At 40.0% G+C, this 144,179-nt stretch overlaps 1 long non-coding RNA gene across 2 annotated transcripts; it reads left to right on the top strand.

Annotated features, from left to right (window-relative positions):
* The first annotated feature begins 44,722 nt into the window (after nt 1–44,722).
* On the top strand, nt 44,723–120,906 carry LOC123480162 (uncharacterized). 2 transcript variants are annotated; one of them, XR_006656060.2, is made up of 4 exons: nt 44,723–44,831; nt 113,509–113,960; nt 116,284–116,387; nt 120,748–120,906. It is a non-coding gene; the product is annotated as an uncharacterized lncRNA (long non-coding RNA). The 2 variants fall into 2 exon arrangements; XR_006656061.2 differs by lacking the exon at nt 44,723–44,831 and adding an exon at nt 77,905–78,119.
* Nucleotides 120,907–144,179: the final 23,273 nt, after the last annotated feature.

Raw genomic sequence — 144,179 nt, 5'->3', positions numbered from 1 at the left:
ACTGAAGAGAATTTCATGGTGGAAGATGTCTAAGTTACTTCTACTGAATGAGAGTAACCAGGAGTGTATGAGGAAGTGGTGCAAATAATTCCATATTTTTGACTCTTCGGCATTTGCTGCTCTAAGAATTCCTTCCCTTAAGGTTTTAATTTCTCATCAACCTTTTCTTCTCTAAATCTGCTTCTCTCTTCAGTTACCTTATGTTTTAAACATCTCTTTTCCTGTTTTTGCCTTCTGCTAGGTTTCCTAAAGGAAGTGTTTTAATTTGAAAGAATTCTAAAATTAAGGCATTTTAGGAACCTAAGTGTATTTTTCTCCTCAACTTTTTCCTTCCCCACATGTCCAATGCAATTGTTTCTCTCATTCTATTATTTTGTTTCAAGTAACCTATATTCATGATGCTATGGATTTAGGATGCCACAAATAATTAGTAAGTTAGTATGATGAAATAATGACTTTTACTCTCAGTCAGTTATGCTCCTATTTCTTATTTATTCTCTGTGCTTTGGCTTTTTCTTTCAATGTGTTTTTTGATCATTGTCTTATTCTGTCAGCATGTAAATTGTTTTGTTTGCACATTTATCACTTTGAGAGGTAGTGAGGTGCAGTGGAGAATTTGCATTATGTGCTGTGTGGTTTTTCATTTCGTCTTCACAGTAAGTGTATGAGGTAGCTATTCCTGTTCCCATTTCACAGGCGAAGAAACTGCTCAGGAAGGGTTAGAAACTTTCTCAATCTCACACAGTTGATAAGGGATGGAACCTGGACACAAAAGTCAAAGCCTGTGATTAAATCATTTTGCTCTGTTACCTCCCCATGTAATTACTATTTATGGGGTCCTTATTATGTTCCAGAAATTTTAGATACATTGTTTTGTAAATCTAACAACTCTATAAGGATTTAAATAGCTACTTAATTTATTAGATGTGTGACTGCTAGTTAATACACGTGAGCCATACTTAACCTCAACTATGACATAACAATAATACTTGTCCTCTGTCCCATCGTTACTGTGACTTTATGAGAGAATGAATATGAAAATAATTTTCAAGCCAGGAAGCATGATGTAATTGTATACTTACATTATGCATGCGGAAACTTTATTTACTCCATTAATTAGACAATTTTCTACATAAGAAACCATAGAAACAGAGAGGCAGATGTAAATTTAGCTAGTGTTCCTTGTGTGTCAGACACTGTCCTCAGCACCCGGTAGAGTGATCTGCTCAAGGCTTCTGCATTCACAGAAGACAGGTCTGGAGTTAGAGTTGGGTGTGTTGCCTCAGATGAACATGAGTGCTTTTTGAATATTCCCAGTGCCAGAGATGAGGACTAAGACTGGTTATAGTCAGAGTTGCAGCTGAATTCAAGAATGGAATTTATTTAATGAACTGACAAAATAGATACAGACGCATAGACACAGAGAACGGACTGATGGTTGCTGTAGGGGAGGGGGGTTGGGGGCTGGGTGAAAAAAGTGAAGAGATTAAGAAGTACAAATTAGGTAGTTTCCTATAGTCATGAGGATGTAAAGTACAGCATAGGAAATATAGTCAATAATATTGTAATACCTATGTATGGTGTCAGGTGGGTAATTGAAATATTGGGGGGATCACTTTGTAAAGTATTATCTAACCACTATACTGTACACCTGGAACTAATAGAAAATAATGCTGAACGTAAACGGTAATTGAAAAATAAATTTGATAATGGAGTTTAATTCATGCTGACTTTCTCTCCTGGAGTTTTGTGCTGGCCTGGTTGCCTTTGGCTGGGCATTGCCTTAGTCCCGCATTCTATGCTTTCCAGTAAAATAGATGATGCCCAGATTTCTGTATTAGAAATTTCCTGCTGTAGAGTAATGGACCTGGAGCTTTTTGTTATTCATTCAGTGATTTATTTATAGCAAATGGAAATGGGAGCAGGATATTTGGTTTTGAAAGCATTCATGGTTTGACCATGCTGGTTCTTCAGGTGCCCAGGGGCCACATACGTTTTCCTGGGGACACGGCCTCCCTGAAAGCACAGCTGAGGCCACCAGTGAAGTGTTTTATCTGCTGGTGTGCACGCTACAGGAAGGCAGCAGTCTCCTGCCCTCTCTCCCAGATAATGAGACAGGATGTCCAGGGCACTGGTCGGGGACAATGGGTCGCTGGATTATCTTCCCTCTCTTGCTGCTGGCTCTCACTGGGCCCTCAGATGGGGAAGATCATTATACTGCACCAGACTGGGTGATGTTTGAAAGAATGTGGCAGCCAGTTTCCAAGTAAAGATGTATTTGAGATAATGAGGAACAGATTTGTACCAGGGAAATAAAGTGTTTCATAGCAGGCCTCTGGGGCTCCTGCCAAACAAACTCAGGGCTGAGCTACTCCATCCAGTTTTTAAAAGGATTCAGGTAACAATTGGAAAGACTAGAAAAATCATTTTAGCATAGAAAAAACCCCCCAAAACCTCAATGTATAGAAAAAGATGAATGATTTCATGGGTTAATGCAAAGCTATTAACCAATAACATGAATGCAAATTCCTATTAAAGAGTTCTATTGCCAAGTTTTAGAAAATTCATGGTTTTCTTAGAGGGAAAATTAGCATTCATTTTATTTATATTAAAAGATAATCATACTTAAGATTCCTTGGGAAGTCATATGTGTGTGTTTGTGTATGTGCAATGTAGTTTAATTTATTCATTTATCTCAATTTATAGAGAAATCTACAGCTAAGGTGGAATATGGTTTCAATCAGTCCTGATCTGTTTTTCAGATGTCTTATTCTTTTGAATGGATAAGGAAAGAGGTGGCAATAAAGGTAATATTTACAGTGATGGTAATAATAATAATATTTTTATAGAGTTTGCAAAGTTCACTTACAAAATTTATCTCTTTTAACCCTCAAAACTCTCAAGATAGGGTTTTTGATCTGTAAGTCAGGTAGGCCTGGTGTTATTATTGTTCTTTTTTTGTAAAAAATGAGCTGTATATCATTGTAAAATATTTAATGGAAATTAAGTAATTTTCTTGTCATAATCACATTTTAAAAACCTAAAGTCAGATATTTATAAATTAACATACTGAGTAGGATTTTATTTCCAGAACATGGCAGGTTTCTGGAAAACCACTGCCCTAGCTGGCAACACGTGTTGTGTGACAAAGGTTTGTGACACGAACAGCGATGGGTGGAAAAGCCTAGCACGCACCTGTTGCTCAGAACAGCTCCATCCTCTTCCTTACCTGGGCACAGCTGTGTCCTTAGTGCCCAGCACTGTGCTAGGTCATCCTGAGGATACAAGTGTGTTCAGAACATGCACTGCAGCCTATATGATCTAACTGGAAAGAGAGAGCTTGGCCGTCTCTGAACCAATCACCACGGCCAGGAATACCTGGATCATGTACCTACCCTGGAGCGGTGGGGGTGATAAGCCCACCTGCACCACATACACTGAGATGGGGAGGGCTAGTCCTGTAAAGTAAAATCACACTCTCCAGATAACAACTGAATGGGTTATGAGCGACAGATGTCCATCTTAAGTGCTTCTTCTGAAGCCCCGGTGTCCTTGCTATCCAGCTCTCCCTGCTACTCTCCCTTCCCCTCTCTCCCAGGGCAACCTGTCATCTCTGGTTGCAAAATGGAATGCATTTCTCCCATATAAACAAGGTTCTAAATGTTGGTTAAGCATAGTTAATGTATCATTTGTAATATATATTTCAAATACATTAACTTTAAAGAGCCATTTGTGGGCAGTTTTGAGGATTTAACTATAATTTTTAATACAGTGTCTATGGGAAAATGTGTGCTGAGAAACCGAACACTCAAACCAACAGACAAACTCTTGGACTGTAAACCTGGGCTGTAGCATGACTGAGTGCTAAATTGTACAGTGGAAGTTGGAAGGGCTGAGACGTTTCACAGAAAGGACATTTCCATAGGAGCTCTCTGGGTCTCGGGAAGAAGTAGGTAGCATGGTGCTACCAATCCATCAGTCTCTTGAAGGCACCAAATCTGACTTGTGTTCTCCATCTATTATCCCACAGATAGAAGGGAGACCTGGGTCTCCTGTCTCAGGGCAGCTGATCTGGCACTGACTGTCCAGTGCTCTTTCTCTCCCTCATTACCCTACTCACGTCCCTCTTGAAAGTACATCCTTGCTTGCAGACAAGAGGAGGGATATATTTTGATCAAGAGTACCTTTCCTATTTCTTTAAAACATTTTAAACCCAAAAACCCCCCTGAAAATATGAGACATGTTTTTCATGGAATATAGAACTGAAAGCTGTCTCCCCTCACCCCCATCCCTTTCCCCTCAGTAGAGTTATTCATTACTTGATATATTCAAGGACTCCTTTTATAAAGTGCATGTCTAAATATGAAACTAAATTATATCTCCCTGTGAGAATTAGGTGTTGTTGGTGGGGAAAGTGTAGTGGTCAAGCTCGTTTCTGTTCCACCCCAGTGGGTTATTATGGTTTGAATGGGGGTAGATGTGGATGTTGCCAGGAGGGAGGTGGAATTTCTAGATGAGCAGGGTAAGCAGAGCTTGAAAAGTTCTGCCTATTCTCTGATACATGTACCTCCTCCTGGTTTGAAAATCATTGCTTCCTATTTCAGAGCATGTAACAGTTAACCACTGCATGGCTTATGACATTCATCTTTGACTTGTGACCTATTTTTAAATAATATCACATAATTTTATGTTAGAACTTCATGATAGTACACTTCCGTTTTCTAAGTGTTTTGCTATTTCGTACATTTTTTTCTACATATGTTACAAAACCCACAACATGTTTTTTACTTTAGTCATTTATCTTTTTAATGAAACTACAGAAATTAAGAAATATTTTATATTTACCATTTCCAGAAGAGTTTACTTTTCTTTTCGTGGATCTAAGCTTCCATTTCAAATTGAGGGAGGTGCCTGAATGTAGCCTCGGTGAGTCTCGTACATAGCGGGATGTTGATAGGGAAGCAACCACAGGTTTGGATGCCCAGGTAGGAGCTGGCACAGAAACACTGAGAGAAGTGGTGGACCCACCAGGCCTGGAGTCTCGACTGGAAAGCCATGGAATAGAGGGACATTAAGACGGGACGTTATGGCAGTCACCTGAGTACTGGCTGCCTTTCTGTTGTGTGATAGAGAATTTACCTGGGTTTTGTCCCTGGTTTCTGGGCTAGAACCTCTAAAGTCTTAGAATTTCTAAAATGATAGTTCTTTATTATTCATGGAAGCTTCTCATTGTTTATGTGAGGTGACTCATGGGTGGGTCCCCCGATAGCTCACACTGCTGAGATGACTCAGGACGGGGGCAGGCCGTACCAGAAAGACCAACTGCACGATTAGAGGATTGGGGCTTGGAGCCACATGATATCAGCCTAACCTTCCAACCTCTGGGGGGAAAAGTGGGGGTTGGTATTGAGTTCAGTGCTGTGGCCAATGATTCAATCAATGATGCACACATAATAAAATTCCAATAAAAACTCTGGACATGGAGGATGACACAGCCTGATTCTATGTGGAAAAGACACAGAAGCTCTGCTTTCGGGCCCCTCTCAGATCTTACTGCATATGTCACTTCATGTGGCTGGTCCCGATTTGTATCCTTTATACGGAAACTTTGATTGTAAGTATAACACTTCCTGAGTCTGCAAGTCATTATAGCAAATTATCAAACTGGATGGAGGTCATTGGAGCCCCTAGATTGCAGCCAATTGGTCAGATGCAGTGGCCTGGGGAATACCTGAACTTGCAATTGGCCTCTGAAGAGAGGGTTGCCTTCTTTTTTCTTTTTCCTTCTTCTTCTTCTCTTTTTTTAATCCCTGAAGTTTTTATTGGCCTCCTGCCCCCCAAGGGGTACTTAACCTTTGCTGCCTAAATGCCTCAGAAGTTCTGTGTCACTGACCACAGACATCACTTTTCCATCCATAGTCCTGTGGGTGGTGGTCTTTTGGATGGATTGTATGGAGTGGCTGTTGTCCAGGGCATCTCCAAGATTGAAGTTCTCCCCTTCTTCCAGCAGGCGGTGGTAGGTGGTGATCTCAGCCTCCAGCTTGACCTTGATGTTCAGCAGGGCGTGTACTTCTGGGCCTGGCACTGCCCTGTCGCCCTGTGCTTCCCTGTCGCCCGGCCCTGGGCCAGCTCTGACTCCTGGTGCAGCAGGATTCCGTTGAGCTGTTCCATCTGCCTGCCATAGCACATCTCTACTTCCCTCAGGCTGTCCTCCAAGCTGACCTTCAGGTTCTCATCGAGTCCAGGTTGGTCTCTAAGGACTGGACTGGACGTCTCGGCTCCGTGAGTGTCATCTCAATAGCTCCTGTCTCAGCAGTCTGTGAGGTGACCCCTGTGGTGCTCTCCTCAGTCTGCTGGAACCAGTACTTTCTAGCTTCTCTTGGTTCTTGAGAGACAGCTTGTCATACTGGGCCCATCCGTGTCTACCATGAATCTGGGATTTTCTGCGATTTGGGGGCATTCAATTCCATGGTCAACCCAGAGTTGGCAGTCTGGTTTTGTAGACCATTTACTTCCTCCTCATGGTTTTTCTTCATGAAGAGTAGCTCCTCCTTGAGAACCTCAATCTCTGTCTCCAGCTGCAGTTGAGTGATATTGGTGTCATCAATGAATGGCCTTTTGGAACCCATTGATGTCATGCTCCACAGACTGGCACATGGCCATCTCCATCCTATACTTGACTCTGAAGTCACCAGCAGCAAGACAGGCATTGCCAATGGGCAGAAAGATGCAGACATTGTCCATAGAACTTGCAAAGATCTGAGCCCTCAGGTCCTCAATGGTCTCTGGCCTGGGGTCTTTTCTTCTCTAGGTGTTCCTGGATTTTGCTCCCAGTCTCTGTCAGTCTCTAGAGTCCTTACCATCTCAGGTAGGATGCCGGGTGGTCATCTAAGGGTTGCATAGTTTCCTTCTTGCTCCAGATGGCCCCTATGCCTGCCAGACCTCCAGCCATCCTTGTGACCAGGTCTCTAGATCCCCAGTCACCCCTCATACTGGTGGAGTGGGGTACAGACATTCAGGAGCACAAGCCCCCAGTACCTAAATAGATGCTGGCTGCACTGCTGGCTGGTTGGGCTTGGTGGCTGGACGACTGCACAGAGCCCAGGGTCTGGTAGTTGGTGGGGAAGCTGGAGCAGGTGCTGAAGCTCATGTTGTTCATGCAGGAAGGTGAGAGGCCAAGACTCAGGTTCAAGCTGCCTGAAGTGAGGGCAGTCTTGTTGGGGATTGTGTCCTGAAATCTGTGGAATCTGACACTAACTCTGGAGGTCAGCATCAGAATTGAACTGCGGTACAGAAACATCCTACAGCTAAAAGCACTTGTAAGATTAGCCACAATGTAGGATGCAATGCAATGCACAGCAGCCAGATCAGACCTATAACTTTGTATGAAATTGTCAGTAGCACTCCCAGGTGATTCAGTGGGAAGCCCTGGGACCAGAAAGCCCCTTACTGCCATCATGTCCAGATGCAATATCGAGAAGAAGAAAGCAGGGGGGTGAGGTGGAGGGGGGAGACTGGTGAGAAGGGAGAAACAGATCCAAGAGGGTGTTCAAACTGTGAATGGATTGCAGATGTATTTGCTTCAGATTAGAAGAGACTGAAGTCTTAAAAAAATACTTACCATAAATAATTTTATTAACAAAGTTGTTCTGTCGAATCAGGAAGACTAGAGGCTTGAGAGCAATAAGAGATGACTATAGAAATTTTAAAAAGCTATCTTTTCTCCATTTGCTCCAACTTCCTTCTGCCTCAAGTATTTGTATTGTAGTGAGTAAAATTTGACTTTAATATATATAGCTTATTTTGATCTCCCCTTAACCTCACCCTGAAGTTTCCTTTTTTGGTTCAGAAGTATCTTGCCGTATCGACAGAGCCACATTTTTCTTTCCAGCTGTCAAATTACATATTAGGTAGGCTGGGGCAGAATCAGCTAGTTTCCACAAAGCAGTTGGGTTATGTTTCAGTGATTCATCAGTTTCCATGGGTGTTGGTCCGGGGTGTGTTTTGGGCCTCTGGTCCAGTGTGTGGTTACTGTGGGATTATCTGTGGCTTATAAGATTCGTTTAATCACTTACTGGTTATATTAAGTGCTGGAAATGAATAAGACCCTGGTTGAGGTTTGTTTTTGTAATGTTTTATTTTTCCTGGTTGACTTTTGAATCTAGTAGGAAAACAGGTAAATAAATAACTTGGACAGAATTTTTAAATTGCTATAAAATAAGGTAGTGCTAGTAAGAAAGTGGTTTACAGATTCAATCATCTCATATTCTTAGACCCCCTTCTGTCTCTGGCCTGTGTCTTAAAAATGCAGGTGCTGGTGACAAGTGTAGAAGAGGAGGTCACGGACTACACTGTGGACAGAGACAGGTAACAAAGACAAACGAAGTGGGCTGGTGTCAATGGGGCAAACTGGGCAAATGATCCCAGTGTTGCCAGATCTCCTTATTTTTCAGAATAAGCTAGAAATGTGTTATTTAAAAAATGTTAATGGTGCCAATACTTAACTGTTGATAAAAATATAAACATACAAACACAAAGTTACTATGCAGGATAAATAATACCTACTGGCCAGACATATTTGGCCAGGTGGCCCTGTGCAGCTGCTGATATGCATGGAATGGTTCAGTGCAAACCTGCACATATGAACGATGAGAAAACCTGACTCTTACATTTGAAGTCTATCTCTAAGGCTTACTGAGCAAGACTTTTCTCCTTTTTATTTTATTTTATGGCCTGAGACATTGTCACTTGGTAATAATTATTGATTAATATTCTCTCAACAAGAATCTTACTTTCACCGGGGTCACTTCAGTGGTTCCAACGGGTCTCCCTGTTTCCACACTTGCTCCATACAACCTTAAGTCAGGTTATGTCACTCCTCTGTTCAGAACCCCCAGTGGCTTCCATCTCACTGATGTTGACCTATAAGACCACCCATGATCTGGCACCTTATTGCCTCTCAGATCTCTTCTATTATTCTTCTCATTCTCACTTTGCTCAAGTCCCACTGGTACTCTTGCTGCTCCTTGGAGAAGCCAGGCTTACTCTGACCTCAAGTCCTCTCCTCTTGCTGATGTCTTTGCTGAGATCAGATGTTCATGGGATTCTTTGCTACACCTTCCCCAGGTCTCAGTGCAGTCTTCTCTGACAACCCTCTTTCGTTCTTGCAATACCACATAGTATTCTCTGTCTTTCCTGCTATAGTATATAATTGTCTTATTTATGTTATTTATGTCTGTCTCCCCCAACTAGAACATAAATTCATCAGGGCAAGGATTTTGTCTGTTTGTTCACATAGAACAATGCTAGGCACACAGCAGGCATTCAATAAATGTTTTACTATTATTGTTGCCTCCTCTATGCTGGCTGTTGAGCTAGCCACAGAGAGCTGAGAATGACAGGATAAGGATGAGAAGAAGGTCGTATGAGTAGATGTGAGTTGTTTTACAGAGATGCTGACAACTGAGTCATGCAGGAGTTTGTTAGAAGGAAAGACAATGCCCTCCTGCCAGAGGAAGCCATGTCTCTATGGGCATAAAAATATGAAAACAATTCCAATGTAAAACGCACCATTCATTCATTTATTCATTGCACCTACTATATTTCTTTCCTTATTCTGGGCGTTGTGGAAAAGAGCTGAAGAAGAACAACAAAGTCCCTGTCCTCAAGAGAGATTCAAGCAGTTAAACAAGTAAGCAAATAAATAATACCATTTTATGATAAGTTCTGTGGAAGAAATAAGCAACACGACATTAATGTCCACAAGGAGTTGAGGTGTGAGAGCTACTTTAAATAGGGTGGTCAGAGAAAGTGTCTATGTGTCTGCAATGTCTTAACCAAGACTCGAAGGAGAAGGAGCCGGCCACACAAAGATCCAGGGAAAGTGAGGTCTGGGCAGGAAGACAGCAAGTACAAAGTCCCAGAAGCCAGTGTGACTGGAGGGCAGCAGGTGGTGAATGGATATGATTAAGTTACAGAGGTAGGCAGGGCCAGGTCCTGGAGGGCCTTATTGCCTATGTGTAGTAGACTGTGCTGTGCCATCCAGATCCAACTCCCAGCCCACCCCTTCTGGGGCTGGAGCACTCACTCCCCAGCTGCTGAGAGTGTGGGCAATGCCATTTCAAAACTGAACTTTTTCTAGGGATTGCCCTTGGCTGGAGAGAATCTGGTTGTCCAACGTCACACTGTCTGCCTGAGCACAGTCCACATGGAAGGACTGAGATGCAAAGACTCAGCCCTCTTTGCTTCAGTGAGGGATGACTCTGCACAGTCATCCTGGCTTTGGGGTCAACTGAGGCTTCTGTTGTGTCTCTATTGCTGCCCAGTTTCTCTCCATCCCGTCCTCCCTCCTTTATTTCTTCCACAGGAGATGATCCTGATAGCACCACCCAGTAAACTTCTGTATACTAACTTCCAACTCAGGAATTGCTTCCTGGGAAAATTGACCTGCCACACCATGGTTTGTGTTTTAACTACAAATCAAATCCACAGAAAGCTTTTATGCAGCAAGGTGATGAGACCTGATTTGTGGTTTAGGAGAAACACTCTGGATCCTGATTGGAGAATGAATTGTTAGTGGGCAAGAGTGATAGCTCTCCTATAACTTAAAAACTAGTGGTGTCTTTGTGCAGAGAAGTATCTATTTGTGTTTGAGCCATTTTGCAGGACATTGGGGGCTAAAATGGACATGCTGGCTGGAAGGACATGCAGAAACAGCCCTCAGTCTGGGGGAAACCCTGCTCAGAGGGGAGGACCTACAGCTTTCACTGGTCATTTGGGACAGGACTGTTGATGTCAGACAAGTAGATGCTGGGAAATGTACGAATGTTGAATCACTGTGTTGTATGTTATTGCCCTGGCTTGGACCATAAAAGTGGTTAAAAAGAGAAGATATTTGCACTACTAATCATACACGAAAGCAGGCCATTCCTGGGAAAGGAAATTGCAGGCCTTGGACAGAACAAGAGAGACTTCCTTTGCCTGGGTTTCAAGACAGGTAGCAACGGGATGGGTCACAGCCAGCCTGAGGCCAGCCACTTTCTTCCACCATCCTCTGGTCTCCTACTAGGGCTTCTCATTAGTCAAACCCAACTGGCAGCAGAGAGTAGTGAAGCCTTGTTGGTGAGGTCCATAGAGGTCAGCATCTGCAGAGATTAGGGTGGAGAAGGGCAGAGAGTGGATCTGGAGAAGCAAATGGTAGATACCTGGCATGTAGACTGAGAGTTCCTCTGTGATGAAATTCATGCTTCTTGAACTTTGATATGCATATGGCTTGCCTGACCATCCAGTTAAAATGCAGATTATGTTTTAAGAGGATTGAGGTGGGACCTGAAATTCTGAGTCGCTATCAGACTCCTAGGTGATGTTGTGGCAGTGCCAGAGGCAGGCCTGACGTTCTACCAGAGTAAAGGGCAACCCTCAGCTGGCCTAAGTGGCCTGAGGACAGAGAGAAGATTAGTGGCCTGGGCCCCTGGAGACACAGTACCTCTGACTCAGCAAAGCACATAAAATACCAGCACCTTTGAGAATTCCATGAAAGGGATTCTTGAAGTCATAAATAATAGAAGGACGAGCTTATTTATGTTTACAGGCTAGGGAAATCTGGAATTACAAGGAATGAATAAAGTTTGATAGTTCAGGTTCCAGAACGCCCTTGTGCCTTGCTTTGTATTTGCTCCGTTGTTAATAGCTACCTTTCATAGTTGCTTGTAGTTAGTCCCTGATTACTGAGAAGAGAAAAATCTAAATGGGATAGGGTGGTTCTGGTGGATCCCTAAGGTCCTATGCAGTGACAAAGCACAAAAACATACTGCTAACTGCACGCAGGCTGCCCCAGCCTTTTGCTACAGGGCATTCCTGGAAATGCCATTGAAGGGAGGGAAATGGCAAGGAATGAATTGTGTTTTCTTCTCCTACTACAGTGTAGTCAGCACTTACCTTTTTTTTCCACCCAGTGTTTCTGAATTAGTAAGGCAAAATGTTGACAAGTTAGCTTTAAGACAGATGAGTCAGCCGGACAAGTGGTGAATGAGTGAATCAATGAGGTGGAAAGAGAAATGAGTGTTTTCGTCAGGTCCATCAGGTCAGCAGATGGATGAAATGTAAGAGGGGACATTTTTCTTTTTCTTTGGGTTAGTAGCTGAAAGTAGTTGAGTCTTAAATTTATTTTCCAAAAGTTTCACAAAGCGGAGAATCCTTTTTAACTTTCTCAACTGTGGAAATAGTGATTTTAATCAAAGCCTTCTGAATAAATTTCTGTAGGCCATCAGCCCCTGGATGATGATGAAGGCAAGGGTATGAGAGAAGGGGAAAGTTGACTGGTTTACGGATGCAAACATACTGTAAACACAGATCACAAATGCTTACGCAGCACTTGCTAGGCACTGTTCTAAGGGCTTTACATGAGGAAGGCTGGGACCTAAGTCACAGAGACCCATTGTCATGGACTAAATGTTTATGTCCTTCCAAAATACATGTGCTGAAATCCTAATGCCCAATATGATGGTGTTAAAAGGTGGTGCCTTTGGGAGGGAAATAGGTCACAAGGATGGAGCCCTCATGAATGCAATTAGTGCCCTTGTAAGAGGAGACATGAGAAAGCTTGCTTCTTTCTGCTGTCTGCAAGAGGACCGCCACCTGCAAAGTAGAAGGCGAGTCCTTACAAGAACCCAACCCTGCTGTCACCATGATCTGGGACTTGCCAACCCCTAGGCCTTTGTGAAGTAAATGTTTATTGTCTAAGGCATCCGGTCTATGGTATTTTTGTTATAGGAGTCCAAAATGACTAAGACTCCTCCTGTCACAGGAGCTTTGAAGTCCTAATAATTTACTAGCTTTTTTCCCCACCCTTCTCTCAGCATGAAGAGACTGGATTTATTTTTATTTACTTTCCTTCTTCTTCTAGCAAATCACAACTTTACCAAGTATAGATTAAAAAAATAATTTTAGGAAGCCCGCACTCAGTAAATGTAGGTGAAAAAGGGATGAAGTGGGTTTTATCTCTTTCATGAAGTTTGTTGACAAATTCTTTTGACCCTTATACTGAGCTCCCTGAAACCATCTGATATGAATCCTCTCTTCTACAATTGCCTCTATTCCTTTCTACCTGTCCCCCTACTAGTTTTTCAAGCACAGCTAAAATATGGGGATGAAAATATTGATAAACCTAATCCTAGGGCCTTCATAGAAGTATTTACTAAGAAAGACTTTTCTCATTGCCTACTACTCAATAAACCAGTCTCATCAGATGACGTATACTGGCACCAGATAACTTCTAAAGACACTTGTAGATCTATTTCAGAATGTATGACCAATCCTTTCCTTCCCCCCATAGGTGGACTGACCCACCCACGCCCTCCTTTGTTAACCTTGCTCTTAGCCTACCACAGGATTTGTAGCTTTATTCTCGATCCTGAGGAACCTCAGTTATGTCTGTCACAGGTGTAATGGTGGAGATGGGTGGAAGAGGGCGCTAATGAGAGGATAGGACTGGGATAATGAATCTACCTAACTATCTAGCATAAATTTTGATCAAGCCTCTCTGTGTATGCTTGGTCCCTTTGCATGGGGGAGACATGGAAAGGTAAATACTGGGTTTCCACTTGACTTGTTTTAGAAAACATTGAGCAATACAGCAAGCCTATCTTGTCAGCCTTTGGGAGATCTTTCCACCTGGAGGGACAGGGGGGAAGCAGTGTTTGAAGACCTGGGAAGTCTGCCTCCTTCTGACCTACATAGTAACATCTCTGAGTCACAGCGTTAGGAAAGTTTTCATGTACTTCAGTTTTATCTGCATTTGGCTGGGTTTGTGGGTTGCCATGAAGAAGTAAACAAACAAATGCAGTTGTCCCTCTTCTCCACGCCCACATGCTGCTCCATGCAGAAGTGCCGTAGGCAGATGACAGAGCCCCTTCCCCAGACTCACATCATCCTTCCCTGCAGCTCTTTCTGCACGGCAGCTCAGGTGCTGAGCAGAGGCCCCAGGGCTGTGGCTCTGTGCAGAGGAAGGCAAGGATCATAGTGTGAGCCCTGGCTGTCTTGTTCTCAGATCCCTGCTTCCTTATGCTGGACACCTGCCTGCAGCTGCAATCCTACACTCCTGACTCTGGGACAGACCTGTCCCTCATCAGGAAATTAAGGAGTCCAGCATCACACAGGTCACACACTGATGAATTCCCCTGCTCTGACCTTATGCTCCAATTCTGGTAATTAGGCTTCTGCTTTGACCTGTCACCCAAATGGCCACCCTGGACTCGTGTCCCTGCCCTGAGTTTCAGTTTGTTTAAGCCTGAGGTTATTCCTCTGAACTTTGTTTTCTTGGCTAAATAAAGCTCTATTTGTAACTGTCAGACTTACCCTATTTTGACCATTAGACTACCTGCTTATCAGTTTGTGTTTTGCCTTCTCCTGGGTGCTTGCTTGTCTGCTTGTCCATCGTGTTTTTTCCCCTCCTCTACACCCTCTTCCCTGCCCCTGTCCCAAGGCTAACTCTCCCCAGACTCTGACCTGTGGGTTATACCCTGATCTTGGTAAATGGACTCCGGTTTCATTCAGGCGATTCTCCAGGGTTATCACCATATGATGAAGCTACAGATGGGGAGAGTCATCACGCTTACTAGGTCTAACTCTTATACTCCATTTGCCTTGACCTTGGGGATAGCTCACGGAGAAAGACTGCTATCACCACGTATTAAGATTGTTTTGGTTAATAGGAAAGAAACAGGCTTTGTCTAGTTTAAGTAAAAAGAAAAGTTTATGGGGAAGATCTGAGTATAAAAATGAAGTGCTAGGAGGTGAGAAGTAGGGAAGCTTCAAGAAGCTCAGCTGCAGGAGGAGTTCTTGGGCCCCCAGTTTAGGACACCCTGTGGCTCAGCTCCATGACCCTCAGGGGCTGTTTCTCTTCATACAAATCTCCATATTCCTAGGAGAGACTATCTGATTGGCCTAGCTTCAATTAGGCATTCATCTCTGAATAAATCAGCTCTAGTTCTTGTCACCAAGTTATAGACAAAGCTGCTGGGGCTCATTTCTAAGAACCAGGGCCCGTCTCCAGGAAAGGGTCAGGGATGTAAGCTGGGAATTCACCCGGGTTTCGTACCAGACATGATCCTGCTGGTCTCATGTGACACTCTTGCCTCTCTCACCCCATGGGCCCAGCATGCGTCCCAGCTCCTTCCAGCTGTCACTGGAGGCTAGATTTTGAACCGAAACATCAAGCAAAAGAGGAACATGCTACCAAAAACCACTTTGTGAAATAAGACTTGCTCATCACGAGCTGTGATACTTTGCAGGAATGCCTTCTTGCCTTCCTCAGGACTGATCCATGTGTTGGAGGTTTAGCCTTACACAAGGAATGCCCCTGAGACAACTGAGCCAACTCAGATTCAGAGGGAGATCCAAAGAATGCATAGGAATTCTCTTTCCTATTTGGCCAAAGAATGCCTTCAGAATGCCTTTCCCATTTTACTCTTCCCAGATGAGTGGTGCTGAGACTTGCCTCTCTTTTCAGGATTGACCCCCTTTCTTTTCTATAGGAGTGTGGCCTGGCCTGATGGACTCGTAAGATAGCCTATTACAGCATTACGGAGTAAGCCCGCTGTGTATCCACAGGCTGGGCATATCTAGTAGCTGGAAGTCATTCTGTTACACAAATGCTGTGTCGGTGATTTTGGTCCTGGCCTGTCCCCGTGTGGCTTGCTGCCATGACTGCTGTAACAATTTGATTTAGAGTCACACGCACTGCTCACACATGGGTGGTCTGTCAGGCTCCATGGGTAGGCATTTGTATTTGCCTTTCATAGTTTGTTACTTAACACAAATGCCATGAGATTCTTTTGGGAAAAAAAGTGCTGTGGTTAACACTGCTTAATGTGTCTTTCTTTTGCATACCCAGAATGCTTTGTTCCTCATTATAGATTCTAGAAGTGCTTAAAAGATACTTGTTTTACTGCATGTAACCCAGTGTTTCCCAAATTGACAAGTAGTAGGACCCCTTTTCTCTCTGTTCACATCTTACAGAACTAGCTTACAGTGGAACACCCTTAAGGAAATGTGATTTAGTTGAATGCTCCCAGTGTCCCTGTGAAGAAGGTAGTGTTATTCTCACTCGACAGATGAGAAGACAGAGGCCTATCTCAGAGAGCTGGTGAAACACGACCTGAGTTTACCCAGGTAGCAAGCGGCTCTGCAGACCTTTGAACCCAGCTTCTCTCAGTCCAAGTCCAGGCTTCCTTCTCTCATTCCTGGGTCACCAACTCTGAGACTTATCCAATACTCTTAGGGAACTGTGTTAACCAGTTCTGTCTATTAGCCAGCTCCAAATAGGATGCCAGAGACTCAGGACAGTTGATGGTGTAGTCCCTGTTTGCAGGCTGCAGGCTCGGGCATGACCTGGAAAGAGCCAATTTCAGTTCAAGTCCAAACACAGGAAAAAACCAATGTGCTAGTTTGCAGACTGTCTCTTATTTGGAGGAGATTAGGGTTTTTGTTCTATTCAGGCCTTAAACTGATTGGATGAGGCCCACCCACATTAGGAGGGTAATCTGCTTTACTCAGTCTACAAATCTAAATGTTAATTTCATCCAAAAACACCATTACAGACACACCACAATAGTTTGGCCAATACCTAGGCAGCCCTTGCCCAGGTAAGTTGAATGTAAAATTAACCATCACACGTTATAAAAACCTGTGACTTCTGTCTTGTTCACGTTCTCCCTCCCTCTCTTTGGATCTGCTTGCTCGCTTGCTCTGATAAGGCCAGGTCTATGTTGTGAGCTGCCCTGTCTGAGAGGCTTCCAAGGCAGGGAACTGGTGGGAGGATGCCTTCAGCCAACTACCAGCAAGGAACTGAGGCCATCAGCCCAACAACCTGCAAGGAATTTCATCCTGAAAGTAACCACATGAGTGAGTTTGAAGGCGGATCCTGCTTGAAATGACTGTAGCCCTGGCCGACACCTTGGCTGGAGGCTAGGAGACATCCTGAAGGAGAGAACCCACCTAAGCCATGCCTGGATTCCCCATCTACAAAAACCATGAGACAATAAGTGTTATTTTAAGGCTTTTCATTTTTAAGTCATTTTTTTTTCTCAGCTGCAGATAAATAACAGATCTCATCCGTTTTCTGTTCTCCCACAAATGGAGCTTGAGGATACCTGACTTTTCTGGGCCTTCCAGCCACTGTCTCTCTGTAAGATAGGACCCAGGAGGGCTTTTAAAATGCCTATATCCAACCTTTAACTAGAAATGATGACCATATAACTAAATAAATTCTGCCCCTGGCATTTAGGCAGGTAGTTTAGGGAAGGATCCTTGTAAGAAGGATGAGGCAAGTTCAAAAGGAACAGAAACATTTCTTTTCTGAACATTCTGTGTTAGCACATCTTGCAATGTTCCTTTTTTTTTTTTTTAATCATTGTTCCCACCAACCAACTCCTCAGGACCTCCATAATGTGTGCCCTATCCCGCTCTGTCCCACACAGCATAAATCAGTCAATACCAATCCAACCGATCTCGAGACCCACTCTGTCAGTCTTTAGTGAGCGTGAGGTGGCATTTGATCTGTTTCTGTCCTTGTGATCTGTCCTGGGTAAAAAAGAGATGTAGCCTGTGACCCCCCAGGAATCTTGACCATAAAATTATGAGGATACTTTTCTGTGGCCACTAAAGTAGAAGAACATGAACTTGGAGTCAGAGACACCAGGTTTGAATTTTGGGTTTCTTAATCAGTAGGCATGCAAGTATCTTAAAGTGCCACTGCCTCAGTTTCTTCAGCTATAAATTGGGGTGACAATTACGTAGAGTTGAAGTGATTATGAGAATATATTAAGACGACTAAGTGAAATAACATGTGAGCAAATATATAGCAAAGTGCCTGGTACATAGTAGTAGTTTAAAAAAATGTTCTTTCATCTTCCAGGTGTAGAGTTGTCCTTTGTAGCATTATTGCTGATGGTGAATTCACTTGAATCTTTAGGTAATCATTAAAAGTAAAAATCTTCTAGTTTCAAAATTTCCTTACAAAAGGCTGTTTGGTGGCCAAAATCAATGCAGACTTTGGTAGAATGTTAATTGTTGGAAACAAGAAGATAAGAAAGAGGTATTTCTGTTATCTTAATAGCAGAAACTGGGATCCTTTTCTAAGGTAGTACCCTAGAATTTGCAAGATCTCAGTCTCAAGGGAGAGTGATGGTTCTGTGTTGGTCCAGAAGATGCTGGCAGGTGAGGGGTGAAGAGCATGTCTGATATGCTGGGGGCACCACGGCCTGACCAACAGGAAAGAGCAACTCTCACCAGTAGCCTTGTGAATGAATGAGCATCAGGAATGACAGTGGCTACGTGTCTGGGACAGGGAAGAAAAGGAGCCCTTTCACAATTTCCTTGGACTACATATCCTTGAGGCCTGACATACAGGTATAGTCGAGGGAGTGTGGGTAGAAAGAAGCAGGAAAGGGTCACAGGGAAAAACAACTAAAGACAGATTCCGTACCAACCCTGGCAGATGTGGTGAGCCATTTGCAAATTGACATAGAAAATGAAGAAATGGGATATTTTTTGCACTTTAAGTCAAGGAGAAGACTCTTCTGAGGCTCCTCACTGTGAATCCTCCAGACATATTTGGGTTGAACTGAGGGGTTCGTGGACAGGTGTGCCTATACTGGAGCTCCCAAGGAACTGAATTTTCATTCTTTAGGCCATCATCCACCTCCTATCAGCTCATCTCCGATGCGAGCTGGCATCGAGTCCCCAGGCACACTCTTACCCTTAGGGAGAAAAGGGCAACCCACTTTATATAGAACATGGAACACCCACTGGCACTAGTTCTAAGGCACCAGTTCTCAGGTGTGGTGGCACATAAGAATCATATGGGAAGATTTGGAAAAAAATGATGGTGCTGGGGCCCAACCTCTACCCAACGAATCAGAGTTGCTAGGGGTAGAGACCAACCATGGAATTTTTCAAAAAGTTCTCCACATAATTTTAATACATAGCCAGCGAGAGCCCCTGGTCTGGGACCCAAGATCAACTATAGTTTAATGTAATTCAGAACTGGAGACTGCTAAAATACTTCAAGGGTCACTAAATTGAAAAACAGACTCTTTAAAAAGTCATGAAGTTAACATTGTAAGAACAAGGGGGTAAATGGACACAAGCACTTGACCCTTCAGAAGGAAGGCCGGCCACTAAGTGAGGGCTGTGAAGGTACCTTTGTTTGACCAGGAGGAAATGCTGGAAGCTTGCAGGCTTATGGAATATGCTTGCTGTTTGAGATAATGTCTGAAGGTTGAGACTGATATGAATTATTTAGACCTTTGGGGAGACTCTGCAATAAAATCAATTTTCCTTACTCTTTCTCTGCATAGTCAGAGTGAAATGGTCAAACCTCTGGAGTAAAACTAACTTTACAAACAGCAGCAATGAGAAAGTTCTGGTGTTTGCTACTGTGTTGCTGATAAAACTAAAATTGATTGAGATGCCTCCTGGGAGGGCTCCAGAAAACCTAAGTCTTGTTGCTCTGAAGCATTGTAATAATTCACTTTGTATGTCATATTCATGAGCTGTGTGATATGCATTTAATAAGAGCTCAGATAAGGAGTGGTAAGAGCCTGGGGTTTCCGAGTGCTGCGGAACAAAGATTCAGAGACTATTGCAAGCTCACATTTTCTTTGTTCCCTTTTTTCTCCCATCGGACGGTCAGATGGGAGATTCTGACCATCTGTGGTAGCAGCGGCAACAACAACGACAGAGCATCAGGTCAAGAGACTTTTTGGGTTTTGGTGTGGTTGGAGTGACCATATGTCCTGGTTTGCCCGAAAGAGTTCCAGTTTACACCTGTTGTCTTAGACGTATTATCAACAGCCCACCTTTCCACTTTTGAAAGTGCCCTGGGTCAGGCAATGAGTCGCAGGGCCACCCTCGTCATGGTGCAGTGAGCCTCTGCTGGAAGAGGAGGCCTGTGTTCTAGGCCTGTGGTTTCCAGTGACTGCCCGTGTGCTCACAGCAAGTTATGTTTTTCTCTTAGGGACTCAGTTCCTTCTCAGTCAAGTAAGGGAATCCAAACAAAGGACGGAAGGATGGGCCTGTGGCCGGTACACAATGTTACACGCAAATTCTTGTATGACTTCTGTTTCATGTCTGCGTGTATATCTTTGTATGTATGTTTTCCTGGGGAGAGTTTCAATAGCAGTCACCATAATTTCAAAGGGGGTTTCTTGATCCCCAAATGGCAAAAAACTACATTGGCTGAACTCTGCAGTCCTATCAATCTCCAGGATTCTGTACTTCTGTGGTTATAATGCTTTTCAAATAGGTCTTGGGAGTCAGTTAAAATATTGTCTGAGAGTATTTCCACAGTGAGAACTGTGTCATCATTGATTTTTTCTTTGTACCAAACAAATAAATGGAATTTTATTTTTAGAGACAGGCGGCCCACACATTGCAATGATAAAAGGACTCTCCACCAGGACTGGCGGGACCCCTGCCGTTGAGAATACAGGACCTTCTCCTGTGGGAAGAGCACAGGAAGGGAAAGAGAACGGCCCCATAGGAGGGCAGGGCTCCTTGTGAAGTAAGGGTGATTCACATGACAACAAGAGAAGGTTCAGACCTTCTTGTCTAAGACTGATAAAAAACAGGATGGGAGATAAGGGACTAGGGAAGTAATTACATTATTGACTGAAAGAAGGGCGAGTCTGCAGTCTGTTTTAAGCTTTGTCACTTAACTGCTACGTGACCTTGGACAGACAGGTTTCTGCAGCTGGAAACCTAGAACAGAACTGCATGATCTTGAACTGCCACGAGTTTCTTCCCTGTACTTGCTCACGCCAGCGCCTTGCCTTTCTTTCAGTGACCCTGAGGAAATCTGTTCTGTGTCTGTTTCCTAAGAATCAATGCACTTGCCAAAGGCTTCTTCTGCTGTACTTTTTTTCTTAAATTATGCCTCATTGGGAACATTTACTATTTCACACCTACTTAAGGTAGAGAGGAAATTTGCTTTAAAATTATGGCCAGAGCTTTCTTTAGAAGAACATCTCACTTGTGTAAGACAGCCTAGAAACTGCCTCTCAGAGTGGCCACTGAACCAATTATGGAATTGGCTACAAACAGATCCAAAAGTGACTTGGGCACTTCTTGTGTTTGGAGGATCAGACCGGAGTCTGGGAAGCCCCAGAGGCCTTGCCCTGCTGGTAGTGGGAAACATTTGTACTAATCTATCTCCTTAGACTCTTTCATGGAGCAACTCATGGTGATGGTGAAGAATTAGCTATTTACCGTGAACGTATTGCAGTGCAAATCTCAATAAGGATTTCAGATATGATATTTATATTCAGGGACAGCTCGAATCACAAAGTAAGAGTAAGTTTTGTCAGATGGCAAGCATTACACAGTAGACTCGATCAGTGGACTTCAGAGGGAAGTGTGAGCATCTCAGTGAGATCTAATATGATCTATTGGGTCATGGGAAAAATCTTAAACTTCTACTTAAGCTTCTATTAGGTGTGCTATCAAAAATATTTAGGGGACCCGCCTGGGCTACACCATTGCCCAGTTTATGCCAAACATTTGTCTTGTGTGATACATACATATAATGTGCTGCACTATAATGAGAGATAAGATTTCAACTCCAAAAGAACCTTGGGCTCTGGACAATATGCCGTAGACCATTTTTAACGTGACAAAGAATGACATGGTTTTGTCTGATATCATGCAGTAACAAACTGACCGTATCAAGAGGTTAACAAAACGGAAGACTGACAGACAATGGACTTGATACATGGTATTTTAACAGCCACCTTTGGGGTGAGAGTCACATAATCCAGACATCCAGAGATTCTGGCAGGTTCACCATAATCAGAAACCCTCCCCATTAAGAACTTGCGGTCTTCTGTTATTTCTTTTATTGAGTGGCAGGCAAAACTAAATTGCAAATTCATTATGTCTCACTGATACATAGTATCACTTATGTCAGTGTCCTTCAAAAGAATGTGGAAGGGAAATGGACAACCCCCTATGCAGAAAACAACTGAATTCAATGAAAGGATTACATACAATTGTATATAACAGCATTATAATTATTTACATATAAGTTTTAAAATTGGGGTTAACTTCTAGTTCTTGGTCTAGGCCATTGGCTTGCTGTCTTTACTCTTCATTAGAACCATGTGGAAGTTTTTAAAAATACTAATGCGTGGGACCTATCCCCAGAGATTCTGTTTTCATTGTCCGGGGTAAAGCCTGGCAGCATTTTTGGGAGTTGCTTTGATGGTTCTGATATGCATGTGGGGTTGAGGACCACTGGGCTCTGCCTTTGTAAATGCAACCTCCCATTTCCTGCTGGTCTGAAGATCAGCAAAGAATGCCCTGTGGTCTGGCAATTTCTGTGGGAAACATGCAACATTAAATATTCCAGCTCTCTTTCTCTCTCTTAGGCGAAACCATGTTTTCCTAACCAGTTGAATATTCCATGCTCTCGGGAAGTGACAAAAAGTAGGAGCCAACACTTAGGTAATGTAAAAGCTACATTTGCGAATGCAAGGGACTTGGCATTTGAAGAAGGAATATTGGTCATCCTATCAGAAAGTATTTTTTCTCATCCTGACCTCCTGGAGAGAGCCTTTCTGATTTAAAATCCTTCCTCTCTCTCTTTCTTACTTGAGTGTGACCATTAACTTCTTCCTGAGAGGGTGTGCTATCAAAAACGTAGTTGGCTCAGATGGTGCGACTCAGTGAAGGAAAATCCTGATGAGCCCTGTAATGTTGGGGGAACTCTAGGAAGGAAAAAAAATGGTTACCTCGATTCATCAGTCATTTTTCAAAGCAAATGCATGTCTGGGTTTTCCTTTTAAATTATTAGTTGCTTTGGAGACGATGGGGGATGAGATATCTGGGGTAGCTCAGCCATTCTCCTCAAATCGGTGTCTGCAGACAGAACTCATCCATCATTTGGTGCTTTCCCTTTGCGGAATAGACATATTCTTGTTGATCCCCTCTGATGATTAATGGAGCCACAGGAAATTTGGAGGAAAAAAATAATTTCTACATAAAACAGTAGCATAAACTTTGGGAGGGGATTTCTCTTTTTGGTTTATTTATAGGCACTTTGAAGTATAAAAAAAGAAGGAAGTTTAAAGTACAATAATTGGTATAAAAAAACAAGTGGAAAAGATTACAATGCTGATTACTCTGCAGCTCTCTCCACCCCTCCCTATGACCTATGTATCCATAGGTGACAGCCAGGAAAACAGAGCTTGTGCCAGTAGTTTAATAAAGGGAATTTAGTATGGAGAACTAGTTTTTAAAAATGGGGTTGAAAGAAATAAAAAGCCAAACAGGATGGGAAGGTGACCCAGGAGTTAAGTAGCAGCAGGAAGCCACTACCAAGAAGGATCTGGAATGAGAAATGGTTGTGCTTCTGAAACTCCCTCCGATGATTCTGATATGCGTGTCGGTTTGAGGACCACTGGTCTAGACCTTTGAAAACTCAACCTCCCATAGGCTGCTGGTCCGAAGGTTGGCAAAGGGTCCCCTGTGGTCTGGCAATTGCTGGGGGAAACATTAAATATTTTCACTGTCTTCCTCTCTAAGAGGAAGGGGAAGTAGTATTAGCAGAGGCAAAAAACCAGGGCTGCTTGGTGTAGACAGTAAGTAGCATGGTAGAAGCTACCAGGAGAAGCTGGAACCTTGGAGGGAAGAGCTTTTTTACTAGGCTAGAATCGGGAAAGAGAAGGAACAAAGAGCCTGACTGCCTCTCGCCTACCGGTATGCTTCTAATAGCCTTTACTGGTTGGACCTAACAGGAAGCCAGTTGTTACTAACAGCAATGGAATGTTAGCACAACAATGCAAATTGTCACATTAAATTAATCTTATTAATTTGAACTGTAGCAGTTTGGTAGTTTTATTTCTAATTTGTGAATTTGATTGGGCGTTATGATTGTTTAGCATAATGAGTTTACATCGAGTTTTACGTTTTTATGTATATTTTAATAACATTCTGATGAAAGTCCTTTGTCAGCACTAGAGGCTTGTGAGAATATTAAAAGAGGGCATACATTATTCAAGTTTGACTGTAATGGTATAAAACTCTGATAGCAGGGATCACCCAGAATTTAACTGGGGGAGCTGGGGAAGAGGGTCTGAGAGTTACCTAAGGTTTGAATCATAGGGCGTAGGGCGTTTTTAATTTTGCTTAGGACAACTCTTTTAAATACACAGTTTTAAATGGGAAGGGTGTTTACCAAAATGCCAACTCATGGGCAGAGTTTGTTTTTATATCAGAAGTATTTAATAAAATATTTTTAAGAGGGGTCAGTATAAATGTGGTCGACCACAGAGTCTGTCCTGAGGGTTGACTTTGAATGTGGGTGATTTTTGCAATATGTTCTCTTTTCAAATGATGGGCTTTGCAGGCTTTTTTGCTCAACAGCAGGAATTATTTTTGACAGACCTGAAGGTGACCTCAGAGTCCAGCCTGGGAGCAGCTGGCCTTGGGCTCCTAGTGACCATGAGCCATGGAGATCAGGGACGATGAGGTGTCCCAGAGTGGGGATGCCTTGTGTTCACAGATGGAAACATTTTGTCTGGGCTCTGATTACCCCACACAGAAAACAAAACCCCACAATTCCCTACCAGTTCCTCTATTGATTAGAGTATAAATAACATTTGTGTGAAATGGCATAAGTAGCTTTGTTTTAAAATTTAAAAGAAGTATGAAGTATTTCAAGTATACAGAAGATAATGTAACAGGAATTCACGCATCTGAACACATTAAAGCTGGATCTAGCATCCAATTTTAAGCACAGCCAATGTTTTGTTCTGTTTATTTCAGATATCTCCCTCTTTCTTAAAAAACATTACAGATACAACAAATTCACTAACAATTTTTTTTACAATTTTTCATTAGAGTTCTTCTTTGACCCATGAATTATTATGGAAACTTCAAATTTTCCAAATGCCTGGGATTTGGGAGGCTGTCTTTTTGTTGCAGTGTTGCCAGAGGATGTAGTCCATGTGAGATTGATTTTTGATATTTCTTCAGATTGCTTCTATTGCCTAGTAGATGTATGTTATATTTGTTCTTAAAAATAATACTGATAATCTAATTGTTGGAGTAGGGAATTGTATGTTTTCACTAGCTTGACCATACCCATTGTATTGTTCAAATCATCTATATCGCAGGTGGCAAACACAAGGCCCACGGGCTGAGTCCGGCCCTCCACCTTGTTTCTACCCGGCAGCAACACGGAGCTGTCGCTTAACCATTAAGGAGTAGTTGCACTTACACAGTCCTAAAATTACATTCAGCCCTTTGAAGGCAACTGCGAGGCTGATGTGGCTCCCGGTGAAAATGAGTTTGACACCCCTGATCCATATACTCATTAATTTTAGTTCTTTGATCTATCCATTTCTGAGAAAGGCATTAACATATTCTAGGATGGTCGTGTACTCAAACAATTTTTTCTTTGTATTTTAATTTTTGTTTTATATGTTTGGAGCTAAAATGTTGGGCAAAACATACACAGGATAATGAATATTTTTTCTAGAGAATTATTCTTTGTATTATTAGGGAATGACCTTTTTTTTGTTTCCTCAAATACCTAAAGCCTGTTTTGTCTGCTATGTGTATCAACACACTAGCTTTTTCTTGTTTAGAATTTGGCCGGTGTATATTATTCCAAACCTTTTACTTTCTGACTTTTCTGTCACTGTGTTCCAACATGTCTCCTGGAAGAAGCATTCACCTGGATTATTATTTTGTGTGTTTATTTTTAATCCAATCATAGAAGCTCAAAAAAGTCCCACAGAAAAGCATTTGGGACATATTGTACATTTGATTTTAAAATGGATTTCATGGTTTTATTTCCTTTCCATTACTTCCTTTGACTAAGTAGATCAACTTTTCTTTTTTCCTCCTTTTCTCTTGTACTGATTTAGAAATTTTACATTGTTTTGCATTTTATTTCTATTCTTTTTTCCTGTTTTATTCGTTACCATTATATTTTTGATATACATACTTGAGTTACACTATCTAAAGTTAATTCTCCTGACCAGTAAAAAGATCTTAGTACCTGTTGACTCTAAATAATTATATTTTTATATCTGCTATTTAGCTCTACTGTATTTTTAAACTCTCCAAATAATCTTGTCATTTTTTATATTGTTTCTTTATGTTTACATACAAAGCAACTGTGTTTGTTTAATAGTCCATGTTTCTATTTTCTCTGTGATTTAATTTCCTTTTTTCCTGGGAGGGCCTCTGGCTGGCATTTCTCATTCTTTGGTGGTACAAATGTTATTTATTTTTATTTTACCTTCATTCTTTTTAATTTATTAAAATTTTTTTTATTATTGATTTTAGAGAGAGAGGGGAGAGAGAGAGTAAGAGAGAGAGAGAGAGAAACATCGATTTGTTGTTCCACTTATTTATTCATTCATTGGTTGGTTCCTGTGTGTGCCGTGACCAAGGATGGAACCCATACCCTCGGCACATTAGGACGACACTCTAACCAGCTGAGTCCGTGGCCAGGGCCCATTTACTTTCGTTCTTGAGTGATGATTTAACTTGGTAAGATTCTAGGTTGAAAATATTTTCCCTCATCACTTTTGAAGCTATTTCATTTTCCTTGGTCCCTGTTGTTGCTGTAATTCCCATTGTTGTTTCTTTTTAGTAAATATGTCTTATTTTTCCATTGATTTTAAGACTGTCTCCTTGTGTTCTACAGTTTTGCTCCAGTGCATCTATCTAAGTGTAGATTTATTTCTACTTTTCTGTTTCTGGCTTCTTTGTACAACTTCTTCAATGTATAAGGCCTGCCCAGAAAGTATCCAGCCATGTACTATGAAAAATAGAGATATTTATTGAAGAAGATACAAGATACAAGAAACACTGTACATAGGACAGTGATGCTTCAGTCCCCTGGCACCTTGGGACCTCACACAGTTCTCCCAATCACAATCAGCTGCCCTGTCATATTTTCTGAATCTCATCAGTGGTCTGAAATATCTTCCCTTTCAAAGTGATTTGAGTTTTGGGTAAAGCTAGAAGTCACAGGGCACCCAATCTGGGCTGTAGGGGGTGCTAAGTCACCTGGGTGATTTGATGTTTCACTAAAATACTCTGCATGAGATGTGATGCATGAGTGGGTGCATTGTCCTTATGAAGCCGCCAGTCACCAGTTGCCCATAGCTGTGGCCTTCTGAATCATCAGAATAATTTCCATGAAGGAATGGCCAAGCTTAACACAAAATTTGATGCAGATTCGTTGCTCGACTTGCTCAGTCATTTTGAATGAGACGGCCACACAGTACACGTGCTCACTCAATGACGTCTACTGCCCCCACTGACTAGAACAGTGAAGTTGTCATTGTTCACACATGCACATTCCAGTCCACTCTCCTTGGCTGCGAGGTTACATCGATGTCTCACAAACCATTCTCGTTATATTAACAACGGCTGAACTTTTTCCAGACAGACCTTGTATTTATATCATTTTTCAATTCTAGACATTACCTCTTTGGATCTTCCTCATATTTTCTAGGAACCTTTCTAAAATATCCTACTAAATGGATGCTTTTTGGACCTTTCAGTCTACCTTCCATCTCTTTTATTTTCCATCTTTTACATATTTTTACTTGAAAAAGTTCTTTCCGTGCTACATTCATAGTAATACATCCTCAGATTTTTTCTTGCAGTTATCAAATTTTCTCTTCATCAAGGCCCAATCTGTTATTTAACAAATCCACTGAATTTTTAGATTTTATCTTTTATTTCCAGATTTTTATTTGATTCTGTTTAAAATTGTGCATGGTCTTTTGTCAGTGTCTTATTCTTTCATTGTGGATTTTATTCCTTTATCTCCTTAGCTATTTAAACTGCTTATATTGTACCATCTTTCAGATAGTATACAAAATTATTTGGAAGGGATATTTCTTTTCTGTGGGATATTTTTGAGGGAACTTTGGACCTTCATATGTTATATAACTTTTTAAACTGTAGTTTTATCTTTAGCAGATTTATTTTTTCCTCTCTGGGCATCCCTTGCAGTAGTTTCAGTGGAGTTTTCTTTTAGAGAAGTTTGTTTCTTCAAGGGGCCCTGCACAACCTGGCCAGGAACGATGCCTGTGTCAGCCTCCGACCGGGGAGTCCCACATCCCAAGGAAAGTGGAAAGTTTCCGAGCCTAGATGTGGCACGGGCTCATGTTCTTAGGGGAAAATGTCCTTTCCCCACCCCGGAGATGAGCCTCACTGCTGCTTCCCTGGGCTCAGAGGTGGACTTTGTCCAGTTCCTTTACATGGAGGTTCTAGCCCTTTCAGGGTCCAGCTTCCTGCAAAAGTCAGCTGCGACTGCCTCCTTGCGCACCCAATGCCCCATAGCCTGTCCTTGTGTAGTTATATCAGGGCTGACTTCACAGTGTGAGGGAGGCCCCTCTACACCTCCCACTGAAGCTTCGGCTGTACACTCTCAGCCTTGCTGGCCCCTTTTTATTTCTGCCCTTGGATTTCCTCTTTATTTCTTATGAGCTCAACTGGCCACTTAAAAAAGAATTATCGTTTTTAAAATTCTTCTTTTAAAAATTCAGCATGTCTAGATATTTGTACTTGAAATCATTCTACTTTTCCTCCATTCCCCATATAGACAAAAGTAATTTATATTCTGTATCTTGTATATTTTCTATATATTTTATGTACTATAGGCTCCTAATGAAGATCTGACATAAATTCATATAGAGCATTGAGTTATATTTGCATGGTGCTTGAAACTACCAGTAAGTTATATGAAAAATATCTGCTTGATGGAATGTTTGGCACCAAAGACAGAAAATTTTTTAAATTAATTCTTTCCTTTTTAAGATTTTAAAAACTTATTTTAAAAATGTTCTGCATTCTATGGACATATTTAAATTATCTGACTAGTATAATGTGACTTAATTAAGAGAACATATCAATTGAAATAAATTTGTTTTATTCGTGTTTTGTGGTGAGACGCTATTTATATTGTGTAGAGAAGTAAACTGCTTGGTGCGTAAAGCGTATCACACAGAAACCTCAACTAACCAACACGTGCACATCTAGGAGGTTCCTCAGCAAAGCAGATTCTAGATTTTCTACTAACCTCTTCAGAACACATTGGGTCAGGGAAGGGTGAAGAGGGGCAAAGACAAATGTCTCAGCTCAATGGAAGCTCTGTATTAATTTGGTATAGTGGGTCAGGACTAAACACGGTATCCTTAGGAGTTGGAGTGAGTATCCTATGTCTTCTGGCTAGCAGCATCCTTTCTACCCTCTTTGATAACAGCGCCGGTGCCCTTGAGGGAAGCACTCTGCATGACTCTGTGTAGCCTCCACGAGACTGTAGATGAAGGTGTCTGGCTTTCTCTGGGCAACTGTCCCAAATTGATCCAATCAGACTTTCCTAGGATTGTGAAGCTCGAACTGAGTGAGAAAGTGGTATTTTCTATCAATTCCTACTATCTGGATTCCAGGAACTGCTCCTTTTTTTTTGAGGGGAGCACTTTTTTGGGTTCTGTTCGCAGCTTTCTTCTTTATTTGGCGACTTGAACAATATACTTACAAGAATTTTCTTTTCAGCTTAAGCTAGCCAGAATCACTCTCTGTTACTGGCCACCAAACAGCCCCTGGGGTGCTTTGCTGTATACACAAAATATATTCCAGTATGAAAATAGCTTTTGGTAAATTAAACTCTATTTTAAAACTCACAATTTAAGTGAAACCAATGATGAAATAAATATAGAACAATTGCCTCCTAATATATTAATTTTGGAAATCAGTTATTTTTACATTTTGAGTTTTCTTCAAGTGAGACTCACCTGAATTGTGCTTTCAACAAATGTAGTTGATTGTACTTTGGCAGGTATAAGGTGGCATGGGTGTATCTTCAGTCCATAAAATAAGCCTCAGTCCATAAACTAATCCATAAAGTATGGTACACATGTGAGGCTCCATTGTATGTATCAAGCAGAGGTGTTCTTATTATCGTGCCTGTTCAAATCCGACTGGATGGGTGCTGTGTGCAGGGTGGTCAGAACCGCTTGTGGTCACGTATTTGCTGAGTAGAGCTTTAAGCACACCCCCCCTTTTGAATTTCTATAATTAAGAAAGGATTCTCAGTGGTTTATCATTTTGAAATTGCTCTGTGTAATAGGAACTAATGAATCACTTTGTCATTATGAAAACCAAAGTAAAATTAGAAAGTTGATTTCCAATGTGCGAAAAGCCCATGAGCAATCGTTCTGCTCCGAGTTGTGTAAGTCGCTCTATGTGTGGCTGCTCCATGAGTCTTTAAATACGTGTGCACGCTGGGGGCCGCTCTGTCTTGGACCAGGATGTTCTTCCTGTCTGGAGTGCCCACTCGATGTTTCTTCACCTGTTCAGGTCCTACTCATCTCCCAAGGCCAACCCAAACATTACCTTCCCCTGGAAGTTCCTCAGTTCCTCCCAGCAGAATCATCACTCTGTGTTTTAGGCCCTCTGTCTTTTCTTCACCCCACTGGAGAGTCTATCTCCTCATCTAACAGACTGTGAGCAACATGGGACTTGGGGAGGCATTGGCTAAAAGCTCTCTGCAGAGTAACTGCTCAATATCTATAATCAAATTAGTTTATCTCTTTAGGGACTGAATCCTCTGCTTCTCCTTTTATACACAAAATACCTTTAATACATTTCTTAGAACATCTAATATATGCACTATTGTCAAGGGGCCATAATTATCTGCAGAAGGATTTTAATAATGTACATTGTGGAAACCAGCATATCCCTTTCACCTTATTCATTATTTGTTTCAGTTTGTTACCCAGTGCTTCATACTTTGCACACTCTAATTTTGTAGAGATCCAACAGTCCTTTTCGGGGATGAGGAAACAATTTCAATTTACCAGTCATGTTGGGGGCTTGGGGAGCAATGTGTTTCTGTTAATTTTTTTTTTCTCTTCTAACTGAATAACAAATTTATCCTTGTTTGGAATTTATCCCCTTTGGTGAGTAGAAGTTTGAATAGGAGCCTTTGTCGGTCTCTGTGGCTCACACGGTGAAGCCCAGGGACCCCACATGGCCTAAATATTTTTCAGCACCCCCTTGGCCCCTCTTTGGATTTCAGGTTTCATGCACACACTGCCTTCCCCTGACTGCAGTGCCTTTTCTATTCCTGCTTCCTGTGCTCAGAATATCCTCTACCCCTAGTTCTTTGCCTGGTCAAATCCTACTCATCCTTCAAGACTCTACTATTGATTTTCAAAAAATATTTTCTGAAATATTATATGCCAGAAATACAAGACAGATAAAAATATAAAATTCTAGTAAGGGACATGCATAAACAAGTGAAAGTAAGTAAGACAACCATCAAATATGATAACTGCTCAGGAAGAATAGTGTACATAGAGGGTGTCTGGGGGCAGGGCTTTCTTAGGTAGGTTGTATATAAAGGCCTTTCAGAGGAGGTGACATTTGAACTTGGCCCCAAAAGGGAAGCCTTCAGTGACCTCTCCTAACTAGGTTCAACTCTCCTTCTAAGTGTTTTCATGACATCTTACGCTTATCTTTAACACTTAGCACATCACTAGCCTTGTCTATGGCATACAGCGGTGCACTTGTAAATGCTCCCTGAAATACCCAGCGTTGTAGTGTTTGCCAGTTTCCATAGCATAAATGCTCTCACCATGGCCGATTTGGAGCTACTAACTCAAGTGCGATTGGGAAGTGATGCAGAGAATCGGCTGTCGGGAGCCAAGGAAGGGAAATTGGAGCTGGCCCCAGCACACCACTGTGTTTGTTTCTGCCACCAGGTGGTTTACCACTTGAGGAAGGTAATAAATATTTATTGAATCAATGAATTCACCCAGATACATGTACCTGCATATTGAAATTCATTGTTTTTGGTGTTGTTATTATCAACTATATTATTATCATCAACTAAAGCAGAGATTTTCAATTGGTGTGCTGCAAGAATTTTTAACACATGCAGTTACTGACTATTTAGTCAGGGGCACTGACCTCTTTTCCCTTAGATTGTCAAATAAAAAAATGACCACAGCCAACATAACCATCCAGTGCGAATGCCCTGTCTTGACCCATAAATACATAAGTCATATAATAGAATTTCATCTTACTGGTCATGTCACATAATAAGGTTGTGTCTCTGGTTAATTCTTGGTACCAGAAATCCTTATATACAAGTATAGCCACCCAATTTTTTAAAAAGTCATTTTGGAGCAAAAAGGATGGGTAATTACTATTACTATTATTTTTTTTGTAAGTCAAAATTATATCTATTTCTTGTCATATTGGCAAAAAATTTATTTTTTGGTGTGCCACAGAATTTTAGTAATTAAAATTACATAAACTGTGTGCCATGAGATAAAAAAAGGTTGAAAATTGCTGAACTAAATGTAATGTAAATGGGGAAAAAATGATGTATTGACTGTTGTATATACTTAAAATTTAGTGATGAAAATATTTATAAAGATACCAGCATTCCACACAATATTGATTCTTATCACATATCAGAAGGTTTGCATGCATTAGGAAATAAAGAAGGTATATATTCAAATTTACAAACATAGCACATGTATCAGTATTAAGGCCAATATTATGATGGAAAAGAAAAATAAATCTAGACAGGCTATGTATTCTAATAAGACAAAGAAGAAATAGAAGGCTGTATTTCAGACATGGCGGTAAGCCAAAAATAAAAAGGCTTTAACCTAGTCATCATTGTCTCCCAATAAAAGGTGGAGGACATGATTTTATTGTCTGGGCATGTCTTAAATAAATCTGTCCTATGGACAGAGCTTTATAAATGAAACATGTGAAAACATGAACTAGTGAGTTTTGATGATTCTTCATCTTGATGGTTATTTCCATAGACTTTGACACTAAAGAATGGCAGAAGAAAAACTAAAAAGAAACATATCTAAGAAAACTTTATAATTCTTAAAATCAGAGGGATTTAAAAGTCATTTCCCAGGCTAATCTAAACCCATCAGGATGTTCTCTGGTTATTTGACAGGTGCTAGAACTACACACTCCCCACATCTCCGGTTTAGATGGCTTTTATCACGTACTGGCTGTTAGCTGAAATTTTATGCCTAGAGAGCCTAGATGATTAACGATGCCTTTAATCTCATTGCTATGCCTCCTGTTGAAAAGTGGGTTGTAATTCCTCCCCACTTGAATTTGGGCCAGCCTTAGAGACTTGCTTGACCAATAGAATGAAGTAAATGTACTATGCCGGGACTTCCGAGGGCTAGGTCAGAAGATGCGAGCCACCGTATAAGAAGCCTGACTACCCTGAGCCTACCATGCTGGAGCGGTCATATCTGAGCACTTTGATTGACAGTCCCTGTGGAGCCCAGCCTTCCTATGATCCAAAAAAGCAATCACGTGAGTGAGCCCGTTTGTATCTTCCAGACCATCTTATCTGCCTGCTGAATATTGTTACTGAGTGACCTCTGTCAATACCACCTGAAACAGAAGAATCATCGTGATGGGTGCTCCTCAGTTTCCAGACCCGCAAAATTACGATGCATGAAAAAAATGTTTTATTATACATAAATAGAAACTGGAATGGAAATTTCCTTCCTTCCTTCTTCCCTGTCTCCCTCCCTCCCTCCCTCCCCCCTTTCCCCCTCCCTCCCTTCCTTCTCATGGTAGGATGAATAAATGGCTCCAAAAACGTTCAATCCTAACACCTGGAACTATGTGTATGGTATTGAATATGATAAAAAAAGATTTTGTAGGTGTGATTAAATGAAACATTTTGAGATGAAGAAATTATCCTGGATTATCAGGTGGGCCTAATATAACGACAGGATTCTTATGAAAGGCAGACAAGAGGGTCAGAAGATAGAGACAGAGAGAAAATATAAGGATAGAGGTGGAGATCAGAGAGGAGAAAAGATGCTACTCTGTTGGCTTTGAAGATGGAGGAAGGGGCCATGAGCCAGGGGAATATGGGCAGCTTCTAGAAGCTAGAAAAGGCAAGGGAGTGGATTCTCCTTAGAGCCTTCTAAAGGAATGCAGCCCTGCAGACCCAGTGTAGAGTTGTGACCTCCAGGTCTATACGATGATACATTTGTGGTGTACGCCACTAGGTTTGTGGTAATTTGCTACAGCAGCAAGAGGAAGTTAATACACGTTCTTGCTAGCTTATTTTTAAATTTATTTTTTTCAAAAGGTATTATATATACCCTAGTGACTAAGATCATAATAAACTCTGGAGCCAAAATATCTGAGTTCAGATCCTGCTGTCTTATCTTGGGCTGACTACTCACCTTCTCTCTGCTTCTGTTAAGTCAGATGTAAATGAGAATCGTAGTGGTGTTCATCTTAAAGGTTGTAATTAATACATGCCAAGTGCTTAAAACAATGCCCGCACTACACACGCATGAGCTATTATTATTTTGTACCTTCAGGAATGCCAACTTTGTTAATTAAAAATAATTTCTAATTAGAGATGAACACTTTCCACTTTATTAATTAGTGGCATTGTAATGGAGATTGGCATATGGCCCACAGTTAATTTTCTTTTGATATTATTTAGTTAATTTTTTTCTGTTCATTAAAATAACATGTGCTAATTTAGAAAAGCTTTTCAAAGTGTAAAAATAAATGGGAAGGTGTTAATAATTCTACTCTTCTAGAATCTACTACTGGTAATATTTTAATATATTTCTTTCTAGATTCTTCTATATTTGAAGAAATGGCTGAGGTAATATTCAGCCATTTTAAACTCTCATTATCATTAATAATAGTGAAATAGAAATAAATAATTTTGTGCATACATCTTTTTCCTGTGGTAACGTACACATAATACAAATTTACACTGTAACCACTTTCAAGGGTGAGATTTAGTGGCGTTGCGTATATTCACTGTTGTACAGCCGTCGCCCAGTATCTAGTTCCAGAACTGCACATCAGTCTTTGCCTGCATCTCAGAGTGTCTCTCATAACAGGTTCCTGGAGGGTGGAGTATCGCATTAAAGGAAAAAAATATTTTAGAATACTCCTACATCCAGAAAGGCTATGCTCATTAGCTTTCCTGTGTACAAGAATGTTGGTCTTACAGTATCCTCATTTGCACTGTGTATTGTTCAAAATATCCTTGCAATTTGACAAGTAAAAAAATAACGTCTTATTTGCATTTGTTTGGTTATTATGAGTCTGGGCATTTTCTAATATGTTAATTAAGTCTTTCATCTTGTGAAATGTATGTTTTTCATTCTTTTAGCTCTTGGGTATTTGTATCCTTATTTTGTAATGCAATGAGTCAGATGCAATTCGATTCAATACATTTGTCTTTGGCTTTTATACTTCTTCGCCAGGTAACATGGAGGGTAGACAAGATACCTAAACACAAGCTACAAGCAATTCGTGGTTGTCGGGGGTGGAGGGAGTAGAGGTTGGAGAAGGAGGAGATGAAGGGAAAAATAGAGAAGACAGGTTTTCACACCTTGTTCTGCAGAACAGGGAGCTCCATGGAGAAGCCCCAGGGGCTGCCCTGGGTCAGGAGGAAATGAGGCTGCAATGGTCTCTCTGCCCCGCTCTTCAGCTTGTCGAAGAGGGCCCCATTCTTATCTCCTCTGTCTCTCAGCTTCCATGCAGGATTGCACCAGAAGAAAGGATCCCTTGGCCAACGAATATTTGAAAATAACAAATCTGGACTGATGGTTTTCAAGTATTTATGTATAGAAGTTTTGAGAAACTTTTTAAAAATGCAGATTACTCAGACCTATCTCAGAAGACTCAGTGGGTAGAGCAGGTGTTTTGCATTCGAATCTGTTGCTAGATTATCTCCTAGATATAAACTTTGGGAAATACTGCTATCTCCTGCCCCAAAGATAATCTTGCATGAGATTAAATGAAATAGATATGGCATTACTAATATGGAATCACACAAAATGAGCAATTTTCCTTGGGCATTCTTTTCCGTTCTTCTGAATGTATTAATGGGATGTCTCAGCTTGGTGCTAATGTGTCTCTAACACCTTTCTAACACATATTAACCTCCCTTTTAAAAAAGACAGAGTAGGCCTCAGGCTCAGAGCTTTTAGTAGGTAATAATCTCTAGTTAAATTTTAAGGAAATTATTTTGATTTTATTCTGTTTTGTATGGTCACCTGCTAATTATGAAAAAATATGTTGGAATTTTAATTATAGTGTGATAGTCAGGTATTGGAAATGATAGTAAAATTGTAATGGGCAAAAATAGTAAAGGTTGAAGTCAAATGAATCAAATCTGTGAATCACTGTTTTGGAACATGAGCTCTGTCCAGAAAAAGCAGATATAAATCCAGGGCTGGGGAGGGTGATTGTTGAGAACTGGAAGGGCGGTGGCTAAGGAGCTTTGGACCAGGTGCTCTGGATAAAGGGGGAACTTCTACACAATTTATTCACACTGCCAGCCACCTTAACGAGGTTTATAAACTTCTGCTGTTTATTCCTGTGGATGATTCTGGTTAAAACAGAACAACTTGTGTCTAACTTCAGTGACACATCTATGATTCTTTGAGGGACTGAAGGATACTAGGACTTGCCAGCTGGCAACCTGGCATTTGGCAGAAGGTTAAAGATGCTGCTGTGAGCAGTTACAGACAATTTCCCTCAGCTTCCTCTCTAATACTTTGGAATTCAAAAACATTGCTGACTCACCATGCCATGTAAGGCATAAGGAGGATCCTAAGAAGGGTTTGTAATGGGTTGCCTTTTAAAGCATGATTGAGACTGGGTTATTGCTGACCAAAACTCATTCACAATTACAGGTTTGCAAAAGCTGATTGTAAAACAGCCACAGTGTTTTCTTATTGAGTGTTTAAAGTCCCTACAGGAGGTGTCATTTACAACACCAGCAGTTCCCTCAAACAACAATCATTTATCTTACCAGCTTTACTCTCCCCTATTATCTGAGTTACTGAACAGATCTGGGCTTTTGAAATGTTAAATCATTTTCTTTGGTGAAAACATTGTAAATGGAGGATATCTGCCACTGCATCTTAATAATGGAATTATTCTTCTATTCTAATTTTTATGCGTGTATAGGTAAGAATTATAAGGGAAAAATAAAATAACCATTACTGTTCTGTAATAATTTCATCCCTTATATCTAGAATTGAAAATAAAGCCACAGAATTCCACTTGATTTTGTAGATCATTCTCTTGGAAGTTGGGCACCTCTGGGAGCCCCATAGTTCGCTCTGGAACTTTGGGGATATTGAAGACCTTGGGTTAAACATTGTTTCCAAAGACCTTTATTCACTATATGAGTTTTCTTAAGCAACTTTCTTTCAGTCCTTGAGAATGATGTGTCCTGAACAGAAGAGGGTAGTTTTCTCTCCCCTCCCGAACCTTCCTCTCCAACGTGGGCTGGGTGCCGTGCCAGCTGATAGGTCAGCAGTGGTAACTCTCCATTCTGCTTTGTTGGAACTGAAAGGCGCATAAGGGTACAGCCCCAATCTCCAGAGGTCTCACCTTCAGGATTTAGGGTGACGGAAGAAGAGAGAGAAGACATTTTACCTACTCTATGTTACCACCAAAAGCAATTATCACGTGTCTTTGTGAGTCTGGTATTGTGCCGGGACATGCATCGTCAGTAAATAATGGTCTTTCTAGCGGGCGCGTGTTGACACCATGTTAGCACTGGTGTACATGTGGCCGAAAACTCATATTCACGCTGTGGCAGAAATGTAGACATTTCTCCTTTCACCAAATCTGTGGGTGGAATGAAAAGTAGCCCTAAGCTCTACTGGCTTCTTTGTTCTTCCATCAAGTGGGCTCGATAGCTTTCAGAAATAGGGACCCTGTGATATTTGATGATGGTAAATGGAAGCAAGAGAGTAGATGTGGTAGCCTCTCTGGGTGTGGTGCCAGAATTGTTGCAAAATCCTTCCAGCTGTTGTTTCAGAGGAATTACCCCTGAGTCTCCTCCCCACGTGGTTCTCCTATTTCACTCTCTTTCCTAACAATGACTCTGGGTAGACAAACTGGAGCTGATAGATTAGTCAGTAATTTTTTACTGAACTCCTCCGCTGTGATTTCTCTTTTCCGAACGTGTGTGGGCACGGCTTTGGTTCCTCTTTCTGCACTTACTCCTCTGCTGCCCTGCTCCCTCCCATTAGGACAGAGGAGATTATTCAGCAGGTGAAGTCATTGCACACCGTTTGATTTTGAATAGGAGAAAGCCTCCTGTCAGAGATAAATCCTGCTTCAAGGGTAGGTGGTTGTAAGTCTGAAGTGAAATGTCAGGATGGCATTTCAGCACTTTCAGTAGGAGCTCCCAAGGGCCAGATAAATCATACAGTGAGGCTATAAGACACTGCCTTTGGCTTGAAATATAATTCAAGCAGATGATTCTATTTTACCACACCAGAGGCCAAGTTCATTCCGAGGCAGCCATAGTCAAGATGAGGGTAGGTTTCTGGAGAGGTAAGGTTTGAAAGGACTTCACTGAAAATCATTATGAGAAAGAGCCTGTGCTCTAGTCAGGCCCTGCCTGGGAGCAAGGGCTCCATGGTTTGTGTGAGATACAGCTAAGCATGAATTCCCTCAATATCCTAGACAAACCCAAAACAAACAGGTCTATGAGGAAACCACGTTATGCAAAATGTGGTCATGTGCCAATGTGGCGTACACCAGAATATGTGATATTTCCACAGTCCAAGAATCCCTTCTGTCTACGTGACTGTGATGTGCACAAGTTATTTCCAATCTTCCTTAGGTAATGTGAGAGAGTGTATAATGCTCATGGTCCCTAAAGAATATGGCACATCATGTAGAGGGACAATCTGCTTAGATTGCTACTTAAAAGAAGAGATATTGGTGCAAAAGAAGTTAAGAACAACTGACTGTGATCAATTGATTGGGCTTGCACTCATACCCTAGAACTTGGGCGCCTAATTACCCTTGCACTTGCCCTCCAGCTTTGATCAGGTTTGCTTGTGATTGTGCAGGTGGGGAAAAAACAGTTCTCATGGTTTACCTCTGTAACGTTGGCATTTGGGAAACAGCTGCCCTTTAGAACTTGACTCTGTTCTTCCCTTTGGTATTTGCCTGATATTTAGTCTTAGGAACTCTCCACTTCGTTCTTCTGAGCTCCCAATGTCTCAGCTTCTCCCTGGAGTCAGGAACACGATCAACCCTCCAAACCCACTTCTTATACTCTAACAACAGATAATATGTTAAGTTCAGAGGAAAATCTTAGGCCACCCTTTAGGGTCCTTGGATGAAACTACATTTTGATCAGTATACCAAATGTAATTTTTAAAAGCCATAAAAATTCCACCAGCTTAAAAGCCAATGGGGTTAAAATGTTTTGTATCATATTTCTAGGGCTTCTTAGAAATTTCATATAAAAGCACTTTTTACTTGCTGGCCAGTCAAGAACTCCAACTGATTTCAGCTGCTGTTTTTAGGTGTGTGCAAAATAAATTCTTTTTCTGAAGAATTTTGTTATCAGTAATGTTATACAACCTCACGTAACATACTTGATAATCAAGAGTTGGTGTCATGTACAGCAGGGGTCCCCCACCCCCGGGCCATGGGCCTGTCAGGAATCGGGCTGCACAGCAGGAGGTGAACTTGAATGTACTGTGCTTGAGTCATCCAGAAACCATCCGCTGTCACCCTGGTCTGTGGAAAAATTGTCTTCTACAAAACTAGTCCCTGGTGCCAAAAAAGTTGGGGACCACTGGTGTAAAGGTAATGGAGCAGAATGCAGTTCTGTTTCACGATTTAGCCAGTAAAAAATTACATGGAGTGACTCAAGGCAACCTGACTTCATCAGACCCCTGGTCCTTATACGCACTTCAGTTTCGCCCCAGTAAAGAGATTAGAAAAGAAAGGGTGCCAGGGCTTTCAGAAAGGAGACCCTCTCCTTTTCAATGACGCCTGATTTATGAACTGCTCGAACTGTTTCCCCAAGTCTGCGTTCCCAGCCTCTAGCCTGTCTGATAACCGCGGCACAAAAATTCTGCTGGTTTGCAAAATCCGACTCTTTCGTGCCTGAAGTCGTCTTTTGGACCCTGAGAGGAAGAAACATCGAAGTCTCCAAAGAGCTGCTGGTGACAGATGTCTACTGCATTTCCTGATGGCAGGGAACAAAAGCGAGACTTGAAAGAGAAAACACATGCTGTGGAATCCTCCTCCTTCAGCTCCTTTGGAGCCAAATGCTGACCTATCAGATTTTTATGCCCCGACCCCCTCAGCCCTTCTCCCTCTCACATTGTGGTCTGTTCTCCAGAGATATATCCTTTCTGGTTTCAGACCGAATGGAATTGTAGAAAACAAACTGTGTAAATTCCCAGGCCCACATTTTCTCACAGCCAGAAAGGGAGTGGACGAGAGGATCCAGGTCACCCTTCACAACCCCCCAACCCCCCAACCCCCATGATCTTGTTTTCAAAAGCAGAGTCTTTAAAAACTATATAGAAAGCATAACTCAGCAGTCACCTGGCAACGGGTGAACATGATTATCTTTCAAAACAATAATGACGCCAAACGTTGTAGAAAGAGGAAACCACTCTCTTTGTTCTAAAGACCTTATGATGTAGATAAATATCTCTCAAGGCATAAATACAAAGAGTTTTTAGAACTGGTCCATCTGCTTGTCTAGACTTATAGGAAGGCATCATAAAACTGTTATTTTCAATGGGCCACGTTCCCTTCCAAAGCAACCCTATCTGCCCCAGAACTGAAATGAGTCCCAGTTTTTGAGTGGACTTGGCAACCCTAGGCTGGTTCTTTTTCCCATTCATTTGATATACATGTGATTAACATCATATTACCAAGGGATTTAAAGGTTTCTTGCTTGTGTTTTTCACAAGGGAAGGGTCTTCCACTTGAGTCAGCCAAGGAGACATTTTCTCAGGCTCTGCTGAGACAGGAGTTGGGTGTGAGATGGTTTGTCTGTTTGGAAGGGCATGTTGGTTCCCCTCAGACCGAGCATTTTGGTCTTAGGGGGCATTCTGTAAGGGCCCCTTGGCCCCTGAGCAAGGCACCAGTCAGTATCCTTTGCAGTTTTAGGGTGTTGGCTCCAAAGAGACATAGTTCTTATTATTCCACAGAGAGTATGAGAGCATCTGGGAATTATGAGGGTGTTGATGAGTAACATGCCTGGTAGACACATGAGATCAGCCTTCTTCCCGGTCCTCACCACCACTGAGGAGCTGGGGGTGGATGGACAGAGGTGAGGTGGTGTGGTATGGCAGCTGGAACACAAAGTGGGAATAGTCAGCTTGGCCATATTTAAACCCTATTTGCCATCTATGAGTGAGTGAGATTATTCCAGTGTTTGGTATCCAAGGGGACTTAGCCCAGGCCAGACTCGCCTTCCTGTTTATATGAGGAAAATGCTTCAGAAACTTAAGGCTCAAAAGTTTCCTGGGGTGTCAAGTCATTGTTAGATAAACAACATAGTGATAAGCTTTTAAAATAAATAGAACAGAACTATGGAATTAATTTTTCTAGAATAATCCATGAACTTTAAATATCAAGGACATCTTGGCATTTGCTTTACTACAATATCTTCCAGTTCAGAAGAAGACAGATTTTTATATGTTTCCTTGGATTAGCAATGAGAATGTCTAACTTCAATATTGTCTAAGAAAATGAGACGATGAATGACTTCTTTTGACTGTGCAGGGTGGTGCATCTCATGTGAGGAAAAGCGAGCCCCATGTAAGAGCCTTACCCTTGGCTATGGCCATTGGCAGTGACTTAGATTGGAGATGTTGAACTCCCCGACTATCTGGGCTCTTTCTTTCTGTAAGGAGGCACCAGGGGGGATTGACATTTACTGCCCTCGCTGAGGTTTTATCAAAGTGATGATATGGTGGGCATGGGGTGGGCTTTAACAAGAGTGCTATGATTTTTCCCCTTTCTGAACATCATGTGCAAAGTGTGAGCAGAAGGAGGGGTGGTGGGGTGTGTGTGCTTGCATGTAAGCACCTGTAGAAGCTAAAGGTGGTCAGAGACAAGAGAACGGTTGCAAGTTTTATTTCTTTCTCTTCAGTAGAAACCTTCTGTTGCTAAATCTGGGAGGAAGATAACCCAACAACCTTTAATTAAACACAGCAAGCTGTTTTTTTTTCAGCTACCATGGTAGGTTTTTCAACCAGCAAAGGCATGTGATCACTGTCCTGTGGTGACATGTGTCCATTAGGAGTGGAGAAGTGGTACTGATGCTGAAATGACCTGGTGAAGGAGTGGCTGGAAATAGGGATGACAAAGCACATTAACAGCCTAACATAACTGCTGGGCACTTACTGAGCAGGATTCTGTAGTTAATACAGAGTAGCTCCACAGAGACGTGTCATAGCCAACTTTTAATGCCTGTCACAGGGGTGGGAGGGCAAGTGGTGGCCTGTCCATGCTGTTGTCATTGCCACAGTGGCGCTTAACAGGGATAACATGATCAGATGGATTTGGCTTTAAATCAGATTCACTTTGGGGAAGTTATGTAACTCTGAGCTTGCATCATTCACTTTTCTTCAATGTCAGGAGACTTTATTAGGAGACCCTGGCCATGGAGAGATGCAATTCAGACTCAGTATAGAAGGTGAAGATGATCATTCCCCCCCAACAAGGCTAAAGTCATGTTAATAGGAGGAATGGGGATTTCTCAGAGGGCATTAATGGTGTAGTCTTCAGCGGGAAGCGACTCATCATGGGGATGAACTGTGGACGATTTTAGGTGCAGAAGGAGGAATCCAACCCCATCCCAGGGTGTTGCCCATTATCAATTTTCCCGTTCCCAGAACCAGAGCTCGCTTTTCTTTGGGGCTTGGATCCCATTCCTCTATATGATGGAGCAGACACGAAAGCTGCTGCCTTTCAGCCTGAGTCTACAGATTTTGCAATACGTATGAAAAGAACCAGCCTCTGGACACCTAGAAGTAGGGGAGAGAATCAGGAATACTAAATAAGGCAGGGCTCTGAAGGCGAAGAAGAATGTGTGGAGAGAGAAAGGGGAGAGTTAGGATCCTGCAGGAGGCCATGTTGTCACTCTCAGAGGGCTTCCTTTTTGTGGCATGGAGTGCCCAAGGGATATCTCTATATCCCTTGAAGGCTCTGGGACAATTTCCTGAATATTGAAAACTTCACTAGAGTATAATGCATCGTCTGCTCAGAGAAGGTGGGGAGATGCTGGTCAAAATGGTGGTGGAGAAATCTGCTTCCCGGCCATCCAGTGGATGTTGGGAAACACCCTCATTGCATTAGGCAGCATGGAGCCCCAGTTCGTGTTCATCTACCCAGCTAGGGAAACAATACAAGAGTATGGCTGATCCCCTATGAAGTCAGGTAGAACAGAACACGTGTGATAGAAAGAACTTGTTTAGGCTGTCATATCATCATCATCATCAAGTGCAGCATAAGATGACCTTTCCAATGCCTAAAGTGACACAGTGAGTTGGGGATCATCACCTGGAGTTCCTTTGGTGTGTAAATTATGCTTATTAGTCTTGGGGACATTTGAATTTCCCATTATCCTTTCTATTATTACTCCCAGACTCAAACTTTCCTTTAGGTACTGAGTGGGGGCAAGTGCTCTGGTTTTTCTGCAGAGGAGGGAGACTTTTATCATAATCTATAATAAAGAAGTTTTCTACATACTTGGGACAATTGACTATGTGACTTCAAAATTTATGTCAACTACATAACTTCCCATGCTTGTTATTCCCAGCCTGTTTCTCTGTAGTCGTTTGTAAAATCCTAAAAAGGGGAAAAGTTTGAGGGTGAATAAGAGATATGGAAGGAACAGAAGGAAGGGAAATATCTGGAAGCCTGGTCCATGTCAAGGCTTCCAGGACAATGGAGAAATCATGAAGCAAAGCAGAAGAGTGGTGAGGTCCGTGGGTCCTGGGGAAATAGAGTAAGGGGTGCCACCCTGGGGCAGAGGGGCTGGTGGGGGCTTCCTAGAGAGGGGCCCACAGGAATTTGAGTTCGCTTTCCCACAACTGCACGGGACACCCTTTACCAAAAGTGCTGAGCCCAGTTTCACTCCAGCAGCCGTCACAAGGATTAGCCAACCCTCTAGGTTTCCACTTTCTGTTCCTGTCCTATCGGACCTGTCTCTCTCATTGCCGCTTTTTGAACCGACTTTGGGTGAGTTGCACACTGCCACGGTTGGAACATGCACAGTGAAAATCTTTGGAATGTTTTACTTTCAAATGTTTGTGGTTGACAAGTGTCATTTCAACATGTTCCCACTTAAAATGTAGTAAACTAATTGTTTAACATAAATGAAATACGAAGGGGCTTTTCGTTCTCCTGGTCTTCCCTTGCTTCTTACTTGCCTTCTCCTTTGCTCTGTGAGATGGCTGATTTGATTTTAATGGCAGTGGGGCCTTTTTTTTTCTCTTTTCAAATGCATGTTGAACAAATCCTGTGATAGCAATTGAGAGATCACATTTAGAAAAGCTCCTTAAAATCTTAAACCCTCCAGTTAATAAATCTCACAAGCCCTGTAATTTACAGATAGGATTAGAACATTCCAACCTCTATTTGGGCTCTGCTTTCCCAATTCTCAGGGGTAATGAGATGATGAATGAGTTAATATTTGTTCAAGGATTTGAAGAAAAGCAATGTCTTAAATGTTGATGTGTTTTGACCTCAAATTTTACTTCTGCAGAATTCTCTGTGAGAAAACTGAAGGAGACAGTGGCAAAAATGCTATAAAGCAGTTCTTTCCACTTTTCCCCCAAACTCCAGGTCTTCATGGAGGAGGACAAAGTGCCTGCAGATGACAATGCATTTCAAGAGCGGTACTTGCTGGACCCATGTGAAGGATGCAGTCTACAGATCTCTCCTCAGTGGCCACTAGACCTTTCTGGGTGAGTCTACTCTGTCCCGACACTCAGAGCCTTGCTAATGTCTGGTGCCGTGGTTTCTCACTGGTGCTTTTCCCTCTCAAGTTTACAACACAGTGTCAAAAATTCTCTGTCTCTATCCCTCATAGCCCAAATGTATGACTAAGCAGCTATTCTGCTATAGTAATTTGATCCAGGTGGTTAATCACTGCTAATATCTCAGGGAAGCTTTTTCAACAGTCATTGTGGTAAGAAGACGAAATGCAAAAACCAGAGCAGTAAGAACAGTAATAATAGTGTTATTCATCAAGTCCTGACCATGGGTGAAGGCCTGGGCAAAGTGCAGATGGTATTTAATTAATCCTTGTAGTGGTCCTGTGAGTGGGGGATTATTATTATTATTCTCATGGTACATTGGGGGAGACAGACTCAGAGAGGTTCAGTAACTTGACTGAAGTCCCACAGCTAGTAAGCAGCTGAGCTGGGATACACACCATCGTATCTCAAGTTTTTTAGATTCCTAAGTGGTGTTGTCATTCTCCAAACCGTGTATGTGCCTTGCAAATATAAGGGGACAAATAAATGTTTATTAACTGAAATCGAGTGAAATTATTTGTTAATGTGGTTTAGGGAAGTCTCAATTTTCCAGGGCAAACATTTTGCAGTAAACAAAAGAGAAAGGAGTAAATGTGTATTTGTTTTTTAAGTCCCATGGCTGGAATCAAGGGGAAGGTAATTTGGAGCTGAGGAGTTTTGCACTCATTCAACTGAGAATTAGTGATTGATGTGTTCCTTCCCCCTCCTGTGGCCTTTGAAGTCATTATCACACACACAAGTACCTGACTACATTGACAAATAACTTAGAAAATCTTAGCAGCACCAACCAAATGGTCAAGCATTTATTCGGTACACAGACTTAGTGGGCTTTGGCAGGGACATGAGTCCTGTCTTCAAGGAATGCAAAATCTGATGGAAAAAAGAGGGACCTTGGTGAACTTCCTGTGCTGGTTTCATTTTCAAGCAGCACACCCTTGGCCACGACGTGGGGTCCCCTGGAAATGGGTTCTAAGGGGATGTAGTACCTCTTTCACAACGGCTTCAGGAGATGTGAGTTTCTACTTTGCTTGGTGAGGTTCCCATTTTCCCCTATGTCAAAAAAGTGAGATAGTTCCACAGGAATGCACACTAATTCACCCCACCAGAAGCCCACCCAGACCTTTTCTCTTTCTCCTGGAGTGAGAAGAAGAAATGGAAACCCAAAGTGGCCACGATAGGGGGCCTGAGCTGTGCTTTAACCAGCAGAGGCTGATTCATGAGGTCGACATGATGTGGTCTCCTGGTACATGGATGCTTCCTGAGGGTCTGTGCAACAGAAACACCCACATTGCCAACCCCTCCTCAACACTACTCTTCAGCTTGTGGGCCGCCTCAACATTGGCACAACTCAAAGAGCATTCATTGTGGAAGACCCTGAGACCCATGGTCTGCACAGGTGTGGGGGATGTGAAGATTAAAAGGATAAGATTTGTCAGCTGCAGTTGTCCTTTCCTCCCAGCTCTTTCCAGGGAAGCTCCCCAGAGGATGAAGCCCAGAAGGCCTGTTGGTTCATGGTTCTTTCTGTGTGGCATGTGGATCCACTTAGAGATTTGCAACAGGGTGGGCAGTGGGTGCTGCCTCAGCCCAAACTTGCAGGAATTCTGTAGGTTGGTCAGGGGCTGGATACTGTCCAATTCTTATGTCCCTCCTCAGAATAGACAGAGAGTGTTTCCTGATTCGGACAGTTGTCTTACTGAAAGGTTGAGTAGATTCCACAAAGCAATGGAGACAAGAGCTACAGATTGTGATTTCATCTGATCAACCCTTCCCTTTGTTGTGAGTGTATGTCCGCCATAGAGTCTTTCCTGTTAGTCAGCCTTCGGACCCACTCAGATCATGGGATCCAGGCCTTAAGGACCAAAAGCGCTGAGCTGCCCATATGCCCATCATTCCTACAGGTGACACTGGCACTGAGAAATAACAGGGAGCCAACACAGGCGACTATGCTATTTAGTCGGATTTTATTAATGCAGGTTCACTCAGCTTTTATTAATGTAGATTTAATCCAAATCTGTACTAACCTCATAACAATACTAATCACTCAGAAACAATCAGTAATAACATCACTTGAGAGAATTGGGGGATAATAGACCTGAGTCCCAGAGTCTCAGCCTGGGTCCAGGAGACAGCACAGTGAGCAAGGGAGCCATCAGCATCTTGCAAGGCAGGATCTCCAGAGCCAGGTGGGCAACAGGGTGGATGAAGTCCTCAGTCCAGCAGGGCAGGGCCTCTGCTGGCCAACACCAAGGGAGGTCAGTATGGTGTGGAGCAGCATCTTGGTATGTGGAGCTCAGCTGTCTCAGCAGTGGCCTGCCTCACTTAGACCTTGAAAGTGGTGTATTCTGTCCTTCTAGGTCTCTTGATAAGTGTCTTGGCACCACCCCTGGTGGTGAGCGGGGAATTTCCCCAGGAGCCTATCTATGAGTGGTCCCGCTCTGCAGACAGGGCTCTTCTCACTTATGCAGATATGTTAGGTGTGGCTCCTTGCCAAATGTGTCTCGTGTCACTTAGGTAGTTTCTCTCTTGAACCAAAGTGTCATGGCTGACTGGCAGCCATCTTGGTTGACACAAGTGACTCCATTTTGTTTTATATACTTTTTTATATACCTTATCCTATCTTGCCCAGACCAATGCCATTTTTATTAGTCCTGGTCCCTACACCCTTGCACACATTCCAGGAGCCTCAAAGAGGTTAGAGCTTTTCCTGATCTGACTCTTCCCTCTTTTCAGCCTTCCTCTTGTGTTTTGTTTTCCCTTCCCTTTATACCCCAGCAAAGAAGAAATTCTGTTGTTTTTATAAAACTCTGGACCTCATGGTTGAGTCAAAAGCTACTTGGCTCTACCTCAATTTTGCTGACTCTAAAGAGTCGGTGGATGAGCTAAGATCTCTTGGACAGTGAGAGGGGGAGCCAGTTCAATTATTTCATCCAAATGAAAAATCAGAATTCATCTAATTTCCTAATGAATTACATAAGAAAAAGTACACCTCACCACAATGAGTATTTGTTTTCTTCTGAGGATAGTAGAAGTTTGTTGAAAGTAAGAAAAGCCTTTTCTTCCTCTTAAGATGACTTCAACTTTATTCCTTATGAAATAATATTTTCATTATTGTTTTCCTAATTCTCATCTCACTCCTTCCTGCTCATGTTACAAGAATGAGAGAGTATTTGAGAAGGGTCCCCATGGCTATTCAAACCAGGGGCATCAGCTTCATACAGACACTTCATGATCTTGCCCCACGTTCATGTGTGTGGAGAGGTCTCTGTGCATCATGCTACAGTTCAGTAGAATATTCTCAGTGTTACATGTGCTGTGGAGAGCTATGCATACGTGGGAGGAAGAGAGATTCTGATTAGGCCTTTAGGAAATGTTCCTTAGCCTTTGAGAGCAACATTGGAGTCAGGCTTTATTGAAAAAACTGAATTTTATCAGAAAGAGATGAGATGGCAAATTGTTGGCAGGAATGCAAATGCCTAGGAAACCAAGAAAGCACGCACCTAGAATCATTAATAATAATAACAATAACAACCGCTTATACTTTTTAAGAGTTTATTATGTACTAGGGGCTGTTGCAAACAATTTATATGTTTAAAGTTATTTAACTTTATGACAATATCAATGCCCTAAGTGCAATTAGGGAAGATACTAGTTAGACTGGATGGATATAGCAGGAGAAGCAGAGGGAGGAATTAAGAAGTAAGGCTAAAAAGATGGGCTGGAGCCTTATCCCAGAAAACCTTGTCCTTAAGTAATCTTGTACTTTGTGTTTCCTGTAAGAGCCCACACACTTTCTGGGTTTTGGCTTTTATTTTCTCACAAGGTAGTGACATAATTGCTATTGTACTTGAGGACAATAGTTCTAGTTGTCCCATGAAAGGATGGGTTGGAGGGGAGAGAAACTAGCACAAAGACCAAATGGGAGGGTCAGAATAGAGTGAGCCTAGGGAAAAGGAAAGGAAGAGAAGGGTATGAGAACCGTAACCCATTCTTTCAATCATATTTATTCAACAGGCACTTATTAACAAACTGCTCTCTGCTAGGTGTTGAGGTACTGTGCAGAGTATCTGAAACCAGGTTATGAGGACCTGGTTGGGGAGTGGAAATGATTTATTTTGGGGTCCCAAGGTATCACGGGAGGCGACACCATTATCTAAGAGTGGAAACTTAAGAAAAAGAAACATGAGAAATATGACTTATGTACCTTCATTCCACTATAGTTTCTCTGTACACACCTAAAATGCTATTTTCATCATGTTCCTCCCCAACCTGGAAAAAAAAAGATGGCTTCCCTATTGTTTGCTTTCATGTTGCCCTTCAGGTCTCCATGCTCTGGTGACAACTGACTTTTCCTATCCTACCTATTTCTCACTACAGCACAAAAAGCAACCTTCGTTCCAGCCAGGCCAGTTTATACTATTCCTGACACAAACTTTAGGCATTTGTGTATAGTGACTTTTCCCTCCAACTAAAAAGTATGTATTCTGAAATCCCAGATTAGAGTCCCAGTTCATCCTTCAATATCTTGGGACCCAAAACCCAAAGCCTCTTCTGATCATTTCAGCCCCCCAGGGGTGTCTCTCTTCTTACAGGTACCTTATCTCCTCCAATGGCTCTGTGATATGTCTTATGTGAATGTCTTATGGAGATATGATGCCTGCCTGATACATCTTTGGTTCTAAGGATCCCCAGCATATTACCTGCAAGTTTCACACTTCCTTAAGTGTGCAATGGCCTACTAACTGGGGTGAGTTTGTAAGATTCCTGAAACCCACCACCATGCTGCAGAAGAGACAGCCAAGGTGAAGTTCCCCTTTCCTTTGGGCTTGTTTCCTGCGATTCCTTTGGATGCAATGATTCTTTATGGATGCATGTAGCTGACTTTGAAAATCATCTTCAGAAACAACATTGTGTTTTAGATAAGGACATTGCTTAGTTCCTGCTTTAGTGTTTAAAGATATATTTCACTGGTTGCTGGTATCATCTTTTGAAAGAGAATTAAGTATTCTTCCCCAAACACACTGGACAATCTTGAAAATAAATAAATTTTGTTTTTCCCATCCTTTAGCCAAATATTCTAAATAAGATATCTGCTAATAAAAGCATTCATACAGAAAAATAATGTCTTTGATGACTTCAAACATTGGATAATGCTGCTTAACCATTGATATCCAAGAGATTTGAGAAAAACATGTTCTTGTAAACATGAATTTTAGAATTAATTGCAACTGAGCAGGAAACCCAAAGCAATTTGAACTTTTAATATTCAGTGCTGTAATTGGGTACCTAGTGCCAAAAAGAAAATTGGTTTAGTGGCTTTCAGGGAAATCATAGGGTATATTACATATTTAAGTTTTTTTAAGCCCCAAGAAGACTGTTTTTATGCACGTATTGATTTATCACTTACATGTATTTGTTGAAATGATATAGAGTTGGACAAACCTGAAATCACTGGGGAACAGATATTTAAGATATATATGTGCATTATATTTATAAGTAAACTGTGTTTTCTGGATAAGTTTTTCATGTATATGTGTGTGTTTATTGAGTATCTGATTTGCACCTATTGTTTACTAGTCTGCTGGGCACTGGGGATGCCCAAAAGAATTGTATATTATAACCTACATGTCAGAATTGCCTTTCTCCTTTAGATGTAGACAAGACTGAGCCGAACCCATTTTGCTCTCTGCCTTTGAGGATGATAAACACCACACTGAAGGCGGAGGTTATATTTGAGTGGAGTGGGGTGGAAGATATTATTGGAAAGACACGGGGGCTTCAAACATATTGATGATGTGTTTCTTAGGCTGGCTGGAGTATACGTAGATATTCATTGTATTCATATTTGTACATTTTTTGCACAACCTACATGTTTTATACTAAAACCTTAAAAATGTCCAATCCCATAGCAGAATTTTTGTGAATTTTTAGGTGTCTTATGCTTTTGTGCTTACCTGTGATTCTGATATGCTGCTTCTGCTGCGCATGTTCTGTTTAGGAATATTTCCATCATGCTGATTGGGTTGTTCCTCTTGCTTACTGACTCAATGTAGACATGAAATTCAGCCCCCTTTCTTGATTTATACATACACTGAACCCACAAGTATGGTAGTCTTAACTAAAGTTTGCAGAGAGGGAGGCATTTACCTCTCAAGAAGCAAGCAATGTAAAATGCAATGTTGGTCCTCTTAGAGAGCTTCTTCCGGCCAGTCTACCACCAGAAATTTTGTCGCTAACGTCGCCAGATTATGCAGCACCCTAGCCTTTCCTGCCCAGCGTGGCTTTTTCTCTTTTCCTCACTCTTCTCTCCCAGGTTGCCTTTTTTGATTTCAAATTCTTATTGCTCAATGATGAAGAACAATTTTGGTTTTTCCCCTTTTGATTCCCAATATCACATTGGAGGCATTAAATAAGCATTTGTTGAAAAATGAACAAAACTTGGTTTTTGGCTCACCTGTGAATGTCCAGAACCCATGAATATACTAAAAATTTCTATTCCACAAATAACAGAAACCTGGAAAAAGACCTGACATTTCTTTTTAAAGGTGCTAATCCCCCTGAGTAGTAATTTTGTATTTTCTCCCTAATGTGTGGTAAATTATGAGCCCGTTATAGGGTTTCAAATGGACTTAGGTTGACAGGACATGTATGTACAATATAGACCTTTAAGGCAGGTAGGAATAGAGGTAAAGATTATAGTAATTTGGAGGAGGGAATCATTGCTGGTGTTTAAGGGAGTTGGAAAAAGATGGGTTAGGGGATAAAATTCCCTTAGTATTTGAAATAAGGGTTAAACTTAAATTACTGGAGAGAAGAGGGAATTCTAGACTGGGGGAAATACATAAACAAAGGAAGAGAGAGTTTACCTTTTGGATAAATCTATTAGTAAACCCAAAAGAAACTGGTAAAAAAAAAAAAAAAAAAAAAAGAGGGATCGGAGAGGTGTATGGGTGTGTGTGTGCCTATGTTATCACATGGTTATACTTTTACCTTAAAGAAGCATGATCATAAATGAAATTTCAGGGTGTTATGAACTGAACTGTGTTTTCCCAAAATTCAAACCTTAGAGCTCTAACACCCAATACTTTAGAATGTGACTGCATTTTGGAAATAGGCCCTTTAAAGAGGTGATTAAATTAAAAGGGTTTTTTTTGTTGTTGTTGGTTTGTTTGCTTGTTTTTTTAGGGTGGGTCCTAATCCCATTAAACTGAAGTCTTTATATGAGGAGATTAGGACACACAGAGAAATGCTGGGGGCACATATAGCACAGAGGGGCTTGGGGAGAAGGACTATGGTCACAGAGCCACATGAGGACACGGCAAGAGGGTGGCCATCTGGTGAGGCCTTGGACTTCCAGCCTCCAGAACTGTGAGAAAATAAATTTCTATTGTTTAAACTGTTCAGTCCATGGCATTTGTTATGCAGCCCTAGTAAACTAATACATGAGGTCTTGGAACAGAAGAAAGGGATGGAATTACAGATAGAACGATAAGGCTTTGGTAAATTAAAAGGCACATCATTCTCTGAGAAAGTTTGGTTTTGAAGTTTAAATAAGAGAAAAGAGGGAGTTAATACCACTCAACTTAAGTCTACTTAGATTATTTGATGAGGCGGGGAGCAGAAAGATTTAAAACTGGAGTATGTGAAAATTTCAATAAGAAAAATAAAGACCTCAATAGAATAAAACAAGGATAAATTCAAACTATTCGGTTTGTACATAAAATTTTATACTTTTCTCTGACAATGCTTGGCTGCTTAGAATAAGACAGGGTAAGACAGGAGTTGGGGAAATTGTCACAGATGTGAGGGGAGCAGAGTTTGCCTCGTCCAAATATGACTCTTTGGGATATTGATTTTGTTAAGCTGGTTGTTTTTAAAGAACAAAAAACTCAAGAAGAACATTTGACCTCCCTACTAACTGCCTAAAGACAGGGGACCTCCTCCAGGAAGGGAGTGATTATCATAGATAAGTATAGTTTAATATAAATGAGAGTGTGACAGACAGAGAGGAACCTAGCAAGACCCTTTTGACCAAAGTCCCCTCTGTGCCATTGTTAAAGATGGACCAGCAAACATTTGCTTTACCATCTCCACGTGAACTGTCTTTTCCCGCTTTGAAGTCCCAAACCACCATGCCCCTTTCTCTTCAGTTCAACATGGCATATGAGCTTTAACTGCTGGATTGCCGCACGGGCCCAGAATTCTTTTGGGAACCCACATATGTACATACATAACAAACTTAGTTATTTTCTCCTATTGATCTGTCTCATGTCAATTTAATTTTTAGGTCATCCAAAAGAACCAAGAGGAGAAAGAATTTTTTTTCTCTCCCACAGATGGGAAGATGAGAGATAGAGGAAGTCCTGAGTGTAAGATGTCCCCTTGGGAAAGACAGACTCTGGCTTCCACCTGATGGGAAGCAGTGGAAGCCAAAAGGGGGTCAATAATCTGAGAGGAAGAATCAGAATTGGGGTTCTGAAGGTAGTAATGAGGCCAAAGAGTCATTTTAGTCAATGAGAATACAAAGGAGCAAGCAATAAGGAGCCTGTGATTAGAGAGGGAATATTTTGGATTTAAAATCCTCTGGGATTTTTCAGTATTACCTTAGTTTTATTTCTGTTTGTCATTCTAAATGAAGTGATTTTGAAAGGTATAAACTCAATCAAACATACTGTTAGTCATCCATCCAGAGATAAAATAATTGACAATAAAAATGGCAGGCAATCTGAAGTAACAGCTCTTCCCCTTGTATATCTTGATTAGATTTAGAATCTGGAATCACTGCTTTATTTTAAAAACTGTGCTTCAATGACTATAATTAAATGCATTAATAAAACAAGATCTTAAATATTTTAAAAAGGAGAAGGGCTATGAGATAATCTTAACTAATATAGAAATTCTGAAGTAATATTATTCAGAACATTTAAGTTTCATGTGACCCAAAGAAAATGCCTCTGGCAAAATTTATTCTTTAATTCCAAAGATACTGATGCCATGCCACATGCAAGACACTCTGCAAGGTCCTGTGGGAAATAAAATATGGAAAGTCCTGTTCTCAAAGCTCTCATGTGCAGAAAGACAAGTAGCAGATACCATGAGACAGATGGCCCTGTTTTCTTCCCTTTTGTTTGCAATATCCAAAGAAGAAGTGTTCAAACAAGCCCTGGCTACCACCCAGTGAGAGAATTGATTGGTCCAGGAATGGTTATGTGATCCATATGAGCCCAATGATTTCTGTCTTTGGGAATTTTGGCTTTAGTTGATGAAGCTATATGATGTCAAACTTGGGATCTAGGTTTTACATCTCACGGAGAAAGCTGCTGTGTGCTGAGGGAATGAAGTCAACGCTCAGAGAGAACCAAAGATGAAGTGCAAAGGATTGGATGGTGCACATATTCCCGGTTTTATGGAATTCGAGAGCCATCTGCTCTTTACCATTCTGATGGTTTAGTCAGCTCTTCTTTAGACAGTAACTCAGAATCCTTTCTACAAGTTCCCTTAAGACAATTTGAGTTGGGTTCTATAACTTGCAAATAAGACTCCTAAAAAATATAGTCAAATAAGATATGTACTTAAATAATGATGGTCAAATCTGCTATAAAAGAAACCTAAAATTTTGTGGATGTTCAGAGGAGGGGCAGATAGCTGCTGGGCTATCAAGGCTTCCTGAGAAAGCCGTCTGTCCAGAAGCCACTGTGGTTGTCCCCCTCTGTTCCATAGTAGAGCCATCAGGCAGCCCAATCCAGGGCCCCTGTCTCTCCTTTTTCTTCTTTCCTCGAGGTGATCAACCTGATCTCCACTTGCTTCTCTTTAGAGCTGATATTATCCTGTTTATTCTTTAAAGCTCTCCTGCCCGGATTCAGTGTAAAACACAGTCTTATTCTGTCTGTCTTCTTTGTTGATCCTGAAGAGGAAATTACAACAGCCTTTTGTTCTCTGAGTTTTCTTCTATCCGTTTATGCTAACTGGAAGAGGAATGAAACAGAATAATAAACCAACAAATTGGAAAGTTGCTGTGCCAGATGTCTTGTTTGCCCCTCCACATGCACTCTCTACCCCTCTCCACCAGCTTTTCCCCCTGGGAGGACTACCTGCGTGGACCACATGAATGAGCCCACTTACTCTTTGGCTTCTAGTTGGAATTTTTTAACGGGGACCCTGGCAGGAGTTCAGGGTGGGGAGAAGTGAGTGAGATCAGTGTATTTATTCCTGTGACTTCTACCTTGCAGTGTCACTAAGGTTGGCTGCTTCCCTTAGCTAACTGTCGTAGCACCTCTCCACACAAGGGATCAACCATGGGCCAAGTCCAGCCTGTCACATGTTTTTGTAGGGCCTGTGAGCTGTACATATTTTTAAATGATTGGAATTTTTTAAAAGATTTTATTTATTTATTTTTAGAGAGAGGGGAAGGGAGAGAGAAAGAAAGGGAAAGAAACATCAATGTGTGGTTGCCTCTCACACGCCCTGCACTGGGGAACCAGGCATGTGCCCTGACTGGGAATCGAACCAGTGAGCCTTTGCTTTTCAGCCCAGTGCTCAATCCAGTGAGCCACACCAGCCAGGGCAAATGGTTGGAAATTTTTTTTTTTTAAAGTACTACTGCAGAGTATATGAAAATTACATGAAATTCAAATTTCAGTGTTCATAAATAAAGTTTTATTGAAAGACTGCCACACTCACTCGTTTGTGTATTGTCTCCAGCTACTTTTGCACTGCACTGGTAGAGTTGAATTGCTGAGACAGAGAAAGAAATGAAGAACTCAAAGACAGATATTTCTATCTCGCCCTTTATAGAAAAACTTGGTCTACATGACTCTTTCCTTCCAGGTTCCAGTAACCGAGCCCTCCCCTCCTCACACCTCTCTTCAAGTGTGTGTTGGGGAGCGGGAGGAGTGGTGGAAGCCCTGGGGTGTTGGACTATATTCTGTGGTTTCCTGACACTGTGTTTACAGCATTTTGAATAGTACTTTTCTTAAAGCCTTCTCAGGTTATCCTGATGTGAGCATGCCATCTGTGTGCTGCTGAGACCCTGACTGATAATCGTACAGACTGGAACTTACGAGACAGAAATCATGGTGTCATACGTATTCACGCTTCTCAAGTGAATCAGCTGGGAGCTTAGCTGCATTCAGTTCTCTGTATGTCTTCCAAATGGTACAAGTCATAGAACTTCTCTACTTCTTTGAAGTCACCCTCTTCCAGAAAGACCAAGTGGGAGGAAAACATTCCTCATCTTCATTCATTTGGTCCTTTTCTTTAGAGATTACGGAATCATCTTGCAACAACCACGTAAGATCTTGTAGGGCTGCAGAGGATGGTGGAGCAAGAAACACAGAGAGAGCCCCTGGCTCCTTCACGATGGCAATTAGTCACTGGTCCATCATTGGCCTTCTTGTCATATTAAATAAGCAATTGCTAATTCTTTAGCCATTTCTATTTTACTCTTCTTTACCTCCTGCAGAAAGTATCCTGATAGCTTCCAGGTTCATTTATTTGCCCTTTCTTTTCTTATGGGATGCACAGAATTTTATATTCAGTGTTATGACGTAGTTGAATGGTGGGTTGAGAGGTTACTTTCCCTTCCTTCTTCACCAAGAACGCCTTTGTTTTATGTCATGCTGGAACCACACGGATCCTTCCACTCTATGAGATGTAGTTCATGGAACTTTAGAGCTGGAAATGACCTTAAAGGGTGTTTTTTTTTTCTGGGCTTTTCAAACTAAGGCCTCAAGAGTCATCTTATGCCCATCAGGTCTCCTCACCCAGAAAATTGTGTGTGTGTGTTTAAATCATGCTTTATTTATTTAAGCTTCCGAGTAGGATTTTATATGCAGGAAGAATTTTCCTTGCCAAAACCAAATCAAAACAACAAGCAAAATGAGACTTTGGAAACCACTTTTGGAATAGCTCATGACTTCCAGTCCCAATCCATCCCCATTGCGCCCTGTGGTTAAATCTTGCTTTTTCCTGTGCATCAAGTATTTCTTCACCATTAAAAAGTTATGTGATTTATTTATTCACTCCAATCACTAATTCAGTTTGACCGTTACTGAATATTTACTGTTTGTCTAGCATTATACCAGACGCTAAAATACAAGGACAATGGTCCAGTTGGGGAGACAGATGGGTAGAAAGCCAATTTTAATACAGTAAAATAAGCATTGTATAGCACCAGCCACCAGACCAGTAACCATACCTCATAATAAATGAGTGCTTACAATGTGCCAGGACTGGGTCCTTTATGTATGTTGCCTCGTTTAACTTTCACAACAATCTTGGAGGTAGATTTATTTCCATATTACATCTGAGGGAATTGACAAGAGTTTGAGAAATATATTCACTCTCCTAAATACAGAAATTCATAGAGCTCCAAAATGTTGGAGCCATACACTAAATCATTCATTCAGAAAACATCTATCAAGGAGTTTAGTATTTCAGAAGGTGTCATGAGTATATTATCATTTCTAAGAATAGGATAATTTTGGTATTTTGAAAAATACTTTTTGTACAAAATGCCCAATAATGCTGATCAACATCATTTACATTCTTTTTATAAATTTTGATTTTTAAATTAGCATAGAGTAAAATTAACTCTTTGGGCATATACAGATCTATGAATTTTAACACGTTTAGCTTTGTGTAACCACCACCACGGCCAAGGTATGGAACAATAGTTCCATCCTCACCCCCACCCCCAACACAGCAAACCTCCCTGTGCTATGCCTTTGTGGCCACTCTCCCCCACCCTAGCCTCTGGCAACCACTGGTCTTTTCTCTGCCATTTTAGTTTTGTCTTTTTGAGAATGTCATTTAAATAGAATCCCATAGCACATAACCCTTTGAGAATGGCTTCTTTCAGCATAGTACCTTTGAGACTGATCATAGTCTGTGTGTATCAATAATTCACTCCTTTTAAAAAATTGCTGACTAGTTCACTATTGCATGGGCATTTTAGGTTGTTTCCAGTTCTTGTCAATTAAAAATAAAGCTGCTATAAGCTTTTTGTACAATTTTTGTGCCAACGTAAGTTTTCATTTCTCTAGAGTAAATACTCAGGAGTGTGGCTGCTGGGTTATATGACAAGTGTATGTTTAACTTGTTAAAAAACTGCCAAATTGTTTTCCCAAGGGGCTGTACCATTTTGCTTTCCCACCAGCAGTGTGAGAGTTCCAGCTGCTCTGTATCCTTGCCAGTACTTTGTATTGTCAGAATTTTTTATTTTATTTTAGCCAATCTATTAGGTGTGTAAAGTTCTCTTATTGTGGTTTTAATTTAAATTCCCTAATGGCTAATGGTGTTTTCTTTTTCTTTTCTCTTTTTAAAAGATTTATTTTTAAACAGAGGGGAAGAGAGGGAGAGAGAGGGAAACATCAATGTGTGGTTGCCTCTCATGCAAACTACTGGGGACCTGGCCCGCAACCCAGACATGTGCCCTGATCTGGGAATCGAACCTGTGACCCTTTGGTTCACAGGCCAGCACTCAATCCACTGAGTCACACCAGCCAAAGCTAATGGTGTTTTCTTTCCATGTACTTAATTGCCTTTCCTTTATCTTATTTGGTGGCATAAGTTTCTGTTTAAGTCTTTTGCCTATTTTTAAATTGGGTTGACTTTTTACTGTTGTTTTTTGAGTTTTTGTATATTCTGGATACAAATTCTTTGTCAGATATGTGATTTGCAAATTCTTTCTCTCCATCTTTAGCTTTTCCTTTTATTCTCTTATTAGTGTCTTTTACAGAGCAGATGTTCTTCACCTTCTTATAAAGTACATTTTGTCATTTTTTCTTTTATAAATTATGTCTTTGGCCTCATGTCCAAAGACTCTTTGTCTAATTCCATTTCATGAAGATTTATTCCCATAGTTTCTTCTAATGTGTTCTACTTACCTTTATGATCTATTTAGATTTAGTTTTTCATAGTTTGTACATAAGAATGTCCACTTGTTCTAACACTCTTTGTTGAGAAGACTGTCAGATCTCCACTGAATTGCATTTTCACTGTGGCGAAAATCAGTTGACTTTTGTATGGGTCTATGCATGGACCCTGGATTCTGTTCCACTGATCTTTGTCTCTGTCCCATTGCTCGTATTACCGCCTCTTGATATCTGTAGATTTATACTAAGTCTATCTCAGCACAATTTCTCCAAATTCTTTCTTTCCTTTTCAAAATTGTTTTGACTATCAGTTTTATTTTTGCTTTTCCATGTACATTTTAGAATCAGTTTGCCAATATCTATAAAATATCCTACTGATAGTTTGATTGGAATTGCATTAATTTTGTAGATTTTTTTTTAATGTTTACTATGATGAATTTCCCAATCAATGAACATCTCCATTTCCTTAGGAGCTCTTTCATTTTTTTCCATTGAAGTTTATGCTTTTTCATCATAAAGCTCCTCTACATGAATTTTTAAACTTATGCCTATAAATATTTCATTTTTTTGGAGTTGTTATAAATGTCATTGATTTTAAATTTTAATTTCCAGTAGTTTATGCTAGTACCATATAGAACTCTGGTTTTTGTGTGCTGATCTTGTATCCTGTGACCTTGATAAAATTACTTATTCATTCTAGAAATTTTTATTATAGATTCCTTGGGATTCTCCTCACAGATTTTATTTGTGAAGAGAAATAATTATGTTTCTTTCTGATCTGTGTATGTATATGTAGAATATATTGCTTTGAAAGTTTATTTTTGGGGGGGTTCTCTGAGCTTATTGAATCAGTATGTTTATGCTTTTTGCCAAGTTTTTAAAGTTTGCAATAATTATTTTCTCAAGTGTGTGTATATGTGTGTGGGTGTGTGTGTGATACTCATTTTCTTCTCTTGGGACTCTGATGAGTTAGAAGATTTGTATTGTCTCATAGGTCACTGAAGGTCACCCATTTTCTCCCCTCTGTGACTCAGGGTGGAAATTTCTATTTCTATCTGTATTCTATTTCTATCTATATTGAAATGCATTATTTCTTCTCCACTTCTATCGTCTCCACTCTGCAATTGGGCCCATCTTACAAGTTATGCTTTTATTTCAATTATTGTATTTTTCAATTTTAAAATGGCCAATTGGCTTGTCTTTAACTCTTCTATTTGTTTACTGACACTTTAGTTTCCAGAGTATTTTTCCTTACTTATCGGAGCATTTTATCATGCTACTTCAAGTTTTTTTTCAGATAATTCTAACACTTGTGTCTTCTTGGAATTAATAGCTGTTGATTATCTTTTCCAAAGTGAATTGAGATTTTCATGGTTCTTCATAGTACCTGTAATTTTTAATTGCATCCTGGGCATTCTGAGTATTGTGTTATTAGGCTGTCTCATATGAATCCTATGCAGAATGTCAGCATTTCTTGTTTTAGCTAGCCTCCAGCCTGTTTAGATCAGGACTCAAGTTTATGCCAGCTTTTTGCAGGCTATGGCTTCAATGTTACCTCCACTTTCAAAGCATTTTTAAACCTCCCTGCTTGACCTTGTTTTACAAACCCTTTTACGCACACAGCTAAGCTGACAAGAAAGGAAGGAAATCCTCAGAAACAGACAAGAAGTCATGAGTCAGGACAGACAAGCAATGATGATCTCTGAGATTCTATAGGTTTTGCTGGGCCTTTTCTTGGGGGGGGGGGCAAAACTGATGCCTGCACTAGGGGAGAAGTCAGGTCAGAAAGTGCCTTCTGCTCACATGATGCCTAGATCACTCATCCGCAAGGAGCACTTTAGAAGTGCTGCTCGTGAGTATACTCATCAACTTCAAAATGAGTACAGAGGAAAATTGGGCATGCAGGGGAAAATAATTTCAAAAGATAGAAAGAAAGGAGAGAAAGTAAGAAATATAGAAAATGTGAAGCAAATAGAAAGCACACAATAAAATGGTAAAAATAAATTCTTACTCATTAGTAATCAACACATAACATAAATGAACTAAAGTATCCAGTTAAAAGATAAGGGTTATCAAATTGGAATAAAATTTCAGTTACAAGAGGCATAATGAAAACATAAAAACACAAGACAGAAAGTAAAAGAATAATAAGAGATATGCCAATTATGGTGATTTAAAATATATCTGCAAATTATTTGATAACTCCTTCAAAAGATAGAGCCTAATTCCTCCCCTCTTGGATCTGGTCTGGTCTAATGAATAGAGTGCGCGGCACTGGTGCTATGTGGCTTCTACATGTCAACCATAATAATATTCTCCCTGGCCCTTTGGCTTGAATCACTTTCTCTGGGAGAATTCAACCGCCACGTCATGAGAACACTTAAGCTTGTGGGTAGAACTGAGACCTCCTGACAGCAACTAGTACCAACTACCCAGACATATGAATGAGTCATGTTGGAAGTAGATGCTTTAATATCTGAGCATATAGTAAATGAGAGCTGTTGTTGTTTTAAGTCACGACATTTTGGGGTAACTTATTATGTGGCAAAAAATAATATAATAGGCAAATACTATAAAATATAGCTGGTATAGATGTGTTATTATCAGACAAAACAGTATCACTACAAATGAGGAAAACTACATAATGATAAAAGATTTGGTTCACATTAAAAAACCCAGAAATTATATGCACTTAATAGCTTCAAAATAAAGCAAAAATCGACAGAAATATAAGGATAAATTAAAAATCCATTATGATAGGAGATTTTTTACCACACTTCAACCCATAATTTATTTATCAAGAAGGAACTAGTCAACAGGATATAGAGGATTTGACCATGCAGTTAACATGGTCCGTCTAACGAGTGTTCACCCAACGATTGGTGCAACACTCATTCTTTCAAAGCACGCGTGAAACACTGACAACATTCACCCATATAGCAAGATAATGCAAGTCCACACATTTTCAAGACTTACCGTCATAAAATCTCTAAGGGAATACTAAAAAATATGCAGAAATTCAATATTTCCATATAGCTGGGGAGTTTGTACCTCTGATGAGCGAGAAACACACAGAGAGACAGAGACAGAAAAAGAGGGAAGGAGAGATGGAGGGAGGGAGAGAGAGGCTGAGAAAATGCATGCATAGACCAGATCTGTACATAGGCAAATTAGGCAATAATTTAATTTACATGGCTCCATTTAAGAAATATAAACATATGTAACAAATGTTTCAAAAATGACCGCTCATGTTGCCAGTGCCTAAAAAGTTTCCCACCATGTTTCTTCTTTAGCACTAAAAGCATTTGTTAAAATGTCAGTGTTATCTGGGAGACTTAACCCACAGTCTTTAGACTCTTCAGACCTGTTTTGCCTGGCCAGGCAGCTGGCAGGACCTTGAGGGAATGTAATCGGAAACGGAAAAGAATATTTTAATTAGGGCAGAGAGGAGACAATTTGGCCTACTGTCTGAGCATGAGGTGTTGCCAAGTGAGGGCTCAGTTCTGTGCAAAAAGCCCTGAATTATCAAGAAGGACACGTGGCACTTGGAAAGGAGAATGTAAAAAGGAGGTGGGAGACAGTACATTTCAGTGCCTACGTGGCCCCATCTAATTGCCTAGCTGGTCCAAACTAGTTTGCAAGCCTGTAAGTAGCCTCATCTGCATTAGGAAATAGAGTGGCTGAGATGGTGGCTTCTCTAACCACCAGCATACGTGCCCAGTCTTTGGTTTGGTAATGGACTTAACTGCATCCCTTCCTTCCAGAATGCATCCCTAGCTCCTTCTAGGATAAAGCGCTTCCCCAAGCTACTTTTCATTCTGCAGACTTTTCCTTTTCTCCATGTTTGCCAGACCCCTGGAGCTATATCTTGTTTATTCTCCAGTTACTGGCTGGGATTTAACATCCCTCCAGACAGATGTACTTCATGGAAAACCCCTAGAAAATTCAGCTGTTGTGTCCCAAAGTGATGTTATGCTTCATTGACCCGCGTCTTCCAGGACACCTTAGTGAGTGTGATTTGGACTGCTGACCTCCATCCTTGGAAGAGAACCCGAGATCCTCTTTTGTGAATCCGAGAGGCTGAGCCTATTTGCTCTTACTTTTCCAAATTCCTCAGTGGGATTGTTGAGATCCTACTATATCTCACAGCTTATCTACCCACTAGATAATTGTTTTTAAAGCAAGAAAAGACAAATTCCACTAAATAATTGTTTTTAAAGCAAGAAAAGACAAACTGACCTCTTTTAATTTTACCTGATAAAACCAAAGAATCCATGGCAGCCTGTGACCAAGTTCCACATTAACAGAACAGTCAAAATGGTATTGTCAAACAAGCAAGCAAAAATTTTTTTTCCAGAGAATCTGCATCTCTTTAGGACCACTAAAAACTCAGTTAACACCCCACCATTACTTTTTTTATTCTTTACATGTGCTCATGCCCTACATTACTGAATCTAATGGAATCATCTCCCAAATGTTCCTTGAATTTGTTCCCCCCTCTCCCATGCTATAATCCACATTTTTTGTCTTCTTTCACTTACACTATCACAGTAGTCCCAATTTCAATAATTATTTCAATGTGTGAGATGATAAAGAACTTGGAAGACCAAAAAATGAAAAAAAAAAAGCCATCAACATATCTGGTGTTTATGACTTTAAGGAGCCATTGAGCAATATAAACTGCATCATTCTGATTGTAGCGTGTTTCACAGACTACCGTGTGGGTGAGTTTCTCTAGTCATGTTAAAAAATCAAACTATATTTATTTCAATAATAATTATTGAAATTGGGGACTTGATTTCAATCTACCTCCTCCCAAACTGACATCTTCTACACTACCATCAGAGGGATCGACCTAACAACTTTAAAAAATATTTCAGTGACTTCCTCTCTCTCTAGGATAAAATGTAAGTTTACTGTGCAAGGTAAAAGTCATCTATAATGTGACTCTTCTCCATACATCCAATCTCATCTATTTTCTGTCTCAATCCAATAATACAGCATACCTTGCAATCTTCTGAATTTACTGTGCAATCTCAAAGCTTGAAATAACTGTTCATGTTGTTCCTTTCTCTCAGTCACACTTCTGCCTCTTCTCAACTGCTACTTCTCCGCAGTGAACTGCTACTTCTCCTACAAGGCTTGCATCTGGCCTGACTTTCACCAGAAGCCTTCTCTAATCCTTTTGGTTTGGAGAGGCACTACAGGTTGACTGTTTTCCAGGAGGCAGAAATGCCTTGTTGCTGATGCCCAGAGTGCTTAGGTAGGCTTAGCCCAGAATCATAGCTCTACAACTTGACTAATCTCCTTCTGCCTCAGAAATTACTCAGTAAATATTCACTACTACTGTTGTTATCATCGGGAGCCTTCCTCTCCAGTGCAAATGCACAGCCCACTTCCTGTACCACAGGATCTCTGGGAGGAATTTAGAAGGTTTCTCTGTGCTCTGAATTGATTACTATCTTTGAAAGCCTACAAAGAAGTGTCTGAATGCGAGGCAATGTGAATAAAACCTTTCTCATCCTTGCAACCACCTCCTTAGCTAAATTTTCTGAGAGCTGGGAGAAGTGGGTGCAGGAACTCATTTTTTAATTTTATTTTAGTATTTCTACCTTCAATATGTTTATTCAAGCAGAACCTCCTGCTCCTCTCCATGGGGGAGAGCTGGTAACTTCATATATTTATATGACCTGAAAGATCATTCATCCTATATAACATCATCATTTGAGCTTTTTATTAACAACGACCAGAGGAACAAGTTGAAGCAAAAAATTCATTTCAGTTGAGACCAGAGACTTAAAAAACATCTACATAACAGCTATATAAATTTGATTTGTTTTAGAAGTTGAATCCAAGGCTTGTTTGTGTTTTCTTTCTCTGATGTGCCTTTCATCATCCGTGTTTCACCCCTCCCCCCCAAATAAATTGTTTACTCTAAAAACCTTGAACAAATCTAAGTTCCTGTGTACAAGCCATGAGAAAGCCCGCGTCACAGGAGATCAGACTGAGAAACTAAAATGCTCATGATGTCATTGCATCCCGCCCCTGCCGATGTAAAATTAGTGTGCAGAAAATTTCCACCTCTTACTCCGGATCATTTTTCTTTTTCAGATCCATTCTTAATGACCCAAATTATGGGATTTGGATAACTTCCTCTGGCAGCTCTTTTCAGAATATGGTCGGCTTCACCATTAGGACACATCTCCTGATATTTAAGCTAATTGATTTGTTTTGTCAGCTTCATCTCAGTTTTCTGGGTCACATTGTACCAATTTAATCCTGAGCTATTTGAGCTCTTAAGTCTACAAACTCCTCAATCACATTACATGTCTGTGTATAAATTCTCTTGTTTTGAGTTTGATGGCGCCGTGTTAAATTTAAAGTGGCAATTTACAACATTTGGGAATGAGTAGTTTCAGATAGCTGGCCCTTCTAGGGTCAGTCCATTTTTATTGGTATTTTTACATCACAAATTTTATAAAAAAGGATTTCTAAAATATAAGAGGTATATAGTGGTCTGAATTTTATTTATATATATTTTTTAGGGTGAGGTAAATTCTCTTAACGTAGAATTAACCATTTTAAAGTGTTCAATTCAATAGCATTTAGTATATTCACAGTGTTGTGCAATCATCTCCTCCATTCAGTTCCAAAACGTTTTCATGGCCCTAAAAGGAAATCCCATATCCTTTAACTAGTCATTCCCTATTCTCCTCTTCCTCCCCACCCCCTTGCCCTCAGCCTCTGGACACCTCTAATCTGCTCTGTCTGTATGAATGTACCTTTTCTGGGTTTTAGTACTGCTCTAACATTATCACCTCAAATATTAGTAATACCTTATTTCTGGTTATTGCTGTGTGGGTTTTAGGATTAGCATATGGTTTATCTCATTTTTTTGAATATTTGTGATATTGCTATAGTTAGATAAATTCATGTTCTAATCCTTTACTAAAAAGGTGAATTGAGATTTTTCTCTTCGTTATTAAAACTTGGATTTGTCCAGAATTATCATTTATGTATCAGACAAAACAGAATTCCAGTTGTTTTAGTTGACTGATCAGGTTAATCTGTCCCTCCTTCTGCTTAGTCCTGTAATTAGCATATGTTCCAAACTTTCAGTGGTCCGGCGATGAGAATGTATCTCTAGCCTGTGCTGACATGGTTTGACTGGACATCCAGGCAGAAGGTTCCCAACCTCTGTGTGTACACTCGGTATGTTAATTCCGATTCTTCATTCTCCCCCTGACTTCTGGGACCCTTAACCCTTTAGCCCCTGCGCTTCTAGCAGGAGGTGGTGGTCAGCAGTGGAGAGTACATTTCAAGGCCAGAAGAATCTTTGAGCAAAGTTTCTTCTATTTCTATTCAACTTTTTGAAAAAGTAACAGGCAGACTCTTCTATGTGTTATTCTGTGTTTATTCCCTTTTTCTGCCAGTGATGAAAGGCAAATTTAGCTGCTTTTTAGCTGAATACATGGCCATCCTGAATAAAGACTATAATGACAGCCTCCTTTCCAGCTAGATGTGGCCAGTTACTAAGTGAGACTTTTATGGAAATAGTCAGTTATATATAGTCTGATGTTTGTATTGAACATATGACTCTTCCAATTACTGTTCATTTAATGACATGTTAGTTGCAGTTGTTTGAAGAATATTTTAGATGGCAGGGAAAAATTAATGCAGGTATTTTCTCCAAACTCTGAAATCTTCAGCAAGAAAAATGGAGGTAAAAATGAATTCTTTTCTATTATTACCTAGAGTAGTTTTGATAATTACTGTAAGTGCACAATGTGTGCTCATACTGCTTTTATGAAGACCCATTGCGAAAAAGAAAAGAATCTTCAAGTTGGAGGGACTAGTCCTTGTTTCTGTCATCTCCCTCTACGAGGCCAACAGGGTCGGTGCTCAGTGTTTGCGCAGTTGAGGTCGCAGGGCAAGTTCCCATCTAAGGAAAGGCAGGCCCATTATTTTTGGCACAGTGTCTGAGACTATGGATCCTCAAAAGGTCAACATAAAAAAATACTCTTCATTCATCAGTGAAGCAGAATGATACAAGTCCCTGCTTTCAGAAAGACTATTTGGACTGTTTTGATGTCCCTGAGCTGAGTCCATTGTTTTCCTGTGTGGTTGTTCTTGGAAAAAAAGAAACGACATCCTTGGAGACAGAGGGTTGGGAGCTTGGTGAGTGTGCGGGAAATGGGATGATGGGATGTGAATGCAACAGAAACAGATCTGGTCATAATTACTTCCTATGCATTCTAGAAAGCAGCTTCAGTGATCACGGCACACCCTGGACAAAAACAGTTCACACCAGCTTCTCATCTGTTTCCTCTAAAAAAGGTCAACTCACATTGCTCTCCTTTCTCTTGATTCATTTTGCTGAAAAAGATCCAGAATTTGATATACGACTTTTTCCTGAAACAGCTTTTTAAAATTCAAACAAATAGAAAATATAGCCAATTCACTTTCCCTCAGTCACTTTAAAAATAAAAGAAAGCAATACCCAACTCCCACCTCAAAATCACTTATGTGTTCTACTACCCAAAGCTGTCATGTTCAAACCTTAAATTAAAAGAGGAAAAATAACAGTTTAAGGTCCATCAGATTTTAAAATCACACCCACTGTCAGCCAGGATATAGAAACGAATAAAAACCAACAACCAGGAAACTGCAGTGGTTTAGCTCCATTGTATTCTAATTAATTGTTTCTCAGCAAGGTCAGACCATGCACAGTACTACCCACTTCCAGTGCCTGCCCTGTCCACAGCATCTCTAGGTTCTTGTACAAATAGCAGTAAAGACATATCCCCACTGACAGGAAGGAGGGTGAATATAATCGCCTTTCTGAGAGCTGGTTATCATTAGATTAACTCCAGGAAGGATTACAACGGATTTCATTTACCTCACTTCTCTCTCTCTCTCTCTCTCTCTCTCTCTCTCTCTCTCTCTCTCTCTCTCTCTCTCTCTCTCTCTCCCCCCCCCACCCCCCGTCTCTCTCCCCTCTTTTTAACTTAATTTTTAACATGGTGTTCATGTTTCTAAGCAGATTAAAAAATTGCAGAGGTCTGCAAATCATTTCTCCAGAGCGCTAAGCTCTGTTGTCATGGAGGGTGTGAGGTGATAAAGAACTTGGAAGACCAAAAAATGAAAAAAAAAAAAAGGCGTCAACATATCCAGTGTTTATTACTTTAAGGAGCCTTTGAGCCGTATAAGCTGCATCATTCTGATTGTAGTATGTTTCACAGGCTACCGTGTGGGTGAGTTTCTCTAATCATGTTCAAAAATCAAACTATATTTGTGTTTTATTTATTAATAATTTTTCAAGATTTATATATGCCCTAGCTCATTAAAAAAAATTAACTCGCCCCAGGAATAAACTTTTTCCTGTGTTTAAGAGTTTTGGGAGATAACATAAGGTACTCCACAGGAGTTGGTGCTTACAGCAGCATTGCCCTTGTGCTGAGAAAGAGAGGATTGGAGGGAAAGTGAAGACTACTCATTTCCAAATCTTTATGGCATTTAAAATAAAGGCACATAGTTTAAGATTTGCAGATCCATTTGGAATGTATTCTTCAGGGAGCCCCTAGAATATAAGGCAATGTTTTGTCCATTCAGCCAGGATGTGGAAACCCTCCCCAGTGACTGCCACTTCAGGGAACAGGTTTGGCTGGATTCTGAATATCCTCCCCTGCTTTCCACCTGAGCGGGCCCCAAATCCAGCTCAGGGCTGGACCATCTAATCAGGTATAAGACTGTCAAAGGTTACCCAGAGAAGGTGGAGGCTGTCACCCTGTCTCTTATTCACAAGTGACCAAATAACTTCTTCCAAAATAAAAGATGATGAAAAGGTGTAAGGAACTGAGACACCTCATAGGGGCAGTGACTTTGTGTTTTGTTAATTACTATATTCTCCATAGCAAGGACAGTGACTAGTAACAAGAGGCATGGGTTAGATATTAAAATAAATTTAATCCTCACAATAATACTGAGAGGCATAAATTAACCCCAACTCACTGAAGAAGCTCAAAAAGTTTAGTGAAGTAACTGGGATTTGACCTTAGGTGTGTAAGTTTTCACAATATTACATGACTTATTAGAAAGTCCTCTCTCCCATACCCCTCAAAAAATTCAGGTCATTTCAAGACAGCCCTTGCATATAAGTCTCTTTCTTTAAGCTCTAGGCAAAAATTTATAGAAAGTCTACAATAAGCTAAAGTGGCCAAGGAAATGATCTAGATTTTCACAGGTACTTTAGGGTTTTCAGGAACTACTATAAAGAACACATAGACAAAACCGAGGGGGAGGGCAGAAGCAGGGGAGGGAGGTGGGTTTGGCTGGGGTGGGGTAGAGGAGTGGGGAGAAAATGCAGACAACTGTAATTGAACAACAATAAAATAATTAAAAAAAAAAAGAAAGCATCCAGCTCCATTTCACACCCAGTGAGAATACAGTGCTTTCCCACAAAAGCTTTAATTCCTCACAATGCAAGAAGCTCATGGTACATTGTGGTCCCAGCCTTGGCCAGAACACTTCCATTTACTATGTTGCAACTTCATGAGATGCTCTCCTATTCTAATGATGAACAGTTCCCCCTTGAAATATGCATACAATGAAATCAGCAATTGTTTTGTTCAATGCTCCATTCCTAGTGCCAGCATAGGGCCTAAACATTGCAGGTGCTAAAAAAAGAAATCCATGTTTTGAATATACAGATAAATGCATGCATAATTGCTGGAAATGTTCTAGAAACAGAAGTTGTTAAAGAAATAGATTAGTAGTTCAGAGGAAGAGCTGGTATTCCAGCACATCAGGTGGCCCATAGTGGAGTCACTGGAAGTCAAGGGACACTGTGATAGATGCATGGTTTTCAAGCCATCGTCTGGGCCCTCTGTGAGTGTCCATGGTCTGGTCCAAATCACAAGTGTAGGATGAGCCGGGTGAAATTTACAGACGGCATAAGGCTGGGAAACTTGCCAACCACGAGATGGATTGTGGTCTCCCTCCCTTTCTTCCTATTCCTCTTCGTCTGTCTCCCATCCCCTCTTGACAGAAGAGTCCTGATTGTAGCCAATTGTCTTTATCTCTGCAGCATAACCTGATACGAAATCAGGTCCTCAAGGAATCCAGAAGATGAAAATTGAGAAGAAAATCTATTTCAGTTGGTTATATGCCCAGGTAGGGTTTGATGCTTTTGGCAGCTGATTCTAAAATGAGAAAACATAATGGGGGAAATCTTAAAAATTTAATACCTTTGATTAAAAAAAAATCAAAGAACTTTGTGTTATGTACTATAATTTTTTAAATCCCTTCACGGAGGGCAAGTGTCCTACAGCATCTATGTAAAATGTTGTATCACATAACAGCACCATGAGACTTCACAACTGAAGAAGAAAAGCATCCTTCTAGGGGCAGTGCTCCAAGCCTACCCACACCCACAGGGGTACTTGTACTTGGTCAGAAACGGTTAGTTGTGTCCCTTGGGTGTTTGTTGGTCAAAGTTCCAGTCATGCTGCTGAGAGGGTGTTGTGTTTTCAAAATGATTATCAAGCTACTTTAAAAAACACTTTAACTTGTGGGTTTGCCTCGGTCCAAATTTCACAATAATATAATGAAGCAAGCCCTTCAGCGCTGTCTATGTCATCTCCAATTATCAGGAAACCACAACCTTGGACATCTTTTCCAAGTGCCTCTCCCCCCCATCCCTTTCCACTCTAGCTGTGTCCAGTGTTGCCTGCCTGTTTTCTAGCTTGGTGCTTGGCCTGGGTTCCAGGACCATTCACTGCCTGAACCCTACAAGGCTTCAAATCTCCCTGACACTTTCCGCACTAGCCTGCACCCGCCCTATTCCTGTTGTCAGGTTTCAAGCATGTCTGTGCATTTAGGGTAATTCAAGTTATATTGTGAAAACCTATTTGAATCCCCAAAGAGCTCTGAAATATTTGTAACATTATTCTGTCTGCTTCAATGGGTATTTTGTGTGAATTGTGAACTTGGGAAACATAAAAAGGAAAAATTAAAAAGAAATATGTAGACTGTAAAAATCAGCAAGGAAACCATGAACAATGTTTCAGTGAGTAAACCATGAATAAAGAACACATTTAACCAATCTGATATTTTCTTTATCTGTTTTCTTTATGATGTGTTCCTGCTGGAATGACTAAACATTTACTTAGACTTTAGATATGATCTTTACATTGTTAGAGAGTGACTTTTACTTTAGAATTATTTGAGTACTTTTTTTTTTTAAAAAAGGTACTCAGTCATGTTTAAAGTGTATTTAAAAAGATATCACCAGTTGTTTTTTTCAGAATTTTTCCTAAATTTTCCAAATTTCCAAAATTTTTTGCTTATGGCCCACAAAATGCAAAGGGCCTTAATTTCCACTTAGGACTTTGTAATAACTATTTGTTTTATATTTACTAATGATATAATTCCAGAAATTTAACATTCCTGGTAGACTTTATAAAAGTGAATTCAGAAATTTATAGATTATTGTTCTTAACTAACTTCTATTAGTGAAAAAAATCCAATTGCCCCTATTGTGAAGACTGAGGACAGAAATAATATCTACTCTACACAATATTTTAAAGAACAATTATTAAGTACATGATACACCAGAAAGAGAACCAAACTGAGTTGCTGAAGACTGTGAAGTCTTCTGTGCAATCCTGGGAAAATCACCAAACCTCTCTGGACTTTGGTTAAGATCAGAGAGGTGAGACTTAAAACTAGGGTTATTCATATCCTTTCACTTTTTGCCATACTGGCATGAGAAAGGTTAAGTGAATAATCTTTTTCAAACCAACTTTGGGAAAAATAGAGCCATGAACTTTAATGCTCATTACTTCCGTATGTCTTTGGTTTTCCTCTCTTTTAAAATCCACTTCCATGGATCTGTGGGGTATATGAAGTGAAGCACTTCGCTAGCTTCGACCTGAAAAGGTAAAAAACCTACTCTTGCAATGAAAAACCGTTTTTTCCTAGCATTTATCTTATAATCAGAGAAAGTGCCAGAACAAAACAAGTTGTATGCCAAAGTGAAAATTTCTGTCCTTTGTTCTACTCAGAAAAATCACATGTTCTTTAGCTGGTTGATTTCTTTCTAAGAATTCAGATTAGTTTCATGTCTGTCTTCATGCTGGATTGAATCTCAGCTCACATGTGCAGTCTCTCATCTGCACCTTTTCTTGATGTTATTTGTGGCTCATACTCCTTCAGGTTTCTTATGGTGTCTCAAATTCTTACAATTTATGGACACTTTTTAAATGTGTGGATTTGCATATATATATATTTTTTTTTTTGCTTTTACTTTTATTAGTATTTATCTTATGCTGAATTTACTCTGAGGTCATAAGCTCTTGTTTCTTCAGTTTCTTCTGGGATGTCTTTGTCTTCCGTGCAACTTCCTCTTCTGGTTTAAGAATAATCTGCTCTTTTTCTGTAAGGGTCATCTCAGTGTGGCGGGGAGAGCCCATGTATGGGTTAATCCATCCATGAGCTCTGTAAAATCTGTGCTACATCTTGGGAGTTTTGTTCACCTGGACACGCTCAATGACCAGAGAATCTACATCTAAACCCTTAAGTTCAGCATTACTATTTGCATTGTTAAGCACTTGCAGCAAACACTCAGCACTCTTTTGGGGCCACTGACCCTGTGTCCAGCCCAACTGTGGCCTGGGCACACCTATCAACTCCACCATTGTATTGACAGAATGGGACACATTGCTTCTTCAAAGATACTTGGTGGCTTTTCAAATATGCATACCCTTGATGGCCTGGGCAGTTTCATGAGTGTTCTTAAAGTGAACACAAAGATTTGAACCTTTTGATGTGCATGATTTTGTGGGGTTTTCTGGGTCAAGTGAACCATTTTCAGAGGTCACCTCTGGTTGCTTTCAGGAATAGAGGCATTGACTTCTTTATGTGAGGAGAGGAAGTAGTCACTGCAAGTCATCAGATATATTTTAAAAAGAAATCTGGAAGTTGCCAAAGGAAATTATGAGAATGCTGAAAATCCAGAGATATATCCTACAGGAACCCAATATTTTTGAAAAAGGGAATAAGAAAAACCTCAGACATTCCAGAAGTTTTGCATGACACCCAAGAGTTATATATTTTATTATTTTGGTTAACCCATCTGTTATTTTGATTTATTAAATTTTTTGGCAACACTGTTGACATGCTGTCTTTCATATAAACTTATAGCTTTGCCCTTTCTGGAAATAGAGGCTTTTTTTTCCTTCAATTTCCCTTAAAACATGCATCACTGGATGAAAGTAAAGAAGGATAGGACCACGGTGAGGAAGGACATGGGAGCAATAAAGGTGCTAATAATAAATACAGGTATCCCTGAAGGTAAGCCCTGTTGATGGGCCATGGAAGTTCTGACAATCACCAGCAATTAAGTTCCACTACTTCCTGTTTTCTGATGTAAACAGATGGAGTTACTTGTCTTTCTAGTGGTGTATTTGTCCTAAGTAACACACATTCTCTTGTCTCGGCCCTACTGGGTAAAGAGAATACATGCTGAAAATGTCCTCTGTAATTATTAGTAAAACCATGTTTACAATCGAGTTTTATGGCTATTTTAGGAGTGGATAAAGAAAGAAGTAGTACTGTCAAGACATTGCATAAACAAAAGTTATTAGGCAATCTGTGTGTGTATGAGAGAGAAATATTTCCTTAAATTCAGCAATAAGACAAGAATGCCTGCTGTCTATTCTTTCATTTAAAATTATTTAGATATCATAGTTATCAGAGTAAGGCAAGAAGAACAAGTTACAAGAACTGGAAAGGGAGAAATAGAACAGCCAGCATTCATCAGTGATATGCCCAGAAAACCCATGAGGACTTACTGACAAACTATTAAAGTTAATTAAAGAGTGCAACAAGGTTGCAGGATATAATATCAAGATACAAGAAACCATTGGCTTCTTCCATGTTAGTGGAAAAATTTAATTTTTAAAAATTGACATTTTTTTGCAAAAGACGAATTGCAAAGACAAAAGACAAAAACAAAAGACAAAAACACTTATAAACAAATCTAATGAAATTTGGGTTACAAATTTATTTAAAAACTTATAAAACTTTATTTAAAGGCAATAACAAAGATGATAAATGGAGAGAGAAAACATTTATAGGAACACATCATATAAAAATATTGTTTCTTCCCAAATTAATCTGTAAATCCAACACACTCTCAATTAAAATTCTGTAAAAAGTATCTGATAACTAAATTCTAAAATACATATTAAAAATAAAAGTCAAGCCAATTTGAAGAGGAGCATATTAGAGGGACAACCCAAACAGAAATATATGACGGAAGTGGCTTTGCTAATTAGTGGTGAATGGATGATACCAGGACAACTGGTTGACTGTATGGAACAAAATAAAATTCAATCTTTAATATCCATAGAAATTGATTGCAGATAGTGTATTAAAAACAAAACTTTAAAACTTCCAGAAGGAAACTGAGCGAATATCCTTATAACCACAGAGAAAGGAATGCATTTTTAAACAAGAAATAAAAAACTCAAACACTAAAGGAAAAGTTGAGAAATTGATTTTCTGAAGTGTTTTTAAATTTTCTGTGCATTAGAAGACTGCCAAACAAAGGGTAGAGACATGCCACAGACTTTTAAAGTGTATTTGCATGCATATAATTAACAAAAAAATTAGTATCCAGAATGTACTCAGGAGGTAGGGGGTGATTTTGTCTTCACAAAGGACAATCGACAATGTTGAGGCACATTTTTGTTGTCACAACTGGGCAGGGTTTGAGATACATATTACTTGACAGTAGGGCTGCTGTTAAAAAATCCTATAATACACAGGACGATCCCTCACAACAAAGAATTCCCTTTCTCATCATGTCAGTAATGCTAAAGTTGAGAAACTGAATAGAGATACAGTAAACGTGAATTATGATAATAAAGGTAAAGATCATTTATCAGTTTTTTTCTGTGATATGCGTTTGGGGTTTTATTTAAGGACTATTTGCCTAGGCCCTTCCCGGGTTCTCAGTGGGTTAGAGCACCGTCGGATACACCAAATTTGCAGGTTTGATCCCTGGTTAGGGCACATACAAGAATCAACCAATGAATGTATAAATAAATGGAACAACAAATTGATGTTTCTCTCTCTCTCTCTCTCTCTCAAATTAATTTTAAAAAGAGAACTATTTGCCTAACCTAAAATCTCATATTTTTTTCTGAACATTTTGGTTTTACCTTTTTCCATTTCACTCAGTTCAAAATTTTACTAATTTCCCTTGAGATTTTTGTTTTGACCCATGAGTTTACCTTGGTTATGGTAGGAGAACATACTTTAAATGATTTAAATTCTTTTAAATTTGTTAAGGTTTGTTTTAAGGCTCAGGCTATGGTCTATCTTAATAAATCATCCATGTGTGAAAAAAATGTGTATTTTGCTGCTGTTGGGTAGAGTACTTGGTAAGTAGGATTTAGATCAAGTTGGTAGATGGTGTTGGGTCTTTTATACATTTGATGATTTTAGTATACTTGTTATATTGAATTCTGCAAAAGGAGTGTTGAAGTCTTGAAATATAATTTGGGTGTAATTGTACTTCTATCCATTTTTGTTTTATGTATTGCGAAGCTCTGTTGTTAGGTGCATACACATTTAGGGCTCATGTGTTCTTGGTGAATTGACTATTTTGTCATTATTTAATGTACCTTTTAACCTCTGCGAATATTTCTTATTCTATAGTCTACTTTGATATTAATATAACTCCTGTAGCTTTTTTAAATTAGCATTCACATTGTATATCTTATTCCATTCTTTTACTTTTAACTTTTTTTTGGATAATTATATTTAAAATGTTTCTGATAGAATAATGTTTTTTATTTTTAAAACCCAACCTGACAATCTATGTCTTTGAATTGGGGTTTGAGTCATTTATTTTTAATGTATTAATATGGTTGAATTTAAGTCTACCCTATGACTTTCTGTTTGTTCCCTCTGCTTTCTCTTCTTTTGTTCCCCTCTCCTGATTTCTTTTGGCTTACATGAATATTTTGTAGTATTGCATTTCACATTATAAATTCCTCTTTTCACTGTAACATTTCATATTAATTTTTAGTTGTTGTTCAAGGACTTGCATTATACATACCTAACTTTCCAAAGTCCACTTAGAATTATCTTACATTTCAAGTAAAATGTAGAAGCCCTGCAACCATATAGATTACTTTAACCTCTTTCCTTTATGTTAGAGTTTATAGTTTATGTTAAAAGATAGGAAGTAGAAGAGAACGAGCTGAGTTGGTGTCAACTGGCAGAAAAAGAGAACGGTCAGACAAGGCAACTATTAGCCAAGAGCTGGCGTGGCAAGAGCTAAAAAGTCCATGAGGATGAGTCTATCAGTGGCTATCAGATCTTTTCATGGTGTCAGATGGTGCAGACAGAAGGACAAAGGAACATCTTTGTGCAGAGATAACTTCAAACAGTTATGTGAATATATGCATTATCAACTCCACATTGTGTGTGTAGAGTAAGAAAGTAGGGACAATTTTTTCTGGATCTTATTAGTGAATAGGCACAATCTCTTAACTGACTGATCAGCGTGTCATATTAATAGAAGCTGAGCTTTTAGTTGTGGTCAGGGCGCATTACAACAGTCTGTGATTTTAGTAATTGATAGGTGAGCCTAAGACAACTCCTACTGTGAGCTGTTCATCACTAACGCTAATAAGTCAATAAACTGGGTAATAGAACATTACTCTATTCATCCGATAATACCTCCCTTGTCACCAGACTCTCAGAAAGGAGGGCCAGGCAAATGGTTGTGGCAGAGACTGATTATGTGCTCAGACGATGTGAGTACTGGGAGAGGTGAGTCCTCAAAACTACCCTTATGCATTCAGCACTTTTCAAAGTGCCTGTTTTCTGAAAACAAAGGCTTTACTGTTTGCAAAAACTGGTTTGCAGTAAAATTGAAAATGCAGTTGTTAGTGAATCCCAAATCCCTATAGAAATCTTAAAAAGAATTTAGAGTGATTCGACATCCCTTTGCAATGCCAACAGACAGAACAGAATTTGAACCAATATGCTTGGGCCTAGTTATGTTTATATAATAATTAAGGCTAGCATTTGAGCTTCAGTGTTGATAAGCAGTGTTAAGGTGGAGATAAGAGTCTCTAAAGCCAAATTTTTCTGTTCAATGGAGCCTCATTTATCTTTTTAATGGTTCCATTCATTTTGCTCTGGAAAGCATTTCCATTTGGTTTTCTCATCATGGTTTGCTGTGACATGCAAGCTTAAATGGTCAAAAAGGAAAAGGACTAAAAGAAGGATTTTTGAAATCTTGAAGCAGGGACTCCCTAAAGCTATTTATATGGAAGCAAGGTTGCCATCCACGGTTTTGGGAGTGAGAAGACCCCCTTGCAGTAGAAGAGGGAAAGGGCCCCTTTTGAATAAGATCCTAGAGAGAAAAGTTGAGCCTTTTGTTGGGACCCATCAGTTCCTTTGATGGGTCCCATGACTGAAGTGGGTTGGATCAGAGAGTCTTTTTCTAAGTAAAGAATGAGGAAGTAATAAGGTACCCCATCAGCCCCATGAAGCGTAGTTATGGAAAGGCAGGCACATGAAGTGGTTATTCTGGGAGATGCTCTCCGTGTATTCCAGACTACAGTCAAGGCACTGGTTAATACAGGCAACAGCCAATGCACTGATGATTAATACAAGAGAGCGACACCCAGACCTGGAGAAGGAGCTGGCTCTGCTAAGGGGACACATAGGCTTCTGGCCTCCAGAATTCCCAGGTTTGGTGGGTGGTCAGAACCAAGGAGGAAAACTTTAGGTAAAAGCTGAAGGCAGTGGGACTTTTGTATTTTGGTGACAACAACCAGGCTTGGCAATTACGTGCCATCCCAAGTAGGCCCGCCTGGGGCCATCAGATTCTGAATCTCAGGCGGGGAACCTGAATCCATAGCCTCTCTTTTGTGTGAAATAATCTATTTCATCTTCTCTTTTGGAGACTTTTTTTTTCTTTAAATACCTTAAATACCAGATTTACTACTGGCTAAGGGAATAGAATGAGGCTAAGGTTCACTTCGTCAGACTCATGGTCTGTAAGGTCTTGCCATATTCATCCCTGCCTGGTTGTTCAGCTCTTTTGTCAGGCATGGAAGAAGCACACAGCTCTCCGTGTCTACCCAGAGCTTGATGGCTGTTTTCTCTCCCGTGTGAAGCCACCCTGCCCTTGCCACCCCTGCTGACTCCTAGATGGAAGGAAGAGAAGGCGGATGAACTGGGAAAGTCTCAGCCAGGATTAGGAATTCACAATACCATGCCTATTTATGCCGCTGTATACATTTCTACCCTGGAAAAGGTAAGGGTATCATTTATGCTTTATATTTACCAGCTGATGGAAAAAAATTCCAATTTTTTCATTCCTTTTGTCTTTGCAGCCAAACTCTATTATTCTGTTGTGGCTGACTCATGCAGGGTTCTGCAGTAATAAATAATTTATTTCAGGCCCTCTTATATTTTCTGACAAATTCTGTGTCAGATCTTGCTGCCCCTGTTAAGGCATTAATCAGAAGTGTCTCCTGCTTGTGTTAGCAACTGTTGGTGTAGCCTGTCACTGCTTAGAGAAAAATCCACAAGAAAAGACATTATATTCAGTGCCCTTTTCTCCCCCTTCAACTTCTGCTTTTTGTATAGCCAATGCCAAAACAGTTTATAGCACAACTTGTCTGCAGGAGGAAATTGTATGGAGACCAGATTTCATTATCATTCAATAAAAGGAACAATCTGGGAAATCAGAGATCTTCGTGTCCTCATTGGGGAGTCATTTACTCTTCGATCCAGCCTTCTCTTCCAAAGCCAGGCCTCCCTGGGATTGTTATCATGTGTGAAAACTGTTTGGTTTCCTCTTACGAGGATGCAGTGTGTGCCAAGCACAGAGAGAGCCCAGGGCACAGATTTGCTGAGCTGCTGCCTCACTGTGGCTGCATCCTGGACATAGATCAGGGGTCTAATCAAGCTCCCACATAGCCCCCATGGAAGGATTGGGAGCAATTTCATTCACTGGAGTGTGACAATAATAGAGATAGTTTTCTTGATGTGTACCATATGGCTCCTCAAACTCTTCATCATCATCAAAAGGCCTTCATTTATGCCTTCATTTATGCATTTGCCCTTTGGAGCAATTGTGTGAGGGAAAAACACCAGGGGAAAAAACACTTCGGGGGGTGAAAACTAGAGAATTTTTTTGATTTGCATTGCTTTTCCTATTTTTTTAAAGATGCAACTTGGAAAGTCACTTACCAGAGAAGGGTTTATATAGTTCCAGAGATTAAGTTACTGGACATGATTTTAAAGTATCATGTAATGATAACCTGCCTGATATCAGCATTTCATCTCTGGCAGGAATGCTGTCAGAGAGGACAACAGGGCATTAGAAACGCTCTCTTTAATGTGTTTCTCTGCAGCTAGTTACTGAAATTGACAGGGATTTCCTGTGCAATGTAGGATTTCTTGGTTTCACCTTTAATTTCTAAAATAATGTCACTTGTGGGTAAATGTGGGCATCTGTATAGAGTTTAACATTTCCTCAACTATGCTAGGATTCTCCTAATCCCCAAACATCTCCATTATCAGTCTTCCAAGACATCAGAAACTCTCAAGAACATTTATACTTCAGGATGCCCTTCTTTATCTTTAAAAATACAATTTGGGACTTGTTTAAGGTAATGAGAACTTTTGTCAGAATGCAAATATGTCATCTATGAAGAGTAACTTATTAAACCAGTGTTATCATAGAAAACAAGAGTTTATCAGATTGCCTCATGTAGTTAACAAAATTCCAAGAATGGGATGAAGGAAAGGTCAACTGTGAAGGATCTTTAGGGTTCAGTTTAGAACAGGGTTTCTTTGTGGGTTGTTATTTTGCAAAGACGAAAGAGAGTCAGGGCAATACTTGAGAGGAGAAGCGGAAAAGGAAACTATACAGGAGATACTTAAAAGTTGCTGTGGACCTACTCGGTCTTAGTTTTTTACGTATAGGAGAACAAATGAGTGGCAGTCTAAAGAATTCAGCATATGTAGAGTTAGAAAACAGGACTAAAAACATCAGTTTTATTTTGCTAAACAGTGTATGCTTTCATTGTAAATTACAAGTAGGCAGAAGGGGCCATCCTTGACTCATGACCCAGCGAATGGTGTATAAACCAATCTGCAGAGACGCTAGACATCATGTAGCATCTCCCACTACAAATACATATAAACTGAAAGATCAAAATCTGCTTGTCTGTCCACAAGGGAAGGAGGATATTGGAAAGAAGTCCTATTGTGATTGGAGAAAACTATTTAGCTCCTAAGCATCCACGTGAAGCAAGAGTAACCTTCAGTTATTAAATAGGATTATGCTAACGAGATAAAGCAAACCCAACGACGTCTTTGGTTGTTTGCTTGTCTGATTGAAGAGATTACATGTTTTTGCTATTTCACTCTTTCTCAGAAAAAAGACAAAGGGGGAAAGGGAAAGGTTAGAAAATAAGAAGTTCCACTCCTATGTAATCATCAGGTTTGGTTAAAAATCTCAGCCAAAGTATCATTTAGGATGATCAGCAGATTTGACTTATCCATGCTCCTTTCCCCGAGAACCAAGAGAATCAAATGTTGGCTGGCTGACATGCTGGAAATGTCATTTATTTAGTCGATAGACAACAGTCATTATTAGTGTGCAGCGAAGTGTTTCGTGGGAACATGCTGGAAGAAAAGGGAAATGACCTTTTAATGAAAAGGCTAACATAACCAATCCGCAGTAGAAACTGGCAAGTTAACAATCTTCTGGGGGGAGTGGTGGTGGGTAAATGCAGACAACTGTACTTGAACAACAATAAAATAATTTTTTTTAAAAAAAGAACAATCTTTTTCACCAAAATCAATAAAAAAAAGAACCTGTATGATGTTTTATTGTATACTTTGTCTACATCATCTGGTTAAGTCTAGAGTTATGAAAACACTACATCTAGAAAAGTGTGGTTTTTTTTTTTTGGTTAGGATAGATGGAGACGTTGTGATTGAGATGGTATTAACCATGGGAGTTTTGTAGAACAGAAGACAAGACAGAATACTATCAGTTCAACGGATTGTAGACCTTGTTGAAAGTGTGCAGGCTTCCTTTACAAAGAAAAAATTTCTGTGAAGTCCATACACAACTCATAAGATGTGTCAAATTAAAAGGCTTTGTTGCCAGATTGGTTTAAGATGGGTGACTTCAGTGTAAATTGAAAGCATCTTGCTAATTATACTCTTTTTGACCAGACAGACAAATGCAAAATTAGAAGTCAAAATGAAAATGAGACCTCATTTCTTTCATCCAGAAACTTGTAATTTCTATTTTTCTAAATATCAAAATTAAAATGACTATCATCAGCTAATTTTGTGTGCGTTATAATAATAACTTCCAGTCCCCACTTTAAAACTGAGGCACTTCTAAATTTAATAGCAACATTTAAACAAATGGGTGAGTGACACTTTCTGGGGCTCAAGTATTTCTTAGTAGTCTGTCCAAAGTCTTCAGTCTTTCCTTCCAATAATAAACATAAAGATAATTTCCTGTTCTCTCCTGAATGTTAAACATTAGTCACTCACTCACTTAGCTGTTCCCTATGGGCCTTATTTCAATGAGTCATTTTGTGGGGTTCTGAAGCAAGGTGCTGGTGAAAACAACTGTTCTAAGAGGGATTTTGTCAGCATGGTTTACACTGCTAATTGATGATGGCAAATCTTAGTGCATGAAGGAGGTAGGCACTTGAGTAGAAGTGAGCAAAATGGAATTTTTACATAGTTTTCCAATGTGTTTCCTGTAATAACTATGGTTTTTTTTTAAAGACATCATTAAGGTTCTGTATAAAAGCAAAATGCTTTTGGACTTTGCAAGGTACACTTGACTTTCTGATATAATCTCAAACATCCAGAATATCATGGTAAATTTAATTTAAGTAGGTTCTGCCGGCCCCGTGGCTAGATGGCCAGACCATCTGTGTATCCATGAGTGTTTTGTGGAAAATTTTACTATAGAATTTAGATACTTAAGAGAATTTTAAGAACGAAGATATGTTGGCAGAGAGTCCTTTCATCCAGTGGAAAATGGTGATAAAATGGAATTCACGATGAGGAAAGAGAGGGGTTGTTTCCAGCACTATCATCGGCACTAACAACACACACACACACACACAGGATTAAACAGGACTGGAGTGGGAGAATTTCCTCCTTCCGACATGTTAAAATCCCTTCTAATATCTCCTGTTCCTTTTTCCTTCTTCCATGATTTCCTTAGATTTGTCTTCTCTCTGGGACTGACCCAGATGATACCAATAGGCCAGATTCGTCTTGTTAGTTTCCAGTTTGACACCATGTTTTTCAGCTTTCTTGCTGACAAGATCTCCCCCTTTTTTTGATGCGTTCTCTTGAGCCTGACAGCTTCATCTCAGGTAACATTCTATTCCTCTAACTCCCATCAGAGATTTCTTAATGGGCGAATGAATAATAGATATATGTATATGTGATGAGTGCTTGGTGCTAAGATTTCAAAGCATAATTATGCCTTGGTGTGTATCCAAGCTCCTATTTTACAAGGTCAATTCGGCCCAGTATTTTTTAATACAAAAGATTAACTCTAATGGCAAAGTTTAGAGGTCTGTGGGCTGATAGATCTTCGTCTCCTTGAGACATGCCTCTTACGTGACTGCCTACACCCCATTTTGTCTCGGAAAGGCCACCCTTCCTGCCACTTAACCTGGACACTACTATGCGATGGAGCACATTTTTAGTGCAGGTGGGTGGACTGCCTCCTGGTCTCTATAGCAGAAGCTCTGTCCAGGTGCTTCTCAGGAATCATGACCCAGTGTCAACTCTAGTAAGAAGGCATTGCAGATTCTGTAAAGTTTGCAGACCCTTGAGACAGCTGCTGTTTTCTTGCACGTCTCAACTGCTTTACCTGCCCCTTTGCATTGTTTCATAGAGAAGGCATCAGAAGCAGCTAAGGTGACATTGTGTTAACCGAACAACTTCATGTTAAACCTCTTTTCCTCCTTTTCCCAGTGTGAAGTTGCCATACACGGGATAGATGATCTCTCAGGATCTTGGAGAGAAACATCTTACAGTTGCTTTTGAGGGGAATAAACATGACACAGAAAAAGAAAATCTTCTTTCTGATGCATTTGGCGGTCTGGCTCTCTGATTTCCAAAAACAGCTGGAGCCATAAATGTTAAAGTTGGCATAAAAAAGTTCTCAGTGAGAAATATTACTCCAAATTTTGAAAAGGAAAAAAATGTTAAAACTTTTTATTAAAAGTTAATAGTGGTTAAATTTACAAGTCTGAAAGTGTGTAAATTTAACACTTCAATCTGCTAATTTGCCAAGGCGTAATTTACTCACAGTTCATAAACACAGATGCTCGGAGAGAACCATGTGTCCTTGAAATGTATAGAAGATGGAAGTAATTTCCTCCTTCAGAGAGCTTGCAATCTAGGATGAGAAAAGATCATGGTGTGTAATCTGTAAGTGGACATTAGTGTAAAAGAGTTGGCAAATATTTAAGGGCTTATTTACGAAATCTGCCTTACCAGTTGGGCTTCTCGTATTCTAAAGTGAGCATCTGAATTATTACTTTAATTATGGGAAGGATTTGACACATTTAGTACAAGAGCTGACAGCTGTTTCCATGATTTGAGCTCGTTAGAAAGCTGTAGGCACTTGGAGTCTGTGGATTAATGTAGAAGAATGATACTGAAGCAGATTTGATGAGGGTGGGAGGGAGGATACAGAGAATGTAGACAGCGAGGATATAGCAGTTGGTCATTTATAACCCAGAGACAAGATCTGAGTTTGTTCAAGGGAGATTTGGGAGATACTCAAAGGGGATTTTTTTTCTCCTATACTAAAGCTTGGAAACTCTAGAAAGGCAAAAGTTAGAATAAAAGTTGCTTCTAATTCACTGAAAGACAACCACTACTAATGTGTTGATATTTATTCTATATGTTGCCTCATTTTTCTTTCATAAGGATGGTATAATTCTTATTAGATGTGCTTTTTGACTTTGCTTTAAAAAAAAAAAAAGTAATAATACATCCTGAACAGCTGGAAAGAGATTTCTAGGAAATAAGGATCTAAGGTCAACTGAATAAGGGTGGGACTGGAGAGAAGGAAGCCCACGACAAAGAAATAGCAAACTTCTTCGTGTCCAATGGGATTGTGAATGCCAGGGGTAGACCTTGTTTTTTCAAAAGCATTTATTGGGTCAAGTTCTATAGGCCAGTAAGATAAATGGGAAGCAAAGATCTGATTCTTAGTTCTTTCTCTTCCAAGCTAAGTACCCTTGACAAATTCCTAAACATCTCTGAGCCTTAGATTCAAGAAAATTAAATGAGCATTTTATTATGAATCAAAGTCAAGGTGCTTTCACATAAGCATTCTCGTTATCCTGACAATAATCTTGTTGGGAAAGAATTGTTAACTGTATTTTGCAGGTGAATAATTTGAAGTTTATAAAGGCTGTTGTCCCCAGCATATCCCAAAAGTCAAATCCAGTTCTTCTTCCACAGCATCCTGGTGCTTCTCTCATCCTTCTTGTATAGAAACAGGCTAAGGTTGCACGTGCTCCTTGCCTCATTGTGTGTTGTGAGGATCTATGACCTAATGCACATGAAACTGTAAACTGTTAAGCACAGCAGATAAACTTTGTTTCTTGTCATTCAAACAAATCCAATATCAAACCCTCCACTTGACTGTGTGCTCCAGAAGGATGTATTCATGTTACCTGAGAGTGAGCTTTACCTGGCACAGTAGTGTGAACTGGCACTTGCATTTCTCCTATTTCTCCCTGAATATTGCTGCTCAGTAAAAATAGGTGTCCGCTAATATACTGATGGTGGACCCCCAATTTTAGCAAGTTACAGCATAGAGTCTGCTGCAATGTGGACAAAATAAACCACATTCTGCACCATGTCCAGATGCTTTGAAGAAATCTAAAATGAATTTTAAAAGATTGCTTTAGATAAATAAAACTTGATCTAGAAAAAAAAGGCCCTTTCCAGATGTCCAGCCAGGAAACCCCAGGTGCAAGTGAATCAGCAGACATGTTGTCTCATCTGAGACGGTGCAAGAGCCATGTGTGCACACACAGCCAGGTTGTGGCTAACCTCCTGGCCCAGCTCCTGGCCATGCTTTTCTTCAGATGTGGCCGGGCTTGGGCTGATTCAGGGAGAAACAGTGCTTCTCAATGAGTCACGAGGCCATCCTTCAGCTTTGCTGGGCTTTGCTTGGGTAACTTGCCCAGAATTCATGGTCCAGACCTGCAGCTGAGTCCAATGTGGTAGAGCAGGTGGTCTCCTGGAGGTGATGGGAGGAGATGCAGGGAGAATGGGGTGCGGGTAGTAAATTACTTTACAAAAGTTCAATCAGTGCAGGGAGGTTTTGGAGGAGGATGTAAAATTCAGCAGGTGGACCTAAGAATGGCTACAAACATGAGAGAGGTTTATTAAAGGCCTTTCATCTCTGGTTCAACCTGATATCTCTCATCAGGTAGAGGGGTGACTTAAGAGATGATCAGAAAGGTTCATGGGCTGATTTATATTTTGTCCTCATGAAATTTCTCTTTATAGTTGGATGTCCACTTGGGAACTCACAATCTATCAAATCTGTCCATTCATCCAGGTGAGTCTGTCCTTTGGTAAATACTTAGCGTCAGACCCTAAGGTAGGCACTGATCACACAGTGAATCAGAGACACTGACCCCGAGATATTGTATTGGTTTTTGGTTGCTGAATAACAAATTACCACAAACTTAGTGACTAAACCAGCACCCATTTCTTATCTCACAGTTCCGTAGTTCGGAAGTCCCGGTAGGCCTTAGCTGGGTCCTTGACTCAGGGGCTCAGGAGGCTGCCATCAAGGCATCGGGTAGGTCTGTGATCTTTTTGGAGGCTTTGACTCTTCCTCCAAGCTCCCTTGTTGTTGGCAGAAATCGGATTCTTGCAGCTGGGAATTCACAGTAGCTTGCTTTTGCTAGGCTAGCAGTAGAGTGTCTCTGACTCCAAGGACTTCCTAGGTTCACCTGATCAAGTTCAGCCCACCCAGGAAAACATCCTTCAATTAACTTAAAGTCAACTGATTAGGGACCTTAATTACATCTGCAAACTTCCCTCACCTTCGCCATACAATGATGCCTGGTGCAGGAGTGACATTCACCCTGCCCACACGCAAGGGGAGGGCCTTATCCAGGGCTTAGACACTAGGGGTTTGGAATCTTGGGGGCCATCTCAGAATTCTGTCTACAACTGCTATTAAGTAAGAACTTGCAGAATAAAATTATTAAATAGTTAGAACCATGTGAAGGAGAATGACAAGCTCCCCCAGGGTATATAAAAGGGAGACTCAGCCTTGTCTGAGAGGTTGGGGAGACTTCCTGAGACTTCCAGACAGGCCGGCATCAGCAAGGCTAAGCCAGAAATGGGCAGGGAAAGGAAGGGAGCACAGCTGGAGGGAGGATGTAAAGGGGGTTAACTAATCCAGCCCTGAAATGAAACAAAATAGGGTGGGGTTCTGTCCCACCCTATTATTCCCAGAAAGTGAAGGTGAGCATTTTCCTGGTGAAGGGATGCAGACAATGGATCCGGAGGTCTCCCCTTTCCCCTGCCTTTCCTGGAAAACTCAGGGGTGTCTGCCAGGGCCTGGGTTTCCCCTGAGACAGGGTAATGAGGAGGAACAAAAGATCAAGATCAATTCTAGGAATAACTAACATTGGGTGGGTCTTATACACATTTTGCAGGCTGACAAAAATATCTGTAAGCCTGAAGTTTTGGGTGGTTCCAATATTTACAATGACAAACTAGAAAACTGAGGCATCATTATTTTCTTTCTCTGAACATTAAGACAGCCCGCTGGTCAGAGTAAATGGAGAAAAGAAATAAATATATATTCAAGCTGGAAATCAGAACGCTCTTGCCAGCACCCTGAAAAAACTAGCAGATGGGAGGCTTCATGCCCACCCCTTAATAAGTATGTGCTGATTTCAGCAGAGAGTTGTGAAATCCCACAGGGTTTCTAATGTATCTCTTCCCCTCTCGTCCCATCAGCCAAATTCAACATGGTGCCAAAATAGGGGGGAAAAGTCAAAATGCCTGAAAGTGACCCCAAACACATGAGTACCTAAAACGTATGCCAAATTTGAACATGGAGAGGGTTTTCATGTGGTTAAATTATAGGTTTCTTCCCACTAAATTCTCTCTCCGTAGGTTTTAATGAAATGTCTTCTGTTTGAAAGATTCTGGAGAGAGGACTTGGAATAGCACATTTGAAAGCCGAAGTACAAAAATTACAGCCACTGACCCACTTCACCAGTGACTTCAACAGAAAACAAACACACCCAGTGGTAGTAAATTTCTCTTCCCCTGGAATAGGGATGATAGTTTAAAGGCTGTTTGGACCTTGATAACTATGTCACTGTCTGGTAGAATATGTTAAAAATATATACCAGGTGGCCTTCATAGAGAGAGAGGCGTCTCTGTTGGGAGAATGATAAAAGAGGCCTGGGCCATCTTTCTTCACAAACCCCAATGGCCCCATCTTTTCTCCTTGTGTTTTGTGATATTACTTGTTCCTTTCCCTGAGTCCCCAGACCTGTATTTCCCCGTCTTCTTCATGGAGCCTATTCTAAGGAGCAGCTGGGTCTGCCGAGAGTCACCAGGCAGGCTCCCTTGTCCCAGTTAGTCTCTCTATGACTAATTCATAAACACAGTATTCTGAGTCACCCCCAAAGTCCCTGAGCCCCTGATGACCGTGTTAGGTAGGAACACCTAACACGGTCATGAGAGGGGAGACTCAGGCTCAACCCAAATATAGGAGGCGGTTCTGCTGCCTACCAGCTGTTCTGTTCTTATTTTATACACTGTTTAAAGCAGACACCGTCTCCTCCTGTGGACATTTCCCTCACTCACCTGATCATAAAATTCCTGGAGGTTGTTCTCAGGATTCTCTCCTGAGATTCTGATTTAGAGAGTAGGTCCAGGGACCTGTGTTTTTAACAGAGTCTCCTGAGAGATTCTTATCATCGGATAAACACAAAAAACACTGTACTAGGGTATGTTCAACTGAGCAAACTTCCATCCTTTCCCTTTTCCAATAAGATTTGATGGGAAAACTTTTAAGAGGAAAAGATTTCCAATAAGGGCAATTTATGGCCTAAAAATATATTTAGAAGTGGGAAGTACCAGCTGCTTGTCTTGTCTGATGGGCATGTCTGTGTCACAGATCTGGTAACAAACCTAGCTTCCCATATAATTGATTTCCAGGTGGTGGAGTAAGGTTCTCAATGAATTTCAGTTCCTTTATTCACTTGACAAGCACCTATTGAGCATCTGTGTATGCCAGGCCCTGATCTGGGGACTAAGGATCCAATGGTCAAAAGAGAGCTGGTTCCTGTCCCTAGGGAGCTCATATTCTGAGTAAAGGCTGAATTTTAGTCCTTCCTCAAAGCATAGTCCCCAATCAAAATATATTTTACCAGCCAAAATATCCTATGTCCTTTTCAGATAACACCCTGCAATGCACAATGTGGACCCACACGTTCACAATTCCCCTGTCCTAGATACTGATTGAATGACCACCATGCATCAGATTGTGCTTAGAATAAACACCTCAGTGAACACAGCAGGCAAAGGACCCCGCATGCATGGGGCTGACATTCTAAGGGGAGGATAAGACAGTAGACTATATGATGAATTCTAAGGGTGTTGGTACTATGAAAGGAAAAAAAAGTCAAGCAAGAAAATGGGTTGGGTGTTCAAAGAGGTAGTCACCATAAGCCTCATTATTAGGGTTAAGGTTTAACAACGACGAAGCAGGTAAAGAATTTTGCCAAGCAGAGTCTGGGAAAGGAGCATGTTAGAGCACACAGCTGGAACAGAGACCCCAAGCAGGGAGCGATGAGAAGGACTGGGGTGGGATGTGGCCAGTTAGGGTCTTGTAGGCCATTTGGAGTGAAATGGGGAGACATTGCAGGGTTTTACGAAAAGGGTGTCGTGAAGTGACATTTTAATTTGACACAGCAGGACCACTCTGCTGTGTTGCTCTTGTTGAGAATAGAATGTAAGAAGACACATACAGAAAACACTAGGTTACCATTGTAGACAGCATTTGGCATTGTCTAGATCTAGAAAAGCTGAAGATGTGCATATCCTAGAATTCAGTGATTCTAGGCTCTGGGAGAGAAACCCCATCAATGCACACAAAGAGGTATGTGCAGAAATGCTTATTGTGGTGTTAGCATTAACGAAACTCAAAATAGCCTCAATGTCCATCAGCAGGAGACTGGTAAGTTATGGTGTCCTCATACGATGGATTGCCATCTAGCAATGAAAGGGAATAAATGAGAGTTATGTTATTATGGTGGGTACATTCCTCAAACATAAAAGAATAATAAAAATCTAGTTTCAGGAGGTTAGTTACAATATGATGTCAAGGTTAAGACACCACACTATTATTTATTTTATTTATGGCCGTTCATACATACTTGGTAAAAATTAGAATATAAAATAAGAATACCCATTTCGTGAAAATAATTATATCTGGGGTAGAAGGGAGGGCAAAGGGCTTGGAAAGAGTATAGAAAGAATTTCAAGTACACCTGTAATTGTGTTAGTATTTGTCTCTGTCTCTCTCTCTGCCTCTGTCTTTCTGCCTGTCCCTGTTTCTCTCTCTCTGTCTTCCTTTTCCTCTCATCATTAAATGACTTAAATATCAAAAAAATAATAAAATGTTAAAGTTTCTATCTTTTTATTTAAGTGAATCAATAAAGTAAATAGCAAACAGAACTATCTCATTAAAATAAACAACAGAGGAAAGAGAATTCATTCATTTGACAATTGGTTTCTGTCTCCACCTCCAAACCAGCTTGCATGATATTCATATATTCCATGTGGCTCTGTTTTGCCTGTATTTCCTGTCCAAACTGAAAGTTCTCCATAACTGTTCGTTTTAAAAAGCATTGTGTCTAGAAAATACATACTACTTTTCTCTATATTTAACAACTTTTGTAACGTTGGAGGCTCCATGAGTTTATGAACTTGTGGTCACTGGTGGGAATGGGCCGCTAGTGACCCCAGTCCCATGGAGTCAGGAGGCTTCCTCCCTCTCCTATTTGCAAAAGCGGGCTGGCTGGTTTAGGATCCTTCACTATTACTTGCATGACTGTAATGATACTAACAGAAGGGCAGCTTGAGCAAAGTGTACTTTAGCAAGTGACAAGTACCTGTGCTATAATATATTGACAGTTTTTCTTCCACTCTGTCCCTCTCTTTCTCCTTCCTTTTATATAAGAGTCTTCTTTTACAACGAGTATTTTCAGATTGGAGTGTATTATAGCAAGGAGCCCAGAAGAGGTGGATTTAGTGCACTGAAACCCTGTTCAATTATCTAGAATCCACGAAACCATAAGCTTGGGTTTAGATGGACCAATGTAAATGTTTGCCCTTCTAAGATAAATGTATAAAGTAAAAGCTGACCAGTAAGTAGTATTGAGGTCTTTCTTGGTGCCGTGGGTCCCATTTCTCTAGCAGAGTGCCTGCTGCACAGGTTTATCACAGGAACAGGTTCATAGGGGCTCCGTTAACATGTGTGCAAACTGACTAGACATTAGAATGTGCAGAGCATTTTCTCTCTAAGCTATAACCATTATGCATGTTCATTTAATATATTTTATTATGCTAATTTAATTTAAAAAGAAGATGGATTTTCCTCTTATAAGTTGCATTACTTTTTCCAAAGACAAAGAAAACCTTTTACTGTTACCTGTTGGGAACCGCCCTGCCTGGTTTCAGAAGCTGTAAGCCCCCATGGCTAAGGCTAAGTGAGAGACCTTGGGACCCTAAGCCACTGAGGAGATGAAGCTTATCTCCCTGGCAGGAGCACCACCTCTGCCCACTTTACTTCACCCTGCCTGGGCCCCAGTGCATGACCAGTTAGCCAATGATGGGTAAGATTCCTCAAGGTGGGGGATGACCTAAGACAGGCATGATCACAAGAGGGCCCTCAGGGAAGGACTTGGGGGGCTATAAGAAAAGGGAGTGATGGACCCTTGCCCCTTGGCTGTGACATGGCCTGAGTCCTCATTCTGTCTGCAAGAAGTGTCCTAATCTCTTGGCTGCCTTACTTCCTCTGCTCAACCTAAGCCTGAAACAATGCCAGATGTGGGTACAGCCCTGTGCTGGAAAGGGCGGGTTCCCTGTGGAGATCAGGCCTGAGAAAGAATGCATAAAATCCTGTGAAACCTGCTTTGCTAATACCCTCAATTTAAATGATAAGGGTCCAGGCATGAAATGAGTTTGTTTCCCCAAAGTTTTATGGCCCTTTAGCCATCTGACCCTGACTCTAAATAAGTCCTCAGAGCTCTTTGAATGTTATCTATTGTTTGATCATTACTGCCTGACAAAGACTGATGGACTTAATCTGAGAATGTGGGTCTTTGGAGCCACTGGTTGCTTACTAATTATAATAATGCTCTGTATTATTACTAATTATAATACTTTGATGCATTTGCAAATTATTTTCCCAGGATTGTGTGAGAGACCAGCAAGCAGCAAGCTTTGTGGGATCTATAGCAGTCCTAACTAAAAATAAGGGGGGAAATATAGGAGACCATTCTGCGTGGCATGGGCCTAGCTCCCACTTGGAAAGGCCATTGGAAAGTGGGGTCTGGCACACAGGACCCATGCCCATGGATGGGTTCTCCTGGGGGGAATCAGGCCTGCATTTTACCTAGGCCACTTTGAGACTTGCTTTTTGCTAAAACTCCCTCACCCTGAATTGAGGCAGCAAACATTTACTGCATATCTTTAAAGTAACTTCCTAAAATCTATGCTAAACCTTCCAAGGATGAGTGTAACCAGTTCAACCACTTTTCCCTTTACATTTGCAAATATCCTTCTTTTCTGATGTAATTAGCAACATCCTCTCCTTTGTTTTCTGTAAAAGGTAACAGCCTAAAGCGAACCTGTGCATATTAAATGAGGACCATCCTCAAGCAATAAAAGCCTGTCAAGGCAAGGGTTGGGGCGCTTTCCCCTTGAGAGAATGGCAGTGCTGTCCCTTTTCCTCCACAGGACTCTGTAGTCCGTGTGAATTTGTCTTGTCTCAGCCACAATGCTGCGGACACTACAGGCCTGTGTCTGCATCAGTTACCAATGCTTTATTAGATTGTTTTTATAAGAATTACCATTTTAATATAATAGTTTCTGAGTGGAAGTCATAAGACGCAGAAAGAAAAAGAGTAGCATGAACAATGGAAAAGAGAGAAAGAGAGAAGGAGGGAGGGAGAGGAAGAGGGAGAAGGAGAGAGAGAGAGAATAATACTTATCCCAATGACCTCAGTGTGTTGCCTGGCAAGTCAGTGGGAATGGTTAAATCACCTGTACATACTGCTGTGACGTTCAGATTCTCAGTTACTACTATTACTGATAAAAGAATGTTTCAGGCTTAATTTATCTCACTCAATGTACAATGTGTAGTCCCAAGTTGTTCTACCTAATATGGTAGCCACCAGCTAATATCGCTATTAAAATTAGAATAAATTAAAACTAAATAATATAACAAACTCACTTCTTGAGTCACACTAACTGTATTTCAAGTGTTAATACAGACAGACCTTGTTTTATTGCCCTTCATTAATTGTGCTTTTCAGGTATTGTGTTTTTTACAAATTAAAGGTTAAGACCTTCTGCCAGGAAGAAGATTATAACTCACTGAAAACTTAGATGATGGTTAGCATTTTTTTAAGCAATAAAGTATTTCTTTTTTTAAAAAATATATTTATTGATTATGCTATTACAGTTGTCCCATTCCCCCCCCACTCCACTCCATCCTGCCCACCCCCTCCCTCCCACATTCCCCCCTATAGTTCATGTCCATGGGTCATACTTATAAGTTCTTTGGCTTCTACATTTCCTACACTATTTTTACCCTCCCCCTGTCTATTTTCCACCTATCATCTATGCTACTTATTCTCTGTACCTTTCCCCCCCTCTCCCCCTCCCACTCCCCTATTGACAACCCTCCATGTGATCTCCTTCTCTATGGTTCTGTTCCTGTTCTAGTTGTTTGTCTAGTTTGCTCTTGTTTTTGTTTTAGGTGTGGTCGTTAATAACTGTGAGTTTGCTGTCATTTTTACTGTTCCTAATAAAGTATTTCTTAATTAAACTATGTACATTGTTGTTTTTAGACAATGCTCACACACTTAATAAAAAATAGTAGTGCGAACATAACTTTTATATGCACTGGGAAACCAAATATAATTCGTGTGTTTTGCTTTATTGTGATATTAGCTTTATTGCAGTGGTCTGGAACTAAACCCACAATATCTCTGAGGTACGCCTGCAGCTACCAAATTAGGCAGCATAGATATTAGAACATTTCCATCATAGTAGAAAGTTCTGTGAAGAGCTCTGGTCTAGAGTTTTAAGAAATAGACTGTCAATTTGCTGGACTATATAGCATTATATAAAATACCTTTCCTCTGACTGGTGTGGCCCAGTGGATTGAGCACTGGCCTGTGAACCAAAACATCAACGGTTCAGTTCCCTGTCGAGGCACATGCCTGGGCTGCAGGCCAGGTCCCCAGGAGGGTGTGTGGGAATACCTTTCCTTACGAGCAGCCTGTACCTGTGCATTAAGAGAGATTCAAATTCTTTTTTACTACGTTTGAAACTCAGCAGTGGTCCATGTAAGAGCAATGAAGAGTTCAAGTAATTATTATTTTTATAAAAAGATGATTTTTCTGTACCTCATTACAACCAGGTTTGAAGGAATAAAATGTACATACCATAAAAATAATTTTCTAGCTTTGTTCAGTGGTAACTTGCTCAGATCTGATTCACCATGACTTGGAATTTAAGACTTGGGATGAGATTAATGAGCTGCTTTTGGTTACATCATCTTTGTGGATTGTCAGATGGAGGTTACACTGAAGTCACTTAGGACAGGTCAGTTCTATTCCCTTGTTAAAACAATGCAATGCTTGCTGTTTCCAAGGAACTTACCAGATAACATAACAGATTGATCCCCTGAGGCCTGAGTTTGGCATTTCTCCCCCATAGCCTAGGCCAGCTTGGATGACTGTCCAGAAGGAGTGTCTTACACAGCAGAGAAGGCCTCTCGGAGCATTTCGGGAGGACTAACCTGACCTGTGCTCTGGGCGCACGTATCACCTTGATATGCAGAAACACTTTCTTTGTCTCGTGATTATGAGCTACCTGATACTTTCTTATTATCTCTTTATATTATACGTATGTGAAATGTCAGTCACTTGTGAAGATCATTTCAGGTTACCGATTAGATCTTTCATCTTTCCTGCTTATATATAAAGAAAATATCCATAAATACCCATGTAACTTTTCTGTCTAGGTATAGAGTCAATATCTCTCATTCTGTTTGGTACAAAAGTTGGCACTTTGAATCTGAAGACTCATTATTAAATTTTGGTGCATTCTCATCTCATCTCTTCTAACAGGGCCTTCTGCTATTCCTTATACTTTCGGTAGAAATTGTTACAAGTATGGTGGAGCCACTCAACTATACTCTCTGTCTTTAACTTCTCTTTCATAGTTTTAATCTGTTTGCACCTTTATTTTATTTTATTTTTTGGCTCATTTTTTTATGGTTGTTCAAGTACAGTTGTCTCCATTTTCCCCCTACCACTCCTTCATTCCTGGTGAACCTTCCCACTCAGAAACTTGTCACCTGTGAATAAACTGATTTGTCTTAACTATTGAATTGTTTTAAAGCATAGTAACTACGCTTTTTGTTTTCAAGATTTCTAATTGGTCCCTTTTCTTATCCACCTATTATTGTCTTATTTCTGCCTGTTTTATTTTGGTATTTCTTGTTATTTCCTCCCCCCACCCCTACAATTTATCACTTTGAAAAGCCTAAGCACACCACTTTCAGATAGTTTTTGCCTTTCTTTACTATTTTAATCTTACCTGGATTGAATTACTCTCCCTATAGTGATTTTATTGGCTGGCTTTCTCAGCATTTTACAAGAGGGGACCCCCAAAGCCCAGAATTTATTTATAAAGAAGTGTGTATTTATTCTTACATGTTTAAACTTCAGTCACCTTCAAAGTACTCTCCATTTGATGCAAAACACCTATTGAGACATTTTTCCCACTGCTGAAAACAGTTTTTGATCTTGTCAGTTTTGATGTCTTTTGGTGTTTCTGCCATTTTTTGTTTCACCTCTTCCACATTGGCAAAATGTTTCCCTTTGATATTTTTCTTCCAGGGAAACAAACAAACAAACAAAATCACTCAGGGCGAGATCAGGTGAATAGAGACGTTGGGGCAAGGGGTCACGCTGTTTTTGGTCAAAAACTGCTGAATACTCAGTGAGGTAGGGGCAGGTGCACTCATAAATTACCCATCGTGAAATGGGCAAAAGCAATGAAATAGTCTTCAAAAGAAATTAGCTGAAGCCCAACTGTAGCCTCTCACAACAACACCAGCTAGTATACTGATACAGATGGGTTCCTAGAACACTCAGCTAGCAAGGGAAGCCTGTACTACAAGGGTCCCACCTTTCAGAAGATGATTCCAGTTTTTGGGGGGTCCCCCTCATATATTTTTTTAATGTATTTAAGTACTTTGGCTTATAAGCTTTTGTTATATTGTAAGTTCTCTCTCCTATTCTCACCCTCCACTTCTCTCTTCCTGGTTAGGTGTTCAGGAGCTTTGTGCCTGTGTTCACGTAGTCTTCTAGGAATTGAAGGTTCATTTACCTGCCCACAGGGTGGCTGGCCTGTTTGCTAGGCTGCATTTGTGTGTGTAAAAAAGGGGATATCAAAGCATACTCTTCAAATGCCATATTGACTGACATTGTGGAAGGTATTTTCGTGTGAAATCAGTAGCCTCTTTGAAGGGAACTCTTTTGGGGAGGCCATGGTGTGATTATTTTGAGAATCAAATCAGTAGTTAAATTCTAAAATAATGAGTTCTAGAATTCCATGAAAGTAATTTTATTTTGCTCATGAATAATCTCTAGAGATTTTTATATTTTTACCTCTATAAGAACAAGATTTTTCATTTTAGTGCTGGTAATTAAAAAGAAACAAAAACCCATGGACTAGAGACCTCATATATTTCAAGGCAATTCAAACTCAAGGTACCCAGTGATGTGCAGCGTAGCCTAGCAAGGGGGCCAGTTTCCAAAAGTCCAAAAGTCCACCAGAAATCGATTTCTCGTGAGGATTTTGATTGCAGAATGGGACTGGGCTGGGGTAGGGGTATTGAATATTTCTTATTTTTCCAGTTATCCTTGAACTAAAGCCAGTCTTTGACAGACCTATATATCCACAGGGCCCCCAAAGGGCACCTCTACACAGGGAAAACAGCATGTAGAGGTATTTGAGGGTCAGGAGCATGATGGTTGAATTCTCTGGAAAGGAAAAGGGGCAGGCCTCTTTTCAATCAATTGCTTCCTTAGAAAAGCAGAGTGCCGGGAATCCAGTGCTGTGTCCCTGACTGAAGAGTCAGGGTGCATTTTATTGATTCCACAGCTGGAAATCTCCCAAGTGTGGCCAAGAGCCACTGAAATGAACCGTTATAAGGCTTGACTGACCTTGCTCAGTGATAATTCCCTCTAGAGAAAAAAGTAGTATTAACACTGCTTGTTTAATCTCCCCACATTAGATCCAAAGAAGTACAGAAATTTGATTTTTTGAACATTTTTATCTGAACTGAAGCCTCTTGGGTGATCCAGCTGGAAAACAACATTTCTTTACAGTGAAAATGTGTTTGGCAGCCCCTTTATATACAAAGTTCAACTTTCGGGCAAAGAAAAAGAAACACTCATTATATAATCAGATCAAATTATTGGTTACTGAGAAGAGTTCCTGGTTTAGACCTCATCTGACATATGAAGTAGATATTAGATCTTTCCTTTTGCCTGTTCCATTTAATCACAAATATTTTAATTTTGGAGATCTTTTACCAGGGCTGCTTATTTATTTCGGCATTGCTGTGTAAGACACACAATAGCACCCCTGAAGGCAGGGCTGATTCCTTCTTACCTTTCACAGGATTTGACAATAGATAAAAGAAATTAGTGCTATAAATACAAAGAGATCGTTTTCTAAATTCCTCAGTAAAGAGGGGCAGGGGTAAGAGATGAAGGCATAAGACAGAGGTACCTCTATACTGCAGTTTAAGTGATGAAGAAATTAATGTGGAGATTCTATTTTTCTTCTCTCTTCTCTTTTTTTCTCCATTTAACTCCATCTTTGCCAATCTCAAAACACATCCAGCCTTTCCACCTGGAGCAAAAGTCATAGGCTGACATCATTTTTGCTGGGCCTGCCCTGCATTTAGTTTCCAAAACTTTGGAACCACATGATGAAAATATCGTAATTTTCATTTAAATGCAGATTTTTCTATTCTTATTAAAATTAGAGGGCTATCCTAGGCCCATAACTATTAAGGCAAAAAACTATCAAGTTTTAGGGAGCAGCAAAAGTTCACTTAGCCACAGTTACATATTTGCTTGCTTCTGTTGCATGTTAACAGCTGGGTTCTTTGGGCATTTGAACTTGTAATTTCTGGTGTGAAGCATATCACTTCCTGCATTCTTAGGTGCTCATCCAACAAATATTTATTGAGAACCTCTGTTCTAAGATCTGAAGGTACAGCAGTGAATAAACAGGAATGGTCCCTGCCCTTGCCGTGCCTGTATTCTAGGAAGGAGAAACAGATAATCACATATAAAATATATGATAGGAGAAAAGTGGCATGAAGAAAAATAAAACATGATGCCTCAGACCTTACTATATCCACTAGATACTTAGGAGGATGTATCCACTAGATACTAGATACATAGGAGGGTGCTTCTCCACCCACTTAGGTGGCTTTGACCAGTGAAATGTGAGTAGAAGTGACCTGTGTCACTTCTGGGTAGAAGCATGTCTTTCCTGGCCTTGACTCCCCACCTCACTTTCTCTCTTTTTTGGCAAGTGTGTCCACTCATTTGATGAGGCCTGATAGGGCAGGACTGCCTGGGAGAGTTGTCAGACTGGTAGTGGAGTTTTTCATTAGTGATACATATTTTTTAAAGCACGTTAAATTGAGACTTGGGGGTTGGTTGTTATGGCACCATAATGTATGTGATCCCGATGAGGGCACAATGAGGGGTCAAGGCGTAGTAGCAGTGGGAGCTGAAATTGTACATAGGGTGGCCTGGGAAGTCCTGTCTGCAGAGGTGACATTTGAGCTAAGTGAGTGCATGTGATGTGAAGGAGGACCATTCCAGGCAGAGTGTAGAGCTGAGTATGTTCTTGTAATGTAGACTCAAACACTCAATGGTTTGGGGGTTTAACTCCTTTCCTACAAGGTTTTACTCAAAAGAATATACTAAAGTAAGTGAAATCAGTCATACAGAGAAAGACAAATGCAATATGATTTCACTTATATGTGGAATCTAAAAAGCAAAACAAATGAACAACAACAACAACAACCAGAAACAAATTCATAGATAAAGAAACAGAACTGATGGTTGCCAGATGGGAGGGAGCAGGAGATGGGTGAAAAATGTGAAGGGGAACAAGTAGTACAACTTAAAATTATAAAATAAGTAAGTCACAGGGATGTAGTGTACAGCACAGGGAATATAGTCAATAATACAATAACAACTATGTACAGTGACAGTTAATACACTTATCACGGTGATTGATTGATTCATAAGGTGTATATTGATGTCTAATTACTATGCTGTATGCCTGAAACGAATATAATATTATATGTCAACTATAATTAAAATATAATTAAAAAAAATAAATATAAATTAGGACAGTCAACAACTGATATTGCTAGTTTTTTTCCACCTAAAACTTTGTGATTGCTCTCACCTTCTTTCCTTCCGATTTCAGTCCATGACCGGAAACTGCAGGCTCCATCGGCACATTCATGTCAATTCTCAGCAGCAACAGGGCCTGACGGCCTTCATCAATATGTTCAGATCTGAGCTTATTCCCAAAGGGACATAAGGCAGAATAACATGCTCTGTTTATTTTGTTTTCGTTGGTTATTATGATTTTGTTGCAAAGAAACATATATAGTATATCTACTCAAAGATAAACACAACTGAATGTGTTTTTCAGCCATGCAAATTGCCTTAGCTCTATGCAGCTACTTTCTCTCTCCATGTGTCATGCCGATGTTTACATGATATCACGAGTAGGCACTCTTCACTTCCCCATTCACCGGTGCTATCCAATTAGTCAGTGTGTAACAATCGAAATTCTTTTAAAATTTAAACACACGAAAGAACGTTTTCCACCTTCTGTTAGAGATACTTTAACTCGCTCTGGCAAACTCAATGTTTTTGTATACTTTAGCCACCAAATTAAATATGAACTGATTGATGATAATGATGGTTAAGACAAAACGGGTAGATCCTCGTTAGCCTTCTCTAACTTTTTCTTCTATTTGCTATTCTCTTCATTCACGAGGACACCTGAACCTAGTCAGTTTCCGACTCTACATTTGTTAGCATCCTATTTGCACTCTTGGGGCCCAGGAACTGTGTGCTCCTTAAACTCTCCTCTCCAGCATCATGTAGCTGACACAGGAATGTTCAGGAAGCAGCAGCTGAAGGAAGGAATGTGGAATTCCTTTGCTGATTGGATTTGGCATTTGGTACTTTAAATGTTGTGTTCATTAATTCTGTCATGCTTTATACTCAATGAATACTTTGGGGTTTCCATTTTAGAAAACTAATTGAAAAATTCCAAGAGAAGAGACAAGTAACTAAGCTACTCCAGGAGTAGTTGAGTCTCTCCTTTGGCTCTTGCTGTTAATGTAAAAAATTCAACCCTCAGGTCACTGAGTTTTTACTATATGCCTCAAACCACACGGTGTGTTAAGATTTATAGGGCAATGTTCTCATCTCTGAGAACTTATGGTCTCATTGGGAAACAGTATGTACACCATTTGAAAATGCTGGAAGGGAAAGTGTAAAGTGGTGGAATTGGCAATAAGTTCTGTGAAAGATGAGGGAGAGATGTCGGTGTGGGCTTCCTGAAAGAGTGAAGGAGGATGGAGATGAGCTGTTTGAGATGGAAGAGGTTTGGGTGGGCAGGGAGGAGGGCAGAAACATTCTGATGGTCAGAGACAAACTGAATAATTAAGAGCTACTCTCAGGTAAAGGAAATGACCCACACACTCCACTCTTAACTTTTGTTTAACTCTTACAACATTATGTAGATTTAAATCTTAAATTGGACCAGAAGAGGGGAGAAAGTATGGGTCCCTTTTGCTGCATAATTTATTAGTGGTCAAGCAAGTAAAAATATGGTGAAAATAGTCCTAAATAGAGAGAATAAGGGCATAAGGCAGCTAAGTCATTAAAAGAACATAAACCTGTGAAGAACAAGGAGAAAATACGGACCTTTACATGCTCATCAGTAATGCTCCTTGAGAGAGAGGAGAGCAAGGACACAGGCGGATGAAGAAGGTGCGTAGACCTGTCAGGTAGTTCCCTGTATGTAAAATAAGGGTACTGTTGTATCTTTGTTTTATATTTGGATTCTACCCTGGAATGCTAAGCACTATTTCATGAAACAGAATATACTCAAATGAATAGCACAGGTTAACACTAACTTTTTAAGTGTTGCATATTACAGAGTAAAATAAACTGAAATTTTCTCATCCCTTTGTTCCATGACCTAGATATTCACTGAACAGACTTACTGAGGGTATGTTTTCTTTTTATGCTGATGCTCTGGATAAGGCTTAGGTTCCAGCAATTACACTATTATTTGAATTAGGTCAGTCAACCTGTTTTTCTTCTAACTCCTTATGGAAGTTAGTAACACTAAGAAACTTGGAGTTTTCAAAAGTGAGAGGATATGGGAGGGGGAGAAAAGAATGGAGAACGTGGAAGGCACCGGAACAGGACACGGGGCAAATGGAGGGCAGTAAGATGGCACTGGTCTCTTTTGGTGATATGTCCCCAAATGCTAAAATGTTTAAAAGATTTCTTTAAGCCAAAAAAAAAGGGGGCCAAAACTAGAAATCAGAAAACATATGGGAAAAAAATCTTACTAGTAAAGACAAACATATGGTAAAGGTAGTGGAGTGATCACTGGTAAAGTAATATGAAGGTTAAAAGATAAAAGTAGTAAAATTTTCCCTAGCTACAATAATTAGTAAGGGATACACACACAAAGATGTAAAATATGACACCACAACAGAACGTGGAGGGAGGAGTAAAATGCAGTGCTTTTAGAATGTGTTTGAACTACGTGACCATCAACTTAAAATAACCTGCTATGTATATGGGATGTTACATGTGAACCTCATGGTAACCACAAACTAAAACAAAGAATACAATCTTGACATTTGTGACAATGTGGATGAGCTTAGAGTGTATTGGGTGACAGGGGAAATAAGTCAGACAGGAAAAGACAAATACTGTATGATTTTACTTATATGTGACATCTAAAAAACCCCAAAACAATTGAACAAAGTCAAACAGAAACAGACTCATAAACACAGAGAGCAAATTGGTGGTTCTGAAAGGGGAAGAAGGCAGGGAATGGGTGAAAAGTGACAGGGATTAAGAGTCACAAACTTCCAGTTATAAAATAAAGCGTAGGGAATATAGTCAACAATATCATAGTAACTGTGCTGGGACCAACTGTTGCTAGGCATGGTGGAGATCACTTGGTTTAATATTGAATCTCTGTGTTGTATACCTAAAACTAATATATTGTATGTCAACTCTAATTTAAAAAGAAATGGACATGAGACAGGTTAACAAGAAAATAAAAAGATAAGGATAGAGAAACCAGAAGGAGCTGAGCTGAGCATGCTCAGTTTCTGTTCTCAAACTCTAATTCTCTGTGGGAGGAGTAATGACTGGGGAGAAAGCCCAGGAGTAACACCATAGGGAACTTCCTCCACTTGGAAACATAAAGAAAGAAGAATAAACATCCTTCGAATCCCTTCACTTCCTAAGTATTAATCAGGGCCCTATTCTCTCACTCAATTGTTTTTACAAATCCTTCCCTGGGCCCTTCTACAGGAAGTCCTCACTAAATGTTATCCATAGATTCTACAACTTCAGGTGCAATGGCATATAATCAAACCAATTTTACCAGAGGCTAATTGATGTAAACAAGAGTGAAATGCCTATGGGATCTCATCAACATTATAATGAAATGTCATGTGAACAGGAAACAATGTTATTTGAGGACCTGCTGTTCATGGATGGAATTGCTCCTTACTGGGAATGCTCATTTTACCTGATTTGAACTTTTCTTTTTAGCGTTTAGTCTTTCTTGTAAGCGTAATCATTTATCTGTTTTACTGTGTTTCTCTTTCTTAAAACATCCTTCAATAAGAGCTATATATTATCATGCTTTCATATTCATCGACTATTAACACAGTAACTGGCAAATGGTAAGCCCCCAATGAATATTTATAGAGTGAGAAAATGAATAAATGAAATGACCCATAAAAAAAAGCAGTACATAGCCTGCTCCAAATATAGGCAGCAAAGAGGGATTTAATAACTTAAAACACAATAAGCCAAGCTATCATGGGGATGAACTAATACGCTTGAGTTTCAAGTAGCTAAGGGCTTCTCACTAGGGAAAGAGGTGACTCACCAGCATGGAGACTGCTCCCCACCATCAGCTGCTCTGCAGTGTGATAAGGCGATCTACCAGGTGTGCTTGGAATTGAATTCAAGGGACACCCAGCAGCAGCTTCCTGGAGCCTCAGACAAACCTCTCAAGTGGTTTTAAACATCTTAATATGTGCAAGAGATTAGAATGAGGGAAGTGAATGGATTAAAATGGGGAATTGGAATTCATCCTGAAGGTGGATTGGAGACCATTGACCATGTTTTATCAAACTCTTAGTTCAGGAGTAAGTATTCCTCTACACCTTTATCCTTAGTTACCATCAAAGAAGATTCTGGGAAAAAAACCCTTTAAATCAAAAAGTAATTTTTGCATTTCCCCCGCGACAGGATTGTTTCATACTGTATGCCTTTAAATACTTTTAGGAATTTAAAATATTTGATATAATTCTTCTTTTGTACTTCAATCAGGAACATATTCTGGTCCAAATGAAGGCTTACAATTTCCTTTTTCTTTTTGTGTTATAAAGTTACATTTACAGAGGAGCATAATAAGACAATCATACTCTCTAACCTCATCACCAGCACTAATGAATGTTAATGTTTTGATTCACAACCTTTCCTCTTTTTCTACATGCACGTGTCTATCTATACACAAATTTAGGAAAATTAGAGCACGTATTCTCTGCAGAGTCAACTTTTACTTTATAATAGTTTCTAGTTTACAGAATATGGTGAAGATAGTGCAGAGAGTTTCCCTACGGCTTAGACCCAGTTTTCCCTATTGATAAATACCTTACATTAGTATGCTACAAACGGCATATCTATTGAACCAATATTGATCATCGATATGAATTTGATACATAATTATTAACTGAAGTCTATGCTTTGTTAAGATTTCTTTAGTTTTTTAACCTAATATTCTTTGTTTGTTCCAAGGTCCCATCTAGGATACCGTATTATATTTAGTCATCAGGTCTCCTTAGGTTGCTCAGACTTCCACATTTTTAGAGTACTCGTCAGCTATTTTGTAGGATGTCTGTCACTTGGAATATGTCTGTGTTTCTCACAATACTGTGGTTGTAAATTTTGGTGAGGAGGACCACAAGGGTACACACCATCAACATGACACCACACTGTTGATATTGACCTTGGACATCCGACTGAGGTCAGGTTTATCCATTTTCTCCACAGGAAAGTTATGCTTTGTCTGTCCTTCTCTCCATACTGCAGTCCTTGGGGAAAAGTCACTATGTGAAGTCCACGCTGAAGGGGCCGGGGATTACGAACCGTGCCTCGAAGGGGGAGTATATACCAGTATTCCTGGAGGTCCTTCCTCATGCATGATTTATTAATCTCTCTCATTTATGTATGTACTATTTAATCATTAATTTATATCTCACTACAGACTCATCATGGATGTTGATAACTTGGATTTTGGTCCAATACTACATTATCTATTTTCTTGCTCAAATTGTTCCAGCTTTGACCACTGGGAACACTTCGGTTGGCTACTGTGTCCCTTTGACATGCCCCCACTGTTGTGGGTGTTCTGGAGCACTTCCTCACTTTCTGGCGCTGCCAGCTGCTCTAGAATCATCGTGGGTTAGCCCTGCTGTGGACCTAGAATCAGCCCTGTCTCCAAGGAGCACTGGTTCCTTTTATTGGAGAACGGTATTGGAAACAAGATCTGAGTGCTGGGTGTGCTTATGGCTACTTGGATGTCATTGCTTTTAGGCCTTCTCAGCTGACGGAGCAAGAAATTGTGTATGTGTTCATCAAACAGCGTATACACACATATCACAGCCATTTACTCCTGTGCGGTTATCTGTGTCTGTATCAAACTAAACATGAGTTCGTACTGATGTCTCCAGCCTAATCCAGCACCACTGGGATCATCTTGACTTCTTCCCTTGCTTGCTTGTAAACTCCCGCTGTATGAGTGAGAACCTAATTGCCGCCCTCTGCCATCCGTTTGTTTAGCTGTTCAGTTCTAGTGTGCGTGCATAGTGGTTTCAGAACTCCCACCCTCGTGGGGAAAAACTTTATCAGCTACAGCACTGTGCTAGGTACAGTTCTTTGCTTTCATTTTAGTTTCCGCTCATTTCCAGATTTATGTAAGTCAGCACTTTTAGCGCTTCCCCATTCAGTTAGGTTATTTCATAATTTGTAATGTAGATTCCCTTTCTCATAGTCTGTATTCCATTTCGGAATCCCCTGATCTCCTAAACTATTTTTTAAAATTTGTATAAGTTAAACACTTTTTGGGCTGTAAATTTCTATAGGACTGGACGAATGCAGAGTGTCATGTATGTATGATACCTGCTATGTATTTGCAGTATCACGCAGAATAAATAGTTTCACTGCCCTAAAAAAATTCCCAGTGCTTCACCTATTCAACCACCCCCTTCTCCAAACCTCTGACAACCACTGATTTATTTGATGTCTCTATAATTTTGTTTTTTCCAGAATCATATAAATGGATGCATATAGAATGTAGACTTTTCAGATTGGCTTATTTACTATGAGCATGTATTTAAGACTTCATATTTTTGCATGACTTAATCACTCATTTGTTATCATTAAATGTTATTCCACTGTGGGACTGTACCAGTTGATTTATCCATTCAACTATTGAAAGATATATTGATTGCTTTCAGTTTTGGGCAATTGTGAATAAAGCTGCTATAAATATTTGCGTGTAGGTTTTGTGTGCACATGCATTTTTAAATCAATTGAGTAAATACCCAGAAGCCTGATTGTTAGCTCATATGGCAAGAACGTTTGGTTTTGTAAGAAACTGAGGAGTTGTCTTCCAAAGTGGCTGTACCTTTGTGCATTCCCACCAGGAATAAATGAGAGTTCCTCTTGCTCGGTATCCATTGCCAGGTTTTTGGGTTTCAGCTATTCTAATATACGTGTAGTGGCATCTTGCTGTTGTGCTTTAAATTGCATTTCCATAATGATGAATAATGTTTTGAGCATCTTTTCATATGCTTATTTCCATTTGTATATCTTTCCTATAGTGTATTTATTGAAATCTTTTGCTCACAAAAATTTTTTTAAAATGTTATTGTGCCATACAGTATGGTTAGCAATAGGTACGACATTGTATAGCGGATCTCTGGAACTTACTCATCTTGCTTAACTGAATCTTTATGACCATTGATTAGTAACTTCCCATTTCCCCTCCCCTGAACCTTTGGAAACCATCATTCCACTCTGATTTTATGAATTTGACTATTTCAGATACTTTCTGTTAGTGGAATCATGCAATATTTGTCTTTCTGTGACTGTTTTATTTCACTTAGCATAATGCGTACAAGGTTCATCCACGTTGTTGCATATCACAGAATTCCCTCCTTTTTCAAGGCTGAATAGCATTCCATTATATGTGTATACCACAATTTCTTTATCCATTCATCTGTCTGTGAACATTAGTTTTTTTCTATGTCTTGGCTGTTGGGAATACTGGTGCAATGACTATGGTATTGCCAACACATCTTTGAGCTCCTGATTTCAATTCTTTAGGATACATACCCAGAAGGGGGTTGCTGGACCATTTATAAGGGTCCTGCAGAAGTAATGCCTGCCTGAGTGTGGCTGGTAAGGCAATAATGTGGGTGTAATACTTTATAGTTTTAATTTGAACACTTCACCTAAGATGTCATATGGTATCCTTGAGTGTGATATTGTTATGTTACAGAATTGCGTGCTTATGATTTTGTCATAAAAGACTTTGTAATAAAAAGGGGCATTATTTGTGCCAGACTCTGCAGTTCTATTTTAAATTTTTTAAGGGATTTTCATATTGTTTTCATAGCAGCTACACCATTTACATTCCCTCCAATAGCGTGCAAGTGTTCCAATTTCTCCACATTGTCACTGATACTTGTTGCCTATAATTGGATTGTTTTCTTATTGTTGAGTTTTGTGAATTTTTTAAAAACATATTTTGGATACAATCTTTTATCAAATATGTGATTTTCAAATATTTTATCTTTTTATTCTCTTAACAGCATCTTCTGCAACATATACTCTCTTAACTTGCTCTTTTCCCCACCCAATAATGTATCATGAACATCTTTCCATAGTATTCTTCTATAACATCTATTCTTAATGGTTTTTAAATTGTTCCATTATATGAATGTACTATACAATGTATTATTGTTGGACAGATGTTTAAACAGCTTCCAGCCTTTCATTCTTACCAAAAAAAGAGAGAGCAGTGTTGGATATCCTTGTACTAAACATTCTCTTAATATTTACTTAGAATACATGTCTTTAAGTTAAATTTGCTATCCAAAGATAATCAACATTTTAAGGATCTTTGCTGGGAAAAATTCTCTCTTTTCTTGATCTTCCATATTTATAAAGCATTTCATTTATTCTTTAGATCAGGGTCAGAGGTAGAACACTTTTTATGCATTTGTCAAAAAAGTACACTTTTATGTATTGATAACTAGTATGTTAAACATACGCAGGCCCGAGACATCAGACGTACTTAGCCTCACGTGAAAGCTTCTCCCCAGCCTTTCTGAGAGTGACATCCTCTCATTTGTTTTAGTTTATGTTCTAAACCTTAATTCAGGCCTCACGTCCTCCAGGAAACCTGCCTACTCCTCCTCTGTCTCAGGGATGCCTCCAGTGAGGGTGTTGAACGAGGCGATCTGGATGGTGTGTGTCTAGTCACTTAGACCGTGGAGTGATTTGAGGTCTCTGCGGGGCTGGAATGACCATCTTGTGATGACATTGCTTCCTTTGCTTTCTCAGGCTGTGTTACTATCCCTTCACTGCATTCTCTTGGCATTATCTTAACACACACTTTTTAATGTTTCCATCTTTCTGACATTTTGAGTGTCTTAACTTGAACTGCCTAAAAATATTAATTTTGTATATTAGGAACACAGTGGATACAAACAAATGTTTTTGACAATTCCATACATTCCCTAAGTGATGTTAGAAAGCAGACGTGGGCACTCTTCTGGAGTAAAAAAATCGCTGAGACTTCTGCCTTGTTTTTAGACATCCAGTACAATCTATAAACTTCTACTTAGAGGCAGTGTGGACTCAGACTTTGTGTAGCGGATTGAGGAGGCTGGAGCAGGAGCCGGGTTCACTGGCCAGGGTCGTATTTTAGCTTTTTAGGTTTGCTTTTGTGTTGCCAGACGCTGCTGCTAACCTTTGGCCTACAGTAGTTTTGACAAGTATGGGGGCCATTAGTCAAAGGATCAGTCTCCCTGAGAATGTGTTGCGACACATTTAACTCAGAGCCACGTCAGTTGAAACAGATCTTGTGCTTTAACAAGTACCCTGGATCTTTGGGAGAACTAGTCATGGCTTTTCAGGCCTTTTAGGGAAAGCTACTTCTGTGCTGCATGCTCTTGGCGTTTGATAATGCTTAGCAGTGCTGGGTGCCAAGAATATAATCAGCCAGAACAATATGTTCAGCATGGAGGAAATACAGCTGGATCTAGCAAATGTATATGACAGAACTGACTCTGGGGCCAAAGAAATTCTCTCTGCATATTTTGCCCTCTTAAGTCATGCTGAAGTGGAGATCCTAACCCCTCACTCCAGCCCCACAAGATTAGGGATACATGCTAACTGAGGGGCATTTAGATGGATTTCACTTGTATTCCTCTTGTATCTTTCACTAGATTATAGACTTTTTAAGGTAGAAGCTCATGTCTAAATTGATGTGTTAATCCTGCTACTCCACAGGTAATGCCTCTAACAAACTGCTGTTAAGACACAGCAAATGCTATGACCACACAAGCATTATCAACTTGAGGATTAAAATTGATCTAATCTTTGGATTTAGAGCCCTCTGTTTCCTTCCTCCTCCCTTACCCACTTTTTTCTCAAGTATGTGTGGCCACAGGAACATGCTTCCAAAGCTTGGAATCAATACTTTCATGTAGGGCTTTTTGGACATCACTCAAATACAAGTGATAAGAATATACTAAGGTTATTTATAATTTTTAATATGGATAAAAGATAATATTCTAGGCCAAGTATTATTGCAAGTCTCCAGAGTTGTCACTTAAGAGCATGTTTTCGTCTTTATGTGTCTGGTCTGAGACCCTCGAGGTCCTATATCAGGGGAATGTGGAAAAGGAGGGACAGAAAGTGTGAACAGGGCCTCCCTGAAAGGCACTGACCCCATTTCCACCCCCATCTTCCACTCCTGTTATTATGGGGGAGAGGGAGGAAATCAATCAAAAGTAGAATTAATTTGCACTGTTTGCAAAACTCCTGCTCTTCCCCAGCCACTTTATATGCATCTCTTATTTAATTCCATGACAGTTTAGCAAAGTGGGTATCACTATTCCCATTTTATAGACTGGAAAAACCAAAGGGCTAAGAGAGTAAGTAACTTGTTCGCAGTTTTAGAGCTACTGCCAATATTGGAGCGCAGTGTGGTCGAGCGTAGAGAGCCCATTTGGTTGTTCCTTACCTACATCATGCTGAGTCCTCTTGCCTGCATTTTGGGTGAACTGCTGTCAGGTAGGCAGGGAATCGTGGTAATGGGTACAGCATATAATCACAGATAAGCGTTAAGGAGGAAACCAACTTGTGAGAGCTGACTTTGTCAAAACCTATAAAGCCATGGCAATCACAGCTCTGAAGACAGGGCCCAGGTAGGACCCAGGCAGATTCCGACAGAGCCAATGAAGAATAGGTCTAGTTCCTACCTGGCAGTTACTGTTTGGACAGCACATACCCACTCTCTGACTTCAATAAATAAGCAAACTTTTTTTTTTAAACAGGGACTTTGCTTTTATTTCATTTTTCATATAATATTTGATAATTTCTAGTGTGTGTCCTGGTAAAGTGAGCATTAATATTGGATAATTTCTTACTGATAGTTTTTTAAAGTATTTTTTATTGATTATGCTATTATAGTTTTCCCAGTTTTTCCCCTTTATCCCTCCTCCACCCTTCCCCCCAACCCTCCAGCATTCCCAACCCCCTTAGTTCATGTCCATGGGTTGTACTTATAAGTTCTTTGAGTCCTCTGTTTCCTATACCATTTTTTATCTCTCCCCATCTATTTTATGCCTGCTAATTATGCTTCTTCTTCCCTGTACCTTTTCCCCTCTATTCCTCCCTTCTGCCTCCCCACTGAAATCCCTCCATGTGATCTCCATTTCTCTGATTCTGTTCCTGTTCTGGTTGTTTGCTTACAACCACAGTTTTTGTTTTCATTGTTTTTCTTTTCTTTTCAGTTCATTTGTTGATAGTTGTGAGTTTGTTACCATTTTACTGTTCATATTTTTTGATCTTCTTTTTCTTAGATAAGTCCCTTTAACATTTCATATAATAATGGCTTGGTGATGATGAATTCCTTTAACTTGATTTTATCTGGGAAGCACTTTATCTGCCCTTCCATTCTAAATGACAGCTTTGCTGGACAGAGTAATCTTGGATGTAGGTCCTTGCCTTTTATGACTTCATATACTTTCTAGCTCCTTCTTACCTGCCAGATTTCTTTGGAGAAATCAGCTGATAGCCTTATGGGCACTCCTTTGTAGGTAACTCTTTCCTTTCCTCTTGCTTCTTTTAGGATTCTCTTAAATAAGCAACTTGAACTCCACACAGGCTTCCTCTATTGCAGCTGCAGCAAACCAGCAGGCTTTAGGGATCCGGGCTTCCCACTGACAGGAAACAACATTTAGGGATTAAAAAGAAGGCGAGGAAGAGAGGAAAGGAAGAGGAATCTATGTGCAAGGAAGTTTATACTATCTTTAGACAAAGGAGGGTTCAAAGGAAACACACCCAGCATGCAAAAGGGCAGTGAGAAATGACTAGTACTTTTTTAAAAAGTACCTACCTTGAATTTTACACTGGCAGGGCTAAGTATCTTATTTTGAAGATTACTTTCTCCTTTATACCATGTTCATACCACTTTCTCTTTCATATTTGTCTGGTGATACCAAAGTGATTACTATCACTGGAAAGACATGATACAAAACAAGGTGGCAGGGGTGGGGGATGAGGCAAGTGCAGGAAATGGGGAAATACAGAGGAAGAAAGGAAACATAAGGCAATGTATCATCTCCTCCAAACTGCAAAAATAGTTACCTTGAGGGTGACAAGAAGGCCAGATCTATTCAGTAGAGTATTAGGATTTTGTCTTACTGCTCTCAATCCTAAATCTATTATTTTATGGGTTTTGTATATATTTGTAGGGAAACGAAGTCCCAGTTAAATCTTTGTTACTCTCACACTAGGGCAAAAATTATGGTTGTGGCAAAGACTTTTATTCAGAGTAAATTTTATTCCTGGACATTGTCTTTCTTCAAGGTCTTTTCCAAGGTAGCACTAAGCTCTTTAGACCACTGCATTGCATCATCCTTTAATTCAATACCACCATTTATGGGCATTTCCAATGCATCAGATGTTAAATATATAAAAGCAAACACACTCCATGCCCTCAAGGAGCTCATGGTTACTACAAAAGAGAGACAACTGAACAAATAATCACTATTTAAACGTTCCATAGGCAAAGGCTGTACAAAATATGGTGAGAATGTCTAGCATGAATAAGTTTCTTCCAAATGGAGAGCATTTTTTATGTTTTCCATTAGAAAGCAAATTTTCCTTGTTAAGAAAAAATAAGTTGGCATCATTCAGTTATTAACCCCACATTAATTAGTGTCTAATTGTTGGTGCCCTGTATCTAGAAAGGCTTCCATGCTCCATTACTAGGAGCTCCTGACATACAGCCAAGCCCAATATCATACAGTCCTGGGGGAAATATTATATTCTTCTGAGGATGCAATTGAGAAAACTCCATATTTAGAATCTGGCATTTTTACTGCATAACAATTTGGGGAAATCACATCAGGCACATATTTAGAAGGTGTCCCATGGTAAGCATGAGAAGTTGCTTTGGTTTCACATAAAAATTAATCCTGGCTTATCGGATGTCTGAAAGAATCAGGAAAAGCAAAAGTTATCATATCTCTTTTGCATTATTAAACATCCCTCTGGAATTATGTGAGCTCTTGAGGAGCAAGAAAACGTTATCTCACACTTAGTCCCATGGTGGTAGTAAATGTTCTTTATCTCTGATTTTTTTTCCTAAACTTTTCTGGAATGTTTTTCACTTGTGTTTAGGGGAGTATGGTTCAGTGGAAAGCATGAGTCAAAGGGCCCTCTCTGCCTTTCAGCTTGCCTTTCTGACTACTTAATGCCACAGCCTTGGAGCCACTCACATGGATTTTCCCTGCCCAGGCTTCCTCAAGATTTGGTGAAGATTCATTGAATAATGGGACTGTGAGCTTGCTGAAAAGAGGCTCAATATGACTTTGTGTGGCCTCCCCCAGACCACATCACTTATTTGCTTCTGTCCGCTGATGTGCAGGAGCCCAGTTCATTGGTAAATGAAGAGGGAAGAGTTGGGTTGGAGGCATAGTCTGGGAGGAGACAGGAGTTGAGGATGAAGAGCAGGGCATAGCATCAGCTCTCTTTATGAACTCTGAAACTGAGTTGGTACCTTGGCAGTGAGGCTATCTGGGGACCAAAAGCTGATGCACCTCTTTAGTTAGATATTTGGGAATGTGGGACAGAGTGGAGGTCAGAAACATAGGCAGGGCTTCAACAGGCCATGGGCGGTGCTGCTCTGGGGAAGAAATGGGAAACAGAGCTGGGTGGGAGCCACAGTTCTCTCAAGGAGCCTCTCGGGCACCCAATGACTGGCTACCTTGGGTGGGCTCCTTGGAGAGGAAGTCATGAGGCGCCTGTGTGGTCAGTGGACAAGCAGGGCTGAAACACAAGGGAAACTGATGGACTGGTTTATTTGGGCCCACCCAAAGCCCTTTGGGGGGCTATGAGGAAAAACTATGGTCACTCTGAAAGTTCTTCAATTTTTCTTATTGGAATTTATGTATATCCTTGCAATTTTAAGTGTCGACTCAACAAAATTTTAAACATTATGTTGGCTGAATAAAGTGTGTCTGCAGGTAAAATGTGGCCTGTGAAACATCCGTTCATTACCTTTCCATAACTCACTGGGATTTCCTAGAATGTCCAGTTTTTTGCTATCCACATTATTCAGATGTATCCTGGATACACCACAAAATTATGTATCAGACCATGTGGCAGGGACTGCTAGCTGACTCCCCATATCTAGTCTTCCTTTCTTTCTTTGTAGCAAAACCAGCATAGTACATATGATAGCAATGACCCCAGCTAAGCTACTAAGTTTTCCAGCCTCCCAAGGGTAGGCAGCTGGCTATGTATGGGCCAATGAAATATAAGCAAAGTGTCCGGGGGGACTTCTGAGAGGGCACTCTCTTATCAGGTTCCTGACTCAGCTGGGGAGAGGTGAAGAATTCCCATCAAGGATATTTCTCCTTCCTGGCCTTTGACTGTAGACAATGTGGCAGAAACTCGGGCAACTTGCTTGCCTCATTAAGGTGCCTTCAGCACAGAAACCATGTAGCAGGATGGCGGAATAGAAAGAGAAAAGTCTGTCTTTAGTGACCCAGATTCCGTCCTTATCTCTAAACTTCTGTTACTTAAGAGAGAAAAGCATCTTGGTAAACTGTCTTCCTAAGGTTTCTGCTATACGCAGCAACCTGATTCACACATGCCATTATTTACATGTTTATGCATATAAAAATTAAATAATAAAAACTGCATTTAGAGATAATTCAAGACTTCAATGTAACAGGTGTCACCTGGCGGTATAGGATTAGTTGTCAGAAACAAAATGGGCAGGCCTAACGGGCATGAGAATTCTGCCTTTGGCTGAGGTGGCGTAGAGTGGGCCTGTTCTGATAAGTGGGATTTAACTCTAGCAGTGAGGATAGGGACTTGCGCTTGTCAGGGAAAGGGTGACATGAATAAAGGTGTGAGGCCGGCAACAGGAAAGGGCAGGCCGATGTTTGCGAAACAGCAAGAGACGCTATTGGTTTGAGGGGAGTTTCTGAGTTGGAAAGTCATGGAAGGTACAGCCAGTAAAATTCTTGGGAATCTCCAACAATAAAGTCACAATCTTTTCTTACTCGGTGCGAGACGGAGTTGTTTCGGGGATATCCAGCACGCTCTTTCTCGCTTTTGTCTCCTCAGATTGGAACGCTGTGGTCTTCTCCTGATTTACTCTCACGTCCAGCCCCACGCCTGAAGTGGCCCTTGCCCAGAACGGCACCCAAACTCTGGCACCGAGAATGGCACCCCTGGGAAGGGGCTTCTTGGTTTGGAACAAGAATAGACCAGCTTCTCTGTTACATCATCAATAGGCTTCTTGATAACATCCACCATTTGTTCAGACTTTCTGGCTAAACACAGGTCACACCCAAGACTCATAACGGGGAAGATCACAGTGTCACTGAAGAAATGGAGGTACAGACAATGGCTTCTGTACAGACTGTGGCTCACACATGAGCATCCCGTGAAGGCTGTGGGCCTCCCTGGTCCTCATGTTCTCAGCCCCATCACACAACCTGCTCTGCACCCGGTAAATGGGTCCAGGTCCTGAGTTGGTCTGAAGCCCTCCCAGGACAAGTCTTTAAATTCATATGGTAAGTCCCTTTGCTGTGGACTGGGAAACTGGTTCTGTTTCTCATATTTCTCACTTTCTGCAGCTGCTTTAGCAAAAGGCAAAAATTGGGTGGGGCTTCATTGATATTCTCAGCAGCTTTTACAAACCAAGAATTGGAAAATGGGCCTTAGTCAATCACCTTTTGTTAGCCGGGTGGAAATGCAGGCAAATATGAGCAGTGTGGTTTGCGTTTGCAACTGGCCTCCCCACATCTTTTCACTTCTCGTCTTCTGGGCTGCTCACTCGTCGCGTGGCTCGGCTAACGTGCCACACTGACAGGCGTTTCAGTCATGCAGCTAATTAAAGTCATTCCGAAGCTTGATGTGACAGGTCCTCCAGACTCATAAATCAGAAATCTCTTACAAATGGCATTCCTTCTCTGTTCTCCTTCGCTTTTTTAACATGTTGATTTATTTTCAGTGTACATAACAACAACAAAAAAAACACACAGAAAAAACCCCAACCCATAAAAATAGTGATGGAGGTGCCCAGTGCCCTGGCTTGAATGCACTTCGGGTTTTCTGAGCCAGTAAGACAACAGCCAAGAAAAGACAAAAAAGCAACAACCTCGCCCTTGCCTGAAAGGGCATGGATACGTGAGGAAACCTGGAAGTGAGACAGTGATCTCTCAGTTACACATGGATGAGTCACACCAGGGCTGGACTGCGACAGACCCAAGTCACCTGGAAAACACAAAAAACCCTCCCGGCCAAAGTCCAGACGCTAGAGGGACCAAACAAAAGATTTCCCAGGGAAGAGGAGGCAGTAATCAAAAACTCTGACAGCAGCCAGCCCCAGTGAAAAATGACTGTGAAGAATTCCCATCAAGGATATTCGAAACCACAGTTCTTATCTTTCCCCGCTTCCCCTTTTCTCAGCTGGGGTCCTGCCGCCCAGCTCTTCCCTCCGCTCTTATCCTGTGGTGGAGGCGAGCGATGTCCACTTAGGTCAAAGCCTGGCTGTCAGAGAGCAGGGATTAGGTTACTGCTCCCAGCTGATGGAAAAACAGCAGCTTCAAAGGCTCCAGGTTTGCCAGTTCTCTCAAAAAGATCCACGCCCAGCAATAGTAATTCTTAAATTGATCTGACCGAGGAGAGCACCTGAAAAAAGTGAAATGATTTTTAAAAAGGCACAATATGAAGTTCAAAAAAAGGGGGATCATGAGCAGCCTGGAGGAATACCTTACAAGATTTTGAAGAAAATAATTGGATACTTTTAATGAATTCATAGTCATAATAACCTTATCCTCAGAGACCTTTCTTTTCACAGCCATGCAATGGCTGCTTTTTCAAGCACTGATTTCCTGTTACTCGTTCTGTTTCTTGTGGGATTTATTAAAGGGAAGAAGAGCATACTTTTCTGGTGGTTGTGTGGATGTCAGATGAAGTACCTCATCATCGAAATGAACACTTTGCCTACAATTATTACACAGACAGAGGCACCTACATTTTAAAATGTGATGGTTGTCAAGGCAGAAATCTATCAGTTATTTTCATGAGAATGTACATTAAACATGCATCAAAAAGATTTTAAGAAGTAACTAGGTGTACAGGGACATAGAAGAACAGAAAATTAAAAAGTATTTTTTCAAAAGGTACAGCATCACTGCAGTGCCTACACTAAGAGGAAGCATGATGTAATATTACATTGTAAATAGAGTAGGTAAAGTACATTCACGACGTTTCTAACCCCCTGCTCTCACACTGAACTGATAACCTGCAGCGACTCCTTCTCACTCAGTGGACAACACAGACATAGATTCTTGAAAATGCTTTTGTGGAGGGACATGTAACATTCAACGAGCTAAATTATGCTGCCATAACAAACAACTCCCAAATCTTAGAGATTTAAAACAACAGAGATTGTTTTTTGCTCATGCTACGTGTCCATCAAGGGTCAACGGGGCCACTTTGTTCACTGTGATCTGATGGGACCCAGGCTAGTGCCAGTCAGGGGCCAGGCGAGAGAAGTGAGGGAGCTGTGCATTGGCTCCTCATGTCCTTTTTAGAAGCCAGAGGTGACACAGAGCAGTTTCAGTCACATTTCATAGGCTAATGCACCTGGCCGAGCCTGACTTCAGGGCGGGCAGGGAAGTGCCAGCCAACATGGGCTGCAGCCCAGAAGTATTTCACAGAATTGACAATACTGATATTTAATTTAATGACAATCACAGATTTGCATTTGTCCTTTTTTATCCTGTGTTTTTATTTCCTTTTAGAACATGCTTTCAGTTGTTGGCCTGTTTACAGATGCTAACTGGAATGCATCTTTGAAAGTATCTTTTTTTCCTTCTGGAATTCCAGGCATCTTGCTCTCTGTGGATATCTCCTGGACCAATAACACAAGGAATTTACAATCGATTGCAAAGCAGAATGCTGAAAGGCAGATGGAAATTTTTCATTCCCAGGTAACTGTTTGTCTTGGGAGAAAGCCTCCTCCAAAAGTTAACTGATCTCAGTCTTTCTGGTGCTGCTTCTTTTTCTTTTCTTTTCTTTCTTTCTTTTTTAATGTAAGAGAGGTTTTCTATATGATAAGTATTATGGTGAAAAGGGCTCTGCGGAAAATGAAGTGCCCGGCCTTCCTTTTCTCTTTCTTTCTGGTAATCATCTTTATCTCCCAGACCCTGTCCCATTGTCTGTGTTTAACTGACAACATCAGGACTCTGTTTGGACCTCTGGAATGTGGACTCCAAGGTTTTCCACACATCATTTCTGCCATACTTTCCAGGTCAGTCATAGGCTACCATACTTGGGCCAGTCTCTGAGGTCAACAGGAAGAAGAAAGAATCTATGAAAATTTCAAACTAGAAAGTAATTGGAATGAATACTTTCTTGGGAAAATAAAATAGAAAATAAAGACTACACTCTTCTTCGTATTCAGAAGCTACATGAGGTTTAGGAGAACACATCAAGGAATGGAATTCACAGGACCTGCTAATTTGTAATATTTCTTACACAATATATTATGAGAACAAAAAGGAAAATTTAGGCTTTTTATCAGGCCAGTTGATATATGTATTTGATGCATGATCTAATAGTAAATCACAATATAATATTTGCATCAGCAAGCTTTTTCATAATTTGTATTGTAAAAGTGATACATGTTTATTGTGGAAATTTAAGAAGATAATGAAAGGTATGCAAAAATAATCAGTCGTAACGCTCGCCTCTAGGAACAACAATTGCAAAAATAATTTACCCTTCTGGCATTTCCCCTATATCTATAGTGTTTGCACAATTGAAACTCTACTATAGAAGGTATAACTATTCGTTCACAAATTCAGACATACTTGAGATAAGAACTTTGTCATTTTTCTAAGGTACAAGTTAATTCTATGTGAAGTTCTCACTCCACCTGAGTACCAAAATTTAATCTCAATCAATTTGAGACAAATCTGGGGGTGTATCTAAGTTGAGAGGAGTCAGGGGTGGGGCACTTGATCCCCAAGTGACATCTACACATATGTCTGCTAAGAAGTTTCTTGTCACTCTTTGAATTTTCTCTCTTCATGTGCCATGCCTCTGCTTAGAAAACAAAATCTCAGGACCCACCAAAATCTAGCTCTGATCAACTCCCAATTTTTTCTCTCTTAAATCCTGTGATAGTTTTTCTTTCTTTCTCTCTTTTTTTATATACAAGAATAAGCTGGTTATTTACCTATTTCCTCTCAGCTCCAAATTCACCGTTTTTATACTCTTGCTGCCACAGTGGGACTGGGATTCTGGAAACTGTATTTCCCAGACTTCTTTGCCAGCTGCCTTTCTGCCAATTCTGCCAACTGGCAGCAGCAGAGGAGGATGGGAGGCAGGAGGTGGGAAGAAGTGGCTTCCTTCATGTTTATTGCCCATCCTGTCAATGTTGCCCAGGACTGGCCATTTATCCCCCCAGCAGCAGCTGGCTCGGACCTCAGTCCCGGCATCTTCCAGCACTCCCAGAACCAGCTGCGTCAGCCCCTCAGAGGAGCCAACAGCAGCTGGATGGCACCCCGTCCTCCTGGATCTCAGCCCCCTCTCCTCAAGCCGTCCAGTGATGGCCAATCCCTGTGGTTATTGTCTCCAGATTAGCACCTCAGAGTCCCCTTTGGCTGTCTTCGCCCTCCATGGCCTCTGGAGAGCTAATTTCTGAAGTTAAACCCACTCTGTTGAAATACCTAGTGAGATTTAGGTTTTCCTCACCAGGGACCCTGACTGAGACACGGGAGAGGGATTCTTCTTTCCCTTATCTTGATGTTTTTCCCTCAGAGGGAATCCCTCTGTCAGTTATGTTTGCATCCCAGGATTTCCTTCAAAGTTTCAAGAAATTGGAAACACAAAGCCAGAGTTCTGCTGTCGCTGTTTCCCACCCAGTCATGCTTTTCTCCTGGCACCGTGAACACAGCACTAGGCTAACTGGGCTTCGTGCTGGTCTGGGGGAGGAGAGACAGACAGATGGAAGAGGGGGAAATTGTGACTATGGCAAAAATGCTATCTAAACACAGTCCTTTATTTTTTTAATAAAGTTTTTAAAAAGATTTTATTTATTTTTAGAGAGAAGAAGGGAGGAAGAAAGATAGGGAGAGAAACATCAATATGTGGTTGCCTTTTGCATGCCCCCTACTGGTGACCTGGATCGCAACCCAGGCGTGTGCCCTAGACTAGGAATTGAACTGGTAACCCTTTGGTTCTCAGGACAGCACTCAATCCACTGAACCACACAAGACAGGGCTAAGCACACTACTTTTGAATAAAGCCTATTTTCCCTTATTTCCATAAACATCCTGTATTCCCTTCCTCTGCCAAACCCTGCCTAAATTAGGCAACATGAATGTAATTACTGTTTTCAGCCATTAAGTTTTGGAGTAATTTCTTATGCCCCTACATTATCCCATACTGATCCTATATTGTGTGTATATACTTACAATAGATAACTTTCAGGATTATTTTATGTCTTGATTTTCTAAGGTTAGAATCTTTGTTAACATGACTTCAAATTAGACTGCAGAAACTTCTGGAAAGCACTTAATATATTCAATACACATAGAACTGAAAAAATCAACAGCTCATTTTTCTAAGGGTACACACTTTTGTTGAATTTATTGTTAAAATTCAAGTTACACTTTTTTTCTTGTCCTGAATTATCAAGCAGTTGAACTCTTTTTTTTCCCCATTAAAATTGATTTCAGTATTCAGGCTTATATAGGCTGTATGGGATTTAGTTCTGTGGTTGCCTGAACCAAAAGAAACTCAAGATAGATGGCCTATGTTAAGTCTATGCAGCCATATGTGTATTTATGAAGCTGAAAAGCAACTCTGAAATTTTATGTGCCCTTGAAAAGATAAAATCTTCAGAGAGGAGCATGTTCCTGCCTCCATAAATAGTAAACCAAGAGCTTGTAATAACAATAATAAATATGCCTTAGTCAAAGACAACTACAAGTTTGTAATTGATTTTGACCATTATTCCACATTGAATAACTGCAGGGTACAACAAAGCCACAATGATGATATAGACAAATAGGCAAAGACAATTTGTCATCAACTTGCACAGCATATATAACCCTCCACATGGCTGCAGACCCAGACAGGATTTTAGGTATTATAAGGCTGAACTACAGCAAATAGAGATAGGGTTGATGGGGAAGACAAGTGAGAATAAAGTTAATTTAAAAATGTTACAATTGGTCTGAAATATGGCACCAGAATGAAGATAGAGTAGAAGTTCAAAAATATATATATATACTATCTGTATAATGAGCAAATGAAAGTAACTCAAAAATTCTATAAACAAGCATACAAATTTAATTCATTTTATAAGAGGAAAATTAACTCCATTGCCCTTCAGACTAATTTCTTGAAACAATTTTAAATGGCAATATGCTGAGGTGATGGCTTAATTGCCCAAGAATTCTGCTTCGTTCATTGGAAGTCCCCTTGAAGAAGGGAGTTTGAGAACTGGGGAATTCCATCATTAGTTAGAGGGAATCTCTAATTACTATTGGAGATGGGTTCAGTGTAGGGTGACTAATAATCAGAAGGATTCCTGGGTTTTCTAAGACCCATGTGAAAATAGACTTTGGAAACGCAATCTGGTTGTTGCTTATGGGGTTAGAACCAGGGTCGAATGAGTTTCCTGTGTGGGGGAGGCCTGCAGTGAAGCTGATCGCCATGGGGATGTTCACACAAGCCCCACCCTTAGATGGCTCACAATTGCTACAGGCTCTAGAGGCAGAAGGAAAGACCTTCACTGACCACCCTATCTGTGCTAGGAGGTTTGGGGCAATCTTATCAAATAGATACGATCTTAAACAGCATTACAAGCTACCTGTAAAACTAGAGAGCCTTTTTCTTGAGCTAACAAAAGGTAAACTGTATCCTTGGCATTAGGGTGAGAAAAATGTTTTATTTTTTTTTCTGTTTTTATTAACTTACGCAATAAAGTATACAAGTTCTAAGTGCATAGCTCAATGAATTTTTATGTATGTTGAAGCCCATGAAACTAACACCCAGATCAAGGTTGGGAAAATTTCCTGTTCCTCTGGAGGTTCCCTTGTGCCTCTTCCCAGTCAGTACTCCCAAAGGTAACCATTATTCTGAACTTCATTATTATAGATTAGTCATACTTGTTTTTGTGAAGAGAAAGGGCATTTGAAATACTTAATAAATATTAGCTATTCCTAAGTATTTGTAGTTACTCATCTCCCAGAGAGATCACAGATATTATATTTCTTTTACCTCCATTAATTTATAAATTTGTTCAAAATACTGTCTAGTAACAACTTTGTCCACCAGGCATTGAGAGTACAATATTGGACAAGAAAGAATCATTGTCTGCCCTCAAGAGAAATTATGGTATGTTGGGGAATAGATAATTCAGCAGGAGCAGAATTAGCACATTTACTCTGTACAGTGTGATAAGCACTACAAAATGGGGAAGTCCTGGATTCCAGGAAGAAGGAGTGCTGAATGTCAACTTGAGGATGAGAGGTGGCTCTGGAGACTAGTGACATCTAGACGGAGAATGGAAGGGTGAGTAAGAGCAAACCAGACAGAGATGTGGAAATACAGATGCAGAGGGAAGATCAGGAACAAAGGCTCAGAGGCAAAAGACAGATTTGACTATTTGGGGAACTGAAAAATAAAACATTTCTTATAACTAGACAAATGAACTGAGGTCAGATCCTGTGGGATTTTGCAGATAATGTTTCAGAGTTTGTACTTGGCTTCACGGGTAATGAAACATTTTCAACAAGAAACTGGTGTTTCTTCAGATTGGTGTTTGTTTTAAGGTACTACATATATGGAGGAATAACAGTATGGACAGAGAAAGGGTTTGAAAAACAACTTTGTTTGGATGCTTTTGTGAAGGGTAAAAAATCTGACATAGCACTTCTCCCACCAGGCACAATTCTTATGACACTTTTTTATTTGAGCATAAGAGGCAAGAAAGTGTGCCACAGAATACGCATAGGGAAATAGGCTGTGTCTGTAGAACATAAGGTAACATTTGGATGACGCGCTACTTCTTTCTACCTTAGTGGAAAGCCATTGATGGTAGGAACAAATTAAATAAGGTGCCCAACATTCACGGCTGCAAATGTAGGGTTCACTTCAATGTCATTATGGAAAGACTTCTCCACCACACCTGGAATTCTCTATCTTATATGTCAAATTTTATTTAAATCTCTCTCTCTATATTTGATGTCTATATTTCTATGATGATCATGATCAGCCTGAAAATTTCAGGAAAAAAGTCTCAAATTCATCTTCACTGACCTCTAATTTCCAAGTCCCCTTCTTTGAAATCCATATTTAATGTTCTGGCTAATTCTTTCAAACACCTGCACTGTTCACTTGGAGCTTGAATTATTCACATGGCTGTCCAAGTTGATTAGATTAACTGGATAATCACCAAAGTCCCACTCTGCTCTGTCATGTGGACGCAATTTAAAGGGATACATGCCTTGCTCTCTTGGTTATGATAAGTTGAAATGCATTGCTTTCATCGTATCACTTTTTTTTTTCTCTTACTTACTTGAATGGAATCCATTATTGAGCCTTTTTTACATTTTGCCACATACTACAAATGGTACAACATTTCTCTATAGAAATACTGTTATTCGAATTTTGTCATGATTGAAATATTTGTACAATACTGATGTGTCTATAAAACAGTTTATGCATTACCATGCTGACAAACTGTGAAACAAACAGTTGGTAGGTAGATAGCATTAGAGACATCCTTGCTGTGGGAACAGATTACATTATGATTCCAACCTAGTGATGTAATTTTTCACACACTTCAGTGATGTATATTCCTTGCTCCCTAACTCAGGGAGAACAAGTGGTATGGACTGAATTGTGTCCCCCCATCCAAATTCCTATACTGCAGTCCCAACCCACAGCACCTCAGAATGTGGCCTTATTTGGAAACAGGGTCATTGCAGATGTACTTAAGATGAGGTCACACTAGGTCAGGGAGGGCCTCTACTCCAGTATAACAGGTATCCTTTTAAAAGGGAGAAATTTGGCCCTGGATGGTATGGCTTAGTTGGTTGGAACATTGTCCCATAAACTGAAAGGTCACAGTTCATTTCCTGGTCAGGGCATATGCCTAGGTTGTGGGTTCGGTCCTCAGTTGGTCTCTGAGAGGCAACCAATTGATGTTTCTCTCTTACATCTATGTTTCTCTCCCTCTCTCCTTCCCTTCCTCTCTCTCTCTGAAATCAATAAGCATGCCCTCAGGTGGAAATTAAGAACAAGGAGAAATTTGAACATAGACATGTATTCTGGGAGGACATCACGTGCAGTTACGCTGCCACAAGCCGAGGAACTACCAGAAGCTGGGGGAGAGGCTTGGAACAGATTCTTCTCAGCACCTTCAGAGGGAGCATGGCCCTGCTGAAACCTTGATCTCAGACTTCTGGTCTCTAGAACCGTGAGATAATTAATTTCTGTTGTTCTAAGCTATCCAGTTTGTGGTACTTTGTTATGGCAGCCCTAGCAAACTAACACAAGGCTGATGGCTTACTCAATTTTGTGTGCCTCACGGGGACTTACGAATGTTGGCTAAACTGAAGTTGTAGTCATAGACCCCAGCAGATGGGAAGCTTAAGCCAATTAAGGCAAATGAGATGCCTGGACAAGGGACCTTGCGAAATTTCCTCCTGGTGTTAAGATATGCACTTGGGAATGTGCTGATGTTGATAGCAGTTGCTTGTACCTGGAGAGAGCGTGTGATGAGAGCATCCGCCCTTCCCCTCCCCCACCTCCACGTGGATCTTTTCTTTCTCAGTCAGTGTTTACTCCTTTGGCGACTGGAAATTCCTCAGCCAATTCTTTAAATACCAACATATTTTGACAGCTCCTGAATGTGTACCTCAGCCAGGTCTTCTGTCATAAATCTGAGCCTAGTTAATTTCCGGCTTCTTAACCAGACATGTTTACTTGAATGTGCAATGGGTGGCTCAAGCTTAAAACTGTTTTCTTCCCCTAAATATGTTCCTCTTTCATCTTTGCAATCTCAGTAAATGGCATTCCCATTTCTCCGGTTGCTCAGGTCAAACCCGGCAGTTGTCCTTGACTCTTACACTTTTTTCTCACATCACACGTCTTGGTCTCTCAAGGTGGTTCAACCTTCACAATATATCCAGAAATGTGCTGTTTGTTTTGTCTTGTTTTTACCTATTTCACCACTATGGCCCTGGCCCCACCCCTCTAACTGGCTTCCATACTTGGCCATTTACAGTCTATTTGTGACACAACGGTCAGGACGACCCTGTTGAAACCAGTCACACTAGGTCACTCCTCAGCTAAAACTCCCTCAGGCGCTTTCTATCACACACTCAGGAAACCGTGCTGTGGGCTACAAGACCTTCTGCAACCTGCATTCCTTCATATGTCTCAGAGCTCCTGTATTCCCTTGAACATGACAAGCGTACTTCTCATATCCAATGAGGCTATTATTTAGAGTAACCTTGATTTTAGATGTAGTGCATGTGCTTGTGTGCATCACAGTATTTACTTCTCACTTTGGGTCATAATTTCAAAAACTTTTAAGCAGAAAAATATCTGCTTAGACAGTCATCTGAATCAGATTGTCCCCTCTGATGAAAAATTGAAAGCTCCATGAATTTATGTTTTAATATTCTCTGCAGTAACCTAGTCACTGTTTGTACTGTTATGGTATACCACAAAATAAAACAAACAGACCCATAATCTAAGTGCTTCAACTTCTGAGACATGAAGCTGTAACTAATTAGGCTGCTTAGATTACTGGGCACAGCAGATTTCCCTTTGGGGTCTTGATTCATTGGGTAGGAGGGCTTTATAGAGAATTTCCCCCAAACTATGTAACAATTTAATTTAGCATATTCCATCATTGAGAAAGGAGGCATGTCCTAACATTGATGCATGGTCATTTGGAGAACCAGTGGCACATATTAGTTGAAGACATATACAAGAGAATAACTTTCCTAATTAGAGAAAACATATTATTCAATGCAAAAACTCAAAAAGTGCTTACAGCGTTCCATTTTGTTCAGCTTTCTGAAATACACAAATTTATTTTTGCCATGGCCTATACGTAATCCCTCCTCAGAAGGATTTTCACGATGGTATCTTTAGAAATTGCATAATATATATATTGCACATCAAGCTCCTATAAAAAATGGAAAGGACTACAAAGGCTTGAACAATGTGAGAAACAAGTCTCAGCCTTGATGTTGGATGTGGGTTGAGTATCACAAGAAAGCTGCAAGAGATCAGAAGATGAAATAGGGGAGGGGTCATATGTATCCTGAAGGATGATTTTCGTTCCATCCTAGAGTTCAGTTGATATGAATGATGTGAGAACCTTCCGTGATTATTTTTATCATCATTAGTGTGCTCATGTGGGAAATTGTAGCTTATATGGCATTTTATTCTTGATATTAATGACCTGAAGTTTCATGAAAACCCACTAAGAAAATAAAAAATGAAAATAATAAATTGCCAGTGGTACTTAAAAGCCTAAGGAAATCCAAACATTTCCCAACAGAAGATGACTCAGTGACATGGAATTGGCAGTTTGTTGTTAGATCATAGTTTTTATTGGCCTTTTTTCTGACCTTAAGAAGGCATCTGCAGAGCCCTCCTTTCTCCCCCTGTCTGCTTGGACTCATTTAAAGAGACCTGGGCTGAAGTCATCAATTGAAAAAATGAAGTAGAAACACCCCTTGGTACCTTAATTACACTTTTCCATTGAGTTTTAGATTTAGTTAGTTTTTATTGAAAATAGAGACTAGGCCCATTGAAAACAGCTTTCTTTTGCTCTGTGAAAAGGTGAGAGGAAAAGGCCGCCTATCTGAAGCTCGTGTGAGGGAGGCACAGCTGTATTTGTAAAGACGCACGTTTGTCACGGTCTAGGTGGGGTGGGGGAGTGTTATCTTGAGTCCATGCTCAGGTCAGCTCCTTGTCTGGCTGGCCTCTGCGAAGTGAAAGCTTTAAAAATAGCTGTTGGAGCTTCTAACCCTGGGAATATTTTCAAGTACGTGACATCTGGCCTCAGGGGATTCTCCGTCATAAGTTGGCCTGTTGGTGAGTCAGCAATGACTTTGACTCCATAATGACCCTACCATTCTTTGCTTTTCCAAGCACAGCTCCTTTAACATAGGAACTAGATAATTTATGCCAATTCTGCTCCTAAAAATAATTTTTCAAAAATTTACTTTATTGAGACTGTAGAATATGTCATAAATTATCTAAGTTATACAACAACTCTGCAAATGCTAATTTATCCAGGCAACACCTTTTGTTGAACCAAACCAGGCACTTTACTGGACACTCAGAATATGGTGGTGAGCAAGAGCTATCTAGCTCTAGCGTCCCTTGAGGAACCTATATTCAGTAAGATAGCTGAGCAAATTGTAATGAAACCAAACAAATGAAACAATGGTAAATTATGACAAGTGGTAGGAGACAGAAAATAATAGGGGAGATTAGGGAGGGCCTCTCTGAAGAAGTAGTATTTAAGCTGATCCAAAACAAGAAGTCAGAATAAATATGATGGAAAGAGACTTCCTGGTTTAAAGTGAAACCTGTGCAAAGGTCCTGAAGCGTAAAAAGAGCTCAGTATATTTCAGAAGCTTAGAGAAGACCCGTGAAGTTGTAGCAGAGACAGCAAGAGGGAGGTGCTAAAAGATAAGGTATTATGTTTATTTTAAGCAAATGAGCTGGCATTTGTTGATAGATAAGGGAATGGAAATTTGGATACTATTAAGCAATACCTTCAAGGTTGAATAAGTAAAACTCTCAGTCCTCTAAACTAGCTCTGATTCCAACATTCTTCTTTCTATGAAGCCACACTTAGTTTTCCTGCAGAAAACCAGCCTTTTAGATTGTATGGACTAGATTGGGATCATTTAAAATTAAAACTTACCCAGATGTGCTTCCTTTCAGCAATGCAAAAGCTTCCTAATGGCTGCTTGGCATCCTTTTCAAGTGAGCTGCCTGGAAAGGCGGTCTGTCCACCTTCTGGAACAGGATGTGAGCTTTCTGTGCTGCTAGGAGGACAGAAGAGTTTATGGTATGACATTATATACTTCACAGTCCAAACTCATAGAGTTTGTGATGGGATAACTCAGGAATATTAAAAGACATTCATGGAAGGCCTTCGGTAGTTATTGAGTGACAGTATTTTTCTGCTCATTAAATGAATTATGTGTGTGTGTGTATGTGTGTGCATGTCCATAAACACACACTCATAAGCCACACAATATTATTTTTGTTCGGAATCACAAATGTGTGTACTATATTTAAAAATGATATATTCAATCGTTTAAAAGGTTTAAAAATAAAAGATTTGATTCCAAATTACCTAACTTTCTTTGGGATCAAAGGCTTATTTCTATTAGCTAATGATAGGTTAGTACCTACAGAGTCTAATACCATGCCAAACACTTTATATATATTAACTTACTGAATCTTCTCAGTAATCCTTTGTTGTGACATAAACGTGTCTGTTTTGCAGGTGAAAAGACCAAGATTCTATGAAGTTAAATAAACTGTCCCATATCACAGAGCTAGGAAATACCAGTGCTGGGATGAGAATTCAAGTCATTTTGCACCTCACCTGGCAACTTTCCCCAGAGTTTTCAAAAATATTTTCTTTTTTAAGAGGAACCATTAAACTGATGATGCATATTTACTCCCCCATATTTCAAAGCATTATCTTTTCTCCTGTTCCTGCCTTATAAATATTTCTGTAGAGGCTGTTTTCAGATTGAAAGAGGAAATCATTTAGGCCTTTTATCTAAACTTTTACCCATCCTTTGAGATTAATTGCCTAAGACATGCCAACTTTCCTCCTTTTGTGAACTGAAAGATGTACAAATGTCTCTTACTCAATGTTTTTTTTTTCATGATAGTGGATGGAGGGAGAAAGGTGACAAACATTCCCCTTTCCACCAGGTCACTTGAAGGGCATGTCCCAGTGTTGACTCCCCCATCAAAACCAAACACATTTTATTGTATTTACACGATGACAGCACTGCAAATAGGTAGTTTCTTCCCTCCTGCTGTCAATTTGTAACTCATATTTAGTGCAGCTTGTGTAAGAGAGAAGGGATTAGGTTGCATGAAAAAAGATTTAAAAAGTTTTTTATAATTTATCAATATGTAAAGCCTGATATTTCAAATAAAAAAAAATAACAAAAAAAGCCAAATGGTTACTGAATTGCCAGAAATGTGTGTGGATATGTGTGTGTGTGTGTGTCTGTGTGTATGAGTGTGTCTGTAGGCCACCACTTGTACTCTAGTACTCTAGGATAAGAAATATTTTTATTCAAAATTGAAACAAACCTAAGAACCGGAAAAAAAATGCATGTGCTCTTCTTTATACTTTGTTCACAATCAGAATATAACGAGGCTGGTCACATCTGAATATGAATGTTTTGATGTAACCATTACCAATAGACATGGCATTGTTGGTCTCAGCCAATTGGGATATAATTCAAAAAGATATTCTACTGTGACATTTTGCTCTCATTCAGTGATACATTTTAGGAAGAAGTAGGTATTTGGCTCACCCAGTTCTACCATTATCCAGTGAATGGGTGCTCTTGGGGACCCATATTCCCTTTACAGGCTTGGCTGAAACTTTGAACGGGGGACAGGGGTGGAGAAACTAACAGCATGACTTGGGGCAAAACTAGTGGTTATAGGCTGATCACCAGGCCTCCAAGAAGTTGTTACTGGAAGGTACCTTATAAATGAGAAGAAAAAAGGAGAACAAGTTTCATGAAACGTGAACTTAAATCCAGGGTGCTCATTTTTTTATAAAATGGAATGGGTTTCTTTCATGAATATAATGCAAAACCAAAGATGAGATGTTCTACTAATTTCGAAAAATGAGTTGGAGAAAGATGAATAAACTATGATATATTGTGGAGAAAAGCTATGTTTGATATGGGCTGTGGCTTGATGGGAAAAGGGAGAGAATTATGGACATTTATATTTCAAAGGGCTCTTACCCTATCATTTTCCCCATCTCCTTACAATATTTCCAAATAGGTAAACTTCCAAGGTTTGCTTTAGAGACCTCATAGATCTTGGTCATCCCTCCCAAGACAGACCTGTCTTGACCAAAAAATTGTAGTTGTTAGAATGTTCTCTATTAGTCTAAACTGAACTATCTACTCTTCTTAGTATTCATGTCTGGAAACAGAAAGTAAAAATTTAAATATTCTGCTATAAAACATGAGAGCTGCTTTAATATTTCAATATACTCATCATATCTTGACTATTTTCTTCTCCAGGCTAGGACATTTCTTTTTTTTTTTTTCCAAACAACACTTGACAAGCTTCCATGTTGCTCACAGTGCCTTTCGCCTTCCCCCAAATGTTCCCTAGTTTGTTGCCATTATTCTGATGTCTTCACACTCAGAATTAGACAATATATTCTTGTTATTCTGAAGGATACAAGAGGCAGGGTTGCTTAGAGCTGTATTTCCCCTCATTCCCTCTTAAGGATAAATCTAAAGTTAATCACACTGAATCTGGACCCTTTATCTAAAGGTACAGGGATTTCACATACTCAAGTTTCAGATCTGAGACTACTGAGAGGAGCTCATGCTGGAGGAGGATGCCCAGGACCTCGGCCCAGGACCCTTACAGAGATGCCAGGCAATTATCCTGGGGTGATGGTGCTATTAGGTAGAGATGAAAAGAATGCTCTGGTTACTTTTATAGTCTTATTTAGGGTAGAAATTTAGGGCCCATAGTGACTTGTAATCTCAGCCTTTTATTTTATCTTGTTTCAATTTTATGTGGGTTAAAAGATTTGTCTCTAATCTATATATAGAAAAATAAACACATATATCAAAAAAGTAAGCAAGTGAAATGTACAGAGGGGCTACTCTTTACCAAAAACTTTTACACGTAAAAATATTGAACACAAAGAAAACATTGAACAAAGTGTCTTCAAAAATTGTATAAATATTTTTATCGGCATGTGCATAGTATACATGCCATATTTTTGGTAGCATAAGACGCACCGGACCATAAGATGCACCTAGGTTTTAGAGGAGGAAAATAGGGGGGAAAATCCCTGCTCCACTGCTGCCCCCCTGCCCCTGCGAGCAGGTAAGCTACGATCAGACTATAAGACGCAACCCCGTTTCCCCCCCATATTTGGGAGGGTGCGTCTTATAGTCACAAAAATACGGTATATGTCTATAGTGTATACAGGTCTGTCCAGAAAGTAACCAGCTGTGCACTATGGAAAATAGAAACATTTATTGAAGAAGATACAAGACACAAAAATATTGTACATAGGACAATGACACCTCAGTCCCCTTCTGTGTAGGCACCTTGGGACCTCACATAATTTTCCCAGCATCTCCTTCACTGTTCAAACCACTCTGCAAAATCCTTTGTTGGAATCGCCATCAGCTGTTCCATTGTATTTTCCTGAATCTTATCAACGGTCTGAAGTCTCTTTCCTTTCAAAGGTGATTTTTGTCACCAAGCTCACCAAAGTGAGCAGACAGGGACCTGTTCACTTGGTACCTTGGTGAAAGACCCAACAATCAATACTGTAAGGAGCAGATCTTTATTTATAATATTCTAACCTTGGGGGCGCTCGGAGCACCTCAGCTCCGAGCCCTCCTTTCTCATGACACCCAGCAGCACTTCCCATGCTCCTCATCAGGCTACTAGCCAAAGACCTCCCCCAAAGTTCCCCATGTCCTTATCTGTGCAGGACCTGGAATACGTGCTGTCAGCCTCTGTATAACAGCCCAGAAAAGCATGTGCCCTGTTACTCTGGATCATGGTGAAATTCAGGAAAGGCACAGGGCTTAACAGTCCTGGTAAAATCCAAGTGTAGCAGATCAGGATCTTGCAAGGAAGTTCTTTACAGCTCCGGAGTCCGCGGCGAGCAGTACGAGGAGCAGCATCTCCGTTTGCTGCATGGCCTAATCCCTTACTACAGCCTACGGGGCAGAAACCCTCCTTCTCCTTTCTAAACCACGTGGCAGAGAGAGACAAAATGGCTGCCTGCCTTTTCTTTTAAATCCTGAAGGTCACACCCACCTTCCTTTACTTCCAAATCTGAGCCTTCAGTTTTGCTCCTCCAGCAATGAGCTACATCAGGAGTCAAAGTCACGCCCATCTCCCTGTCCACTAAACAGATCTATGAAGCTAGCCAAGTTGCTGTAGTTATGCAAAGTAACTCTCAAGTGTTCTTCTCCACCTCTCCCATCCCCCTAGCAATGGCTGGGGAGACTTTGGGGTTGTTTTTTTCCCCTATATTCCCAGGGGCTTCTCAGCCTATACCCCATCCTGAACCTCATTTCACACCTGCTACAATTTTAGTTTTGGAAAAGCCAGAAGTCTCAGGGCACCAAATCTGGGATGCAGAGGGGCTGAGCCATCTGGGTGATTTGATGTTTAGCGAAAAAACTCTGCACAAGACACGATGCATTGTTGTGATGAAGCTGCCAATCGCCAGTTGCCCAGAGCTGTGGCCTTCTGAGTCATCTGAATAGTTTCTGCAGAGGAATGTTTAAGCTTAATGCAAACTTTGATGCAGATTTGTTGCTCTACTCACTCAGTCATTTTGAATGTGACGGCCACACAGTACACATGCTCACTCAATGTCATCTACAACCCCCACTGACTAGTACAGTGAAATCATCATTGTTCACACATGTGCATTCCAGTCCACTCTCCTTGGCTGCCAGGTTACTTTGATGTCACGCAAACAGTTCTCATTATATTAACAATGGCTGGACTTTTTCCAGACAGACCTTGTATGTATGTGTGTATTTATATGTGTGTATATGTATCCTGTTTATAATTAAGGACACTTAGACCTTGGTGTACCTTGCCCAGAAATAATAGTCAAAAACTTATTAGCTACATAAGGTTCTTGCCAGGTTATTCCATGGTGTATCAGGGGGATTTCAGAGCCTGTGTAAGGGTCTCCCCAAACATATGGAGGAACTAATGCAGTGTACAATGGGACTATCAACCTCTAAATCTAAGAGCTATGATTCTATTAACTAAAATCTCCTGGCAAGTTTCTAATACCCAATACTTATGTGATTCGTTTTTTAAACTAAGTTTTCCGATTTATCGCAGGTTGCCCTGATTTTGTTTATTCAGTCTAGTTTTCTGGCTGATGAAGAGTATTTTGAATTTTAATTTTATACATCAAGTGTTGAATAACTCTCTTTTAAGCTTTGGGCTCCCTGAAAGTTTAATAAGCATGTATCCCCACTTACATCATCAAGAAAGTGCTTATCAGAACAAAGTCAAGAACGGTGTCCTGGGGCACTGCGTTAGAGCTCTTTCTGGTTGACACAGACACACAGCTCCTCACTCTGCGGGTGTCTAGGAAACTGGCAATACAGTTGACCGTCTACTAGTCACCAGAGTGTTAACCTAGAGTTTCAGTCTTCCATGTACTTAAATCAGGATTTGATTCGATGGTCAATTACATTTCAACCAGAGTGCCAAGACAATTTAATGGGGAAAGAATAGTCTTTTCAGCAAATGGTGCTGGAACAACTGGATATCCACATATAAAAGAATGACCCCCACTTATCCCATATAAAAAATTGGTGCCAGATGAAGCAGAAACCTAAATGTAAGAGCTAAATCTATAAAACTCAGAAGAAAACATAAGCTTAATTCTTTGTTGGCTTTGGGTTGGGTTGTTAAAAATGACACAAAAGCACCAGCAACAAAAAAAAAGTTTTTTAATTGACTTCATCAAAACTAAAGTTTTTGTTCTGCTGACAGCACATCAATGAAGAAAACACAATCTATAGAACGGAGGAAATTCTTTTGCAAATCATATTGCAGAAAGGAACACAATACTGATACTTGGTACTACTTGAATGAACTTTGAAATTATGTTAAATGACCACACACTGTATGATTCCATTTATAGGAAATGTCCAGAATAGCCTAATCTATAGAGGCAGAAGGATTGGTGGTTTCCTGGTCCCATGGGGAGGCGAGAATGGGAAATGACTACTCATGAATACAGGGTTTCTTTTAGAGGTGATAAAAATGTTCTAAAATTAAAGGTGTTGATAGTCACACAAGTCTGAATATATTAAAAACGATTGAACTGCATACTTTCAGTAGTGAGTTATATGCTATGTGAATTTTATCTCAATATACAAATACAGTTAGGTCTTAGAGTCTGGGGCAGTGTTTTGTCAGTGAAGAAAAAGGATGATTGGGCAACTTAACCATGTAGCCCCTGACAGTCCCAATTTTCAAAGAAGGAATTAGAAAGGGTCGGATTTTAGAAGCTGTTGGTTAGCATTTTAAAAAATAATTCCAGAATAGAGAGTTTACAAACACAGAGGAAAGGATGTGGTAAGCATCAAGGGCCGAAGCAGGCCTGTGTTATATCAACACCATTTCCCTTTTTATAGATTAAGTTGGGGGAGGTCTGTAGACATAATGCACCCTGATTTCAACTAATAGGATTATACTATACTAAACGCATTTTAAAGGTAAAATGTTCCTTCTTAAAGAACATCTCATTCTAGGTAATACTCTTATGAGGACTGATAAAGAGCCACAGATCTTGCTTCATCAGACAAAATTTTTTATGGCTTCCCTAATTAACTGGAACATGTGTGGCCTGCAAAAAGCTGGTGTGAGACTTGGATCTATGAAGGTGCAAGACTTGAATGTCGAACAGATGTCACATTTAGCTTCTGGAGTCATTTAGTGGGTGACATCAGTAGGAATGAACAACATTAAAACAGAACATAAATTTGTCTATAACAAGGCCATATCATGCAGACTGTGAACAAAATTGCAGTGCCAGAAATCAGCCTCAAGAGAGTGTCAGAGGGAGAGGGTTTTTATCTGGATTCATTCTCTCTCTCTCTTTCATCTGTGATATCACTACATGAATTGAGCTTGAACTAAAAGAGAAACAACCCCAGCTATAGACAGTTACAGCTCTTAGCCTTAAGGAATAAGTGAGGCTAGAGTGAGGTAGTGACACTGGTTTGCCCTGGGTTACAAGAGCCACTTGTACTCATCTTTTCCCAACTCTGGGTTTAGTGAAGTCATTCTGGTAGCCTGAAATAATCCGTGGTGGGAGGATTTATACCACAAAACTTGGCAAATGCTACAAATCTGGCCTTTATTTCCCCTGGAGAGCCAGTAGTTAAACATTTACCAACACACCCTTGGTGTTGTCCAGCTAAAGTCTCCCAGTGTTGTCCCACTACTTAGCACTGTAGGACAAGAGGACATATCCTCTCTGGATGTCAACAGCCTTCAAGTCATGGCACGGAGACACCAGGATGAGGGCTGTGGTAAAACACTACAGGAAGCAACACCCACGTCCACGGTGAAGAACAACATTGACTTAGTGTCAAGATTAAAAAAATATATACCAGAGCTTTTAATTAAACAATAACAAGGTCTACTTTACATGCAAGGTGTATATTTTGGGTTGTTTTTGATATATAATTACAGTTTTCATTGCATTTGTTAAATGTTCTAAATTCCTTGACAGCTTAGGAGCCAACTTTGCATAGTTATAATGCTCAAGAATTTATTTGCCTATATTCTTAAGGTTTTTTTTTTCCTTTTCATTCTTCTGGCTCAGACAGTGACAGGCATCTAGTGATTATCTAGCTAATAAGGGAATTTTCTTACCATAAGTAAATAAGTGAAACAATATTTGGATTAATAAGAATGATTGGAATAGAAATTAAAATAAGTATACTCAGACTCTTGGGAAGACCGAAAATAAAATTAGGTGGGCATATGCTTATGCTTATATATACTGTGGCCAAGAATTACAATGGAAAAATCAACAGCAATGGAATTGGATTTTGTTCCCCAAAATGCAAAGTCAGAAACAGCACGATCTGCTTTCTATGGAACAGCATCCACAGTCCTCTCTCATAGAAAGACAACATCTGTTTCAAGAAGTCCTTTGAAGAAAAACTATATAAACATGTGGGAATGGCATGGTGTATACACTCCTTGCTTAAGGAGTTGCCAGAGGAAGGAGGAAATCAAGCCCTCAAGATAGAGGCCGTTCAGTTACCTTGGCTGAGACAGCAATGCCAAGTCCAAACCCTCTGATGGTTAAGACATCAAGAGAACAGAGGGAAATAAGGTTATGACTAAAATTAATCTTGCCAGTTTCTGGAATAATATTAAGGTTGCTTAGGTATACTTTGCATATGAAAAATTAAAATTTGGGGAAAATTAGAGGAAGGAATTTGACATTTCAGTGGGATCTTCCTTAGAAAAGCCTGTCCTCATAACTTGTCAACAAGAAAATTACTCAGGTCTAATGTCATATCAAATCTTCTAGGCCAGGGGTTCTCAATCTGGGGTCTTTGGCTGGAATTCAGAGTCTGTGAACTTGCATTAAAAAAAGAAGACATCCTTATTTTCACTAACCTCACACTGAAATTTACCATTTCCTTCAATTATGAATGTAAGCAGCAAACCACACGGACTTTTCCTATGACTCCTCAGTAATAGAAATCACAGATATTCTTATATCACGTTGCAGTAGTTAGAGATGTAGTCACATACTGCTTACTGTCATCACCATTTTCAAATAACGAGTTATTAAATTTGCCACTATGTCTTGCTGTGTAAGTTTTAATAAAGAAACACATATATTGCTATCTCAAAATATTGGTGTTATAATATTCTGAAAACTGTATTTCAATTTGATTGGCTTCCTTTGGGATTCTGTGTAATCCTGTGTGTCTTATTTTAAGCATTTTAAAACATAATCCAGAGAAGGAGTCCACAGGTTTTGTTAGATGGCCTTGGGTGTCTATACCTCCAAAGAAGTCAAGAACCACTGTAGGCAGAACTGCGGAGCCTTGGGCAATGATGCTCTCTCCTAAAGGCCATCCTCCACTTATATTAAAAGGGGAAAATAAAGGTGCAGTTATAATATCACTTAAAATTTGAAGACAAAGGCAATTTCTACAATAATTCTTGCTTAGAAAGACAAATAAAATGTACTAAGGCCAGCAAGCATGCAAATCCCCAAGGAAGGAAGGGAAAAGAGGAAGGCTACTGAAAAGTGAGCGAGCTTTCCTGTTAGGTCTGATCAGATAATCCTGGGTCAGGGAGTACTGTCTGAGACAGAACCGAGGACAGTGACTCATCTGAATGCCATAGCTGTAAGCAGATAGCCGGACAGCTCTGTGGCCTGTCAGCTCTGACATTACTGTACTTTCCTGTTTGATCTTGGACAAGTGACACAACCTCTGGTGATTCAGCTTTTCCATCTTCTTGGCCCCATGTTCCATTCAGCTGACTGTGCAGAAGTCCGGAGATAATCAGCTTGCGGAAAGAGAGACAGCATGGGTGATTTTTTTTTAAAGGACAAACAGTGCCAAGGATCTGCTTCCAGGCTGTCGCTGATGGCTGCACTCCTAGCCTCAGTCCCCACCCTGTGTCCTACATTCATTCTTGGTTTCACTCTTAGCTCCCTTTCCATTTGCTGTCTGCCCACCGTCTACAGCAGCCAGAGAACCTAGCTCTACTTCAAAGGCTAAAGGAAGGACGTTGTCTTTGCTATCCTCATCATCCTTGCAGCATGTTTTCTCACTGGGACCTTCCTTTCCCTCGTAACAAAATATGCCATCCATTGACACTGGCAGGCCACTCCGTGTTTCTCAACTTGAAAAGTACAAGACACTTTAAAAGAAAAAATTCGCACTTCTCAAGAAATGAATGCCCATTAACCAGAGCAAAAAAATATTGACTTTCTAACTACTAAAAATATTATATGATTGCAGAATTAATTCCCATGTGTCTATGGACCTCTGGGAAACAGCAGTAGACATGCTTGATTATGGATTTCAGTGTTAGTTTTCCAATGAATATTAGAATTTTGACAAAGATCAAAATTTTCAGCAAACAGGATTAGGCTTAGATGATGGAGTTTGGGTCATTACAAGTGGCAGGAAAAAGCAGTAGCAAACTAGAATTCTTTTGGACAATCCTAGAATTACACGACATTGTTAATGATCGATTGTGTCTATTTTTAAGGCTTACCTTGATGAACTTTCTGATTGAGGCAATTCAGGTAACCTTTAAAATAAGGTCACCCTGCTAAATTTAAAGAGACCAGAGACCTCCTTAGCTAGCCCAAAGACACAGCAACTACAATATCTGTTCTCTCAAAGAAAGAGCAGATTTAGAGTTGGTTGTAAAGATACCTATTGTGCCAATCCAACACTTAAGTGATTTCTAAAGATAATGTTCAGTTTATCCATGGAAACTTTGAGAATAACCTCTGACATTATAAGCCAGAAATCAATCTTCTCATCCACTGTCCACTTTTTAAAAATTGGCTTGGAGATTTTTCCTTGAATAATCCAGCTCATCATATTTTCCAATGTGCATTTCAGTAGAGCTAAAGTTCTTTTCTTCTGTAAGTCTGCATCCTTAAATTTATATCTCTTTCATTTTCAGGCATAACACCAGTTATTTTTTCCCCCATCAAGCCAATTTTTAGGAATTGGATTTCTACCTGCATGCCAGACAGAGGAAAATAGGGTTGAACACAGGTGGTAAAGCTCTTCCAATCACAGCACAGGGAAAAAAGAAAGACCTGAATCAGAGAAATGAGTCTATTAAGATGAAATCCTGTTGTCAGTATAGTGACTTCTGAACACGTTAACACCTGGCTATCTGGGACCCACATTGACCTACTGACCACATGTATGGGATCCATACATTGTTTACATCCAGCTATACTTTGTCTCAAACCCTGCCCCATGCCCCATTTTATGATGAGAGTAAAGCATTTTGTATTCAGGGGACTAAAAATATCCAGTGGCCAGGCCAAAGCCAATTTATTCATCCCACTCATTAGCAGATGGACATAAATTAATAGGAATAAGAAAAGAGACCGGGGCTCATGAAGCAGACCTGCATTTTCAAGAGCCTGACTTGCACTTCTTATTCATAAGCCTGAACGAAAGAGCCTGGCTCCCAGGTGTTCCACTGAATGGACAAATAGGTGTGGCCTCTGTCCTGATGACCACCCTCCAAGCAGCTAAGACTTCTGGTGGTTGGTCAGCAATGGCCAACCCACTCTGCAGGTGGGCAAGTCTTAGATAACCATGGTCTCCCACAAATTAGAGATGCAGAGCTCTCTCAGCAAGCCATAGGTAGGAGTGCTTTCATTGCTAAGAAACCCACTATCCTCCTCCGTATCAGGAGAAAGTTGGTATTAGAGTCTGGGCATCAGGGGTACATGGCAATATTCTTGGGAATTAAATATACTCTTGCTCACCGGAATTGCTTCACTTTTAAAACCCAGTTGTTTTGGATCCCAAAGGAATTTATTACATATCTGCATAAATTTGGGTTTTGGAGATGTTTTAGATTCCATAAACTCTCCACCATATGTAATAACTTACACTCAAATGTTTTTTACTTTAAGCACTTGAAAAGTGAAACATTTTCCCTAACCACTAATCTTTAACTTATGAAACAGTGCATTTAACGGGCCCTCAGATTTCCCTATTCATTCATTCATTCGTTCATTCATTCATTCATTCATTCAGAACTGTTGCTCTTAATGCATCAAAACAATCTGGTAGGAGTCATAACATCAAAGAAACATTTGTGCTTGTAAGTTTGTTAGGCTTAAGTAAAATTGAGCCAAAGGTAAACCAATATGAACACTTCAAGGTTCACTTTAGAAGGAGCTCAGTCCTATTGACCTCAACTTTCTTTTGTTGGTTTAGCAAACTTCTCATTTCTTCAATAAAAGCACACTTCCCTCCCATTCTTAACTATTCCTAGTATGCTTAATATGCATATTAAGAATTAATACCAGAGAAAAAAGAAGTCTTGGAGAATGACTAATGCTCAATTATACAGAAAATGATTTTCCATGAACAGCGCATATGACAAAACTATATGAGAAATGACCTTCCTTGCAAGAAAAATTGAACAAAAATTACAGCTAAAGAATGTTTAACCGCAATGCATAGAATGTCAAGTGGTATTCTGATGAGCTAAAGTAAGGAAATTCCCTACTTGTTGGAAAGGTCATATGAGCTTCAATCCTTTTGCTTGGCTAAAAAAATCTGAAATGTATTTTTCTGCTTTTCTAAAGAAGCAGTTTCTTATTCTCCATTTTAAAGAAGAAGTGGCTGACTTTAGGTTAGCTCTCTCCCTCCAATTCTTCACTATTTATAACAGAATAATTGAATTAATTAATTTAAACCTAATTATTCACTGTGGCTATTTTCTTTTTTATTTTATGCTTCCTCCTTTTTATTCTGAGAGGCTCCTTCTCACATGACAGTTACAAGGTTAAGCACTCCTCCAAGTTCCTGGTACAGCTAGTGCCTGCTCAGTCTTCAAAATATAAAGGTAATTCTTCTTTGAATTTGCCTTTGAAGTGGAGGTCTTTGGCCATGAGCTCCTCTTTGACATCATCTAGTGTCCTTATTGTGGTTATTTTCAAATACATACAGATATTATGCATTGCAGTGTAAAAATATAAATACTCATACTAGAATAAATATAAGCAATATAAGCAATCTCTATGCATCACTCAGCTTTAATAATTAACAACGTTGCCATTTCATTTCATTTACCCACAGAAACTACAATTGCCTTTCTAAGTATTTAAAGCAAATTTCAGACACCATATTATTTTATACATCAGTGTGTACCTATCATCATTAAGAACTTTCTTTTTAAAAACATAATCACAATAATAGCATTATGCTATAAAAAAGAATGCCTTAAAATCTTTTAATGCTCAGTCCATAATCAGTATATCTCTGTTGTTTCAAAAATGTCTTTACAGTTGGTTTATTTTCATCAGGATCTAACCAAAGGCACACAATGCATTTGGCTGATATGTCTTTAAGAATCTTATCTATACATATCTCCCTGGGCAAGGGAAAAAATAAACAAATGGAACTACGTCAAACTGAAAAGTTTTTGCACAGCAAAGGAAACCATTAACACAACTAAAAGAAACCTAGTGAATGGAAGAAGATATTCACCAATGATGCATCTGATAAGGGGTTAATACCCAAAATTTATAAAGAACTCATACAACTCAACAACAGAGTCAAACAATGTAATTTAAAAAATGGCAGAGAACCTGAATAGATGCTTCTCCAAAAGACGTATGAAAAGATGCTCAACATCACTAAGCATCAGAGAGATGCCAATTAAAACCACAGTGAGATCTTATCTCATACTGGTCAGAATGGAGATTATCAATAAATCAACCAAGTGTTGGCCAAATGTAAGAAGGGGGAACCCCTCTGAGCACTGTGACTGGGAATGTAAACTTGTGCAGCCACTATGGAAAAGGGATTCATCCAAGTTTTCTCCAAAGATATGTGTGACTTCATTTTTTACATGCAGATTACTGATTTACTTGGAATTTATCCTCATGTGTGGTGTGAGGAATTGCTTCAATTTTATCTTTTAGATTTGGTTAGCCAGTCATCTATCAGAAAGTCCTTCTTTCTCCCATTTGGAATGGCAATTTAATCTCTCAGTTTCCTATGTTAAATACTATATGTTAAATTTTCATATACAATAAAATATATTTCTAGATTTTCTATCCTACTCCATTGGTTTATATGAGTAATTTGTATTGACGTCTCTCTCCTAACTTCCCTTTCTGGTACAAGAACAAGATTTATAATGTTTTAAATGTAGAGAGTACTTTTTTTTTAAAGGCCATTATCTATCATTCACATAATAAATAATTGTTCATCGGTCTAAATCTCACTATTAAACGCATAGTGATTTTTCAGCATCAGGTGACCCACATTCGAAACCTTATATCTATCATGAAATCATGGTATTCTTGAGATTTTCTCACAGGTAAAAAAGGACCCCCCCAAAATAAAGATTCAATCAAGATAACTCTTTACAACAAAACTCTTTCAGAAGTAAAATTATCCATTGGTTCATTTATTTTTATTGAATCTAATCATCTATTTAAACTGTTAACGAGCAATATCACTATAGTTAAATTTTGTTTGTTGATTTAAAATTAGTTCAATGGTTCTAACCTGCCCTTATGGAAAGAACACTTCAACTTGCCTCAGAAGCCCTTATACTTCCTTTATCTAAAGGAGGAAAAATTAGATCTCTAAATATCAATACATCAGGACAAAGGCTCACTTTATTTTATTTCTTCCCACTAAAAAATATGTCAGCTCTCAGCATTTTAAGTTAATATGTATTTACAGTTGCTATGAGATACCAATAACATTTTTAATAACTTACTATCCAGAGGAGTAGAGATGCAAGGTGGAAAGTCTGGATTTAAGGGGGAAAAAAACATCGTTAAATTAAGTCTAAGGTAATCATTTAAAATAACATTATTAGAGTAACCACACCTAGGTTTTTTTTTTTCCAATAAAAAACTCACTCATAAAAATGGACAAGAGATTCTTGGATGGTCATTTGTGGAGGATGTTTTTTCAGCAATCTCCAACTTTGCTTTTCGATTAACCGTCCTATAAACCAGGGAAATTACACACCCCCAAAAGAAGGGATCTTCAATATCTCGTATGTAACTGATAGGCGAGAGGGAATATTTTCAGGCAGCAGTCATAATTTTTCCTTGACTGCTAACATCTGCTTGCTAACCCTTGCACGCATCCCCAGGGTGCTGGGGTTTGTAAACATTGCTTGATGATGACATACTGAATATTACGAAAATGTGTCTCACTCCACACCCAAAAGCCTCCAAAGAACATTTCATATTTTCAGACTGTGGTCAGCAGGCGTTTGGGGGACTATTTGTAGTTCCTTAGCTGAAAGTTAAATAGATCCTGTATTAAAAACGAATTCCTGGGCTATTCTTGCAGGAAACAAGATGGCCATACGTGTAAGGTCAATTTTGAAGTAAAATGCCATAGAAATTGGAGTTGCTTCTTACATCTCCTGATAGGAAATGCTATAAATAACAAAACTAGATTATTTACTTAAATGAGCATATAAATAGCCAGACAGCTATTTCTTTGCTTTTATAGCCCTCAAGACTCCAAACCACTTTTAGGAGTCAAAAATAAAACTATAACATTTCTGTCAGTTCTTCATATTCAAGTAATGCTCATTCATCCTTTCAGCAACACAAAATATAGAATTCGATAATAAGAAAAAGGACACAATACTTCTGAGAGTAAAGTTTAAGTGCAGAATGAACATCTGAAATACAAATGATTGGTTTGACAGATTCAGGACTTTTCTGTTAACTGAAATCAATAGGACTTCCACAGGCAGAAGATATACGATAGGAAAAGAAAATCCCACTTGACCTCAGAAAAGCCTCTCTCTATAATAAGATACTTACAAAGCCAGTGTGATTCATGAGAATTATGCTGTGTACATAATGAGCATCCTGAATGTAAAATTATGGGGGGACATACTCCCAACCCAATAGCAAATGAGAACAGTGAGGCAATATTCTAGGAAAAGGAACAAATGATAAAGAGAAAAGAGAAAATTTGATATTGTCGTAGAATGAAGTATCATGTGTTTATCCCTTAGTTGTCGGATTCTTGGTTCTTTCTTTATGGTCACTATGAAGAAGGATGTAATGAAAAACGGGTACACTTACCCAACACTTGGACCCACATCATAGGAAGAAAACAACCAAAAGATAATAATAAAAAGAAAGCATTGATTCATTTAAATGGAAATGATAGTGAATTTCCCTAGTCCGCATGTGTTTTATCATCAACAATTTCCTGCTTTTCTTATAATTAACTCATTGAATGATACAAATTAACTTAAGGGTTTTTACTCAGTCAAGTTGCCTTAAATCATCACATTTTGGTCTCCAAAATATTGTTTTTATTTTTTTCTAACCAAAATTGAACTTTACCACCAGCAGCTAGAAGAACTTGTAATAAATACACAACATTTATGGCAGTTTCCCTTGCACAGAAGTAATGAAGAGTAAAATAGTACTTTTTTTCCAAATATGATTTAATTAATTTTTATAATTAGAAAAACACACCCATGCTTATTGGCTGGAGGAAATTAGAGTGAATTTTCAGGAATTCAGGAAGCGGTGTTGGTTAAATTCTACTGTATAGTGTAATTCAATGACCACCTATGCTTCGGCAGCCAGTGTGTGAACTGGGAATGCTGGGTCCTCTCTCCCTGCTGTTCTACTACAGCTTAGAGCTGGCATCCTGGGCCTGCCACAGGTGCAGCTTCTCAGGGCCTTGTGCTTAGAAGGACTCCGTGCTCAGTTTCATGCTCTACCATCTCCCTTTTAAAATTCCTTACTTGGGAACAAGAGGACACATGTTTTTGTATTTTACCGGGCCCTGAAAACTATGTAGCCAGTCCTGCTGCGGGTAGTTTCTATAAAGGTTGAGTCGGAAAGAGAAGGCTGCTGTATGGATGACTAACAGTCCTACAGGTAGAGGGAATTAAGTGAGAGCCTATATACTCCCAAAAGTTCCAAAAAGGAAGCTCCAAATAGTATAATCCTGTCTTGTTTCTTTAGACTTCCACTGCCCCCACAAAAGAACCCACTTTTAATGACTTGAGCTATCACCGTGCATTTATCACCTTTGACTTTTTAGCTGACAAAATCGTAACTGAATTTCAAAGTTCCAGTGCTCTCGGAAGCAGGGCAAGTTTTTTGCAGCTCTCAAGAACCACTCACCTATTAAACATTTCAAAACATTCTAATTTCACTTGGTAGGTCACTCTTTGTAATGCAAAAATCATAGTACTCAAGAGGACTGTAAAGTCAGCTTCTTTAGAAAAATGAAAGTCACAGGCTGGGGATTTACAAGTCTCTAAAGTCTGAAGGCTGTGGAGCCTCTAATGTAATGCAGACATTCCAGACACATCGCCAGCACTTGTACTGCACTTCCTGTGTGCTGCCACTGCACGGTGCACAGAAAGTGTCTTTTCATCCGTTAAGACATGCCATTTGTCACGACTCGAGCTCTTTATAGTTAAGGTTTTACTGATGAAGGGATAGTGGCACTTCTTACGTTTAAATCTTGAAGACATTTACAATGCAGTAGTTTGGAGTTAAATATACATCTTTACTCTGCTGTCACAAGATGTAAGGTTGGACTGACTTAATTCGGTTTGTAGTGAAAGAGCACATGGTGTAGTTAAACTCACTCACTGGGTCGTAAATCACGTTCAATATCATCTTTTATGGGATATGTTTGCAAACCTAAAACCATCCCAGAAAGAAGCAAACCCACAAGACTATCCTTTAAAGTGTATTTGTTTAATTAAACTGAATTAATATATTTGAAAAAAGTTTGGAAGTGATTTCCTTAAATCCATAAAAAATGCCTTGGGTTTGGGTCGGGAGGTATTTGCCTTGGGACAGAGATCTCCTGCCCGCTCCAGCGGGAGAACTTTGCTTTCATCGTTACCTCGATCACAAACTTACGGTAAATCTACATTGCTAATTACAACTGTGGTTGATGTGCCCAGTACTGTACTAGTGACTTTATATGTAGCATTTTATTAAATTCTTATAACATTCTGTGGAACCCTGATCAGTACAAGCTCCTGTCCCATGCCTCTGCCTAGCTTCTGTAATTGGACTTTATCCACACCATTCCCCTATTCTTGTTTTCTCATCTCTGCATTGTGCATTCTCCAATAGCCCCAGAAAATCTCAAGAAGTGGTGCCTTCAGGAGCTACACTCCAACTGCTCTGCCTTGTCAAG

This window comes from Desmodus rotundus, chromosome 2 (assembly GCF_022682495.2).
Source record: "Desmodus rotundus isolate HL8 chromosome 2, HLdesRot8A.1, whole genome shotgun sequence".
Classification (NCBI taxonomy): domain Eukaryota; kingdom Metazoa; phylum Chordata; class Mammalia; order Chiroptera; family Phyllostomidae; genus Desmodus; species Desmodus rotundus.
This window is presented reverse-complemented; position numbering and strand designations above follow the sequence as displayed.